General features: G+C 40.7%; 2 protein-coding genes across 2 annotated transcripts; both read right to left on the reverse strand.

Annotated features, from left to right (window-relative positions):
- Positions 1–20628: 20628 nt before the first annotated feature.
- On the reverse strand, positions 20629–22566 carry Adra2a (adrenoceptor alpha 2A). The gene has a single exon (XM_051199824.1). It carries the CDS (start codon positions 22068–22070, stop codon positions 20673–20675), a length of 1398 nt encoding a protein of 465 aa, XP_051055781.1. The 5' UTR covers positions 22071–22566; the 3' UTR covers positions 20629–20672.
- A 12949-nt stretch (positions 22567–35515) lies between these two features.
- On the reverse strand, positions 35516–103863 carry Shoc2 (SHOC2 leucine rich repeat scaffold protein). Its single transcript, XM_051199626.1, has 9 exons — positions 103845–103863; positions 77759–78700; positions 61638–61775; positions 49029–49159; positions 42287–42475; positions 40943–41065; positions 39187–39324; positions 38771–38888; positions 35516–37761 (listed from the first exon to the last, which is right to left on the reverse strand). Exons 2-9 carry the CDS (start codon positions 78459–78461, stop codon positions 37553–37555), a joined length of 1749 nt encoding a protein of 582 aa, XP_051055583.1. The 5' UTR covers positions 78462–78700; positions 103845–103863; the 3' UTR covers positions 35516–37552.
- Positions 103864–119665: the final 15802 nt, after the last annotated feature.

Below are 119665 nucleotides of genomic sequence, written 5' to 3' on the forward strand. Positions count from 1 at the left end.
TGGGAACAAACCAGGGTTCTCCTGGGTGAACACTGGCACAAACTACGTAAATAGAGACGGACATGGGGACCCCGCCCTGTCTGTGGCTGACCCCACTGAAATAAAGGGAGCTCGGGAGTTTTCAGAGCAGGTGCAATGGACAGTGAACCGGCTGGTGGGGAGGAAAGCTGGCTTTTCCTTTATTTTTCTTTCTTTTTTTGCTAATGGAACTAAAAATGGTGTGAGACATTTTCACAACAGTTATGGGCCACTCAGAAGCCTTCACAGTGACCGACTGCTGTTCCAGAGCAGGCAGCCAGGGGAAGGCGAAGGCGTGTGTGCCTGCCCAGGCCTCTGCTCTTGTGGCCCCTTTGTGGTGCCTTCCCTTCCCCCACAGGCTGAGCTCCAGTCACTTTGCAGGCACCCTTTCCCAAACTTTCCCCCCAAAGCACCTCACCACCCAACAGGAGTTTGCAATGGCAGAGGGCTGTCTGAGGTAGACACCTATGGGTGCCTCTGCAAGCATGCAATTCCCTCTAACCCTGCCTCAGCCAAGAACTCGTGGAAATGTCATGTTCCCCTTCCCTCCCCCTAAGCTCAGGTTTGCTTTTATGCTCAAAAATCAATTTCTCATAGATATTTTGTTACTCAAAAAGAAAGATGGTCCTGGGCTGTCAAGAATCCCTGCAACCATGAGGTAAGACTGCTCCACGTACTTCAGTCTCAGAAGTCCTCTGGTCCTTGAGGCTCATTGCTGACTCATCCATAGATTTATTCACTTATTCACTAAGCAAGGGCTCCAGGATATGCCATGGAGAAGCCCAGCCCTCCCTGGGACTCGGTTTATAGAAGAAACACACAAGGAAGCTGGGTGTCATCCATATCCTTGGCAAGTGCTCCAACATAGTGGGCTCTGGGAGCTGAATGAATGGGAAGGTTGGCAAGCCCTGGCAACCACTCGGTCCCTTATCTGTAAAATGGGCATAGTAGTCACGTAGACTGAATGAGTCCCCATTAGAGCAATGGAAGTGCCTTACCTCATTGCCTTCCTGGTCCTAAGTGTTCACTAGCTGAGTAAGTGTTGCATATTCACTTGAGACCCGCGGAATGGCTGGCATAGGTGTGCAGGGTTAAAGGAGATAAATGACAGGAGAGTGTGCTCCAAGCAAGGAAGTGTCACGCTGAAGAACAAGCAGGGCTTCTCACACGGGTATATTCATTCAGGGAAGGGAGAGTCACGTGATCCTCACAAGCCTCACCCCTTGCTCCTGTTCCCTGGCATGTTCCCGCAGGAGGTGCCCCGTGGTCACTAAGCCTCTGTGTTTTCCCAGGAAGAATGGCAAGGTTGCTGAAGGGCAGTGGTCTTTGCCATGGTGGGATCCCACAGACCCCAGACAGACTGAAGAGTCTTATTCCTTAGTTCGCCCAAGAATGACCAGGTCTCCCCTTCTCCGCCCACCCTTTCTGCTGTTTGACTGTCACTGGGGGGGGGGGACGGGGGATGGGGATGGGGGATGGGGCAGGAGACCATTGGACAGACCAGCATGGAGCAAGCAGAGAAATGCAGGCCAAGGGACATGGTAGAAGCTCCAGCACTGCCCCAGGGCAACTACAGCTTTAGCCTGTCACCCAGTACAGTCCAGTCAGCTGGCTGTGCTCCTGGCAGGAGCAGATGTGGGGGACAGGCGTTAGTGGGGTACTGTGGGGGTAGGGAGCACAATGGAATGGCGGGTGATGAGGAATAATGGGCAGGGGTTTTGGTTTTGAGCTTAAATGGCTACCCATACTGGTTCTCACTACAATGAAACAATTCCCAGGATTCCAGACATTTAGTGCCCAAACCAGGACAGTCTGAGGCAAACAGACATGAGTTGGTCACCCTGTAAATCCCATACGGTGGCCCTGGAAATCTATCCTAAGTGACTGCCATCTTCTCCTTTCCCACCTTCCACCCCCTGCCCCTTCAGCTCCCAGGGTTTCCATGTGGGGCAAAACTCAGGTAGTCCAGGCATGTGTGGGATCTGGGCAGAAACCGGAACACTCTGTTCTCCACGAAGCCAGAGTGGTGACACTTCACTGAAGCCACCACTGTCCTGCAAGAGCTTGGAGGGCCCGTCAACCCAGTGTTGACCTGCCTGGACAAGTGGACCAGGGTCTGCTGAGGGTGCACGTGACAGGGACCCAAGCAATCTGAGGGAGTCCCTAGGGACCTGACCAGCGCTCTGGGGTGCACCCTGACTTCAAGATTGCAGCAGGCTCTCTGCCATCCCATCAGAGAGACAGTCTTTGGTTTCAGTTACCAGTCTCCACTTGTATCCCGGTCTGAGCATGAATGCCAGGCTATATTAGGTCATGCGAGCCAAGCCTGCTGTTCTTTCTCATTAGCTGCACCGGTATTTTAAGGGGTGGTAGAAACAGAGATGGTGTCAGGGCAAGTCTCTCTCCTGAGTGCCCATGTGCCACCTTCATAAATATGTCACATGTGTGGAGGCTCAAGAACCTATCACTTCCGCCAAAATCTGGGACCAGGTCTGAGACCGGGGATCAGTCACTGAATGAGCCCGCCCAAGGCCTGTGAGACTTGAGCTCTCAGGTGGGTTTCCATCCACTCCAGCTACTCCGGCACCCACGCGCTGAACATCTGGTGGAAGGACAAAGGTCCCACACTGTTGAGAGGATCAAATCCGCCAGCTTGGAGCAGCCCTTCCTGTCTGTCCTGTACCTACACAGACCCACCAGCAGTACTTCAGTAGCATGTCCTGTGTTCTGTCATTGCTATGACAAGACACGGGCTGTTCACATGGTGTAGCTTCCTCGCTAGATTTAATCAAAGAAAGGGATGTAAGGAGTATGGTTTTCCGCCTGCCTCCCTGTCTTGTCCCGCCGCCCGCCAGCCCCAATTAACGCACAGAGACTCTGTATTTGATAAAATTCTGTTGGCCAGGTACTTGTTTCTTATCAGCTAGCTCTGTCTTAATTATTAACCCATTTCTATGTATTTCCACGTGGTCTTACCAGCGAGAGGCAGCTGGCGGTTCTGCTTTCTCCAGATTCTCCATCTTGACTCTCCTTCCTACTTCCTCCTTGTCTCCTAGTCCCGCCTATCTTGCTTTCCTATTGGCCAACAGTGCTTTAATCATTAACTAGTATGAGAAACATATACAGAATGACATCTCCCATCAAAGGGAGGCAGGATACCTATTTCCCAGATGAGTAAAGCAAGACTGTGAATAGGAAGGTGATGTCATCACAGCGATAATGTCTGAGAGGAGGGTCGGTGCCTATTCCATGGACACTGAAACTTGGCTTAGGGTCCAGGCTCTCCTTTCTGAATGGTCTTCAGCGATGCCCATCGGCATTGGCTTCCTTTCCTCAATGTATGCCCCCTAGAGGGGAGGAGTCCTGGAAGTTTCTCTGTGTTTAACTCCTGCTCTTAAGCGTACAGGGTTTAGGGCAGGGGCAGGGGAGAAACAGGAAATGGATTCAGTGACTGTCCACTTGTAATCAGTGCTCTCTTCCTGCATATGCTTAACAATCTCTCCTCTCTCCCTCCCTCCCTCCCTCCTTCCCTCTCTCTCTCTCTCTCTCTCTCTCTCTCTCTCTCTCTCACACACACACACACACACACACACACACAGGAAGGAGAGGCACATCTGGGATACAGCATACAAGAGGCCCCAGTACCCCAAGGCCATCTCTGGAACGGGCCAGGGAACAGAAATGCTCATCTGATGAGCCATGGGCTTCCGTCTTAATCAATAACAGAGCATGATGACAATGTACCCAGGACTATGGCTGTGGAATGGCTCCCAAGAGCGGGTAGCAGTTAGACTAAGGTGAAAATAGTGGGGATGGAGACCCAAGTCAATGTAGCTATTTGAGAAATGGGCTGGATTGCAACATTATTGCATCCAAAGACCCAGCCTGGGTGTCCTTGATCTCCATTCCTTCATCTCCACTAAGGAAGGGCAATGACAAGTCCTTTGAACCATAACTCCAAGTCCTCCACTCTCTGTGGGTCAGAACACACACCACCTACCAGGGATGGTAGGTGTATGGGATGTCACCAGCTTGTACAACGTGACCATGTTAATTTTCCACTCACAACCTCTCTGGGCTGCTTAAATACAAAACATTAGAGGATGAATTCAGGGTCCTCTTTTCACCCTATTATTTGATTTTTTTTCTTTATCTCCATCTTCCCTTTCCTTTTTTTCTATAACCCTTCTCACTCTACAACTGAAATCTAGCATGGTACCCTGGAGAGATGTTTGGTATGGACTTATTGAGCACAGGGCCTTTATTGACAGGTGGACTAGGTCAGCCAGCGGGTTTGAAAGAAGGAAGAGTTTGACGTCAGAACGCGGTTCAGAGAAACAGAGAAGCCAAAAAGGGTCTGGAAGCTCACTCCAATTTTTTGATGAGTGCTTATGGCTCCACTGAGCCTCAAGTAGAATGATCTTGGCTTCATAGCTTGAGTTGGAAACAGAAGTGAGCGCAATGACCTAAGCATGGAGAATTGCCTGCTACCGTATGGTCTGTCCCCTGGGCCAGCTCTGCCTCTGTGACATCACGACCAGACTGAGGCTCCACCGGTTTCAGTATGTCAGTTTATTTCCTCTGTTAGAGTTCTATCATCTTCCACAATGGCTTCAGGAGATGGGTAGGCACAGCATAGACCATGGAAAGGGTATCTACTCCCATCTAAGCACCCCAGCCAGCCTTTGCCATTTCACCAGCCCAGTCAGGGCTGGGAATACACTGGCTACAGTCTAGAACTAACTTATAAGACTACCTTGAAGCCCGTCCCAAATTCACAGGCTGAGTGACAATTCCTCAGCATCCGTTTGTCAGACCACTCATCTTTTACCAGTTTGTAAAACATCTGAAAGAACCTAAAAGAAGAAAGAGTTGTTTTAGACGATGACTTCAGAGTCTGTAGTGCATGTCTGGCTGACTCCTCTACTTTCAGACTTGTGGCAGGGCAAAAGCATCCCGACAGAGAGGGCATCGCGGACAAGTGTTGCTCGAATCATGGCATCTAGGAAGCAAAGAGGGGTAGCAGGAAGGGGCCAGGTCAAGATTTATCCTTCAAGGGCATTCCCTCAGCAACCCACTTTCTCACACAAGACCCACGATTCTACCTACCAATGATGTGCTTAGAGTTTGAATCTACCAATGGCTATTGAGACAGAATCCTCATGATTTAGTCATCTCTGGAAATGCTCTTGCAGCACACCAGAGATGTATTTTTACTAATTTCCTAGCTGTCTCTAAATCCAATTAAGTCAACAATTAAGATGTGTCATGGCATTGTCCAAACATACGTAAGAAGTGGTATTGTTGTAGAAGAATGAATATACTTGGTAGGCAAACCATAGCTGTTTGTTTACCATGGAGCATATAACAATGGATCAATTTGTACATAGTCCCCAACATACACTGATGAAATACAGACAGAAGCCAGCCATCTTTCTATTTTTACCTCTGTTTCATCTACCCCAGTGTAGGACAGTTTCTAGAAGTGCTGCAGAAAAGCTGTGGACATGAAGAAAGTAGAACTAAGTGTCCTACCAGTGAAGAGCTTAGGATCTGCAGCCCACTGCAGAGGGTCGCATGACTTCTGCCTTCCTCCATTTGGTTCCCACAGTCTTTCCCCAGCCAGAACCTGCTCAGACCTCATCTACAAAACTGGGACCGGCCATCTTGCCTTCTTACAGTAAGGCTCAGAAACTGGGTCAATGGAGAAATTACTAAGATCTTCACCACTGTTGCTGGAACAGAAATCAGGGCACCAGTGTCACTAAGTGAGTATCACCATCAAGAGGAACCAACAGCAAATGCCAAACCCAAAGCCTAGACAACAAAAAACACAAAAATGAAAGCAACCACAGACATTCAGAGATCACATGACAGCCAAGAATGCGCTCTTACAGTGTCAAGCAATGGAGTCGTGAGAGGGTCAAGATGAACACAAGGACATGGAGCACAGGCCATAACTGTCCCAGATGAGCAAGAGCAGTGGTGAGGAGGTCCAGGCCTTGCCAGACCCAGGACACAGGACAGGTGGCCATTCTCATGTGCCCAGAACAACATCTGACCTTGATGCTGTCCTTGAGCAGGCTCCAGGGTGTTGATAGCTACACACCAGGAGACTGACAGGAAGGAGTAAGAAGCACTGAGCCACGTGAAACGGTCCATGCTGACCCCTGAGAGAACGGAAGCCAGGTTTAACTACGTCATAATAGTACTACACTGACACACACACACACACACACACACACACACACTCACATACACACACTCACATACACACACTCATGTACATACACAAAAATATACACATACATACACACAGTCACATATACACATACTCACACACTCACACATTCACACACACACTCTCATACACACACATACACGTACTCACACACTCACATACACACATATATACACATACACACATATATACACACACACATATACATATATACAATACTCACACACACACTCACATATATTCACACTCACATACACACACACTCATACACACACACTCACACACACAGATGCACACCCATATACATATACATACTCAATCACACACACACAGACTCACACATGCTATGCATAGGCTCTATACACATAAATTCAACAACTATGGTTCTAAAAGTGAAAAATGTTCAGATAATAAACTGTATCTGTACTAAACTTACATGTGTTGCTATTATTCCTCATACAAAAAATACAATATAATAATTGTTTATATATCATTGAGTGTTAAAGGTAATGCAGACAAAAATTAAAGTCCATGGAAGAATTATACATATTATATACCTTTTTATATGAGGGAATTGAACAACCTCAGAATTTGGCACCCTTGCAGGCTCTGGTATCACTTGCAGACATTAAGTGATGGTTTTATACACAGACATACACACAAATACGTTTACATACATGTATCCGCTGCTACGTTCTCTTGACACGCTGCCCTCACACATGTGCCCTACACCAGAGCCTGAGGGAGATGATTTGAACGCTGTCATTGTTTTGCTAATACAGGCGGCATCATGGGAACTGAAAAGGTGTCTTAGTGCATGAGGTGCTAGTGCAAGCATGAAGACCTGAGTGTGTGTCCTTGCACAGCCCCCGCGTGGAAGCCACACTAAGCAGGTGCACCTGTCGCGCCAGCCCTGGGAGACGGGAGGAGAATCCCTAGGCTTTCTGGCCACCAGCCCAGCCAAACTGATGAGCTCTGGGTTCAAAAGCTAGAGTGGAGGGCAAGACGTGCATCCAACCTCGGCTCCTGGCCTCCAAGTGCATGCTGACACACGTATGCATGCACCTGTACACATATGTGCACACACATGCACATGAACACTCTTACCCCGAAAAAGAGTATCAAAGACACCTTTGAGCAAACACCCCAATTTCTTTCACATCTTGGCTTTGGTTTTTGTTTGTTTGTTTGTGGGTTTTGTTTGTTTTTTAGCATGGCCATGAAAATAAATGATATAGGCAACATAACTGTTTTTCTTCATTACCACATTTTTTTTCTGACCCATTGTATGTACCCTGCCAGCTGTGTCTGAACACACATTCTCGGCACTGGAATGCAGACAGACGCCAGCAGTGGCCATCCTGTCCTGCCACAACCTTCCAAGCACCGGGTTTTAGGGTCCCTCTTTTGCACCTTGACTTTATTGATCCCCCACCTTTTTTTAAGTTACTGCTCTAGCAAACCTCCCAATTGTTCTCTGCCTTCTTTCTTACATTGCTAGAACACTGTTGTGCTGGCCAGATGGAAATGTACTCATTTCCTCATGTGTCAGCCCCCAGCAAAGATATCTAATTCCCCTCATTATAATTAGCCCATCACAAATGTGCAGGATATAAAATTTTTCTCGATTGTGCTTTTTACCTCTTGTCATTTCCCATTGTATTTACTTCCCCTTGGTGGCTTCATTCTCGTTTGTGAATTTCTTTAACTTTTCATGTTCATCTTCCCTCCTCACAGCAGCACTCAGCTCTTTAACACACCAAAGCTTGTCCTCTCTTCACAGTAGACTTAAGGAAAGTTTCACGTTTGTCACAGAGGTGATGCACAGTCATTATAGGAAAATATGTAGTGTATGCAAGAAAAAAAATTACCCCAAAGTTATAAGGCAGAGGAGATACACACACACACACACACACACACACATATATATATATATATATATAGAGAGAGAGAGAAGGCTTCTCTATGCTTCGTAATTAGTTAATGAGTTATTTTTTAATGGTCTGGGTAACTTTATGATGGCTGGAAAGGTTAAAGCAGTCCAGCTTGCCTGGTGTACTCAGGATTAACAGTTGCTGCCTTCTTTCCTTTTTCTTTTTCTCCCAGAGTAACGAATCGGGGACCTGGGGTGCCACGCACGCACGCAAGCAAGCAGACACTCTGCCATTGTACTAGACTGTGCCCTCATTTGCTAGTGCAGACCCACGAGCATTGCTAATTTCTATGTAAGATCAAATTTTTGTTACACAGGTGAATTTTTATCTTATTTATTTTTTATTAGAAATGGCTATAGCATCCACAAACATATAAAGTCATGTATTGAAAACTCTGCCTTTTTTTCTTTTATTTATTTATTTACATCCCAACTGCGGTTTCCTTCCTCCTCTCCTCCTTATCCCTCCCCCACCTCCTCTTTCCCGCCCTCTCCTCTTCTCCTCTTCTGTTTCTCTTCAGAAAAGGGCAGGCCACCCATGGATATCAACCAGCCATGGTACATCAAGTTGCGGTGAGTGAGACTAGGCACCTCCTCTGCTATCAAGGCTGGATAAGGCAACCTGCTAGGAAGAAAGGGCCCTGAAGCAGGCAAAGGAGTCTGAGACAGCCCTCCTCCCACTGTTAGCATCCCACAAGAAAAACAATCTACACAACGGCAAACACGTGCAGAGGGCCCAGGTCAGTCCCATGCTGGCTCTCTGGCTATTGGTTCAGTCTCTGTGGGTCCTTGCAAGCCCGGGTTAGTTGATTCTGCGGGTTTTCTTGACCTCTCTGGCTCCTGCAATCCACCTGCCCACCCTTCCAAAGGATTCCCCAAGCTCCACCTAATGTTTGGCTGTTGGTCTCTGCATCTGTTTCCATCAGTTAGTTGTTGGTTGAAGCCTCTGACGACAATTGGGCTGGGCACCAATCTATGAGTACAACAGAGTATCATCATTAAGAACACTTGCTCAACTATGCTTATACAAGTTTTATTTGTAATGGCCAGAAACTGGAAACAACCTAGATGTCTCTCAATCAAAGAAACGATAAAGAAAAGGTGGTACATTTATACAATGGAGTATTACTTGGCTGTAAAAAATAATGACATCAGGAAATTTGCTGCTAAATGGATAGAGTAAAAAATGATCATCCTCAGTGAGGCAACTCAGACCCAGAAAGGCAAACATGCTATGCACTCCTGTATAAGTGGACATTACCTATAAAGTAAAGGATAACCAGAGAAGCTAAGGAAAAAGGAGGGCTTGGGAGAGGGGATGAATGCATGAATCTCCTGTGAAGGGGAAATGGAATAGACATTGTGGGTAGGGGACTTGGAGAGGGTGTAGCGATGGGAACAGGAGGGATCCGGGGAGGGGGGGGGTGAAGAGAGAGAGTGTTTTGAGCAGGTTTTCCCTACAGCCTGGTCCCACAGCTGCGCCAGCCCCAAATAACAAACAGAGACACTGTATTAAATATAAAGCTGTTGGCCTAGTGTTTCTTTTGGCTAGCTCTGTCTTAAATATTAACCCATTTCCATTAATCTAAGTGTTTCCACATGGTCCTATCTTACCAGAGTTCTGCTCTCTCAAGTCCCTACATCTTGATTCCCCTCTACTACATCTCCCAGAATCCTCCTTGTCTCCTAGTCCCACCTAACTTGCTCTCCTATTGGCCAACAGGGCTTTATTCATTAACTAATAAGAGAAACATATTTACAGAATGACATCTCCCATCAAAAGAGTACTGTAGGAGACAACTGGAATCAGGGGCATCTCTGGGATGAGCTAGAAACCTAGAGTAATGGAAACTCCCAGGAATCTATGAGAGTGACCCTAGCTAAGACTCCTAGCAATGGGGGATACAGAGCCTGAACAGACCATCTCCTGGTAACCAGACTTCCAGTGGAGGAATTGGGACACAACCCTTTGATATATAATTTGTCCTGCCCGCAAGATGTGCTGAGCTACAGATGGTGCAGAAATTGTATGAGTGACCAACCAATGACTGGTCCAGCCTGAGACCCATACCATAAGAGTAAGCCCACCTCTGACACTTCCTGGAAGGCCACGACCCAGAGACTGGATAGATCAGAGTCCTAGGATAGAACCAAACATGAATGGCAAATAAATAAAATAATTAAAAAGTCAATGAACATATTTCTAATGATATTCTGCGGCATTCACGTGTTTTAACATGTTTATTTATCCAGTGTTTGGAAACCCATGTTTGGTCCTAGCTCTTGCACTCATATGCCATTGTCTTTTAAATAAATTTGCTAATTAAATGCAGAAAACATGACTATGAGCCAGCTAAAAGAATCAACATCGTTCAACAACAGCAAAAAGGCATTACCCAAAAGCTCTCAGTCTGAAGGTAATCATCACCAGCTTTTGTTGTTATTGTTATGTAGTCGATTTTGCCTCTGTGTTATCACATTCAACTAGTATAAACCAAGAGTTTTCTCTTGGGAAAAATAAGGGACTGGAGAGGTAGCTCAGGGAATAAAACACTTGCCACACAAGTGTGAGGAGCAAGGTTCCCATAGCCAGTTCCTGTAGTGAGGTAGTCCTTCTGTAGCACTGACCACGCCCATTGGGGGGTGGAGCCATGGGCGGAAGTGACCTGTGGAAGGAGGTCGGAGGGGGCCAGGAAAGCGCTCTCTTTCTGGCGTGACTCGGACAGGAGAGGATCGGGTTGAATTTCCTGGTGTTCATCTGTCTAGGTTGTAAGTTATTTCTCCCTGAATAAACATCTATTCGGCCTATTTGTTTATCCTGATCCTTATTTACCGCAATAAGTTCCCACATAAATGCTAGGTAGAAACGGGGCCACCGTAATCCCAGCACGGAAAGGCATTGATGAGGAATCAGTGAGTCAATCTGGCTGGCAGTCTAGTGGAACTCAGTGAGTTCTGAGCTCAGGGAGAGAGACCGATTCAGTAAAGAAAGCAAAGAGCGTTTGCGGAGGGCAGTGGACGTTGGCCTATGGCCTCCCCATGCACATGAACACACACGGAACCACAAACATGCAAACACACACATTCACATGCAGGGAAAAGAGACAAATGTTCTATAAACATCACATAATCTGTCGTTTTCCCAAGTGGATTTGTTTTCTCTTTGGATCTGTAAAATGGTCCACTGTACACGTGCCACAGCATCAATGTTCTGCTTTGGCAAGACTTGACTGTCCCTACCTCTTCTCCATGTACTCTAACACACACTCACAACGTGTTACCACAGCAGCCTGTGTACCTGCTCCGGCCGGTACTGACAGGGCAGGGACTAGGCCTTTTCACCCTGGGTGGTTAGAACGGAAGCAAATGCACACCTAGAGCCAACAGATGTCACTGATGCCACCGGGAAGCTCCTTAGGCAGACACAGCGTGAATTCTCTCTCCACGATGCATTCTTATGCACAAGCACACAGGCCATTCTACAGATGAGTAATTAAGGCACGGAGCGGTCAAGAAACTCATTACAGTTCCCTTTGCTTCCCTTTATTTTACGTTTCTTCTCAGAACATACACCTGGACAGGCTTGGCTGGGAGCCTGGGACAGACACTAAGTAGAGCATGGCTCTGGAGATTCTCCCTCACAAATCCTGGGAACCGTGGAGCCTGAATGCTGGAGGATGGGTTGGGAGTGAGGTAGACAGCTCCACAGATCCCCTCTCCAGGCAGAGCAACAGGAGCCTTATGGAGGCAGGAGTAAGTGCCATATCCAGGAAACTATAAAACGAGCCTAGGGCCACAGAGCGATGAAAATTCTGACCTATTCCAGGAGCCCAGTGTTCAGGGTCATTCCACTAGAAACCCACTAGTCAGCACGGGTCTTGTGCAGGTCTTGAAGTTCGAGTCTACCCTCTCACTCTGTTGGGTCATACGGGGTCTCTCAGCAGGCTGTGAGAGGGAAAGTCCAAGAGCTCAAATCCCCGCTGTTAATTCCCCTGAAACACTGCTCTAAGGGCTAATGAGGGTCCCACTCAAACCTGCCAGGCTAGACCCCCATGCCCACAATAACTTCCTAGGAAAAGGTCTCCCAGCTCCCACGCTGGAGAGGAAAAGGCCAGCAACACAAAGCACTGGATGCACCCAGTGCGGCGCCCAGCATAACCGTCAAACACCAGCAGCTGCCTATTCAACTTACACCTCAGGAGACGGGGGCCACCGGCTCACAGCCAAAACACCACAGGACCTAGATTTCAATGCCGGTCTTTCTGATCCTAAGCCTCCACTTAAAATGGTGACCCCAGAAACGCAGGTTGTGCCGTTTAGGTCTTATTGTTAATCTAACACAGGCTAGAGTCACCTGTGAGACTCTCCATGAGGCTTTGTCGGGATCTGATTGGCCTGTGAGCATATCTGTGAGGAGTTACCTCGATGGTTGCTTGGCCTAGCCCATTGCCGACATCGCCATTCCCTAGGCAGGGGATGCTAAACTGTTTCAGAATGAAAAAAAGCTAGCTGAGTAAGCAAGCAGCCAGGCTATGTGTGTTTTCCCTACTCTTGACTGTGAGTGTTACCTGCCTGGAGTCCCTCAATGACGAACCAGAACCTGGGATCCTAATGCAAATAAAGTCTTCCCTCCCCCAGGTTGATTTTTGTCCGGATTTGTGTCACAGCAACAGAAATGGAGCTAGAACAGCACTGGCCCTCAAGCCTGCGCACCTCTCCGCAGACTCCTGGGAAAGACATCCCATTCGATCCAGAAGAGAAAGAATTAGGTGCAGGCCCAGGAGCAAGTACAGAAAGCTGCAGGAAAGGTTTGCCCCAGAGCAGTGAGTTGCCTGGTTGTGGGCAAAGGAGATAGAATGTGCCACAGAGTCCCTCAAGTCCTTAAAAACAAATGACTGTTCTCGAGGAGTCTAGACAAGGATGGCACCCACGGGTGTGACTTATCAGATCCCAAGAGGAAGCCTGGGCAGTGACACGCTGCAAATACCTTTGCCCTTTCCGGTCAAGCATGACCGTGACGTGTGTGCTCCGTGGCTGTCCTGTGAATCCCCGTGCGTACGCCGCCGCCGCTCCACCTTACCCACCCCTACCACCACCTGACAGGAGGTGAGGCCGCAGAGGCTGCACACTGACAGGAGGTGAGGCCGCAGAGGCTGGACACTGAAAGGACGGAGAAAAGACCAACGCTGGTTCTCACATCGCCAGGGCCGACCGGTAATTCTCCAAGGGGACTTTGGCTTTCAGTCACAAACTGGGGTCTCTGAGACCAGGAACTGCCCTGAAAGGTGACTGCTCACAGAAGTGGGGACCGTGGTGCTAGCAGGGACAGCTCTGGGAGGCACAGGGACTGGTCGGGTGACCTCTGCAGGAAGAGGGGCCCAGGCTTCCCTGGGTGCCATCACATGAGCCCCCTGACGCCTCTAGCATCTGTAGCTAGGATGGCCGACACACCCTCCTCATCAGTTTCCACCCAGTAGCCACAATGATTGTTCCAAAAATGTCCAATCATTTCCCTCTGTCATCTCCAAAGATCCCCATAGCACGCACTGCCTCCAGGATAAAATCTTTCACTAGCAGCTGCCTGGTCTGGCCTGGCCCTGTCTGTTCACTATCATCACAGCACCATCCTCCAAAACGTCATTTTGTTGCTCAAACGTGAGACTCCCTGTCCCATGCAGCTCCTCCCCATCTCCTTATGTGACTCCTCCCATTCTGCCCCTTGGTTCTCAGACTGCTCCAGGGTCCTTCTTCTCCGTGCCGGGAGCCTGTGTCTCTCATCTGCCACTGTCCTGGTGGCATCTGACTCAGTCTCCCTCACAAAAATAGCAGCTCTGAACCCCTTGTCTCCTGCTCTGTCCCCGACCGCACCAGTTTAATCACAGCCTTAAATGTTCCCAACGTGTGTGAAGAGGGCCCAGAGATGACACATGAGCAACAGAATCCCCTAAGGACCCAGGGATACACGATGACGACATTGGCCTGGCCTAGTCCCTACTTCTCTGCACCCAGCACTCAGCCTTAATGGCATCTTTTCTAAGCAACTTAATGACTGCTTTTTTGGCCCCTGAAGCCCAGGCTGAGACGCAGGCAAAATGGTCAAAGCCCAGAGAACTATGACTATGATTTCCTGGAGCGCCCCAAATAGAAGAGTAAGAGGATGATGTGTGGGTACAGGTGTGTGCACACCCATCTCTGTGTGTGTGTGTGGGTGTGTGTGCACACACACATATGCACACACAGTGAGCCACGCTCATGACAATATGGAGAAGGAGCGATCTGTCTTATTTTCTCTACTGCTAGCTGCCCAGTGACACCAGCAACTGGTCAGTGAACAAAGCGCGGGAGTTAGGCAGATGGCTCAACGATAACTCATCTCCCAAAGAGCACAGCCTTGTCCTGGCTGTGGGTCTGATATTAATCGCTCTGCCCCTGCCTCTGCTGTGGACCATCTGAGCTGGGCCCTGGAAGGCTAACCTAACCCCGGGAGCTTTTTTATACTTTCCGAGTCTGAGTGAGGGCTGCCACCAACAGATCCAGGCGCATTGGTAGTAGAGGCAAGGGTCAGGAGTCTAGGCTTCTCTTCCTGCCCAAAGGCAGCCTGGCTAAGGCCTCCCATGAGTGGCGTCTGCCAGCACCTTCCTTGCAGCCTCAGCTGCAGCAGTTTGATGAGCAGCTCTCTTGTTCATGGGGCTAACACTACTGAAAGCTCCCCACCCCCGCTGTCCCTTAGAGGCCTCTCTCAGCCCTGCCTGGGCCTTGTGAACCATACTGCAGTCCCCTTCCTTTACCCCTTCCCAGTGTGCCTTCTTTCCTGCTCAGATCTGAACTGCCAAGGGGCCCTCCCTTTCTAGCTTTGACAGTGCTGTAAAGAACACTAGCAGCTCCCCAGCCTGGCCTCCCTCTGTCCCTGAAATTCCCTGATAATTCTCCACTCCTGTAGAAAGCAAGCAAGTGTGGATGCTGACCCAAGATGCTCATATCCATCATTGCTAATCTAGCTCTGCACTGCTACCCTGACCAAGGGAGCTCTCTAAGCCTGGGGAGGGAGGAGCTCCTTAGGGTAGAAGCTGTGAGCCAGTTTCACACACACACACACACACACACATACCAGATCTCCCTTTGCAACTTCCTCCTCTGGCACGCCCATGGCCATCCTCAATATTCCAGATCTTCCAATCCAAATAAGCCAGGTGGCCCTGTGTATCCACACACAGAAAGCACATGTACACAGATGCATTCTTACAAGTGTACTTGAGTGTACATACGCCCATGTATTCCCATGTCTGATGGGAGATGTCACTCTGTAAATATGTTTCTCTTATTGGTTAATGAATAGAGCCCTGTTGGCCAATAGGAAAACAAGATAGGTGAGACTAGGAGACGAGGAGGATTCGGGAAGAGGTAGGAGGAGGTTAAACATGTAACAGGCCAACAGCTTTATTCATTAACCAATAAGAGAAACATATTACAGAATGACATCTCCCATTACATGTCATCACACACATGTACTCGTCATACTCACATGTACAGGCAAGCAGAGCCCATATCTGCAACCACAGTACAACTCCAACCCTTATGAAGTACGGTGCTCCAGGAAATACCTCAAGAAGAACAGATCTGTCCCCCCAATGGGGACAGGAGAGAATAGATTTAGTATTTTATATCATCTTAAAATGGATCGGCAGAAAAGCCCCAGAGATCCGTGAGCCAAGTGTCCCTGCAAACTCCAGTCACTACAGTTTGTGGAACACAGCACACTATGTCACCATAGGGACCTGTCAAAATTACATTATACGGACTGAACACATATTCTATTTGTGTATTTAGGAACACACACACACACCACCACCACCACCACCACCACCATAACAACGACAATGACAGAAAAGAGGCCATGAGTCTGAAAGAAACAAGAAACAACATAAAAAAGAAGCGTGGTACATGGGAGGGTTTGGAGTGAGAAAAAGGGAAGAGGTGAACAATTACGTTATAATCCAAGACACTTCTGAAAGGCAGTATATAAATGATGAGTAGATTAATAGGTAACAGGTGACAGCGACAGGTAGAAGAGAGACCTGAAGTTAATGGCTTTTTGATGGATGTCTGATAGATAACTTATGGATTCTTACATACATGGAGAGACCAGAAATAAATTTAATTAGTTCCATAGAACACATGTCGAAATAGCACTAGACCAATCAATGAGTTTCCTTTTGCCAGTCCCTCAAAGAGATGGGCTCAAGGTCACATAGCCAGTCAGCAGCAAAATTAGGACTAGAAAGCCAGCTTCCTGGCAGCCTGACAGCGTATGTACTTTCTTTCCAATAGACCCTGCTCCTTTTTCTGTATTGAACTCCAGACCCCAGGAGTCCTGTCAATTGAAGGGATTGATGTTATTTCTAAACTAAACTGTGGTGTTTGTGACTCTGCAGTGACATGGCCTGGCTGCCATTACAGGCACACCCTGCCCAGAGGATGGTGTTTCTTTGCAAGACAGACTCTTGGGCCCACTTGGAGATTGTCAGAGCCCAAGGTAGGGTACTTTGGGCAAGCTGGTCTCCTGGTTCTGGAGAGATCATGATTCTGGGATCCTGGATAAGGAATACAACCCTTGAGTAGGGACAGGTATTGCAATCAAAGCCAAAGTCTTGGCTGGGCCTGGGGGGTCCACAACCTGCAGCTCATCTGCTAGAGCTATTGCCAATCACTCTCTCCTGACCTCAGCCAAGACTCAGAGCCCAACCCTCACCTCCTCTCCAAATTTCTCCTTCTTATGTGCCTATTACTCCCCCAGCCACGCCACCCTGTTCTATGGCCTTCTAACATGCCGCATGGCATGGGCACATCTTGCCCTGTGGAACTCTAAAGCTGGCGGAGGGTGGTGAAGACTCTACAAGCTCCCTCAGGAACAAAAGGTGACTGCAGAGTGCGTTCAGCAAAGGAAAGCTGTCATGTAGTGCCCAGGGTGGCTCAAGATGCAGGGTAGGCACAGAGCAGGTGTTTGGGAATTCTCAGCAGCTTTCTACACCCTACAACCAAACAGAATCTGTGCTAGAGATAGGTCATAACCGACAGAGAGGCCAGGGGGAAATGGGTGGAGTAAGCCTGGGATAGTGCATAAGTAGCCAGCTCTCAGGATCTCTGGTTAGGAGGTATGGCAGCTGAAGGGACACAGGCCACATCTGGGCTCTTAAACTTGAGTCGTGGAGAAGGGAAAGCCTGAGCCACGTTATCACAGTCTCACCTGAGCCCTGAGTCCTTGAAGAAAGCCTGTGGGAGGCGGTGTGCAATTGCCTAAACTAAAGTAAGGGTCCTACCCTCCCCAAACCCATTGCCCTCACAGCAAGGAATCCTGCCAGGCCCCTCAGTTGTAAAAACCACATGAAGTAGTGTCAACTCTCTTGGCCCAGAAAAGAACCAGGGACTACGGAAAGGCGATGTGGGGCCATCTCCAGTCTTTTGTTCCTTCTGGAAAGATCCATTCTTCACCCCTCCACTCTCAGTCCCCCACATACACCTTCACAGGCTGCTACTTGAGCCCTTTGAAATGAACAGTAAGTTCTACTGTGGATTCAGAAGCCCAGTAGTCCAGCGTGGGCTCCAACCCTCTTGGGCTCATTTTCTGGGCTGCACCCATTTCTGAGGCTTCTCTGCTAACGCATTAGATGGGAGATGCCACAGTCCTGAACCCTCCATTCACAACACTACCTTCACTTTTCCCTCTAGGCAGCAACCGGCCTGTGGGGTTATAGGCAAGGCAAACACCTGCTCAGCAAGCAGGTCAGAACACAGCCAATGGTGAGCTGTGTGTCTGTCTGCCTGGATGCCTGGGTCACACAGCTCTGGTCCTGGAGGCCTGCCAAGCTGGCCTATTGTCTAGCACTGTTTGCCTTTAGGACAGTGGGAGCCATAGAATAGAGAGATAGGAGTCTGGGAGAGGTAGCCTGGAAGCAGACTTCAGTATCTGACCTCCTCTGCAATCCCTCTGCCTTCCTCTCCCAGGCTCCCCAGTCCTGGTCTCCTCCCAGGGCCACCCCTGTGATGCTGCAAGTGTATCCAGAGGGCAGTTAGCACCCACTTTCTGGAGCATGCAGAGCTGGTCTGCTCACGAGCTACAGGTGCCTGCACTTAACAAAAATTTTCCTCCCATCAAAACCACATCCTATCATTTGTATCAGTCCCTCAAAATCCCCTCCTCCCTGAGGCCTCTCCACCCAGCAGCAGCAGGAGACCTTCTTCACAGCCATGCATAGGGCTCACTGGCTCCCTAACTCAGGGCAGCCTGAGGCCAGGGCTCCATCACCTGTGGGACCTGTGGAATCCTAAGCAAGCTACTTCCTCTGGCCGGCCCCCCTCAGCTGCGGTATAAGGTGGACTCGCCAGATCTCTAAGGCCCTTTGAGCACTAAACCTATAACCTATAACCATCTTTGTGAGGGTCTTGAACCCTCGGAAGCAAAGGGGCAGATGTTGACATGAGAGGCATACATCAAGGACGCATGCTTCTGGCTAGAGAATTGAAGCCACCAACTACTATATTACGTGCTTGTACCCAGCTATGGAGTAGTTACCACATTGTCCGTTAGTGCATTGTACTAATGGCGCCCATTCCCAAGTGTATGTACACGTCACACTTTGTATGTACACGTCACCTTTTGTATGTACACGTCACACTTTGGGATAGATACATGCTTTGAGGAGTACACACCTTTAGGCCATGAACACACCACACACTTGGGATACCTGCACTGTGTGTGCAATGTACCTTCAGAGGAGTGTCAACGCCACAACTCTGGCAACTCTGGGGCTAGGAGCACACACTTTTCAACCAGGTGAAATGGAATATAATGAACTTACACACCTATTAACCCCAAGTAAGCCAGTTGCCCTCTGCACTCAGTTTCTTTACCTGTAAAATGGGAATAACAATAGGACTTACCTCATAGCATTCTTGAAAAGATTAAAGAAGGCAGTGCCTAAAACAGGCACACAATGGCCGGCATGGAAGGAACACATGAATGGCAATTTGTTCCTGTGTAGGGGCTTAAAGATAATTTTCAATGTGTGTGTTATGGGTAACACCAGAGTTCAAATATCTGAAAATTCAATCACCAGACAGGAGGACCATTCAATCCATGTTTATTTCACATTTGATCTGTAAACGTTATTTTTTTTAAAAAAAAATCCACCGTCATAAGCAACAAACTTAGTTTTCCTTTCGTGAAATCAGAGCACAGGCCTTCCACTGCCCACCTAAAATAAGTAGAAACCCGGCTGTAAACACAAAGTCTCCGCCGTCCTCCCTCACTCTGGCAATTCATCCCTGCCATGGTCTCAGCCAGAAGAGTGAGGGCAAGGGAACCCTTTCAGACCCAAGAGCTCTTGGGGCTGGCGCTGCACCCTGCGGCAGGCCGATTTGTCTTCTTGCTGTTTACCTTGTGCAAATTGTATCAGGGTTATTTCTTCCACACAATTTCCACTCCTGCATGGCTAAAACCAGCGGCTAAAAGATTCCCCTCTTAGTCAGCATTTTCTGGGGGAGGGCGGCGCACATACAGGATAGAAACATACATGTTCTTCTTCAAGCCTTGGCCCCAGAGGAGTGGGGAACCACAGAGTCAGTTTTAAGGTGGTGGCTCGGATGATAATGGCTTTATACACAGGGCTGATGCAAGGCAGAGGCTCACTTCCTTCTGTCTTGGTCCATCGCTGTAATATTTACATAGGAAAAGGCAATTATGCTGTTAGGCACGGGGGGAGGGGGGGAAAGAATGAACAGAAACCCTTTCCCTGTCAGGAAATCTCAAAGCAGACCCATGTCCAAGGGGCAGTCACCAGTTACTGGTGAAAAGCACTGAGAACCACATAGACATAACACTAGAAAAGGCTTGCATTGCAAAGGAGCTTGGTCTGGGCCTGGTGAACCACTGTCTGAATTGACTGGAGAGCATCTCCACCGCCATGATTCTAACACCACACCAAGGCCAACATTGAGGACGTCAAAGTATGCTATCAAAAATAATGTATATTTACAGTGGGGGTTGGGGGGCAGGCAGGGCTGCCCTGAATGGGTTTTTAAGGAAGGAGAGTGCTAATTAGCCAGGACTGGAAAATCTTGGTTCGTTGACCCTTTGGCAGCCATGCCCTCTCTAGCACTGCGCTTGCTCTGAAGAGCTTGGGAGAGTCAGACCAGGGGAAGAGGGTGACAATATCATTAGGAAACAATACTGATCAGGGGTAGCCCACCAGGAAAGTGGCTGTGGGCGGGGAGCAGCCATAACAACCATGGTAAGGCGCGTGTGTCCCTCACAGCCGGAACTTTACACTTGTAACAAAAGGTGTCCTCCAGACCACCAACCTGGCTCGCTGCAAGTTAGGTACCGCCCAGAGCAGGTAGGTAGGTCCTGGGTTTCAGAACACTGGGGCGGCTTCGGGGGCCTGCATCGGACAAGCGCCTGTAAGCAGGGCACGTCCCACTGGCTCACACGATGCGCTTTCTGTCCCCACGGCAGAGGATCTTCTTGAAGGCGCGGCGGAAGTCGTGGTTGAAGATGGTGTAGATGACCGGGTTCAGCGAGCTATTGCAGTAGCCGAACCAAAAGAAGAAGTTGAAGAGCTGGTAGGGCACAGGGCAGCCGACCGCTATGAGCGTGTAGGTGAAAAAGAACGGGAACCAACACACCACGAACACGCCGATGACCACAGCCAGCACGAACGTGAAGCGCTTCTCGCGGTTCTGCCGCCCGCGCCAGCGCGACGCTTTGGCGCCTCCGCCGCGCTCCTCTCCCGGCCCCGACCCTGCAGCCCCGGGCCCCGCAGGTCCCGGCCCACGCCGCGGCAGACTGTCCCCCGGCTTCACCTGGCTCGCCCGGGTCTTGCCCTTGGCCCGGGAACCGCGCTCGGGTCTACGGGGCCCCGGGGGCCGCTCAGCGTGCTCGGACGACGAACTCTCCTCTAGGTCCAGCGCATCCCCGTCGCGCGGCCCGGCGGGCGCGGGTTCCCCCGGGGCGCCGTTAAGCTGGGTGGGGAGAGGCTCGGCCTCGGCGCCCGCGGGGCCCGCGCCCCGTTCCGGGCCCAGGCCGTTGGGCCTGCGATCGGTGTCCCCAGGCGGCGCGGAGCAGGCGTCTGGGCCCCGGCGGCTGGGCGGCACTCGGGTGCGACGCTTGGCGATCTGGTAGATGCGCACATAGACCAGGATCATGATGAGACAAGGCGCGAAGAAGGACCCGATGGACGACGAGATGACATACCACTTCTGGTCATTGATCTTGCAGCTGGGCTCCGCCGGCTGCTGCCCGCCGCCAGCGCCCTTCTTCTCTATGGAGATGAGTGGCGGGAAAGAGATGACGGCCGAGATGACCCACACGGTGACGATGATGGCCTTGATGCGGCGCGGCGTGCGCTTCAGGTTGTACTCGATGGCCTGCGTGATGGACCAGTAGCGGTCCAGGCTGATGGCGCACAGGTGCACTATGGACGACGTACAGAAGAGCACATCCAGCGCCAAGTAGATCTCGCACCACACCTTACCAAAGTACCAGTAGCCCATTACCTCGTTGGCCAGAGAAAAGGGAATGACCAGCGTGGCCACCAGGATGTCAGCTGAGGCCAGAGACACCAGGAAGAGGTTTTGGGGCGCTTTGAGCGCACGACTGGTGAACACTGCAATAATAACCAGCACGTTGCCAAACACTGTGAACAGCATGAGCAGGCCAGCCAGGCACACCAGCGTCAGTGTCACCTGCAGGGAGTAGGGGGTGGCCCGGGTGCTGCCCCCGGGTGCCTCGGTCCCGTTCCAACTGATGTTGCCGGCATCCGGCTGCAGGGAGCCCATGGGCGCAAAGCTGCCCTCGGCCAGCGGCTGCTCCTGGCGGAACATGAACGCGGGCGCCGGTTCTCCTGGGCCTGCTGCCAGCTGCCTTCCGGCCCCGCGTTAGTGGGTCCTCCTCTTCCTCCGGAGTGGATCGTCCCGCCGCGCCTCACATAGGGAGAGGGCCGCAGGGAGCCCGGGCCCAAGCTGGGGGGCCGCTAGTGGTCCATGTACTGACAAGCACAGTCCTTCTGACGCTCCGGGTGGGCGCCTTCTCTCTTCCAGCTCCCCAAAAACACAGCCAAGTTTTATTTCTACGCGGCAGGATAGAGTAGGGCCAGCTGGTGGTTAGAGATTTATTATTCAAGAGAAAAGAGAAAAGAAATCATCGGTGGCCTGATGACTTGGAAAGATGTCAGAAAATTAAACAAACGTATTTAAATAGACATCTATACCTTGACTCTTGAGCTGAGCGAAAGCAGGAAGTCTTACCCCAAGAGGCAGCCGAGGGGTGTTGGTGCGGGCTCAGGGTCCTAGGCCTGTCTTCTTATACCCTGGAAGCGATTTCCGACTCTGTCACTGCCCCCCGGGCGCGGTGGCGCGGGCTGGGCCAGACCTCGGGCTAGGGCGCGGACTCTGCCTCCTCTTCGAGAGCCACGGGACTCCCAAAGTTGTGCGCCCTGCTGGGGCTGGGACGCAGCGCACAGAACTCGGGGGCGGCGGCAGCGGGGGGGTGAAGGGTGTGGGGGCCGCATGAAGGCACCCCCCGGGTCCTCAAGGCCAAGCTAGGTGAGCGATCGGCTCTCCGGGAGCCACGGCCGAGGCAAGGTGGCTGCTAACCGCGAGCTGGGTGGGCGCTGAGCGCACCAGCCCCGGTGGGGGTCCGCAGACCTTCGGAGTCTTAGCAGGACTTGGGGCTGAAGGCGCTGGGGTGGTTGGGCGGCGTGCACCGGCTGCTGGGCGTCTGCACAGAAGCGGCAGCCGCTGCTGCTCCGCGGAGCTACGGTGGACTGGTTTTATAGCCCCAGGATGAAGCCGGCGTTGCCGAGCAGCCAGCGTCAGCCCCCACGTGGGAAGCCGACCCTCCTCCTCCCCTCGCGCCTCCAGTTCTTAGGGCTAGAGCCCGCACCCGCGTCGGACCCCAGAGAGCGCTGCCTCGCGGGCTGGACCGGCCTTCTGGAAAGGCGGGTACAGTGGACGAGGGGCTTTAAGAGAGCGCCTGCGGAGTGGGGAGCGGCCCCTGCTGGGAGTTGGCCGTGCTGCTCCGGGCCGGCCCGCAGACAGTAGCAGACAGACACCCGACACCCGGGAGTGCACCCATCTGGTAGGGTTCTACCAGGAAAGGGTGCCAGGATGCTGGGACCCGAATTAGGAGCCGCAGCGTTGTGTAGGGGTCTCTGGCGAAGCAGCCCCGCCCCAGCCCTGGCGCAGGTGCTTTTGGTGGCCGGGATGAAGAGATCCTGGAGAGATAAGCATGTGCAGTTCCTATGGAACCGCTGGAGCGGAATGGACAGCACCCACGCGTAAGCAGACCAGGTCCGAGTTGTTCATACTTAGGAAAGAGAAGGCCACGTGTCCTTGCAGCCACAGAGCTATGGGGGGGGGGGGGGAACGCTCGTGGCCTGGAGTCTGCACCGCGCCCCACTTGAACGGAGGTGGGGAAGGGTCCAGGAGCATAGGCCCTGAGCCGTGACAGGACGAGGGCGCACTGACACCTGCTGGCCACTGAACGTCACGGCTGGGAAGCGACTTGAGGCTCCATGCTCCAGTCTCTAGTCAATTCCTACATCTTCTCCTGTCTTGGGACAAGTCTGGATCTAAGCTCAGGAGGGCGGTGGGGGGGTGGTTCAGATTTTACTGCACTGTGTCATGTTTCAGAAATCTTCGAGTTGTGTGTGTGTGTGTGTGTGTTGTGTGTCTACCTCGACCAGAGTGAGACTCGAACCTTCTACAGATGTGAGGGAGTCCTGAGCCCTCCTCTCTGCTTGCTTTAAACTGCTGGGAACCCCTTAAGCATTTGTTGAAGCACAGCTGTGTTCTGAAGAGCTAGAAAAAAAGGAGCGCCACGACATAAGTAGATGTAAGCCTTAATCATGCTATTTTAATCAGTACATTGTGTATGTGCGTGTTAAAGAGCCACACTGTTGTCCACAAAAGTACACAATTACTGTGTGTTAATCAAAAAAAGTTTTTTACGTTTACAGAAATAGAAATTTTAACTTCCCTGCTTTGGTCATTACATGCTGTGCATAATACTGAATTAACATACAGCATCTTACACATTTGTGAAATTAAAATTAAAAGAAAAAAATCTAAAGTTAAACTCTACACCACTTGCATGTACCTTTCTTTCCCTTACAACCCCAACACACACATCTTACAACCCCTGCACAACATCCTTCAGTGGGGGATGGGGCAGGGTGCTAGCCAAGGAAGAGAGGCTGTTCCCATGCTCTCTCTGCTGAGAATGGTAGGAACATGGGAGTTGGCTACGGGCATGCTGGGTGTTAGTGGCACCAGCTTCACTATGCCATCTGCACTCTAGAGGAGCAGTAGGCAGATCATGAAGTCCAGCAGAGCAGGAAACGTCAACAGGGTGGACAGAGACCTAAAGAAAGGTATGTCATATTTCAGAGGCCTCTAAAACAAACGTCATATGCTGTCATCCAAGCCCAGATCCCAAGCTCTGAGCAGATCCCCCCCCCCCAGAACATCAAGATGCAGGCTCAGGATTGCGGGCTAAATGCCTGACCTTGACCATCAGTTCCAACTCCAGGTGATAGTTTCATCCCTGTCTAGATGCTAAGTACTTCTCAGATGTCTGCCTTGAATGGGCACCATTACTCCCCAGCACTTCCCCCAGTCGAGAGCTCCTGTCTTCATACTGAGAGGACTTTCTCAGACTCTCAAGAAAACCCACAAGGCCGACTGTCCCCTCTGCTGAGACTCTTGTTCCCTGTCTTCTCCCAAGTCTCTGCTGTGAGCCTCTTGAGTGGGACATTGCCAGGTGACTGAAAGCAGGCAGCAGGAAGTGTCCAATTTATGGGAAGATTTTTGTAAAGCCTACAAAGAAGAATGAGCTCAGGTTGAGAATCGCAGCCCAGATCTCAGATATGCAAACTTCTAAAGTGGTATCACAGACCCCAAAGGAGCTGAGGCAGATCTCATAGTGGAAGTTGGCATTGGTGGCCTGAGGGAGCTCCATCCCCTGGGCATACCCATGAAGGTCTAGAACTATTAGGGGAAAAAACATCCCACTTCTTAGCACTGGCCACAGGTCAGGCACAATGCTAAGCAGTTTATAAACTATATGTTATTTTGTCTGATCGATTGCTTGTATAAATGGGGAAAGCAACTGTCAGAAAGCCTAAGTATATTGCCAGCCATTTATTGGACTGTTTCCTGAATGTAAACAGGATGTAAACTGAATGTAAAATTTTCCACCACCACTCCACCAACCAAGGCTCTGCCCTCTGAACACTGGCAAAGGCTCATCCAGAGAGTGCTGAGCTGTGGATGCTGCTCAGGGTGGAACCCTTAACTAGCATGTGCAAATCTGTGTTCAGTATTCAAAACTACTGCAGGAACTGAGTGCGGGGGTGCATTCCTGTATCCCAGCACATGAGGGCCACAAGCCCAAGGTCACCCTGCCACTAAGGAGTTTGATCCTGTCGGAAGGGAGGGAGGTGCTCCTCCATCCTGGGAGGTCCCCTTTAGTTGTGGCTGCTACAGTAGGGACCATGTGGGTCACAGTGTGTCTCACTGGGAATCTTATGCTCACTGCCCTGGCTTAGCATCAGGCTCACTCTATGGGAGACTGAACATTTCTCATCATCTCTGAAACAGAGTATGGAGAGACGAGAACCTTCCCTCTCCTGGGTATCAGTATTAACTTGAATAAACTTAGACACACACACACACACACAAATGCAGTGGGCTCATGCTCAGGCCACGCACTCACTCACACTGTGGGCTCATCTTTTATTCCTGGAGCATCCTGGAAGAGATGTCTTCTTTTCATGAGACCCTGGGTACGATGCCAGGACCGCTAAAATATTTTGGAACAGAGCCCTTGGAAATGCCAATTCACTAGGATTAAGATGGGATCCTAGTACTTGCATTTTTAACATAAGTAATTCAATAAATACTACAGATCTAAGTGCTCATGAGTTGAAAGATTGAATTCCACATCTGAGCTGCCAAAAAAGACAACAGGACAACAGGTCACGAGTAGACAACCAGGATGGCTAGTATTTCAGTAGCAAATCGGGATCGAGCTACACTGTGTACTAGTTCATGGATATAGATATAAGACCCTCTCATCCTTTACTTTTCCCCCAAGAACATTCAAGTCAGCAGATGACCTAATTGTATCAATTTGACAAAAAAAAAAAAAAAAAAAAAAAAAAAATGCTGCTTAAGCTGAACAATGTTTGTCCTCAAATTACATCTGGTTCCAATGTCAAAAGAGACCCAAACCCCAAACTTGCCTTGGCATCAGCCCTACTGTTATAGTTTGAATACAAAATGGCCCTCGTGTGTCAGAAGTGTTATCCCACGCTGCTAGAATTACTCTGTGGCGTTGTGGCGACATAAAGTAGTGAGGCTTTGCCTTTTGCTGTGGTTAGAATGCAGCTTGTCTCCCACAGGTCCATCCATGTGTTTGAACACCTGGCTCCAGCTGACAGCACTGTTTAGAAAGTTGTGGATTCTTTAGGAGGTGTAACTCCACTGGAGGAAGTGAGTCACTGGGGGTGGGCCTTAGGCTTTTATAGCTGGGCCTGACTTCCTGTCCCTTCTGTGATGGCAAGCACATTCCTGCTACCACCACGTTCTTTCCTTTGAGGACATGGGACTAAGTAACCATGGTCCAAACCCTTGACTTGTGAGCTTAATAAGTGGTTTCTGTTGGGTATTTGGTTACATCAGTGAAAAGTAATTAATCTGCTTACCTTGATGGGGACTTCAGTTTAACGTAAATGGAGAGCTGAGTCAGGGAGAACATTATTATTACTGTTATTATTTTGGTTTGGAGTTTTTGTTTGTTTTGGAAGATCTGATTGTCTAAGGGGGAAAAAAACCCAGCATACTTATCAGCACATACTCCTAGGCAATGTCAAAATCTCTCAACTAGAAATCTGCCACACATTCAGACAGACGCAAGCCATCTCCCACCCCGCCTCCCAGAGAGATGGTGTTTAAACACAACTGTCATCCATGTGAACATGAGCAGGTGTGGGACACAGTGTCCTCAGCTACTGCTCATGCCGTGCACATCTGTCAATTCTGTCTGCTGATGAGAAGGGACAGAGGACTCAACAGGAAAATACATTGCTTCTCTGAGCTTTTACCTAGCTTCTCCGCTTTCCTCCACTTTACTTTTCCTGTGCTGAAGCTTGTGGGCATCCTTGGCTTACTGCAAGTTGATAGGAGCCACCCACCCACCCCTCATGTCTCACGCTGATGCCGTTCTCTGTGGCTGTTCTCAAACTCAACAAGCCCTGTCACTGACTTTGTCACTTTCTAAAGCACTAGCCCAGAGACTGAGGCCAGGTGTTCCTTTCTGTGAAAGCCTCCAGCCAGGACCAAAAGGATAGGAGTGAACACCGGCTCAGCCCCACCCTGAGGAGGCCAAGGGAAGTGGGCTCCTGCACACTCTACCGCAACCTTACTTTACATGCGTTTGTGTCTTAAGTGCGACTCTCAGAAGTTTGTGTGCACACAAAGCATATCGCCTCAGGGTTCTGGGACCTCCTCTCAGATTAGTGCCTGCCCGGCCCCAAGGCCGAGGAATGATGACCCTGCTTCGTCCAGACACATGAGGAAAAGCAACCCTGGAATTGGCTATTTGTTCTTACACTTGACCGGTGAGATGGGGGCGCCAGCCCATGGGTACAAAGTAGACATTTGTCACCCACAGTAATAATTCTTAAGCTAACATTCCATTAATCTAATTAGGTAAAGTGAGTCACCTCTCATGTTTGCTTGAAGAAACCACAGAGACAATGTGCCTGAAACATGGGAAGGGGAGAATAGGAATCTAGCTATGACTATTACTTAGAGTCATCTTTTCTCCGTTCCCCTCAGCCACCACCACCAGGCACAAACTCTTCCTTGCTGAAGAAACTGCCCAAAAGGTCCTGAGACACAATTCAAGTGAGACATTCATATTTCCAACTTGGAGTAAGGTTAAAAATAAGTTCTTGTCCTGTTTCTGCCACTTAGTAACTATTTACTTGACTTTTCTGGGCCCTCCCCTCCTCGTGTGGAAAACAGGAAATAGTTTTATGCAACAAATGAAGATTAAAAATGTGTGAATGCATAGAAAATACTCAGCTCAGATTTTGGTTAAATAGCTACAGAATATACATTAGGCATTTTTTTGTTTGTTTGTTTAGCTAACAACACTGCTTCCTTTATTGATCTAAATATTCATGGAACCAATGGAAAGAGTCTATGATCTGGAAGTCAGCGATGGGTTATTAATAAACCAGCACTAGAAATGTGAAGAAGAAAAAAAACACCATCAAAGTGAGAAACAGCTTAAACAGGCTTAACACACCTTTGTTAAAGATTTGTGTGTGGAAGGTAAAGGTGTATGAGAATAACAGCTGACATTCTGGCCTGCTCATCTTAGAGGAGGAAAGGCATGGGGCTCTCTACACTAGAGAAGGGGGACAAACAATGTTAAATTCATAGAACCAATAAAGTTGGGCTTAAAAGACCTCTCAGCAGGATCATCCATACTAAAACTTGTGACATGAAAATTAGGAATCACCTCTTTTGGGGGCAACTCAGAAGTAGGATTCACAACTGTGATGGACCTAGAATGGGGTATAGACTAGACTGCAGGAGAAGGAGGCTAGGAGGAGGGGGAAATCCAGCTGTTAAAGTGGAAGGAACTTAATTAAGCTGGACAAATAGACCGATGCTTCCAAGGAGTCTTCTTCCACAAGCTGACTCACCAGAGCCAACTCTACTGAAAACGCAATAGAGAATGGACTGATTCAGGTAAGTGGCATCTGGTTCAGTTGAGGGGATGGAGGTACCAAGGTGCAAGTCCATCCTCTCTGCTCTAGTGTTCCCTCCCTCCCTCCCTTGACAAAGAGGATCACTGATTAATAGGTGTACGAAGCCTCCATATGGTTCTCAGCACGCCTGGAAAGAAGCCCCCACTACCTGTCCCAGCTCCACGACTAGTTTCACAGTGAACAGTGGTGGACTCCTTCCCCTTCCTTTGAGTCTAAGTGACTCCATAACCCACACAACTACTCCCCAATTTACCCTTCCAGTTGGCTTCTACTCTGCAATCACCACACTTGACTAGAAGAAACAGATACAAGACCATTAATCAACAATAAAACGATTTATTGAACATCTCCATGAATCGGGTCCATTCATGGAAATCACGAACATTTAATTCAGTCTGTCCTGAGGACTCTGAAAGGAAATTTTATGTTGGGATTGAAGATACTAAAAATACAACTAAGCTTTTCTGAAAAAACAAAAAGTAGTAGTACACAAACTTTTGGTCCCAGCACTCAAAATGTAGAGGCAGGCAAATCTGAGTTAAAGGCCAGCCTTGTCTAAATAGCAAGACCTGGTCTTTAAAAAAACAAACAACAAAAAAACCCAAAAGAATATTTACAGAAACAATAGCACTCTTATGGTCAGATTTCAAGGCTTTTGTCCAATCAAATGGAAATAAGAGACAAAGATTTCAAAAGATGCACCACCCTGCAACAGAGACATCGGGAAGCCAGTCTACCCACCACCAAACGCTCCAGTGACATACACTAAGTATTACAACGGAAACACCTGGAAAAACACAAAAGCAAACACGGGGTGGGGGTTGGGGTGGACCACAACCAGACAGTAAGTAGATTAAGAAAAACAAAAATTGAAGAAACACTCATGAGGTGTCCTCAAGTTAAGCTGGAACTCAAGTGTGAGGTGAGCAACTGACACCTCAGAGGCATCTAGCAAAGGGAACACTGTGGCCAAACAGTGTGGGAAGACTCAAGGCTCATCACTGCCTGATTTTCCTTCACCCGGTTGGCTCAGCCTTGCCAGCTGGGGAAGTCGGCAGCAGGGTAAGGGGAAGCAGGGTGCTGTCGGGGGTCAGGCTGGAGGCCACTTGCAGACATTTTTACCATCTTCCTAACTGCACACTTGCAGACGCTTTACCATCTTCCTAACTGCACACTTGCAGACGCTTTACCAATTTCCTAACTGCACACTTGCAGACACTTTACCATCTTCCTAACTGCACACTTGCAGACGCTTTACCATCTTCCTAACTGCACACTTGCAGACGCTTTACCATCTTCCTAACTGCACACTTGCAGACGCTTTACCATCTTCCTAACTGCACACTGGCTATTTCACCAGGGGCTTGTCAGCATCAGTAGTTTCCACTTTGACACTTTGGTAAGTACTAGCGGCTTCTTAGTCATTCAAAACTCCCGAGTGACTGATGCCCATAGCTCCTTTCAGCTTCCTTGACATCTGCATATCTCACGAACTTCCCGTTTTACATTGTCCATTATAAAATCTCTCATTCATTCCCTTATGCTGAATTTTAAGAGTTCCTTATGTATTTCAAATTAGTCTTTATCAGATATATCCCTTGCCAGTATTTCCTCTCAGTGCAGTGTTTTTGTTTTTGTTTTGTTTCCTTTTGTTTTCTCATTTTCTTGGTAGTGCCTTTTGCAGAGAAAAAAAAAAGTCTAATGACACTCAAATTAAAAATGCTTTCAATAAATGTTCCTTTGGTGTTACACCTAAAACTCAGTAGTCACACCCAAAGGCCCCCAAGGCCCAAATACAGTGAGTCTCCTGCCTGGCAGGATTCCAGCTTCAGTGTTGTGCTGAATATTCTGTCTTCTGCTCTCCACAGAGCTAGCTTGGAGTTTTATATTTTATGTGTATGTGGCTCATTTTAGGTTTCAGGACATGGATCTGGTAGATACACAGACTTATCATTGAAAAGGTCATCACCACCACACTGACTGTTTCTGCTCTTTTGGAAAATCAGCTGTTGAAGCCATCACAAAGAGGTGCTGGATTTTATCAAGTGGTTTTTTGCATGCATTGATACGATCATGTGATATGTTCCTTCTTAACCTGATGGTGTAATACATTACAATGTGATTTCCTAATGTTGAAACAACCTTGTGTCTTCGGCACAAACAATGCTTTGTCATATTCTATAATTCTTTTTGTACATTATTTTATCAGATAAAATTTGCCATTATTTTGTTGAGGATTTTTGTATCCAAGTTGATATGTGTGACATTTTCCACTGTAAGGATTTTGGGCTTAGTACTGGAGTAATAGTGATCCCAAAGAATGAAAAGATGGCCCCCTCACCCATCTTCTGGAAGGAACTATGGAGAAAAGGCTGTAGAAACGGCTGTAGAAACCATTTAAAGATTGTTTTCTTTATATGTTTGATGAATTTTACTAAATATAAGTACAGACTCAGTTTCTTCAATGGGCATCAATATACATTTTTTTTTCTTCTATAAATTTTGGCACACTATCTCTTAAAGAATTGGCCCATTTTGCTCTACCTATCAAATTTAGGGCCATAGAAGCTTTTATAATATCTATTACCTTTTCCCTCATGGGGGCTGTAGTGACATCCTTCCTTTCACTTATAAGAATTAGGGTAGCAGGTCATAGTCTGACTAGAAGGCTCTGAGTTTACTAATATTTTCAAATAACTCATTTTCTGTTTCATTGATTCTATTAAATTCCTGTTTTACATTTTTTGAACTATTTTAGAGGAAATGTGCTCCTTTTTTAAAGTTAAAAACTTCATTTTCTACTAGAACTTACTTTTTAAAAAATATAACGCAGGATGCTCTAACGGCTCCTCTAGGCTCTGCCCTCACCATTCCTAATAGTAAGTCTGTATTTTTCATTTCATTCAGCGCAAAAAAAAATCATTTCTAATATATGGGTGACACCTCCAACATACAATGGTCGACTGGCCTTGACCTGACCGACTTTGTGCAGCTGTGTGTGCCTGGCATCTTTTCATAGCCTGCTCTGTCACTACACGGGAGGGCGTATGTTTGAGACAGAACTTTGACCAGATCTTGTCCCTTTACCTCCCATACTCATCCTTTTTCTGAAGTCTACCATCAACATAGCACAGTACATGTAGTGTCTACTTTCTGGTGCTGTAAATACAGCACTGTGGCCAGAAGCAGTTTGAAGATTGTATTTTGGCTCGGAGCTTCAGCAGCACAGTCCACAATGGTAGAAAGAGGCTTGGCAGCAGGAAGCTGGGTCAGGAAGCTGACATCACATCCTCAACCAGAAAGCAGAGAGAAAAAGAGGAAGTGGGTTGTTCACTATTTCCTCCCAAGACACACAACATAGAAAATACCTATAGCCTAGATTTCCCAAGGATGATGGCGGGCCAGTAGCGCAATAGATAACGCATCTGACTACGGATTTGCCAAGAATGTAGATGTACTTTCCAAAGTTAGGATACAGGAGAACAAAGGAACACAGAACTAAGTCAACCATCCTACAAAAAACAACTGTTAAACTTATGGTTAGACATGTTGTGGGTTCTGGGGAGGAAAAAGATAACCTGTCTACAACTCCTTTATGCTGTAGGCTCCCTGAAGTCAACCAGGACTGCTGCCAGGGAGCCCCTCCCTTTCTTTAAGGTTGCACTCCCAGCTCTACACACCCTCTTCCACAGATGGAACCCTAGTAAGGGTTCCTCCGCGATCAAGTAGACGCGCTGCCCCCACACTGCATGTGACAGACACAGACACTGTCTGGGAGCGTTTCACTCCAATGTGTACTCCTGAACAAGCAGATTTAGCTGAGATAGGAGGTAATCTCAAATCCCTAAAGTCATCACCCACGTTAAAGTTTTTTTAGTAAAGAAAAAGCTATGCAAACAGAAATAGCTGCAGATAGATAATGTATACATTACATATATCGACTTGAGTCTTGCACTTGAGGTGTTTTGGCTCAGAAGGAAGACAAGTGCTAAACTTCAAGTGTAGCACATACACTTCCAGGCTGGAGGGTCTGACCAGGCCCTCACTGGCTAGTTGGTCAGGCACTGCAGTTTAAAGGGGCGTTCTTTAACCCATCGCAGTGTTGCTTTACAGAGGGAAGAAACACAGTGACGATACTGCTTAAGGGGTCAGAGTCTAGTTTCAATAATGACATGATACTGAGTATGTAACCAACCCCTTCCCTAGAAACCCCATATTGAAAGTAACATAGTCCAATTTACTTAAAAACAAGGGGAAATTAATTTTATGACTCAATACACAACTGACTCCTTAAAAACAAACATTTAAAAACCCTACACAAGGTAAGTTTTTAAAAGGTTTTTTGGAAAACAACTTGGATCATATTTTAAAAAAAAATTTATGACCAAACTGGAACTCTAATAATTCAAATTATAAAAAAACTGATGACCAACTGACAATGAAAGACAGAGCTATTAAATTCCTTTTTGGACAATTAGGTACAAAGAAACTCATTGCATTCAGCATGAAGGCAGCCTATGAAGAGCACTTTGCAGCGCTTGCTTTGAAGGCTACCAGTCAGTACATGACATTCAAGGGTCCTCCACAGGCGTGTTTGGAGCTGCATCCCCACACGGGAGACACTACACCCTTTCTCTGCTTCCCAGTCCATGAAGACCACACACACTGCTACCCAGCAGAGCAAACCAGCCCGGCCTTCCACACCACACCAGACTTAAATCTTTCTGAAACTGGGCCAAAATAAACTTACCTCTCTTGGTTGCATCAAACAATCTGCTTTAATAAAAAGAAAATACACAAAACTGGTAACAGCTAGGATGTAAGTTTACTTCCTGAGTGGCAAGAATGTTGTTTGTGAGGATTTTAGGGGGAAAGGTCTCAATCCATCACCCAGACTTCTCCTGAACTTGGATCATCCTGCATCAGCCTTGACTTAACCATCATGCCTGGGTAAACACCCATTTCTTTCTGTGTGAGGCACTGTTTGTTTGTATTACTGGGGATGGGAAACTAGGGGTGAACCAGGACCTTGTGAATGCTAGGCTAATCTTACACTTAGCTACATCCCAGACTATACTTACTCACTTTAAATAGCTCAGACAACACAAATTTAATTAGCCTTCAGAACTCACCCCAACTGCATCCCACACCTTTTAAGTCAGTATGAGTCAACACTTATGTTTTCTTGTCTCTCCAAGAGTTTCTACCTTGACTGTTTTCATTAAAATTCATCTATAAATGACTATCTCTCCTTTCTGTGTAAAGTTCTAAATAAACACCTACAGAAGAGAGGCTCTAATGTATCCATTTCACTTCTATATAATATACTAACAAACCAAAATATACATGTTTCAGACAACAGTCTATGATCCTTATTTTATTAACCAAAGAGTCAAAACAATACACATAGAGACAGCTTACCTGAACAAGGAGGAGCTAACGGGCCACCAGACTGGTAGCTGGGTAGCCAGCATGGGACTGACTCAGGCCCCCCTGAATATGGGTCTCAGCCAGAAGGACTAAGCAGTCTAAGGGACCTCAGACAGTGGAGTCAGGATGTATCCCTGGTGCATAAAAGGACCTTGCTAACACATCCCCCATGGAGGGATACTGGCTTAACCTAGAGACAGGAGAGAAGCCCTAGTCCCTACTTCACATGACCTGTCAGATCTACATGACCCCAACTGGATGGCATTCCCCTACATATGGAATTGGGGTGGGGGGTGGGGGGGAGGGTGGTTAGGGTGCATGTGAGAGGGCAGAGAGGGTAAAAGGGAGGGAGGGATGGAGGGAGAGGAAACTGGGATCGACATGTAAAATAATAAATTAAAAAAAAAAAAATGCTTTGACTCCAAAATTTAAGTTGAAGGACAAGTTACTGGGGAAAAGGATTTCTATTTTTGTTTCCAGAGAAAATGAAAAGCTGTGGATTCCTTCCAGACTAATGTGGTTTGATCAAGCCAGACCGCCTGAAACAGAGTACTAGGTGATCCTACATTTAAAACAGCTGGATAAAGCAGCCCTACAGACTACAGCCAGGATTTCTGCATCTTCTTAGGATCCCCATGACAGCGCCCCTTACCAGCAGGAAGTAGTTTGGAAAGAACAACGTCCAAATTCCCAAATATGTCTATAAATGTTTGTTTTAAATGGACTTGAGTGTATAAAATAAATAAATAAAAATTAAAAAGGCAACTTTTTAAATATGGCAATTCCGGCCCATTAACGTTTCATGAGAGCAATTAAGTCCTGTAGTTAGTTATTCAGCTCCCTCACTGGTGTCTATCCCCGAGGTCAGGGTTCTTGGTAGAAACAGTCGTGAAATAAAAGTGATCTTCTGAGACAGCATTCTGAAGATCTATTGTTTACATCTAGAAAGGTTAATAATATCCTATCTCTATGTAGTATTAGTTCTACATGAAAGCCTGTGATCATTTCCCCCTCTATTGTAGAATAACTTAAATGAATGTAGGGAAACCAAAATGTTTAACATTTTTCATGTATTTTCATTTTGAAAAACCATGTTTTACAAAGAAAGACACTAGACTACTACCTCTCAAGTTAAAGTTCCATGACCTTAATATCAATACATATGGATATGAGCTTTAAAACACACACACACAGAAACACACACACACACACACACACACACACACACACACACACACACACAAAGCTCTAGGTAGAACTGTAATAAATTCCTTTTATAAACAAAATCTTAACAGAAAAGCCACAGTAGATGGAAAAGGAGAAGGACATTACTTCGTAAAATCCAGTGAACATCTACAATAGTTTTACAGCACATTTATGCATTCTAGGGTTTTATATCTTTACCTGCCTCCATTTCTTACTTGCTCCTTACAAATTTGTCAATTATGAACCCAGATTTGTTCCTCAAACCCAGTCTTGAGTTTGAGTGCCAGGAAAAGCAAAAGTCCAAATTTTTATCTCGATATTACACTTTTAATTGTAAAAAATAGTTGTTTAGAACAAAATGCCCAAAAACTGGGGGAGGCCAACAGAAAAATAAGCAGCAATATTTAATTATATATAATAGTTGTTCATTATGTGGAAGGTATGTTTTAGGATGATATTTAGGATGCACTTGCTCTGTGGGGTCTCCTCAATAATTAAGCTGACCTAGACCAACACTACCAAAAATAAGAGTACTATGAAATGGGCACAAATTTACAATTTTGCTATTTGTAAAGGCAGTAAAGCAAAAGAAAATTTTATCAAATAGTACATGCACATCCTACATAACTTCCATGGAACTACCAATGTGTCAATGCAATGAGCCATTTTTCCATAACTGTACTATACCACCTACTAACAAACGAAACATGAGATTGAAATAATAGTACTGAACTGAGTTGTTTGAAGCCAGTGCCCCAATTATGGGAAAGTGCATTAAGTTCAGCAGCAATACAGCACAGTGTGAAGATATTGTGCTTAGACACAGACACTCCAGAACAGAAAGATGTGCAAGGCGAGTCAAGATACAAAACCACAGTACACTGTTAAATAACCTTGAAACACACGTAACTGCAGTCTTTAGAGAGACATTCATCTCATTGTACAACGAAAGGGTAAAGTCTTTAAAGTCACCTATTGTAGTTTATGATATAATAAATACATGTCTATATAGCATTGTATATACATATATAGAATGTGTGTTTATGTGTAATTTATTTGCCAGATTTCTGATAAATTTTTGTGGATCTGCAACCTTCAGGAATGGAAAAGAAAAGGAAAAAGAAAAAAAGAAAAGCTTTCACCACAGATTTCTGCTCCCCAAAGTAAAAGTACTTATTCTAGGAAAAGTCTCAATCCCCAACCCCAAAGACTCACTTCAGGCATTTATATTTCATCAGAGAAACAAAAGTAGTGGAAATGATGATTTCTATGTATATTTTCTGTTTGCCAGCTGTTTCAAAATAGTTTTTCATCTTTAAACTAACTGATGTAAATTCTTGAACAGAGAATACAAACTCTATATCTAACTGATCAAAACAGAGCAAATCGAAATAATCCAGTGATTCACTCCAACTGTAAACAATATACAAAATTTAAATTTCAAATTTCAAAATAAGTTAAAGGAAAATTCTACCTTCGGGACTTACACTATTATAAAGATTTGACAATTGTAAGGGGAAATGCATATGAAAAGTTCCAACAAAACTTTTGGCCCACATTTTTTTCTAAGAGAAACACATATCTAACCATATTACTTTGTCCCTTAAATTTAATGACTTCATAATTGTTGGAAGATTTTAAACAAACTGGCATATCAGATTACACAACATAAAACAATCCATCAAATTTAGCAAAGAAAACTTATATAAGCATTTTTTCTTTACAGAATTAAAAAATCTAAATGGCTATGATTCCTCTATTAGCAGAAACACATAATGCAGTCTTTATAAATCTGCCATAGATCAATATCCACAGATACAGATATAGATATGAAACATTAATGGCAGTCTATTTCTGAACAGTGCGTGGGACCAGCAGTTTGTATCAGACCATGGCGCGGTATGGACCCTGCATCTTTAAAAACTGGATGATGAACGAAGGCCCTCCAGCAACAATCTGAGGAGGGAGGTGACTGAGTGGACAGTTCTCAATACTCATGATTGACAGCTTGCTGCAGAGAGCTAGCTCAAAGGGGAGGCTGTGGAGGTTGGGGTTGTCATTCAAATACAGTTCTTCTAGGTTTTCCAGTGTACCTGTTTAGGGAGGGAAAAAACTTAATTACTACTTTTAAAACTCTCACCACTGTGGATTTCAATCCCCAATGTATAGGTCACTCTCTATAGCCATGAAGTCACAATGGGTTTGAAACTGAAGAGGTTTATGGAGACACTCCATTTTCAGACACTCTGTTGGGACAGTTGAGAATTCACATATGGATTTTTAAACCTCTATTTTAAAAGTCAAAACATGGATTACTTGTAAGTAAACCAAGAGCCAGCAGGACAGACTTGTCTACATGTAGGAAATCTCAGAACAGTCTACATGAAGTAAGTTATTGTCCTGATTGACAGGTGAGACATTAGGGGTGGACAGTCTCTATTCAAAACTACAAAGGTAGAGAAGGGGCAAAACTGAATTTTAAAATGTCTACCATTTCCAAAATTATTGTTTACTACTTTATCTTGCTCCCAGAACAGGGCACTATAGAGAACAGATCATAATCCATAGAGTTACTAACCTAAGGAACCACTCAGCTGACTCGACTACAGAACAGGGTTACAACTTACAATGCCTAAATTCAAAGGGGTCGTATTAATTACATAAGTAATAGCTATGAATACTTGGAATAAATTCTAAAGGAAAACCCAGGTATGATCAATTACTATTATGCCTATAATTCCAGTACTGGTTATTATAAACAAAAATCTAAATAAAGACAACAAAAACAGAAATGTTCTTACAGCACAGACACTGCTAATTTAATTCAAGCCCAATTAACTCTTAAGTTTGGAGGAAAATAATTCTTCTACATTGAAATTTATAAATAAGATCTACTGACAACATAAGCAGTCTAACCATTCTCAAATACAGTATAAATTCTAAGAACTTACAAAAAAAAAAAAAAAAAACCTTTAGCACTCCATTAAGTCTTGAGCTTCATGCACATGAATTTATTAAAAAAAAAAAAAAAAGTGATATATTAAACCTATCTGAAAGCACAAACTCAATCAGCAGTGTCAGGGTCCACACATAGGTTCATACCAATTTCCTCGGGAAGGTGAGTAAGCAGGTTCTCTCCAAGGCCAAGGTGTGTGAGGTTGGTGAGGTGACCTATGCCTCTGGGAAGAGTGGTCAACTGGTTGTTTGTCAAGACTAATTTCTACAAGATCAACAAAATAAGAAAGTTACATATACGTCAGTTCCTATAACCGATGTAAACTTAAAATGATGTAGCCAATGAATAAAATAAATTACAGAGAAATTAAGTTGGGTAAAACTTGCATAGTAAATCACAAGACTTTCTTTCAAAACATTTCGTCTGTTAGGAAAACAAAGGCAGACAGTATTTTATGTCCATACAAGGACAGTGAAACATAAGTCATTAATAAGAGATTTATATCTAAACCTAAAGCAAGAATTTTAGTCATACAATTCTACTGCTACTAGGAGAGTTTTACCTGTAAATCCTTAAGATAAGCAATTTCATTGGGCAAGGATTCCAGTTTGTTCTCCTCTAGATCTAATTCTCGTAACTTTCTAAGGTTTCCAAGACCATGGGGAAGCTTCTTTAGAAGGTTGTTCGATAATATTAGAACCTAAACAAGTTAGTGAGAACATTTCGTGACTCAGGAGAGAAGATCATATATGACTGCTATGCAGATTAAAACTTATTAAACAAAACTAATTCTCAAGAATGACTCTTAACCAATTATAAAAGTATTAAATATTTAATGGACTAACAACATTTTAAAACTAATACAGTTACTACAAAGAGATTTTAATTCAATTACTTAAAAGAAGGAAACAATTTATTAGCTAAATTTTAAAAGGAAAAACAAAATTAACTCTTTGTCTTAAGATTACAGTATTTTGGCAGTCAACAATTGTAAGTACTAATAACTTGATTATTTATTAAACATTCTCTAAAATATTCACTTAACAGAAGTAAGCAATTGACTGATAACTGTTGACAACAATAAATAGTGACTGAAGTTACAATTTGAGACGATTTTCACTGCACTTCAGTACACCCTAAAAATACGAAAGGGGTAAAAAAGGGCTGTGGAAGCTATAGTCCCTTTTCTCAAAGAACGTATAGCTCAGCATGGAACTGGGGAGACAGTGATAGAAGAGGGATTGCAAAAAGATCAGTAAGTTGAAAGGACCACAAAAAGTTGTAGCTACCTTTAAGTCTAGTTATTTGCCCCAACTTCATAAAATCCATAAAAAGCATATACAGGAAAACCAGTGCAACAACAGTAGTCACCACTGGACATTACTGGAACCTTATACTCATGTGTCTGAAGTGACTCATTTAATCTGAATTAAAACTGTGGAGTACCATTACCTCATCTTACTCTTCAGGAAACTAAAACTTTGGTAGACAGAATCCACAAATAAGGAATTACCAAAGTGTAACTCCATTTCAATCTGTTTTACATAAAAGTCAATGCTTTTAACCATTACACCATACTATTTATGACAGTGTTTCTCAACCTGTGAACTGCAACCCCTCTTGGGATCACATACCAGATATTTACATTATGATTTACTTTATGATTCATAACTAGCAAAACTACAGTTATGAATTAGCAACAAAAATAATTTTATGGTTTGGGGTCACCACAACATGACCCTGTGTTAAAGGGTCAGAGCATTAGGGATGTTGAGAACTGCTACTTTATAATACAACTTTTAAAAGTTTATAAAAATCTTAACAGTTTATTATCTTACTAAGCTGTGGATTAAAGATGAAAACTTCACTAATCAAAGAGAGCAACAGTCATTCTTGATGAAAATGGATTTTTAATTATGGAAAAAAGGCTTTTTAAAAGAAGAAAATAAAATCAAGAGGGTGAAGAGCAATATTCCAGATACTAGGACTGTATACAGACTTAAAATGTGGACAACACATTCCCCTCACAGAGTGTGGGGGATAAAATTAGAACAAAGCCATACAATAAAATGCTCTGAGTATGAATCTGAAGAATCCATATTTATTTTGGCAAGCAAGAGCTTTTTCCTAAAAGGAATTAAGGAAAAATGTTTTAAAGGTGCTAAGTTTTAGATATCTTTCTCTTCAAAACTTCCACATTTAAGTCAGCTTCTGTTAGGCTCAAGTGGTTCAGGCATGAACACCTTCTTCCCCTCATAGGGTTGTGCATCTACTGGAGTCCAGTTCCAACTGCCTCTAATTACATTATACTTACTTACCTCAAGGGAAACAAGACCAGATACATCTTCTGGGATCTTTGTGAGCTGATTTGTGGCTAAATTCAATTCTACCATACTGGTCCAAGTTCCAAAATCCAAGGGAAGTGATGTCAACTGATTGTCCTGGCAGAGACAAGAAGCACCCAGGTAGAACCACAGAAACAACAGCACAATTTATAATTTCCTCTGCAAGCAAAACTTCATTCTCATATTTATCACCCAAACTGAGAAAGAAGACAAGAGCCAAAACCTCTGAACTCCCAATGTTCGATTAATTAGGCTCTTATTTTTAGGTTAAACTACATTTTCTTTGTATCTGGGTGTTTGCAGTGAACATAGATAGATAGATAGATAGATAGATAGATAGATAGATAGATAGATAGATAGATATAGACAGACAGACAGACAGACAGACAGACAGACAGACAGACCACGTAAGATATGGATAGGAAGCTGGCAAGACAGCTCAGTGGGTAAAGCACTTGCCACCAGCCTGACAAGAAGGACACACATGGCCTCCTCCACACCAGCCATGTTCTCAAGCATACAAACAAACAAAAACAAACAAAACAACAAAAAAAATTGTAGTTTTAAAAATTACAAAAAATGGCTAGTGCATACATAAGGAGAAAAATGTCAAGTCTCACTTTTTTTGGCCAAGAAAAGTTTTGCTAATCTTTTATCACATTTGAAGAAATGTTAAGACAAAGTTCTACAGTTTCACATTTATTTTACTGAATGAAACCTCAGGCAAACCTGACTAAGCAAATACTCTAACATCAGAGCCATAGAAACGTATGTCCAAATGCAAAAACTAGCAAACACCTGCTTCATCATAGTATAAACCTATTAAAAACTGAGACATTTTTTATTACTTAAGCTGGGGACTGAACCCAGGGCCTTGTACAAGCTACGCCAAAAGTCTGGCATTTCTACATAATTAGCCCTCAGCAAAAAGGCCATTATCACTTTATCTGTTAACACATGAAAAGACTAAGAACTTTTATGCAGATTTTAATTTTACCTTGAATTAAATTTTTTTTTTTTTTACTTATACACCTCCAAAGAGTTATCATGACAAAGTATAGGAACAAAGTTACAAATTTAGATTTCTAAAAGACACAATTATGGTGCACAGTTTAAAGACAAGACTATGTAGTGTGCTAAGACAGAACATTCTATCTGGAATCAAAGAAACCCAGGTTTCTTGAATTTCTACTTAGCTACAGTCAAGATAAGATCTGTGACCATGCCTAATATCTTCTCTTGACCTAAAATCTGCCCATTACAAATGAAAACACAGCACACACACACACACACACACACACACACCCCGGGGCTTACCTTCATATTGAGCTTACTTAACACTTTAGCTCTGGAGAAAATTCCAAATGGAATTTTGTTGATTCGATTGTGTTCCATGTTGAGGGAATAGATGGTGGAAAACTGAGATGGGCCTCCCACTGGATATAACTGGAAGCAATTTCTAGCTAAGGTCAAGCTATTCAATTTTACAAGACTGGATAAAAGACTCTGTAAAAACAAAATAAGTTAAGATTCAGAACTGAAGTAATATTCACTTTAAACAAAACTTTAGCCTTGTATGGGATAAAAGTAGTCTGGTCAGGCTGGTTCTGTGACCATCTTCAGGGACAATCACTACAGAGACCTAGGGTTTACAGAAAGCCCATCGTCAACATAAAATTAAATGGAGAGAAACTCAGAGTAATTCCACTAGAATAGGAAACAAGACAAGGTTGTCTGCTCTCCCCAGACTTATTTAATACAGTTTTTAAGTCTTAGCTGGAGCACTAAGACAACTGAAGTAGATTAATGGTATACAAATAGAAAAGGAAGAAATCAAGTTATCTGTATTTGCGTATGATACAATACTATACTTCCTAGATAAGTGACCCTAAAAATTCCACTAGGCAGTTCCTACAGCTGATAAACATTTCCAGCAGAGTAGCTAGATACAAGATTCAACTTCGAAAAAAAAAAAAAAATCAGTATATGGCCCTCCTATATACAAATAGCAAACAACTGAGAAAATAACAGGGCACACTCCCCTTTAGAATGACCACAGGTAATATAAAGCATCTTGGGGCAACTCTAACCAAGCAAAAGAAAGACTTGTATGATGGGAGATGTCATTCTGTAAATATGTTTCTCTTATTGGCTAATGAATAAAGTCCTGCTGACCAATAGGAAAGCAAGATAGGTGGGACAAGGAGGATTCTGGGAAATGTAGTAGAGAGGAGTCAAGACGTAGGACATGAAAGAAGAGGTTCAGACCTTCTCTCTGGTAAGATAAGACCATGTGGAAACACTTAGATTGATAGAAATGGGTTAATACTTAAGACAGAGAGCCAATAAGAAGCTCTAGCCATTAGCCAACAGCGGTATAACTAATAGAGTCTCTGTATTCTGGGGCTGACATGGCTGTGGGAACAGGCTGGCAGAAAAGTGCTCGTAAAATACCAGATGATAGAAAATTCCCATGCTCATGGATCAGCAGAATCAAAAAATGGCCATCCTACCAAAAGCAATCTACAGATTCAATGTAATCCTCATCAAAATTCCACAACACAATTCTTCTCAGACCTTGAAAGGCCAATTATCAACTTCATAAGGAAAAACAAAAACCTAAAATTACTGAAATGATACTGAACAGAGCTACAGAAAACAAAAACAAGAATGAACAAACAAAAAACACATGGTATTAGCATAAAAACTGGTATGTTGATTGAGAAAATAGAACTGAAGACCCAGACATAAATACACACACCTATATGCAACTGAATATATATATATATATATATATATATATATCCAGAAATACACACTGAAAAAAAAGAAAGAAAGCATCTTAAACAAATTGTGCTGATCAAATTGGTTGTCTGTTATGTATCAGAATGCAAACAGATCCTTATTTATCACCCTGTACAAAACTCAAGTCCAAGTGGATCAAAGACCTCAACATAAAACCAGATTCACTGAATCTGATAGAAGAGGAAATAGAGCATAACCCTGAACAGAACACCAATAGCACAGGCATTAAGATGAAAAATTAATGAATGGGACCTCTTAAACTGAAAAGCTTCTATAAGGCAAAAGGCACCATCAATTGGATGAAGCAACAGCTTAAAGAATGGGAAAAGATTTTTATCAACTCCACATCTGACAGAAGCCTAATATCCAAAATATATAAAGAAATCAAGAAAAAAAAAATAAATCCAGTTTTAAAATGGTACAGATCTAAACAGAGAATTCTCCATAGAGGAAATTCAAATAAATGGCTGAGCATAATGTTCAACATCCTTAGTCATCAGGGAAATGAAAATCAAGACTACTTTGGGAGTCTATCTTACACCTGTCAGAATGGCTAAATCAATAACACAAGTGGCAGCTCCTACCAGCGACAGCGACAGTGAGAATAAGCGGAGCACTCACCCGCTGCTAGTGAGAGTGCAAACTTGTAGCGCCACTATGGAAATCAGTACGGTGGTTCCTCCGAAAACAAGCAACCGATCTGCCTCAAGATCCAGCTATACTATTCTTGAGCAAAAACCAAAGGATGCTCCATCCCACTACAAGGACACCTGCTCAACTATGTTCACAGCAGCTTTATTCATAAAAGCCAGAAAGCAGAAACAAACTAGATATCCCTCAACCAAAGAATGGATAAAGAAAATGTGGGACATTTATACAATTTACTGAGTGACTTAAAAAAAAAAAAAAAAGATGACATAAAATTTGCAGGTAAAGGATGGAACTAGAAAAAATAAAAATCATCCTGAGTGCGGTAACCCAGGCCCAGAAAGATAAATGTGGTATGTATTCACTTATATATGGATTTTAGCCATTAAATTAATAGTAACTAACCTACAATCTATAGACCCAGAGAGGTTAGGTAAGAGGAAGGGGCTAGGGGAGACACATGGATCTCCCTGGGAGGGAGAAATAAGTGACTTTATGGGTGGATTGGGAGTGTGGGTGGGGACAAGAATGAGAGGATGGGGGGGGGAGAGGGTAAGAGGAAGAGAATGTGGGGAGAGACAGTTAAAATTGGGGGGCATTTGAGGGATGGTATGGAAACCTAGTACAGCGGAAATTCCTTGAGCTGTATGACGGGAACCCTAACGAGGTCCCCTAGTAACAGGGATATGGAGTACCAACTGGCCATCCAGACACCAGGTGAGTATTTCAGTACCGAGACTGGGCTATAGTCACTTGAGCTGTTGGCCAAGGGGATCCCAAGGAAACCCCAATCACCCCAGGCTGGTGCTGTGACGACGGTGGGCTGCTCTCTGCAAACGGGCTGTGGGGCAGCATTGCTGAAGACAACTCCCACACAACTCACTGAACATAGAGAAGCCAAGACGGTGCCTACATGGGGTCTTCACTCCTACATTCTAGTTAGTGTCTTTGGTGCAGGTAGGCACCCTGGAGGCTGTCAAGAGAAACACAAAAGCAAGCCCAGCCACAAAACTTTTCACCTACAATCTGTCCTGCCTACAACATATGCTGGGGAGACGGTGGCTCAGAACTTGAGGGCGCAGCCAACACAATAGTCTCTGGAGATAATACTAAACTCTATTCTTTTAAAAAGCACACTGACTAAGGAAAGCAGCTAGAAATAATATTTAATTGTGTTATCATTAGTAATGAATTATATGGAGGATGCTCTTTCTATTCAAAATTTGGGATATCAAATCAGCATTAATATTCAGACCTACAATATTCATTATGAGACTCACTAGAGATTGATAAACTCACTAACATGTGAGAAACTCTGATGCAAGCTAAGATAATTTTGACTCCTAGCTTTATCTTTCATTACCTTGTGATTTTAACCACTTACTTTTCTGAACCATAGCTTGTTTGTTCACTGTGTAAAATGATGATGCCATATAATCTCAAGACTAAACGAGATAAAATACACAGTTTTGCATGTAATAAATGCTTAACCCTCTGTATTCAAAGGAAAGAACACTGGGATGACTGAAAACAGAGAGAGGGTTGAGATACGACACTCAAAGACACAACCATTAGACTACAGTTTAGAAAAAGTTCTGGATGAAATAGTGTCAGCTCAAACTTGGAGCAGGTGATCATCAGCTAGTTGGAGATGGAATCTGAGGTATCAGTATAAATAGCAAGGCCAGCAGAAGGCATGAAATAACTGTGTAATGAAGGAACAGAGCAGAAACGGAAACTCGTTCTTTATATAGAACACTACGAAGGTACTCATAACAATATTTGTTGTAGATGAACCGGAAAGCATGGTGATTAAGAAAACTTTGTATGACAGTCAACTCAAGAAATACATTTTATATCTACCTTATTAAAATTTTCCTGGGTTTCTTGCCACAAATGTTATTGTAACAACTGACTTTTGTTTACTGAACTGTAAAAATGTTAAGTGTCTGACGTCCTGAGAAGGTACAAGAAGGGAGCTTAGTCAGGCCTCTATTTCTTATGTGAACTGTAAAATGCTGCAATCTGTGGATTCATCTCTTTTAACAGTTTTTGTCAAGTCCAGTAAATTATTTAAATAATCCATCTTCTTCACATTTTCAGGTAAGTATTTAATCACAAATGTGGTCCCAAACATCCCTTAATTTGTATTCCCTATCTATACAATGCCTGTTCCCACACAGAAAGATTACACTGAAGAATAAATGAAACCATAAATGTACAGCCATTAGCTTCGAACCTTGGGCACATGTGCCTAGTGTTGTTAAATTTTTTCTGTATGTGCATATATGTACATTAATACTAATCCAGTCTCTCAGATGTCTTCAAATAGAAAAATGCACCCATTTTTACGAGCTCTGATTTCAGGAATAAGTCTCTCATGCAAACTGCTATCATCTCTAACTCAAGTTGAAAGTCTTTATCAGTGGCATCGAATGGATCCTACTGTTTTACTCACTTAGTCTATATTACAAACAGAATCATACATTTGCAGTGAAAATATGCTACTTCCAAAGCACACAGATGATTACCCATATTTGGAGAAAGCCAATCAAAGGCTGAAAACAGGCATATGTATACATATCCACACAGCCTTTCATATTCAGACCAGAAAGAACTAACATTTTTATAATGCTCTTACCACAAGTAAAAACAGGGTTTAACACTCCCATGCCCAAGGCATGGGAAAAACTTTGTGGGGTCTCTTGTCCCTGTTTAAAAAATGAAAGACAAAAGGTCAGGTCTGATCAGAGATTGGAAAAAAAAAGATAAATTGATGGAGCAAAAAGGCTTTTATAGTAGTATTGTTTTTGTTTTTATAGTATCATAATATAGATGCCAGTAAATTGACTTGTTTCAGTTATATAATATTAAACATAAAAATAAACACATATGACAATGTCTGAATCTATACAGCCCAATAATGTTTATCTTCCATCATTGATAATAAATCTGTATATAAAATTACATTATTTTTCAAATGTTTAAACTTTATAGGATCTAGTCTTTAAGAATTCAGACACAAACCACACCCAAAAAGAATCTCCTCAAGAATTAAGCTGGGCACAGTGGCACACATGTAATCTCAGCACTCAGGAATCCTGCTGAGGCATGGGGACAGCTACACGTGTGGGACCAGCTTGAGCTCCATAGCAAATACGAGGTCAAAAAGCGACTCTACAAGATCTGGTCTCCAAAAGAAAACAAGTGACCACCACAATCAAGAAAAGCAAAAAAAGAAAGAAACCTAATTCATGTGCTAAGTGATCTATTGTGGGTGAGACATTAGAGAAGTGGATAACATTAAACAGTATAATCTCACCCATCTTGATTAATCTGAATTATTACTATCACAGGACAAAAACCCAGACAATCTGGTTCTTGGAGCTGGATCTCATATCTTAGACGTCACTCTTCACCTCGGTTAAGTGCTACATTTCTGCTAAGGAAAGGCACTGTCATAGTAATCTTAGTGGCCTAGCCTAGCAACTGCAACCATGGGAAACATTTTTATACCACAAGCTGTTTCCTTAAAACACAGACAACCAAATTAAAACAAGCCAAATTAATAAATGTGACTTTATGTTTTGTTCCCCTAGCAAACAAATCAAATAGTTAAGTCTTTTCGTGAATACATATATAGTTGCATTTACCCAAATGGTTCTTCATAGATAAAGCTTGAACTTGAAACACAGGAATAGACACACACACACACACACACACACACACACACACACACACACACACACACACACACACACTCAACTCCTCTCCCATGCACACTCAGATACCCCTTAGAAAGGACTTTGTAAAGGTCAATGGGTACACATGCAGTTCCTTCATTTAATTTGTTACAGTACTGTATTATGTTTGAATAAAATAAATAAACACATGCCAAGGATGTAAAACTAATAACATACTGTTTCAACACAGGAAAGGCATAAACCACACACTACACTGAAACCCGTTACTCTACAAACTCATTTTTACTAAAGAGAGGTGGTTCCAGAGTTCAATAATCAGTAAGAGCTGTCTCTTCTATTGAGACCAGAAGGAAGCAAGAGACTGGGGTGGTTTGAGGGGATAGGGGCTGGCTTCTTACTAGACCAATTCTTTTTCTAACAGGGTCAACGTAATTCAAGTTAAAAATACAGTGTTAAAATATCCAATTTGTTGGCTATTATACACTAAATAGGCTTTGACATTACTGCATCAATAGGGTAATAATTTGGGTCACAAGAGAGTTCTAACCAGTACTAATAATACTATACAGATGATTCCTTCCAATTAGCAGCATGTCCTATTCTGGTTGAACACAGCTTTTCCTTAGAAGTATTACTATTGCTTCTCAGTAGTGGAGAACTACAGCTAGACTTTCACTCTGGTTTTCCCTTCTTCTCCACATTAAAACAACAGTACACTTTTATACACACCATTTCTTTGTTGGAATTTACCTTAGTGATGGCATGTGACAGCATATTCGTTGTTTAAACAGTCCCAATCACCAAATCATGGATCCAGCTGTAAAACTGACTAACTAGATTTCCCTCTGTTTTTTTGCAGACCAGTTTCAATTACATTTTGTTTCTTCTAGTCTACTTCTTACCTCTGGTAGAGTAGAAATGTTATTGTTCTCTAAATTTAACTCCTCAAGTGCACTGCATTTTGCTAATGATCTGGGTATTGCTGACAATCTATTGTATCTCAGGCCAAGACGGTTTAAACTGGACAGGTTTCCTGTAAATACAAGAAAAAGGAATTTGTCATTCAGAAATCTGATGGGCCAGCTGCCCCCTGGGTCATCATTAGTTTCTCTGAAGAACTGTTTCAGCGGACCTTTAAACCAAGGGGTTCATATTAGAGAATAACAAAATAAACAACTGCAAGTGAATTTCTAAACGAACCATCTTATGAAGGAAGTATTGGTATCATTTAACAAGTTCAACTTTAGATTTAACTTATAACACATGGTTCTAAGCATCTCACACAAATGTTATAACATCAATGATACTGAAGCATATCCAACCTGTTCAACACAGGCTAGCCACTGCTGAGCAAATAAAAAGCAAAAACATCTCATCCCCAGGTATTTCCTAGTTTTATTGTCAAGACAACATGGGATGCTACATATCAGCTCCCTGGATGAATACGGTATGTACTATCATAAAAGGTTCAAGTAAAACTTCCTAAACAATACATACAAATTTGTTTTGATACTTATAAAGGGCAACAGTAACAATAATTATGTTAGGTTTATTCCTTTGCCATGACTGATTCATTTTTAACTGCTGCTCTGAAATTTCTGGATGGGTCAGGTTAAAATGCCAAATGTTGCCTTTATTTCTACATGAAGCCGTTTCCCCCACATTAGAACTACAGAAATCGATGGCTGTGTCATGTGGATACATATTTGAAGATACATATTGCTTTTACCAATCTACTGTTATTTACTTCTTTTTATTCTGATCATCATTTGACCCAACTTTCTAAAACCAACATTGCTATGATAACTAACACAGCTAACATAGCATCAATCAAGCTTTGACAGTGTTGGAGAGCAGTTGCTATGCCCTCAACCCTTTCCCAGTCACTCCTCGCCTGCTGTCTCCCTTCTCAGTAGGGAGACCAGCAACAGAGGTTATCTCAGTTACTACTTGGAACTAGTTTTTATCCTTTACAGTGTCGTGGTTAACAGTCATATTTTAACATTATAAAGTATTCCCAGGAGTCTATCCTTAAATCTATCAACTATGACACAGAAACCTAGCCACTACGCTACTGCTGCTCTACATTTCTTATACCACATTTCATCACTTACATTTCTTTTCTACAATCCTGTGAGGATGTTGGGTCACCAAGAATTTATACCTCTGGTTACGTAAGATTCCAAAAGGTATAAAACAGAATGTAAAAGCTACAATAAAAACTATCACTTAGCAAAAATAAGCTGGGCCTGCCTTAAAGTGATTTCTAAATCAACTCAAGATTCTTCACTGGTTTCTTTCTGACGGCATCCAGGTAAGATATAGTCACTTTAAAAAGGAATGGAGGGACAAAACAAAACAACCGAACAGGAGTGACGGCTTTCCAGAGCACTAGGGAGTCTAGAGATCAGAGACAGGGTAAGGACCACTCTTTACTGTTGCTACTACTGCACTGTAAAGATGAAAGTTGTATATATACTGGCAAATACAGGACATATAAATGTACAATGGGAAAACTGGAGATAGCAGAATACAATAGGAAAACCAAAGTATTTTATATTTACAACCCATGTGCAGGGTACACACATACCATTTAGAAATGTGGAAATGTACCTTCAGGCTCAGAAATGGTGCTGTGATTTTTTTTTTTTTTTAGCATGTCATATAACCAGATAATTAGATGGCAATATTTATAAACTAAACCTGAAGATTAGTAAGTATTGGAGAATTATGCTTCCAAGGCAGGTTTTGAATGTGGTATTATTAATTAAAATAGTCAAAGGATACTTTGTGAAGTTTTATGTTTCATGTGTACAGGGGTTTGTGTGAGCCAAACTTGAGTGTGATCACAGGCATGCCTGTGCCTGTTAGAGCAGTGTGATCACAGGCATGCCTGTGCTTGTCTGAGTGGTGTGATCACAAGCATGCCTGTGCTTGTTAGAGCAGTGTGTTCACAGGCATGCCTGTGCTTGTCTGAGAGGTGTGTTCACAGGCATGCCTGTGCTTGTTAGAGCAGTGTGTTCACAGGCATGCCTGTGCTTGTCTGAGAGGTGTGTTCACAAGCATGCCTGTGCTTGTCTGAGTGGTGTGTTCACAGGCATGCCTGTGCCTGTCTGAGTGGTGTGATCACAGGCATGCCTGTGCTTGTCTGAGAGGTGTGATCACAAGCATGCCTGTGCTTGTTAGAGCAGTGTGTTCACAAGCATGCCTGTGCTTGTTAGAGCGGTGTGTTCACAGGCATGCCTGTGCCTGTCTGAGTGGTGTGTTCACAGGCATGCCTGTGCCTGCTGGAGCAGGCCAGAAGTGATGTTCCCATGTCTTCCTCAATCACTTCCGACCTTGCGATGTTTGTTTATTTATTTACTTACTTATTCGTTCATTTGTTTAGATCGTTTCTTACTGGCTTGGATTTGGCTGACCTGACTGTGTGGCTGGAATCCCCCATCGCCACCTGCCTAGATTACAAGCATGCACTGAGGCTTGTATGTGTGTGTGTGTGTTAAGACGGTACCCAATCCTCATGTTTTCACAGCCAGCACTGTACCAGCTGAGCCGGATCCTGGGCCCTCCTTGTGACCTCTATGTGAGCAAGGCTATGACCACAGATGTAATTTTTATGCTCACGGACAAAAATGTTCTCTTCTCACATAAAGACTATCTGATTACAACCTTTGACCCTAGAACAGACCAACTTTAAGACATTTGCTATGCAGTTTACCAAAACTGCTTCTTTGCAGTGACCCCAGAGGACTATTAGACTCAGGGTTGAGGTGAAATTTGTGCACATAATTTGTAAATTTACCTAAGTTATTATAACCTGTTTTTCAAACTGTTTTCAAGCATGTAATATTCATAATAGAACATGTCAGATTAAACTGCCACAGCTACCACAGCTATTTTACTTACTTGAGTCTTGTATTTCCACCTAAATGTAAGGTACCCTAAAGGTGAGAACAAGGGTGGGTGAAACCCTATAGACAGTACACATTTGAATCTTTAAAACAGCAAATTTTTATTATTAAAGGTACTTTCTTCATACCTAAACCTCAACCCTGAATCAACACAGCTCTGACAGGCTCCATGATGTATCTATTACACTCAACTAATACTATGCCAATGCTTCTGGAATCAGTGTGTGTGTGTGGGGGGGGGGGGAATGTCACACCAATTAAAAAATGCTTATTCCTATTTCTGTATCTGTTTCCAGATCCTCATAAATTCTATTGTCAAAACACTAAAGTTAGAACCAGGCAAAGAATATCCACAGCTGGGTATTGTTGTAAGTTTGTTACAACATAGGAAATACTGAGAAGCATTAAGGTGACAGACTGAACTCTGAAAACTGTTATAGAAGAAAACACAGACTTCACTGATTGAAAATATTTCCTAATAGGAGTTTTATCCTGTCCAAGTCACTCAGACTCTACATCCTTAAAATCTCCTCTCCTATCTCTCTGCTAGTTTATCCCTCATCATCTCAAAACTATGTAACTATCTTTGAAGATTAACCTTTACTACTTATCCTACACCATAATAGTTGAAATAAATCTACTTTTCTTTTTATGTAACTGAGAAAACTAAACAACCACTTCTTTTCCTATCAAATGCATTTATATTACTCTACTAGTTTATAAGGCTCTGGTCTCTCATCTTCTGAACAAGATGCTGCTATATAAAATGTCAAATATCAGACCGTCTACTCTCTCTCAACACACTAACTTCCACAAATGACTATTATGCTCAGAGTAAGACAGTCACTAAGAGGTCTGAACAAAATGCTTTGAGTATTTATAAAGAGGAGGACAAGTCCTAGCAGAAAAGATAAAAACTGACCTTATGAACCAGGTGGGAGAGTTACTATTACAAAGGAAAACCTCTGCCTGGTACAACAGAAGGGAATGAACAGAGAAGATGAGAAGGGTACTGTGAAAATGGAGGGTAGGGCCAGTGAGCCAGCTCAGCAAGTAGAAGTTTGGCACCAGGCCCAAGGGCCTGACCTTAACCCCTTGGATGCCACAACGATAGAAGGTTCCTCCAAGTTGTCCTCTGATCTCTCTTCTGCACGCACCCAACATGAGCGTACATGCGAGCACATGTGCGCACGCGCAAACACACACACACACACACACAAATGAACGAATGAATGAATGAATGAAAAATTATGAAGAGCTAAAAATGAAATGTACAGGTAAGATGTTTGAATATTATACAGTATGATATTTATTTTCATTGTCAACTAAAGATATACACTTGAAGGTTAAGAAATAGATCATGGCTTGAAGCTTTAGACAGTTATTCTGTGACATTCGATAAAAATGGCTAGGAACACCTAGGCAACACAGCAGAGCTGGCCCAGATGGGGTGGGTACAGGTGAGCTGGCCCCTGAGGGCTCTGAGAGTCAAACTGGCCCCACACCTTGCTGCAGGCTGCCCTGGGTGAGCTAGTCAGTGTAGTGCTGGACAGCTCGCCATGGTGGTGAGGATGAGGGAGAGCTGGAGGGCTGAACAACCCTGCAACCACCCAGGCCCAGAACCAGAGCAATGAGTTGGCCCACTCCAACACCCCCCATCTATGAAGTGCTGGGGCTTGTGAAGGGGCTGTCCTGCAGATCCAAAGGCAGCAACAGGACATCCGAGAGGATCCCCGTGAGGGCCAGTATCAATAGTGTAGCAGAAGCCAGAGGCTGGAGCCAGACCAACAACTCACGGCAACGGACACTTGCAATAAAGATGAACAGCACTACAGCTTCCATGACAAGATGTTTTTAAGTTTTCTTTTTTGTGGGGGAGGGGGAGGTTGCACGGGCAGACAGGAAGAAACACAGAGGAGTGGGGTCAGGATGCATGAACTGAAATCCACAAAGAATCAATACAAACTTTTGTTTAGAAACAAGCGAGTAAGGCATTTTGTAAAACTTGTGTGTGTGTGTGTGTGTGTGTCTTTAATGTAGTATAATATAAAAATTACTCAATAAATTCTACAAATATTTACTTAATTTGTGGGAGAATCACTATAGCAAAAGGAGCCACATAAATTTTTTTTTTTAAAACTAAAGATCTCAACAATGAAAAGCAATAGCTAAGCAGCAACTAGCAGTTATTTTTCATGGCTGAGAAATGCCTGGCATGAAGCAACTTAGGGGAAGAAGAAGCTACATAGCTCACAGTTTAAAGACACCATGGCAGAGAAGATATGCAAAGGAGTGATACACTCCATTTAACAACTATAAAGTAGTTTGTATATGTGAGTACAAGTATCAATCTAATCACGACTCAAATACTGCCATGTTTCTAATGTTTAGAAGAATTCAGTAATAAAAACCTCCATACATATATTTGTACATACATCAGAATATTTCATGACGTGTCAGAGGATGAGTTATTGTAAATTGTTATGTGATGACCACACAGCTAAATTAATTTCATTTCCACAAAGATCATGTTCACTTACTCGCTCTTTGAAGGACAAAAAGTAAGTTTATACTTTATTCCTTGCCTACGGCCCCTGCTACAATAAAGCCAGCGATGGTGGGAGGGTCCCCTCAAGTAGTGGTTGTGACTGTAAAAGTTCTTTAAAAAGAACTAGAAGTAGATGAGGCATCTCTCTCTCCTCCTTACTATGCCTTTCCTATTACAGAAACATCTGCCAGGGAGTCTTTGAAGTCTACCAGAAGAGAAAAGGATTAGTAATGGCAAGACCCCATAAGTCTGTTCCACCAACTGACACGCCTCATTTAATCACTCTCTACAGTAGAACAAGAGACCAACAAAATGCTTTAAATGTCTCTTAATCTCATTCTGTAGCAACAAACATTACTGAAGTGATAGATTTCTAAATGATTTGCACCTCAAAAACCAGCAAACAGAACCAAACCAACCTCAGTCTTAGAATAGAGTTCCAAAAGTAAAACACTTCAAACTAAAACTGTTGCTGTGAAATTAATGCACAATATTAACTACGACCAAAGCAGTGCCTCTAGAAGTTGAACTTTTAAAAATAAGACCCATGAGAAATCCATGTTTGCATATGCCTTATCACTTATTTAAAAGAATGTCAAAGAATCATCTGAATTTAGCCAAGATCCTATTACTCTCAAAACAGTAAGTAAAGGAGACTGTAAAAAGTAATTAGGAAATACCAAACCTCATTTATATGGGGGGGGGGGTGGTAAGGGGATGACAAGTGGCACCAAAAGGTTTACTGTGATTCCTCAGCAGGGTTCTAACTACAAGTTAAACTGCAACAGTGAAACCAAGAAATGGCCTCTTAAAGCTGAGAGACTGCCACTAAGAAAACCACAACAGGACACAGATCACTGCCAATCACTGACAGCTTTTAAGTGCTTGACTTTGACTATAAATTGCTCCACTTTACCAGCTTGTTTTCTTATGGTGTCAAATGTTTAAAACATGATGACACTGCATGGCTATGAATTAAAATTAGATACTTTCAATTTTGGCAAATATAAAGCATATTTAGGTTAACTCAGTGCATTAGTTTAGTAAGACTATTTCAGTCTTAATCTTTTTACTAAGAAGAAAGAAAGTCAGTGGGAAGAATACCCATTCTAAAGATGAAATAATGTCAAAGGTGAACTTTTTAACCAAATCGAAAGAAAAAAAAGCTAAAAAGGGACTGTAAAAATCCTAAATGTCAAAAACAATAGGAATACAACTACTTCAAAAACACTAACATATCTGTTATAGACAATGCTGTGCTGAATGTTCACTTACAGCCTGGGGGGTTGTTTGTTTACCTGGTTGGTTGTTTTTGTTTTTTTCCAGACAGGGTTTCTTCATGTAAATAGCCTTGGCTATCCTGGAACTAGCTCTGTAAACCAGTCTGGCCTCAAACTCACAGATTCCCCCTGCCTCTTGCCTCCCCAGGTGCTGGGATTAAAAGCGTGCACCACCACACCCAGCATAACTTTTGTTTCTACAACCATAATCTCTCTGATATGTCTACTGAGCCTGGTGCAACAAAAAGACATCTGTAAACTGGCCTGTGCTTCAACCTTGAATGCAAGGTTTTGTTGCATCCTTCTCTCTTTTTCTAGTTTCAAGAAGAAATAAAAACTTAGATGATTATCCTACATTAGACCCTTTCCCCTTGGTTTTATAATGGCTGTCAGAAATCCCATAATGTCTTATGGAAAAGCACGTTCATCTTATGAACAAAATTACACTGTTGTAAGACTTAAGGTTTTCCTTTTGTTCACAGAGAACCCTTGAAGGAAAGGCGGTTGTATGCAGTCAAGTGTAGTTTGAATCATTCAGCAAGACTAGCTGAAGACTGACTTAGTGCCATCAATGCCGGCCATTCCCTGTGCCTGTGAGACTAAATGGTAGCAATTACTGACAGGAAGGAATGGCTTCACAACAGGGTGGAAACAACTTGGCTACTTAAGGTGGGCGTGGCTTTTGGAAATGTCAGGAGATACATGATTTCAGAGGTATTGCTCCAGGGCAGAACAGTGGCTCGTTTACTTATTGTAGTCACACTTTCAAAAATGGGCAACGATAAAAAAATAACAGATATATACATATATCTAAAAAGTATCAAGGGAACCACAGTTCAATTAGATCAAGCTGGACACTAACTGTTCCTCATGAGTTGCTCTTCTCCAATAAAAATGAAAAAGAATCTCAAATGTCAGTTGAGAGCTAATAACGATAGGGTGCCTGCCTAGCATATGTGGAGCCCTGGTTTCAATTCTCAGCATTCCTAAATATGTAAAAGAAAAAAAAAATACATAAAATTTACCAATGTAACAGATCACAATCCAAATGGTCAAGCTTCTCATCAAATTTTAACCTTCAGCTACACAACCAAAACATCAACATACTGGGATAGAAAGACAAAAATGTATTATTTAATAACTAACACATGAGAAATGACTATAATGTAAAAATCCCAGTAAATACTACTTGTTAACTTTGCCTTCACCCAAAATAAGAACTATTTTATCTCCTGGCAACTAATACATTTATTCTATAAATGAAACTAATTTTTAAATTGTTACTATGAATGTTTTCATTCTCATTGCTTTCTAATACATAGTCATGATCTGATCACGTAGAACATGTGAGACATGAAGTCTGCAATATCATCTTAATTATAAGGGATTAATAATGAAGTCACGGGCTAGACAGACAGCTCAGGGGTTAAGAGCATTGACTGTCTTGTATTGACTGTCTTCAGAGGACCCAGGTTCGATTCCCAGCTCCCATATAGCATCTCACAACCTTTTCTAACTCCAGTCCCAGGGGACCTGATCCTCTCTTCTGACCTCTGTTGTTATCAGGAAAAACACATACACATAATATATATAAAAAAAAAAAAATGAATGTCATCATATCTATAAAAATATCCATGGGACTTAGCTTGATTACCATGTACAGGGCCCAGGGGTTCAAATCCCCAGCACCATATAACAAACAAACTAATTAAAACACAGAATTACCTTTATAAAAAAAAAGAGAGAGACATGTAAAATTAAGAAAACTAGGAGAAAGAAGGTTCTATGAGGCAGTGACCTTTCTCAGAGGAAGTGAGTGCAAAGAAAGGACCCTAGTCCTACTCCACAGAAGATTCCTATGTTCCACAGTCTGTGCTCTCTGTGTGTAGTACACTGCAATGCGCTGGCTGTAACATTTGCTTATTATGCCTCAACAAAACAAGGACACAGACAAATGCACAAAACACTAAACAACACTAAGACTCCATAAGAGAAAAAAAAAACTGTGGACCAATGACCATGCCCTATATCTATTTCATCACTGGAGTGAGTAAGAAGAGATCCCTCAGCAGAGGCCCTTAGGCTAGAACTTGCTCAAGAAATAATCTAGCAGCCTAAGAAACCCAATGACTCAGCAGCATGAGATGATCTGCACACAACTTTACAACCTAGAGTAAGCTACATTTGGTCTTCTTGTCTTATTTGCAGTAAAGCTGCATTTTTTTTTCTTTCTAAGACTAAGCAAAATTCTGGATTTCATGGAAGATTTTTTTTTTGTTTTGTTTTGTTTTGTTTTTTTTTAGTAAGGTTATTTTTAACATAACAACCCCACAGGAGAAAAAAGTTAACACATTGAAAGGAAGCAGTTACTCCCCCTTTACTATTCAATCAATCATTCAAAATGAAGCAAACTGAAGACATTTATTTCAATGTAGGAACATCCAATAATAGAAACTAAACATGTCACTACGTAATTTTAAAAATCAGATACTAAGGTAAAAAATTAACCCTTCTGTTGGGCTGGCCCAGTAGTATACTACAGAAATGTCACTGTAAAACATCACCACTAATAAAACTTAGTTTCTACACTTCAGAAATAAAGACATCATCCTTTGTATGGTTGAGCTTTAAAAAAAAAAAAAAGGCTGTCATTTATAAAGCACAAAAACATATGTAAAACCCAGAAGGGCTGAACCAAGGGCAGCAATGCATCCTGATTCCTTAGGTCCTCAAGGGAGTGAGCGGAGTCTACTGCCCACACGTGTGCCTGGCCAAACTGTTAAGCATGGAACAGCAATGGAGGACATACAGGCTTTAGCTAATCAAAAATTGACTAAGGCAACTACATCAACTTAGACAGCTGATGAACGGAAAATTCAAACAATGAGAATTAGATAACAGCTAATCCTCAACTGTTCTGACCCTGTTTAACAGACAAGAGATTTGAAGGGGACAAGATCCCCCAAAAGTGCAGGCTTCGGGTAAGAACAAACCCACTGCTTCAACTGCGCTGATAGCCGAATGAAAGTTCTATAAAGAAACTAAACCTGTTTTTAAAACATTTGTTAATACGGGATTGCTAATAAGGAAAATGAACTGATGAATTTACTAAATATTAATGCCACTTTTTTCTTATAGTTTAGTATGTTTATGTGTTTTGTCTACATGCATATCTATGCACCACTTAAATTCCAGGAGCCAGAAAAAGGCACTGGATCACCTGGAGTTACAGATGGTCATGAGCTGCCATGTGGATGTTGAGAATCAAACTGGGGTCTTCTAGAAGAACAACCAATTCTCTTTTCCGCTGAGCCATCGTTCCAGTCCCTAACTATGCAACTTTCATATAAACTTCCAAATAATGAAGAGGAGCATTCCCAACTTACTATATGTGACCAATATTACTAGACCCCCCCAAAAAAAGTATGAAAATATTTGTTACAAATAAGTGAATCTAATTTTTACCATTCTACCAGAATATGCCTTTTTCATTATCTCACTTTGGCAAACAATTCCAGTCTTATTGTCCTTATTATCTTCTCTTTATGTTTTCTTAATATTTCACTCATGAAATAACCAATCTCTTTTTAGATCTGTCAACAGGTCTCACTAATTCCCAAGAAAAAACCCTCTGGGACGTGAGGAGACAGGGATGAAGACCCACGTTCAGAACCCTATGCTGGGGGGCAGAGGCTTATCTGAGTTTTAATCAAGCTCATGAAAATATGAAACTGTGTTTTATTAGTTTCTTCTGCAGTACTAACTCTTGCCAGAACTTCTCTCTTTCGTTGCTTCAAACTTCACTTATTGTATATTACACCTTTCTGGTTTTGGTTCCAGGGTATTTCTTTGACTTTAGCTTATAGTCATTATATTTTGGTCTATATGTTTATTATACAGCATTTTCCAACTAATTTAATTTGGTAAATACATCTTTTCATTTGTATACATGTGTGTGTTAGGAGAATATACCAGTGCTTGGGTCTTTGGAGGCCAGCGTGCAATGTCCGATGTCTTTGTTAGTCTCCGTGTCATTTCTGGAAGTCTCTCAATGAACCTGAAGCTCATTAGTTGGCTAGACTGGCTGCCTGTGAGGTCCTGGGATCCCCATTATTCCATTTCCCCAGCACTGGGACTGCAGGGGTTCACCACTGTGTCCAGCTTATTATGCGGGTTCTCAGAATCTGAACACAGATCATGACTGAAGAGCACCTTCGCCACCAGGTCATCTCCCCAGGTCCTTAGAGACATTTCTAAGAATTGTGTTTTTGCTTCTTTTTAGTTCAGTCTGAACATAATCATCTGAAATCACTTCTTGTCCATCCCAGCCATTTCAATTACTTAAAAAAAAAAAAAAAAAAAAAAAAAAGGTAGAAAGTAATTCCCATGGTTTTTAAATCCTGAATTATCCATCTGTTCTTTTTATATTTTAACTTTAACAGGACACTCCTTTAACTTGTTATATGATGCAGACAAGTTTGCCTTTCCAGTTTAAAATTAAACTACTTAATTTGTTGCCAGCATAAGATCCATGGGCCAAGAACTATAAGTTGAATGGCAACTATGATATCTAAGTCTCAGCTTGTTTTTCTATAAATTGTTGTCTTATATTACTTAAGATACCCCCACTGGCAGAAAACCATGGTCAAGGTGCAAAATAAAAAACAAACGAATGGATAAATATCATTACATAAAAAGATACTTCTCCACCTAAAGTTTGGTAACAACCGCCTCTATTTATTAAAAAAAAAAAAAAAAAAAAAAAAAAAAAAAAAACAAAAAACCCAAATTGAAAACATCTTCCACAATCAAAGACTTAACAAAACAGAGGTTAATATTAGCAGTCTGGAAACAAACTCAGAACCCAGACATAACCAGATACTGGGAAGGATTTTGCCCCAAGAGCTTTTTGAAACAGAAGATGCACCAGAAGGTCTAAGTTATATTTCTGGCAAGAGCCCTGCAGAGGTAGAACCCTTCAGGCATGTTCCTTGAACAAAGTAAGCCAGTTATGAGCTCATCCTCTAATAAGAGGCCAAAAAAAAAAAAAAAAACAACAACAACAAAAAAAAAAACTAAAAAACCCTCATGCACTGAACATACTATTAAAATGGCTCTTGTAGGTAGCTGACAAAAGCAAACAAAATTACTGAAAATCATCATAAATCTAAACTGTTTTATTAACATCACCTCTGAAATAATTATTCAAATTATATAAATCAAATACAGATGAAATTTACAAAAAATAATCTTTTGGCTTGTATATATTTCTAGGCAATTGAAAAAAGACTACACAAGTATAGAATATTATCATAGTTTGTACTTTGATAAAATCCTCAAATATATTTTAACTATCTTCAAAACATCTCTTACCAATTCAGGATTACAAATGAACAACTGTTAAGTTATATTATTATGTTTTAAAAACTATGCAACAATGACTTTATTTCACAATGTGGTACTTTAACTAAGAAGAGATTACACTGATATAACAGCATATGACACTCTCAAATAAATGGAGCAGAAATCCCTCCACTCTGCAGGAAGTATACACTAACTCAATGTTTTATTTTCTTTACAATCCCAAATGGATTCATTTCCTAAGAGCTAATTATCTCTTTATCAAGAAATGGAGAAATGATTTAAAATACTATTCTAAAAGTTTTACTACTACTTTGATAATTTTGAATTTGTATTAGGAAAATAGATTAAAATAGTCCTTCCCATAGTCATGTAGCTACAGACATCGGAATCTTGCTTCTCCCCTCATACCTATTGTATCTGGGAGGTCTAGGAGTTCATTGTGCTGCAAGTCAAGGTTGGTTATCTGTGTGCAGTTTCCAATCTCCTTTGGAAGGTGTTCAAGTTGATTGTGAGCTACATCCAGGGTAATGAGGTTACATAATTCACCTGTAAATTGATCAACATAATAATAAGCATTAAAGAATGTATCAAGTTATACTTTTAAGCATAGGAGTTCACTTAACAATTCCTAAGTCCACTTCTACTTCAAAATGGTAAATTATCTACTGAAGACTTTCATTTTGTGGAAAGAAATTTCAGCTCAAGCACAGAATCTCAAACTGTTACTTCAAAAGCTGGCAGACAATGAAATTAAATGGTGCTTATAAACTAATGCTGTCATTCTATGCTTGTATTCTTGATACTGTCTTTTGGTCCTGGGGGCTGAACACAAGGCCTTACTCATACTAAGCATGCACTACGTCATTGAGCTACATTCAAACCACTCTCCCTTCTAATCATGTGTTGTATATTCCCTCTGAACAGGCATTTTGACCACAAATGCGAATATATTCTAAGACTTTTAAAAATTGACTAGTTTTATTAACCAAATTCAGTACATGATATTAGAGACATTTTCTACCTCAATATATGTATGTTTTCAAAATGTAAGTTCCAGTGCTATGTAAATGTCTAAATTAATATTTTAAATGAAAATCCTTATCAATTTAATAGAAAATGAGGTATATTTCCTCTAACCAATCTGGGTTAGAAGGAGGTACACGGACAATTCAGATTTCTCTTAGTCTAAACATTAAGATATTTGTCATAGATCTGCTGGCCTGAACATGGTGTGTCTGTGTGTGTGCATGCTTTCGTGCATGCCTTTGAGACAGGGTTTCTCTGAGTAGCCCTGGCTTTCCTGGAACTCTCTGCAGAACAGGCAGGCCCAAACTCACAGATCCACCTGCCTCTATTTCCTGAGTACTGGGATTAAAGGCATGAGGTTTGGAGATACTGAAAAAGGTAAAACAAACTATAAAACTGAAAAAAAAAAAAAGTATGGAACAGACTGCTAATTTATATGTTTACAGACAAAGGCAACAAAACATAAAAGTTTTATTTTATCAAAAGATGCTATTAAGAGAGTGAAAAGAAACCAAGTGATAGAAAACAAGGATTTGATAAGGAATACAGAAATATTTAGACTAAAGACCCACTATAAAGCACACCCTCCTCAGTCCCCAAGAAAGCCCATTTTAAAATTTGCTCAGGCTGAGCAGTGTCACAACCTATAATCGCGAATGCAGGAGACTAAGACAGAAAGATTCCAAGTTAAAAGATAGCAACCCATCTGTACTATACAGAAATGGGATTCAAAAATAAAGATGCAAGGGAGTTGTTCGGGTTTTTAAGTGACAAACATACAAATAAGCACTGGCAAAAGTAGTTGACATGTCTAAATCTCACATGAGTAAAAACAATACAAGTATCACTTTATCCATTAGGATAGTTATTATTGGAAAATAGAAAGTGCTAGTGAACATATACAAAAATTAGAGCTTTGGATTCATCTGATTAGAATAGAAATTGATAAAATTTCTGTGGCAATCAGGAAAGTAGCTCCTTAAAAAAAACAAAAACAAAAAAACTATGAATATATATAATGTGTGTGTGTGTGTGTGTGTGTGTGTAAATACAGTTACCAATGGGCAATGGTGGCACACATGCCTTTAATCCCAGCATTTGGGAGGCAGAGGCAGTTGAATCTCTGTGAGCTTGACGCCAGCTTATTCTACAGAGCCAGGACAGGCCCCAAAGCTACACAGAGAAACCTTGTCTCGAAAAAAAATTACAGTTACTACATAATTTTATCTCTGTGAATTCTGGAATTATCTTTAAAAACCCAGAAAACTGAAAGCAGGGACTAACTCAATAGTATACAGTTACCTGTAGAACAGTATTCATGGAAGCATTATTCATCATAGCCAAAAAGTAAGTGCTCAAATGTCCAGAAGTCAGTGAAGAAACAAAATATTGTATGTATTAACAATAAATATTTCATAGCTTTATAAAGAAACAAAATTCTGATACATGCTAAAACTGGATAACATTGAAAAATATGCTAAGTGAAATAAGCCAGGCACAAAAGGGTAATAAATTATATGATCCTATTTATATTTTTGGTTGTGAGCCTAGCCTTTAACGGCTAAGCTATCCCTCCAGCCCTATGATCCTATTTATATAAGGTACTTAGAACAGTATTTATAGACAGAAAGTACAGTGGTTATTGGGTTCTGAAGAGGATGGGGAGTAGCAGTTTAATTGGCATACAATGTTGTTTTCAGATTATGAAAAAGTTCTATAGTTGGATAATGATAGCTGGACAATATGAACACATTTGATACCAAAATCCTTAAAATAAATTCGATGTTATATCTACATTGTGACAAAACAAACAAACAAACAAACAAACATGGTCAACCTAAAAAGCCAATGCTGAGATTTATTTTTACATTGGCTGAGAGGAAGAGTCTCAAGGCAGTCTTCATCTTCGGGTTAGAGGGTACCTAGTCAAGTATAATAAAAATGTGTATACATCAATCAATAAAATATATACATAATAATATTAAAAACAGAATAAAGACAAGTCAGCGTATGTAAATGCTGGTTGTTCAGGAAAAAAAACAATATTTGATAATACTTGCAAAGCTTGAAGATAAAAAAGAGCAAGAGAAGACACACATTACAAATATCAGCAATGAAATAAGTGAGTACATTTTACAATCTTCTTTTTCATTTTTGGTTTTGAGACAAGACTTTCCCTGTAGCCCATCCAAGCTGGCCTTATACTTATGATTCTAGGATTTCAGCCTCCAAAGTGGTGGGATTATTAGAATGTACCTCCATACTCAACCCAGTTCTTACGGTTTTTTTGTGTGGTGGTTGTCTTCGATGGAGGGACAAGTTCTTACCGTGTACATCCAGCTAGTCCAGAGTTCACTATGTACATCAGGCTAGTAAACTTGTGGCAATCCTCCTGCCCTTGCCTCCCAACTGCTGGGATTAAGCCTGACTTACTGTCTTTAAAATAAATACTATTAGCAACTTTATAATCATGAATCATAAATTCAAAAACTTAGGCTATGTTAAACAATTCCTTTAAAAAAAAATACACACACAACCACCAAAACAAATAGGAATCTTCAATGATACTCCTCTAAACCATTAGATAAATGAAAACCTTTCTCTTCAAAAATTACAGGCACCAGTGGTTTCTCTGGAGTCTAATATCAAATGCTTAGACAAGAATTAACTAACACTCATGTAGTCTGTCACAAAAGGGAAATATTTCCAAATTCATTTTATTAGGTTAGCATTACCTTGATATCAAAAAGTCAAAGACAGTACAAAAAGAATAACCCATAGACCAATCCCTTTTTATATAACAATATATATGAGAGATGTAGGCACTAAAGGTAAGAATTCATCAATTCCAGATACACAATGCTGGTTCTGTGCTTGAAAAATTAACCAACTGTAATTCACTGCATCAACCGTTCTAAGAAAGAAAAATAATCTGCTGACTGATGTTAACTATTTGAAACAAATTAAAAATACTTTTAATGCTAAAAATCCTAATAAGGGGGACAAAAAAATTTACATATGAATTTAGCTCTGGCCTCCTGTCCTCACAATACTAATGAAAAGGCAGTGGACTGACAACTCCTGTCACATTCTTCAGAAACTTAAGGACAAAGGGCAAACTCATGATCTAAAAACCACAGAGAAATGTGAACTCAGAGATTTAGTTTACCAGAAGTAACAGCTGGAGTTTAGAAGTAACAGTTCAAAGGTAACTGCTGCTAAAACTGCTGCGGATGCAGGAGAGGTAACTGAAGAGACTTGCAAGAATGGAATCTCCCCTGAAGGGGCCCCCCTGCCCCCTCCCCCTCCCTCCCTCCCTTCCTCCCTCCCTTCCTCTCTCTATGAAGTCCTAAGAGAAAAGACAGCAGAAAAAATATTTATTTCACCTGAGCATTAAAGCAACAGAAAATATAAGCCAAATCGCTAAGTCTGCACTCGAAAATGTTCTGTGTGTTTGGTGCACTGGGCAGACTGCAGATGAGTCTTTATTTAAAGACCATTGAGTGTTCCCTTTACACACCTGTATTAACACACAAAATTGTGAAGGCTACATTATAGGATGTCAAAGGTTATGTGACATTAGGAACTCTCTCGCCCTCCCTCTCTCAACATGGTCTGTCATTTGCTGCAGTAATGAAATTCTCATTCTGTCAACACACACTAGTTCTAATACATAAAAGAAATAGATTGAGTAGTAGCTGTACTAAAGGTAGAAGTACAACTTAGCTATGTGATTTCTATACCTTTCTAGTTATTAACAGCTTGGTAAAATAAATAGTCAATTTTAGTTCATTTGACTTAAACAGGTATAAGAAAACTGAGGTTTCTTTGCATGAGAAATGTACATAACCAGAATATGATTGTTTCCGAATGTACAGAATTATGCATGAACCTTTCTTGTAATAACTCAGATTCTGAGCAGCCCCTGCTTTAAGGAAATATGATAATGCAACTATAGCAAATGAACTTTATTGTTCTAACATGGTGGGAATTATTTGGATCCCAACACCCCAAAAAGTAGTTCCTATGTATCCTAGTTTGCTTGTTTCCTTTGCAGCCATGTATTTGCATCTTAATGTTTTTGCAGCACCAAATGAATCTGTTATATAGCAAACTTTAAAAACAAGAAATATGTCAGTGTTTTAAAGTATTACAAAAAAATGTCTTGAAAGAAAAGGAAAAAACAATCTACACAAAGGAGAACAAAAGTAAGATATACATTAGATTTTTCTTCAGAAACCATTCAAAGACAACAGTGGAGTGAAACATAGTAAACACAGGCAAGGCAGGGAATCATCAACATAGTCTTGCTCATAATAGATTTAATAAGTAACTGTTTAGTCAAAGCATTAATAGCTGGAAGATTATGAGAAATGGAAAAGTTTTTAAAGCAAAACACAGAAGAAATGGGAAGCATTTATCATAAGGCATCCAGAGTGTACTCACTGGAAATACACTAGTATTAATCTAAATGTACTAAAACTCTACAGCAAGCAATAATAGCTCCTCAATCCCAGCATTAAAAAAAAAAAAAGGCTAACATTAATCCACAGAAAAATGGAATTACCTAGAGTAACTTCAGACAAAGCATACTCAGAACAAAGAAAATTATCAGAGCTTTAGGAAAATATTACACAATAGTAAATGAATTGGTCTATTTTTAATATTTTAAGAGCTTTTCTGTACCTTCATTCAGCAATAATCACAATATCATTCATTCTGACATGTGGTGAGTGGTTCTCGACCTGAACATCATTCTGTCCCTTCTCAACTACTATGCCTCTTCCCTGATCCCCTCCACACAGCAGATGCCAGCAGCTGGAAACCCTGTTCTCCCTGCTCCTTCCCTTCCAATCCTCATGCTCCTCCCTGAGGACAACAGCAACACACACCTGCGTTCTTTCCCACACCTTTACAATCCTCACTGCGAAGCGTCACCTGAACTGAAAGAAAAATTAATTTTGGCACCTAACTCTTCACATCAGAACAAAACTTCTGTCATTTCATCCTCCGGCCCCGGCCCCTTGGACACAAGGTCTCTTTATGTAGTCCACACAAGCCTCAAACCCTCCATGCCCTGCCTCGGTCTCCCAAGCACTGGGATTATAGGCATAAACCACCACTCTTGGCTTGTCATCCCTTGTTTAATAGTAAATGCCTAAAATTGTTTCAGCACTAATTAAAATAAACTTCCACTGACATAAAGGAAGGTACACAACAAACTAAAAGGGATCAGGAAACTAAATGCAGCAAGTCAGAATCAAGGAATATGGCTAACTTTGGAGCAGCTGTGATTCAATATAGGCTAGTTATAACTCGGCAATCTTTCTCAAATTCAGCACTATGACTTTTAGACTAGATTATTCTTTGTTGTAGAAGGCACTCTGTAAATAAAACAGCAACCCTGTCCTTTTCCAACAGCCATTTCCCCCATGAGTCCCAACAATGGGGATGACAGACAGGATGAGCAGACTGGCTTTCACTTACATCAAAGCTCCCTCATGTTTCTGTACCTTAATAGTCCATCCTGTCACTGGACAGTACCCCACTATGAATGAATGGTCACTCTACTCATTCCCCTAGCAAAGGGCATTTCAGCTGCTTCCTATTTTTAGCAATACCAAAGGTGCTATTAAAACCTTTAAGTTGTTATATAAGCATAAATTTTAAGCCATTTTGGTATATACGTAGAAGCAGGCATGGCTAAATACACTATTGTGATATCATTTAACTTTGTAAGACAGGGACAACTGTCATCTAAAATGGTTGAACCATTTTGCATTCCTATTAGTAATGGGTAAAAATCCTCACCTGAATTAGAGATTATCAGCGGTTTTGATTTTAGACATTCTGATGTGTATAGAAGTTACATTTTGAAAAAAGGATCTCACAGGCTAATAAAGCAGTTTTATTGGGGGGAGGTAAGTGGCAAATTATGATCTACACACACAAAAAAAAAACTATAAAAAGTACAACATTGTGATCAAATCAAAAGTGCACAGTAGGACACACATGTAACGTACACACCATTATGGGTAAAGAGAAAAGCAAGTCTAGCTGAGTGCAATGTAAAAGGCTCAAATATACATAATGAGCAAAAACTACCTAGATATCACAAGAAGAAATAACATGAACTGGTACAAATAAAAGAACTGGGGGGAAAAAAAATCACAAGCTCAGCACTCCACTGTGAATTGCTAAGTTTAACAGAAGCAAGTACATAAGTCTACCAAAATCAGTATTAACATACAACAGTATTACTTGTATTAACTGCTATTTAAAAAACACTGAAAACAAAAGAATTAAATGCTGGTATTTTCATACTATCAGTCAAGTAGGAATGCAAATATGCATGTTCTAACTTTATACAACATAGGAAAATAATGCCACAGAGAAGAGGTCAAACACACAAAAAACATATATACGGTATGACTTCATTAGTATACAACCAAGTAAAATTAATGTATTTTTTGTACAAGTCCAAATGCTGTTACTTTAATGGGCACAGCGGCTAGAAGTAATGATAGTGGCAGGCGTCAATGGTCAGCCCTGGTGTTCTGTTTAACTAAAATGCTGATTACAAACAAGGTTTGCAAACATTCACTCCACTGTATGCTAATGGCAGGTGCAATCTTCTGTAAATATTATTCAATAGAAAGATAAATAAAAGCATGACCTCTAGTCTTTGCTTTGAACATGCAATCTAAACCATGACAGAAAAACAACTAGGAGGTTTGGTTTGTAAAGGCTGCATAAATGTATATAACCTTCAACATACTTAGTGGAAAAGTATTTTATTTTACTTAAGTTCTCTATAGTATAAAATAATTGATTCAACTTTTTAAAAATATTTTTGCCTTGTCACTAGAGAAAAATTACAAAATGTCATGTATACTCTCTGAGCATGACACTATTCTATAATCAGACAATAAAATATGCTAGACGTATCTCTTCCTAAAGGTGATAACCAGCGAACTGGGATGTAAACTCATCTTCATCAAGCAGAAAAGCAGAACGAGGGGAGAGAAATCCTACTCCTCCCTGTGGGAGCTTCAGTGATTGAAGGGTTTAATAATGAATTACTGAAAATTGTCTGGTACATACCTGGGCTTCCCATTTTTATGAATACTCTCTGATTAAATATCACACACACACACACACACACACACACACACACACACACACACACACACACACACACACACAACATATGACCATGACCATTCAGGTGACAAGCTCAGTGACTATTGTACAATCGCACCAACTTCTAAACTCTAACTGAGATAGGTTATCACTACCTGGCGTTAATCCAGACAAAAGACGACGTATTCTCTCTCTGAGCAGCATACTTGACAGTGAGCAGCCTGAAATACCAATGGGTGTTTTCATGAAACTGGAAGTTAGTTAAGGCTATATATAAGTGACTGAGGTGAGCTAAAGAGGATCTGTGCTCCAAATCAGCCCTTTATTGCCTACCTAAAGTTACAGCATTAAGAGTCATTCTTCTGGGTCTTCAAGGTCATTCATGGTAAAAATTCCTTCAGGTTTGTTTATTTTTGAGATAGGAATTTTCTGTGCAGCCCAGGTGGGCCTCAAACCCTTAAGCCCAGGATCTCCTCCTAAGTGCTGGGATTGCATGCATGTGCCACACACGCAGCTGGTTAGTGATCTTTAATGTTATGACTTCACTAACTTGATTTTTTAAATGTATGCACTTAACTGAAAAGTCATCAGAAAAGAAAACAAATCTCCATAGTCTGAACTTACACTACAGAAAGCATGGAACCAGGAATCAAAAGAATAGGATATAATTGCTGTAAGCAAAAAATAAAACAAGGCTAAACAAAATAGGAAATATAAGTGATGAGGGCACAAAGATGAAAAATAAAAGAATCACATACATGTTAGAATTTAAGGCATGGGAGTGTAAAAAAACAAAAACAAAAACAAATAAAAACTGGCACCTATTAAATATCCAACTAAGGAATATGAACTATTCTGACCAGATAATGAAGTACAAATTAAGGATTTTAATTACAGTTAATCAGAAAATTGTTCTAGAAGTGTTCCTTCTCATTCAGGAAAACTAAGAGCCTAGGGTAAGTCACTCAAACTAGACAGTAGCAGCACAGTACTATAAGCACTGCTGGGAGGAGAGAGAGAACACCAGAAAGAACAGAGAGAACCCAACCCTAAAAGCAGAGAACACTAAGACGAAGCCTTCCTATAGTATAGCCAGTACGGTAACTGTTATAATATTTAATTTACTTAATATTTAATTAATTTATAAACTACTTTTGAGTGGACTGAACCAAGCAACTTGCAAAGTATGTTAAAAATGAGGACATGTGACATCTGTGACTACATTTCAAAAGACTGTGACTTCCACCCTGCTGTCCTCTATTGATTTCTCAAAGCTTGAGTCCCTTGATGAAGCAAGGTCCCCTTGTCAGCTGACCCTGACAATGACATCTTGAACCTAAGTGTGGAGCCTTTCCCAGGTGAGCCTTCAGATGCCACCTAATGCCTTGGCTAACCTGACTGAGAAACAGTCTGGAGTTAGAAGTCCAGCTAAGATAGTTCTGACCAATGAACCAAAAAAACCTGAAATAACAAATGACTGCTGTTTTAAGAGCTATGCTTTGATACCCAATAGGTAACTAATATAGGAATTACATGAGATCCACATATTTTATTATGACATTAGTCATAAATCTGCCTGTGGAAAATAAATCTCATCAAAAGCAAGAGTTCTATTAGTCTGAGAAGCCAGAGGATGAGGTTCAGAATAGAAGAGAAAAACCACAAAGAATGGGAGTCCCAAAATTTGCTGTATATAAACTCCTCAGACTTCTGTCCAATTCAAAAATTGTGTGAGAGGAGATTTTCGAGGAGCCTGAAAAGGAAACAACAGTTTGAAAGCAAAATGGGCAGATCAGACTTTTTACACGACCAACTACAGCACCATTTTAGAACATCGGCCCTGCCGAGCCAGAGAACCAGAAAACAGTACCAAAAGACTGTACAGCAGAGGAGGGAAACATAACGGCACAAGACTAAGGATGCCTAATAGGCTTTTAAGGATGTAACCAAGCAAAACTCCTAAGAGCTAAATCCAAGTCTCTGCAAGGTTAAATGACTCCAAGAAAGGTTAACTGTGGAGCAAAACAAACTTGTAACACTCATGAGATGATAAGAGAATTCATCTAAACCATCATACATAATCCATTCAAACCATCTAAACAATTATTAGAAGTATGACCACAATTGCTATAATGAACTAGAAAATGAACCCAGTATATAGGACAATGGATCCTAGGCAGTAGACAAGAGCAAACACGACCATGTTCTCCAAGACCAAGGAAAAGTGTATTGAGTCTTCTGGTTGCCAAGTTATTGCCCAGGAGTAGGTTACAAGTTACAAAACAAGCAGGAAAGGGATAGAGTCAAGACAACAGAAGTTCCCACAAATTGTTTTAAGGCACAATGTGAGAGACAACAGCGCAGCCTTAACATTCATACAACCTGAAAGGAAACCCCACCTAGAATTTGCCTAATCACCATATAGAAAGCAACTGAAGAATGGTCTGGCAAAGAACCAATAAAAAGCAACCCAACAATCCCCAATCCTGGTTGCACAAGGCTGGGAATAGTCTGAATTCCTGACATTTAGAAACGCCTCATACAACAGGAAGAGTCCTGAGTAAAGTATATTGGGGATAACTTAGATATAAACAAGAGGCAGTTAGCACCACTATAAACAAAGCTTAAAAGGAAAACACAAAAGAATCAAACTGAACTCTATGTCAAATACATCCAGTATTAGTTAAAATACTACAACAGAATCTAGACCCAACAATGTTGTAACAAAGCTCCAACACCCAAATAAAATGTAACCAAGCGTCCAGATATAGAAAGCATGACCTCTGACAAAAAAGAAACAAAAGCAAGAGATAACACAACTGTAAAACAACAATACTGCAAAGACTACTAAAAAAAATGAGTCTCACAAGACAAAAAGAAGATATGGAACAAAAGAAACACCCACATGTAATGCACAGAATAAAAGGGGGGTTAAATATTAAATCAATTAAATGTACCAGTAGACTTAGAGAGACACAGCTATCTGACACTCATGCAGACCCTCACTCCCCACCAGTTCAGACTTAGCGCATGGGTTCCTCTATGCGCCCCTTTGACCAGGTAACATACTCTACCTGTATAATGATTGCTGTCTCTCCCACACTTCAGGCAACAAAGATATTGACACTCAGTACTTCCTGGCTTAAATACTGTTTCTCTTTTAATGAGAGCTTCTATCCTTCAGGTGTTTTATTGTTTTAGTAAAAGACCTAACAATCTGGGAACAGATCACTTCCTAGTCTCTAAGATTTCTTACTGATCTCTAATTAACAGGAGTTCCTTGGTAGCACCAATGTGGTGCTATTCTGTTTGTGCTTTAACAAACAAAGCTTGCCTGAAGACCAGAATGCGGAACTAGCCACTAGTTAGCCATAGAGGCCAGGCAGTAGTGGCTCACCCCTTTAATCCCAGTAATTGGGAGTCACACATGCCTTTAATCCCAGCACTAGGGAGACAGGAAGGGGATATATATGGCTAGGCAGAGAGGAATGTAAGACAGGAAGAGACAGGAGTTCATTGCATTCAGTCTGAGGATTCCTAGAGATAGGATGGCATTCAGTCTAAGGATTCATAGAAACAGGATCGCACTTCTGGTCTGAGGATTCAGTAGAGGTGAGAACTAGTGGCTGGCTTCTCTGCTTTCTCTGATCTCTCAGCATTTACCCCTATATCTGACTCCGTGTTTTTATTATTAAGACCAATTAGAATTCGAGCTACACACCTATGGCCTCTTTATTTTCAAAGGAGCTACTTAGTAATACCTATGGCCTTTCTTTATTGATTTCCTTTTTCCTGTAAAATTATTTACTGGCATTGGTTTAAAAAAAAAAAAACTCAAATAAGATTTTTAATAAAGAATGGCTGGAACTATTCCTCCTGGCAAAACTAAAAGAATTTTAAAATTTTGGGGGATTAAGGCTTACTATTTAAGGTAATACTAAAAGTAACACTGAAATATTAACACCAGAATGTGAAAATATGATACTAAGATACTAAAAATGCAATGTCTAATAAATGTATTAGAATACTAAACTGAAATATAAAATACCAAATAGTTTCTTAAAAAGTGAATACTTGAGAGTAAATTCAACTTAAACTATATATAAAAAGCCTAAGACTTAGCATCTAAAAAATTCAAAGAAAAATTTACACATCAGAAAATGTTGAAGTATACTAAGTTCATTCAGTTTTTTAAAGGCCACTGATTCTGTTTATTTTATATTATACATGAACAAGTGATTATACATTTGTTACAATTGGTTACACACCACATGACTTGGATAAACTGTAACACCATCAAGTGCTATGAATTGACTTTTGTTTTCAATAAATGTATGTCAAACAGGTAAAATAACATCACTGACTTCATTTTCTTCTCACATACCCTTGTGAAAGCTGTTGTTTTGTTTTGTTTCAGGGGAATGGAGGCCAGAAGAAAACTGTGGGTGTCCTTTCTCCTCAGGTGCCACCCACCTTGCCTGTCAGACAGGGTTTCTCCCTGGGACCAAAGGCTCACTTGTGAGGATAGGCTGCTTGTCACTGGGCCGAGGCATCTCTGCACATCCTTGCCTCCCCAGTGCCACCATGCTTTTTATGTGAGTACTCACCGATGAACATCCCCCCCCTGCCCTGTGGGAGCTGTCTTAGATGGGAAGAAATGATCATGGTCTTCAAAAGGCATACTCTTTTTAACAATTAGATCATTCCACTAGCAAAAAAAAAAAAAAAAAAAAAAAGTTCTTTAGACAATCGATATACGAAATTGTATACTATATATATGTAGTATTTTACTGGCTATAATACAGAAAAATACTTTTATAAATATTCTAACTCAGCTGTTTTTATAGAGAACAAATACTTCTGAAAACTGTAATTTAATAAATTTCTTTAAAAAATTCTAAACCAGACATATTCAATGAGAGAATAGAATTCATAAGAGAAAAATGGGGTTTATCTCTGTTTCAAAGCATAATAATCTCGGCCTTCCTAAAAAAAGTAAAATTCTGTAACCCTTCATTGTCCAGAGCATCCTGAACTAACCCTAACCATGACTTCCCTTTAATATAGCTCCAGTAAGACACTGTTCAAAACCATGTCTTTAACTGGGAACTTAGAGGAACTAACGAGAAAACCTAAGGGAATAATCATTTCCTATTTCCTGTTTCTCCCTGGAAACAGTTCTTCTTGACTGCTTTTTGTACAATAAAGAGCCCATTTCAAGAGTAAAAATGAGAAATGTGTCCAATCCAAGAGTCGCTCAGGACAATGGCTGGCTGGTGCCTATAAGCACACCAGCGAATGCTGACCTTCAGCTGCAGGGGTGGCTCCTCCCACATCTTCTCTCCTCAACCATCATGTGCTGTCCCCCTCCCCCCAGCTTTTCATTCCTATATAACATCCTCCTTCTGCTTGGTTTTGAGACTATGTGGCCCCGGCTGGCCTCAGCCTCCAATGGGCAATGCCTCCTAACTGCTGAGCGTACAGATGTACAGTGCCATGACCAGAAAAAAACGTATTTCTTCAGTCCCAGGTATTTCACAGCAATGCTATGGAAGCAAGTCCTAAGGAAGAAAACCTGTGAATTAATTACACTTTGGGACCGTGTATAACGCAAACACCAAACAATGAGGCTACATATAAAGAATGCTTTGTACTTCTACAGAAAAAAAAAAAAAATCAGCATTTCTTTTTCCAACAGCCTAAACTTCTGTTGACAAGCAACTATATGCACAAATTAAATTTTGACTGAAGCTTGTACTAAATCAAGTCACTCAACAGCTACTTCCCTATAGGAGGCATGGAATGAAGCATTTCCACCCAGTTATTTTTTTGAGACTATTTTAATAACTCAGGAATGAGTCATATCATGTATGCACATTACTTCTTAAAACATAAATATTGGATTTTCTAAATGTAACTTTTTTTATTTATTTTCTTCTTTATTATGGTATTTTAGTTTCATACATGTACCCTTTGGATACTGACTGCTCTTATCCTCATGTCCTTACCAACCTGTCCATCCTCTCCTTTCCCACAAGTCTCTCTCATGCAACTTTGCCCATTCACTCTGTGACCCACAAAGACTAACCAGGGTCATCGGTGTGACCATGAGTTTGAAGCTGTAATGTGGGATGTCCTTCTGATTGCTGAGAATACATGTTACTTTCATTGGTTATGAATAAAGATGCTTTGGCCTATGGCAGGACAGAATATACCTAGGCAGGAAATCCAAGCAGAGATACAAGGAGAAAGAAGGCACTGTTGGGAGATGGCTGTAGCTGCCAGAGAAAGATGTCCAAGCATCACCAGTAAGCCATGGGCCAAATGGCGATACACAGATTAATAGAAATGGGTTCATTTATAAGTAAGAGCTAGCCAGTAATAAGCCTGAGCCATCAGCCAAACATTTATAATTAATATTAAGTCTCTGGGTGGTTATTCAGGAATTGCCGAGTGGAAGAGAAGCCTCCAGTTACAGAGCTGTCCACTGGAGCCTGGTGGATGCAGCGGAGAGTACACAACTAAAGACAGTGGTTCCTCCTTTCCCAGAATCTATTTCAGCCAAGTGAACCCTAGCTGCTTCTTTGACTAACTGTTGACAGTACTGGCCTTGTGTGGCCCAGTGTAGGAAACTGCAGTTGACGTGAGTTACAACAGCTGTATCCAATGTAGGGAATGGCTTTTTGTAGCCTTCACCCTATCTTCTGGTTCTTACAGACTTTCTGCCCCCACTTTTGCTGAGCCTGAGAAGAGCAAGAGCGGTTTGTTTACAGCTGGGTCCATGGAAGTGGCTGATTTTCTACACCCTGGGCAATCATGGTTCTCTGTAGGCTCCAGTGGTAGTTTCAGGAAGAGTGGCTCCCAGAGGCCCACAAGACTTTAATGCTCGCTCGCCAGGGAGCGGCACTATTTGAACGGATTAGGGGGTGTGGCTTTGCTGGGAAAATGTGTCACTGGAGGTGGGCTTAGGGTGCAGAAGTAGAACTCTGCGAGCGAGCAAGCACATGTGCCTGACGCTGCCATGCCCCCAGCCATGAGGGTGATGAACTAATGCTGACACTGTAAGCCAGCCCCAGGGAACGCTTGTCAGATGCTATGGTCTCAGTCCCTGCACAGCAACAGAACCCTGACAAGAAGCATCAATGCTCTCACTGTACAAAGACACTTCTCTCATTAGGACGGGAACTCACTTAAGACAAAGTTAATTTTTAAGTGTGTAGAGCAAATATAATAGAACATGCCTGAATTTTAACTAATATTTTTAAAGTTAAATACAAAACACTGTATCCCTGAGAGGTGCAGAACCTAAAAGTCAGAAAGTTCCCTTATCATCTACTATAAGCCAATTCTTCAGTCAACAAAACATTGAACTCATCTTTGGTTATTCAGGCTGCCTATAACAAAATTAAAAACTTCTCTGAAGTTCCCAAATCCATTATTTTATTTTGATTCTAAAACTCTTATCAAACATGCTCAAAGAATTTATCTTTATAAATTTCTCAAAAGCTGCTAATGAATCTAAAATTTATTTCAAAAGGATCAAGTTGATTTCATCTTACAAATCTATGTTCCTTTATCCTATCCTTCTATATCATTCTTTCAAAGTTTTTCCTTTGTTTGAGTATTAACTTAGTTTACTAAGACTGGAACACATCTATCAAACTGGTAGCAGCATTGCATGAATCGACATTGCAGGTCTCTCTCCTGCCTTTCTGTACTGTCCTGGGTGGTGGTATTGTTGTTGTTGTTGTTGTAGTTGACGCACAGGACCCAGACCTTGGGCTCCGGTAATCCTCCTGGAACTGGCTTCCTGCTGCCGCACACCGCTGTGCCCAGCTGCCACTCTTTATGTTTAATGAACATGGAAGTACTTTCAAAAATAGAGGAATAACCTAAATTCCTATGCCAGTGTTCTTTCACAAGACCATAATGAGACAACTGTCTGTGGTAATCAGGTGGAAAGCAGTATGAATCTGAATGAATCTTTTTCAGACAAAGAGAAAGTAAGATTAGGAAAGTTGAGACAATATAATCAATATAAAATATAACTATAAAGATACTTTAAAAACAGGTATTAAGGTAACAACTTAAAAATTAGGCAAACCTCTTTTAAATTCATTTTTCTGCAATGAAAAAGCAGATTCAGTTATCTAAGGAAGGTCTAATCATATTTGTTTTGTAACTCACTTATGTCAATAAAATAATCTCAAGTTATATTACTAATACATAATATATATCTACTAACACTGTAAATAATATAGAAATAAGATGTTTTCAGACTGTTGAGAAATTTCTAATACGGAAATCACTAACACAATGACTTAGCTAACAAACATTACAGATAACACGGGCGCTCTCACCGATTTCCGCAGGAAGCTGTTTGATTTTGTTCTCGCGGATGCTGAGCATGCTGAGCTTCGGCAGGTTTTTGATGTCCTTCTCCACAGTAGTTATACGATTAAAGCGAAGGTACAGAGTGGTGAGAGAGTCTAGCCTATACACCACTGGAGGGATTTCTCTCAGTTTATTATGCCGTAAATCAAGCATCCGCAGCTTCTTCAAGTTATCAAGAGAGTCAGGCAAACTAGTGAGTGAATTCTCACTGAGAGCCAGTGTCATGAGATTTACTAGACAGCCCACCTCTGCTGGCAGGGACTGCAATTTGTTACTGTATAAATAAAGTTCTGTTAGTTGAGTCAACTCTTTAATTGATGGTGGCAGTATATGTATAGACCTCTTGGATAAGTCCAAGCGCATTGAGTTCTCCTCCCGGCATTTGTTAAGCTCCTTGATCACCTCTGCATTGCTGGACTTTTTTCTAGTCCCAGGTGCTGGATTTGGCCGTTTGATCGTATTGTCGACTGAAAAAGCCACCCCTGGTTGGGCAGCACTGGAATCCTTCTTTCCATCTTTGGCATCTTTCCCTTTGGTTTTAGGTTCTTTGTCTTTGCTTTCTTTCCCAAAGCCTCCAGAGGCTTTTGCCTCTTTTTCTCTTTCCTTGGCAGATGGCACTTTGGGATCTTTCTCTTTAGAGTCTTTTTCTTTGCCTAAACTACTGCTCATGGTGACTCAAGCTTGAACAAAACACTACATGAACTCCTTTTATTTGCCAGCAATCCAGATCAAAGATGAAGAGACAAAGATCCTATACAGTCAAAAGAGTGTTGGCATGAAGAAGCAATCAGCTTGGAGTTGCATCCATCTGTTAGTTACATGTTGGCTCTAAAAGCACTATGCCCATTTCTGATAACTCGTTCCAACTGGTAAAATGGTGTTGATCAGTCAGTGATTCATTAAAATTTCTGAAATACAATACAGACAGCAGTACATTACCTTAGGTTATAATTTACAATACGCAAAGTCTCTCCAAGCAACACTGGGGAATTTGTCAGTTTCCTTATGGATTATACATTATTCAAGTCCCCTCTATCAGGAAACATCCCACTGCAAACCTCAAAGGCAAGTAGAATACACAAGACTTCCATCCACAGAACTTACATATATTAGTTGAACAAGTATTTTAAAGTCCTTGGAACAGTGCTTGTATGTAGAAGCACTTAATTATTAGCTATTGTTATTTGGCATAATTCAGAGGTCTCAAAAATTTGTATCATAGTTAAATTGGATTCACTTTTTTTTTTTTTTTTAACCTTTTCCTATGAGATTGTAACAGTCATTAGGAATAAATGGTTTTCCCCAAGTAAACAGTCATAGAAGCACAGAAATACCTTTTATTTTTAGAATTTTAACTAACTGGCTCTTTAATCTTTGGAGTAGTGATAGAATCAAGAATTCAAATTAGGTAGTGTGTATCCACAGTTCGCATTTAACAAATACACTGACTCTGCTTTACCTACACAGGGAACACATCAAAGCTGCCACAGACAAAGGAGCAGCAAAGAACAAGCACAGAACAAAGTGAGATTTGTAAAGGAAAGGGGCACATAGTTCAGGAGAAAGAGTTAAAATAAGCATGTCAGTTGATTCTGATGTATGGAGACAAAAGGGCTACCTTTGGAAAACAGTGACGAACAGTAATCTCCATTGAAATCTGTATTTTAGAAACTGAAAATGTAAGATTGATGGCACAATAGTCATTTAGGTATAAAGGGGCTGGAGAGATAGCTTAGCATCCATGTGCATAGACACTCTGGAACATATGACATCAACTTGAAATTGCAGAATATAAGAATACACTGGTAAATTTGGTGCTGCAATTAAATAAATATATCATCATTTGCTAGCAAATGAGAAAAAAACCTAAATCCCATTAGTTCATACTACTTTAAAACATGAAGAACACCTACTTAAATTCATGTAACAGTAAATAATTGGAGATAAAAATAGCCAGGGGATATAGATATTATTTATCTGTTTGCGCTTAATAAATGTCATTATACCCATTTTCTGGAAAAACAATGTTTTTCTGATGTACAGAACAGAACAGGGCTGTTCAGATCATGGTGTTTGGGAAGTAAAGGGAACAAAACCCCTTCAAGGACATACCGTCACTGACCTAAATTTCTTCCACTAGTCCCTCGCACTCAGTTCCATCAGCCCAATCATCTGAGGACCAGGTGTTCACTGGGGAAGCATCTGTGGACCATTTAAGATCCAAACTGTACAGGGTGTCAACACATTTGCCCTGTAAAAGGCTAGAAATGAAATAATTTAGGCTTATGAGACTTTCTTGTCTGTTAGAGGTATCCAAGCCTGTTACAGTAGTGTAAAAAGCAGCAATGGAAGTTGTACTTCAATAAATTTTTAATTTAATTTTTAAAACATACTAAGATTAGATACAACCACTGGTCCACAGCTTGCCAACTTCAGTCCAAATCAGTTTAAGACTTTAAATCATTTCTTTCAATAACTACCTTTTTATACAAAATGGATTAAAGTAAATGTGCTTTTTTGTTCTTACACTCTAGTCACATTATATTACAAAGTAAAATGCTTCTAATCTGTAACAGAGAGAAAGGCTACAAGGACAGGAAAAAGGAAGCATTCCCAATACTAAAATGCATTCTTAGGACTCCTGAGGGTGTGAACCAATGGACCTTCTCTTGGAGTTTTTTCCTTCTGTGTGTTTGTTTTGTCCAATTTCAATGTTAGTTTTTGTTTTATCTTGTATTTTATTGTTATCCTTTAGAAACATGTTTGTTTTCTAATGAGAGGCAGAAAGGGAATGGATCCAAACAGAAAGGGGAGGTGAGGGGAAAATGGGAGGAATAGAGGGAGGGAAAACTATTACCAGGACATATTATGTGTGAAAAAAATAATCTATCTCCAAGAACAGAAAAATATCCCAGGTAGCCAAAAACAAACAAACAACAACCACTAAAGGCAGTTGGCTTAGATATTATAGCACTGAGATGAACTATTTACAGGATATTGACACTTGTTCCTGGGTGTTATTAAAAATGATTTTTTTAAAAACTGCACCTTAAGAAGAGGGCCAGCAGGAATAGATGGGGGTAAAGAGGGCAAATAGGATTGAAGAACATTACTTATCTATATGAGAATCTCATAATAAAATCCCTTCTTTTCTACAATAAATAAAAGTTAATAAAAAGGGGGAATCTATCATTGCACCCAATGTGGTGACATATACCTGTTATGCCAGCACTAGAGAGGCCAAGGCAAGAGGACATAAGTTCAAAGTCAGCCTGAACTACATATAGGGAAATGTTGTTTAAAGACAACAATAAAAAATTAGTCAGTATGAAAACTATAAAGATCACAATATATTTTAAAAGCCAGTAGGCCATATGCACTCCTACAACACACAACACATACACACACACACACACACACACACACACACCCCTACCTACATATCTACCTCAACCACAGAATAACTAAAATAAATCTAACAGAAACTAAGTGAATACAAAATAAAAGTAAAATGCACATGTATTTCAAGGGTCCATGCAATATATACCGAAACAGACTATATCTTAAAACATAAAGAAATTTTAAATTCTAAAGAATTGAAATCATACAATGCATGTTCTCTGACCATGAAAAATAAGACTAAAAAGAAGTAGAGAAAGATAATAAAATTCTTCAAACATATGAAAATGAACATACTGCTAAATAATCCATGGGTCAAAAAGGAAGCTAATAAGGAAAACTATTCATTGAGCAGAGTAAAAATGAAAATATTTCAAAATCTATAGGATGTAAGCAGCAGCTTAGTGGGATATACACATCCTTGAATGATGATATTAGACTATATAATCCCAGTAATTTAAATTCCCACATCCAGATCCCTGGGAAAAGAAAAAGAAATCCAAAGAAAGTAAAAAGAAACAGACAAGAAGAAACCCATAAAAATCAAAACTAAATGAAGCAGAAATTAATTTTTTTAAAATTCACAAAACTGATAAACACCCATCAACTCTGACAAAGATTAAAACCAGACAAATGAGGGATTTCACTTAGGACCCACAGTACAGAGACAACAGAGCCCTGAAGACAACTCTGTGATGATGCTCAACAACAAATAAAAATGTGCTAAACCCTTGGAAATCACATATATCAAAACTCAAGAGAAATTACATCTGAATAATTCTAAATTTAAAAGAAATTGAAAGCACAGTTTTAAACTTTCCAAAAGAGGAAACTGTCAACCATAGATGTGCCGATGAATTACGAGAAGCATCCAAATGAGAATATATGGCTCCCACTCATAATATCTCAAAGTTCAAAACATTAACTACAAAATCTCCTCCAAGAAATAATCATCTGCCCCCCTGAATATGGGTCTCAGCCAGAAGGACTGAGCAGTCTAAGGGACCTCAGACAGTGGAGCCAGGATGTATCCCTGGTGCACAAAAGGACCTTGCTAACACATCCCCCATGGAGGGATACTGCCTTAACCTAGAGACAGGAGAGAAGCCCTAGTCCCTACTTCACATGACCTGTCACATCTACATGACCCCAACTGGATGGCATTGTGCTACATATGGAATTGGGATGGGGAGATGGGAGGGGAGGGTGGTTAGAGTGCATGTGAGAGGGCAGAGAGGGTAAAAGGGAGGGAAGGAGGGAGGGAGGAACGGAGAGGGAACTGGGATCAACATGTAAAATAATAAATTAAAAATAAATAAATAAATAAATAAATGTAAAAGAAAATGACTGACGTAAATACAGACACTGAATGTGAATTATCAGACTCACTTTGGGAAGTGCCTTTTCTTTAAGAGAAACTTTTAAGTGAAACTCGTGTTACATTACTCTGATATGCCTACCTCTAGTTCTCACTGCAACCTGTTCTTATCCCACACGGTATTTCTAAGCCACTATTGCAGCATTCTATTTAAAAAACACTGGTACCTTTTGGTTTATCTTTGTGTGGCAGCAGGGACCAAACCTAGAAGGTTTCATACGTGCTAGAAACTCCACCATTGAACTACTACATTCCCAGCCCCCAAAGTTGTTACAAACTTCTATTAAAGTAAACATCAAATATGAAATTATAATGTTTTATACCAAGGCATCCCTCCTCTCCTTTACCTCAAAGCACTTCTCTCCAAATAGTGTAATGACATACATATTAAACTTGAATTTTACTCATTTCACTCCTGGTTCATTCCCACTTGCTTAAAGTGGATCCATGCCTCAATTTTCAATTTTTATTCAAAATCATTTTTCTCTTTGTTGCTTCTACCAACATTAAACTTTATTTTCTAACAGGGTAACCATGAGTATATTGTACAGGGTTAGCACAGCAGACCTTACTGAAAATGATTGGAACCAGCAATGGTTTAAACTTTCGGATTTTCTGAATTTTGGAAAATTTGCATGAACTTTCACATTTGAGCATCCCTAGTCAAAACCTCTAAAACCTTCCTGGCAGATCTTTATAAAGATCTGTTCTGCACAGCAAGTGATAGACAAACAAAGCCGAAAAATGCAGTTTGCAGCATTAGGGAAGTGAAAGTTAGGGATCCTCAAATTCTGTAACAGCTGATTGCTAAGTTAAAAAATGAAAATAAATATTAGAAAGTCACTAGCAACACAAGAAAATCAATAAAGAAAATTTTCCTTGCTATGACTAAAGTAAGCTTAAGAAACGCCTGGCTTCACCTTTTGCTCACAAACAGGAAAGATTAGTGAGAGGAAAAGGTAAGAAAGTCGAAAGCGGAAACACACTCCCTTCCCGCAGGTCAAAACCAGAAACACACGAGGATCAAAGCAGTAGGTGAGACAAACTCCTTCCAATTTCTAATAGCAAGACCCCCAAGCAATAAGATATTTAAAGAAACCTCTATTACTCTAAGCTCTCACCAAGTCACGCAGAGCTGAATTCATTCTTCCAGACTGCCTCATGCATACTTTATTAACTAACCTTCAATGAGATGACTGATTATATCTAGCATTATTTATAACCAGCATTATTTACAATTAAGTTCATATATATACATATATAAATATAAAATGTGTTGGTCTATTAAAATGTAAATCATTTTGTTTTATATTAAAAGCTGTCAAAATCCTAAGCCAGGCTTAGTGGCACAGGACTTTAATCCCAGCATGCCTGTGGGAGGCAGAAGCAGGCAGATCTCAGTGAGTATGAATACAAGGTCAACCTGATATACACAGTGAGTCCTAGGACAGCCAGAAGTACCTAGTCACACCTTATCTAGACACTGCCCACCCCCATAGTAATTGATCAAGAAAAGAAGGAAGGGTAGCAGAAAGGAAAATATGAACAAAGTGCGATGATATTTTTGTATGAAAATATCAGTGAAATCCATTTTTGTACACTAAAAAATTTTAAAAAGCAAGAATAATCAGTCCATATACTTTCTCTTGTTAAAAAAAAAAAAAAATGATCAATCATATATCAACCTAATGCCAGGGAAAAAACGTAAAACTATAGTACAAACCTATCACTCTTCCACCATCTACTCACTCATGAGCTGTTTAGGACATACCTATGAGTATTTGGGGCTTACTAGAAATGATAAAACCCTTACTTTCAGTGATTTTGAGTAAGGATGGAAGAAGACAAGCTACAAAACTGTAACAACAGAGGAACTGGAAGTGTGATGAGCAAGGTGAGGTTCCAAGTTCAATAGGACCCTGCTGTTGGCATCAGCTTGCTGAGCACAAGAGAAACCACGAAAGAGCTACACAATCTAAGTAGGTTTCCCATGACTGCAGTGGGGCCATGCGCGATGTGACTGCAAGTAGAGGTTGTCAAATCTTGAAAAACTTGTTATACAAGTTTCATAATTTGGACTTTATCTTGCAGACACTATGATCTAAGAATATTCTAGGAGAATAACATGGGTAAATATGAAGAAAATATATATTTCTAAAGGGAAGACGGTATAATCACAGGCAGATCTTTAGATTTATATCTGATACAGTTTTATAAATCAGATATTTTCCATGCAGCAAAACAGTCAAAGAGAAAACAAAAATCCAATAATAAATTCTCAAATAAAATGTCCCATCACCATTTGGAGGTCTTAGCAATCCTAGGACTTAACATAAGAATGCTAACCAAATGAGTTCTCCAGATAATTCTAGTGCAGGTCCGCATTTCAAAAACACTTCAATAGCCCATGCCAAACATAGTAAGGGAACAATCAATTTCATTAATTCACTTAGGGTTGTACCAATGTTTAGGAATTTAGTGGACAGAATATGCACACAAGAACTCTTCTGCATGTAATATAAACTTCAAATGCCACCTAGATTTAAAAAAAAAAACTCTATAATAATCACCTATAACCCAATTCCATTTTACCTGTGAGCCTCAACTGCTTTTGAACTTCTTGAATTATATATATTATATATTCTAGAGAGAAACAACTATGTAGAGACCCTATCACAGAACAAACAAAGGAGACTAACACTTTTCAAGTCACAGAACAGGATACAATAGCGTCCTAGACAGAGTTAGTATTGCTGTGATCAAACACCACAACCAAAAGCAACTTGGGGAGAAAACGCTCCCATTTAACAATACTGTGAGTACACCTAACTAGGAAGGTGAAAGACTTCTTCAGTGTCTTGAAGAAAGAAACAGGAAGACACCAGAAGATGGAAAGACCTCATATGCTCATACATCCATAGAAACTGTAGAAATAAAAATCCAACAAAAAATATGAATGACACTCTTCACAAAATAGAAAAAGAGAAACCCTAAAATTTACAGTCACAAAGACCTTAAATAGCCAAAGCACAGAGGACAAGGAATGCTAGAGGGATTCCTACACCAGACTCCAAACTATAATAATAAAAACAGCATGGTACTGGCTCAAATACAGACATGTGGGTCAATGGAATAAAATAGAAAACCCAAAAGTGACTACATATCTCATAATTGGAAAAGATGCCAAAAATATACACCGAAGACAGCATCTTCAACAAACAGTGAAGGAATGGTGATGAGATTCTATGCTCACATGTAGAAGACTAAACTGAGAACCTTATCTAGCATCCTGCACAATAATCGATTCCAAGTGGGTCAAAGACCTCACTGTGAAACCTGAAACTCTGAAACTACTGAAGAGAAAAGCTGAAAACAGATCTACCATATGACCCAGATGTACCAGTCTTTAGTACATAGGAAGAACTGGAATGGGGGGAGAGTGGGGTGGACATTACATAAACAGAGCAGTCATGCATGAACTTCTCAAAACCAATTTAAGCATTGAAGTATGATGGGGTCTTGGTGCTGGGAAGAGAAGGGCTAGTGTGCCTGGAAAAGGGGTGAGAGCAGGGATGTATGTGCACAGTGTGTTAATAAAGTAAGAAAAGTATATACATACATAGAGTATGTATAAAGGTACTTGTTGGGAAGGTAAACATTCTGGGATGGATAAATGAAGAAGGGCTCATAAAGAAACAGTAATACACACGGACCAAGTAAAAATATTGTCAAAGAAGTAGTATAGGAGAAAGCGAGCTGAGAAGGGTATCGGTGAGTAAAGGCAGTTACCATGGCAACACACGTAGACAGACGTGTAAGGAAAGAACCCACCAACGGGGTTTTCTGGTCTCTATACATGCACTATGCTGCAGAGTGTCTGTCCCCTCCCCTACACAATGTACACTCACTAGGAACCCTTAAAGCTGTCAGTTCAGCTGCGTGTACTGGGAAGGAATCGTGAAAAGAGCACACAAACAGTTCTAACCTGAGCCTTAGAGAAAAGGGTCAGCTGTTTTTCTTTTCAAGCAGATTAGAATGGACTCAAAGAAAGCTTATTTATTTGAAGATAAGAAAAGCAGCTGAAGTATCGTTATCTCCAGTTATGCATAGTTTGGAAGGGCAGAATCAAATTTATTTGTTGACAAGAGCTTTTGAAGGAAAAAAAATAAAATAAAAATAAAAAGGAACAGATAAAGGCATGGACCAAAAGCAAATAATTTAGACTCTAAGAAGTTAAGCTATCAACTTAGAATAACAACAACAACCTCAAAAAAAAAAAAAAAAAAAAAAAAAGATTCTTCTCCAATCATATTTGGTAATCTATATTTTATTCCTAAATTAACTAAGAGAATTAAGAAGGCCAAGTATAAAGGGAAAAGAAACGATAAAGGACTACACGGAGCAGGCTAGGCTGAAGGACAGAACAATTGAAAGGACAATAGGAAAGTGGGAACAAGGGATTAGAGTACCAATTGGAAATCGGGTGTACACTTTAGTAAAGTCTGATGTATTTCTGAAGAAAGAGTAACTCATTTACCCATAATCATATACAAAATAACAACACAGAACAGTTTATAAAAATGATAATTATAATGACACACATTACATATCCAGCAGAAACCTAACAAACAAGATCACAGAAAAATACTAATGAGTTTATGGAGAGAACATCTATTTCTCATGCTATAGTGCGAAGGCAAAATAGTGTGGTACTGTACTATACATACCATCTATCTTACAACTGCAGTTCTTGCCATTCAGTTCTATAAAATTAAAACATATGTTGACACAAAATTGTCTACCACTGTTGATAGGAACATTAGTTATGATTGCAAAAACTGGAAATAATCCAAGTGTCTTTTAGTGACTAGTTAAAACAAACCCTGATACATCTACACAAGGGAATCCTACAGAGAAATTAAAAAAAAAAAAAAAAAAAAAAAAAAAACTACTGATGTTTGTAACAACCTGGATCTCAAGAGCATCATGCCTAGTAAAAAATATCAAGTTCAAAAAAGGGTGGCTACTCTCTAATTCCATTTATCACACATCCTTGGCATGATAAAACTATAGAAACGGAGCACAAAGCAGTGGCTCCTCAGGGATGGGACAAGGGAGGGGAGAATGGCTTCCTTCTGATCAAAACATAGTCTTGTGTCGTGACCGTGACGATAGTTAATCGAATCTGTTTATGAGGTAAAAATACGTAGAACCAATGAATATATGAAAGAATGCATGCTGTTTTATAACTTAATTTAATAGTGTTATGCCAATGTCAATTCCAGGGTTGATACTGACATTGTACTATAATTATGTAGGATGCCAACACTGTGAGAAGCCAGGTGATATATTGTAATGCCCCATGAGTATGTTATTATTTCTAAATAAAAAGCTGGTAGTTCACTGACACAGTCTTACAAGCACTACATTTAACTTCAAAAAATTACTTCTGTTAAGTTTTGATGAAGTATCATAGAACACCTTCAATTACCTGATAAGGCTACTGAAATAGTTCTATCCCTTTCCTCTTACATACAAGAGGGGTTGAATACTGGCTTAATTAATAACCAGTGGCCAACAGCTCATTCAATCGTATCTATGTAATGAAACCTCTGTAAAAATCTCTAAACTACAGGGCTTACATAATTTCTGGTTTGGTGCTGGAAATCAAATATCCACATTGTTTTCCCCATAATGCCTAATATACCTCTTCAATTTGACTCTCTCTGTGCTATATCCTTTACACTAAACCAATAATCAAAAACAGATCTTCCCAAGTTCTATGAACCTTTTTGGCAAGTCATTTATCTAAAAATTAAATACAGCTAGTTGGCTAGAAGTCTGTGTAACCAGACTACTGCTTACAGTGGGGGCAGTCTTTTAGCAAGGAGCCCTTTTAATCTACAGGATCCAACACTAACTTCAGATAGTGTTCAAAACTGAATGGTAAGATTCCTACTTGGTGTTCAGGGGGGGGAAAAAAACTGGAGAAAATCCCTACTACATTGTCAAGACCATAGTAAGGACAATTCACACATTTAAAGTTTATAAGCAGAAAAAAGAAAGAGTAATTAGTGATAGAAATCAATAGACAGCTACAAACTCTTTAAGGAAGAAAGTGTACCCCAAGAATTTATATCCAGACTAACTATAATTCAGGATTAAGACTAACTATAATTCAGGATTAAAACAACAGTTAAAAACTAGCAAATATGTAAAACTCAAATACTGTTCTTATGAACTGACCTTGAAAAAAATTTCAGACAAGCAACAGCTCAGGCAAAAAGACAAGCTGAAAGCACTGGACTCAAGACTATTAAAAAGTTGTGACTGCCAAATACAATGTAAATGTTACAATCCCTGGCAAAAGAAAGATAAAGGGATTGATTATGCTTACATCTTTATGCTTAACTACTTTATACGTGTTACAATTCATCTCAATCAGTTTTAAAGGAGGATATAGGTAAGTTTAATATGTTCATTTTAAAAATCTCAGACTAGATCACATGTGAGAGAGAGAGAGAAAGAGAGAGAGAGGGATATGCAATGGGGAAAGGGTCAAGAAGGGAGAGACAACAATAAGGATGTTCAAAAAAATGTAAGGAAACCATATGTATGTATGTATATGTGTATGTATATACATATAAATACACATAAATATATATGTAAATATGGCTTATAAATATATATTTATATGGTTAATTGGAGCTGCACAGGGAAAGTGCCCTTCCCAGAAGCTACAGGTTAGTAAACAAAAAGTCTAAAGCCAGGTGTGGGGTTATTAAACAAGGGGAAGGTCCTAGAGACTCCCCAAATAATACAGGCTTTTCCACTGCTCTTGGTTACTCACTAAATCTTGATGGTAAGACACCATTTGTTTTGATCACAACAAATGGAGAAATCAAACTGATCTGAAAGATTCTTCCCTGCATCCTCAGTGCTGGGATGTGTTTTGCAGGCTACTGAGAGAGAAAGCCACCAAGTCATAACCTGCTGTGAATTCTGTGAGCTACAATAATGACTAGCCCGCAAGATTTGCCCATGGGTGCAATAGTAGCATGAATGCTACAGGGGTAACCAACAGGGGTTTGCTATTGTTGTTGTTGGTTGTTTTAAATTAGGCTTAAATTCCACTGAACAAAAGGGAACTCTTATCTGGTACTATAAACCTGATCAAGAACCATGGTTTGAAGAACCATGGGCCCTATTACTATTATTTTACTCAGGGTAATAGTATTAAACTGCCATCTAAATAGTTGTCCTTAGACACAAACCAGTACAATTCTCACCCTCGTCTAAGAAGCTTTTTATGCAGCAGACAGCAGTGAATATATAGAGACTCACAACTGGCCAACAGCACAAATCAGTGACTGTGGAGTACTCAAGCCTAAATCACTCCTCCTCCTCCACAAGGTTCAGAACCCCACAGAAGAAGGGGTGAAAGGTTTTAAAAACCAGAGTACTCAGCCCTAAATCACTCCTCCTCCTTCTCCTCCTCCTCTTCCTTCACAAGGCTCGGGAACACCACAGAAGGGGTGAGAGGTTTTAAAAACCAGAAGTTGGAGAGAACTGCTACAAAGCTGTTATCTGGACCTCACAGGATGTTATACTCATCAGGTTACAGCAGCTATGAAAAGCTCTGCACAAGACCTAACCAGTCAACTGTCCAGCATCAGGAAAATGTCCAGAAAGCCCTACCCCTACCGGAGGTACTATTGGCAGCTAATGGCTGCTGTGGTAGTCAATTTTCTTCAGCAGTATAGCCCATGGCGATTACCCATCTCCAGTAGATGCTGCCCTACACCCATGCACATTTGGGCATCACTAATTGCATTCAGTAAGTTGAAAAATAAAAACAGGAAGTTAGGAAGGGTTATCAGGGGAGTCCAGGAAGATTTGGAGAAGGGGCGGGGGTCTAAATACTTAGTAGTCATGTATGAAATTCTCAAAGAATAAACAAAATGGGCACTAAAAAGACAGCCCAGTGGTTAAGAGTACCTATTGCTCTCCCAAAAGACATGATTCAATTCCCAGCATCCACATCTGTCTGTAACTTCAGTTCCAAGGGATCCAATACCCTCATCAGGCCTCCATGGGCATCCAGTGTACACATAGTGAATGCACATAAAGTATTTTTTATTCAGATTTAAACTCAAAACTAAGCAGAAGTTTCAGTGTAGGAGATTTTATATTTCTTCTTTTGAATATTTTACATTAACCATGTGTTGACTTAACAAAAACTACTAAGCTGCTTAGAACCCTTAAGGAATTCCCTACTGAAAACAATGTTGTTGGGTTTTCTTTTCTGACCAGCATGCAGAAAAGTGTATCTCCACATTTCACAGGCCATATAAAGGCCGATTCTCAGACACAAATATATTCTTCCAAATTATAAAAGTTCAGCATTTAATGTCACTGTATTAAAAAGGAACTTTTAACTGTTATGTGCATAAAAATAGCAAAACATTGGAAACAAGACAATAAGACATAGTATAATGCACTGGAATATTTATAGACATTAGTTATCATACACATTATATATGTATGATACATTAGAATTTCACAGTTATGCTTTACCCTTTCTTACTGCTGACTTGTGGGATGACTACATCAATTTATTCCTGTATCAACCCACATATAGGCTGTTTCTAATTACTTTCTTCATTTATATCAGCTACATTGTGTTTAACACAGAACACAGTTTTAATTTTCCTGAAATCACTACAGCTTAATTTCTGGGAGCTTTATATTAAAAAGCTAGATCCCTACTCCTCATTAAAAACACCAGAATACCTGGGGTTTGCTGGGTCCCCAATTTTCTCAGTGACAATTGACACTGCAAAGAAGCTCCCCTCTGAGAAGCCTTGGACCCACCCACATCACACATTGCTGTGCTATGTCCATGCATTATTTGATGTGCCTGGTCTCCTCTCAGAACTGAAGGTTGGGGCCACTTTACTTCTCTTTAGATTGTTTAAATTTTATTTCTGCATGAGTGTATGTCATGAGTGTGTGGGAGCCTGCAGAGCCAGATGACATCAGATCCTCTGGAACTGGACTATAGTGGTTGGGAGCTGCCGAACATGTGTGCTCAAAACTGAGGTAGGTCCTCTGGGAAAGCAACAAGTACTCTCAACTACTGAGCCTTCTCTACAAACCATGAGAGCTCCATTCACATTGGGTTACTTGGTTACAGGATTCTTTGTGTGAAAAGTGTATCAATAACTTGTTTTATATGCACATTGTAAGCCTTCCCATCTGGGATGTTAATTCTTTTAATCTTTAAGTCTAAGAAAACACTCAACCAATGTTAGTGATGTCATCCTTCAATTAATTAAGGGTGATTTTACTTTTATCTTTCTACTGAACATCTGTTAAATATATTTTAATGGTTGACACTTCTTTTACAATTTATAGACAACAACAAAAATAATTCAATAGTGGCTGGGTATGTTGGTTTTTAAAACTGACAAAAAAGAAAACCAAATAAAATTTAGGAAGAAAGCCTGACTGTATATTATAGGAGAGCAAAAAAAAAAAAAAAAAAAAAAAGCCTATAAGAACTTTAATAAATTAAAGAACTTAGTTTATATGATACTTCAAGTCAAAGTTATATACTTTATTCAAAGGTCATAAAATGATCTAATTTGTAAGCGGACAAACATGTTTTGGGACATTAGCAGTTTAAAAGACAATTTTATCCAAATATGAACATTAACATTTGAATTAACAAGTATATCTTCAAACAATTAATATTTATTACATTATTCTTCACACACTGTGTTTGTGTTCAGTACACAGTACTTGCTATACACTTACAGACAAGCAGGTAAAGCAACACACACACAATGTGTTGATAAGCATAAAGAGGAGAAAATTAAAGCATGCCTCGAAAAAGGGGGATCAGGAAGATCTTCCTGAGAGAATATTTAAGCAAAAATCAACCCCAACCTCCTACATCACAATGATTACAAAATCCTATTTCTTCTCCCAAACCTTCTGACTTCAACCTCTCTGTATTCCCAATGCCACATCCACAAGGTGGACTCTGATCTGACTCACAGTCAGATAGAGGCAATTTTCCCTATGGCCTTCTTACCTGCCTTACCATATCCATCCGATTCTGTTCTTAACATAATCACCGTCCAAACTAAAACACTTAGAGGCAACCCTCAGGATAAACCCTAAAACTTCACAGTAACTTGCAATCTCTTTGAGATCTGGCCCTGCTTGCTTCTGTCACAACCCTACACTCTGGTCACATTAACTTCTTTCACAGTCACATCAGCGCCTTCCATTCCTTGTAACTAATGCTTTGCACAAGCTATTTCTTCTGTTATAAATACAGACATACAGTTCTTCACCAAGCACACTCTCAGGAATCACTTATTATTGAAAACCCTTTCTACATATCATCTCGCCCCCCACCACACACACACACACACACACACACACACACACACAGTCAGACAGGATTAGTGGCCTATGCTTTTAACCCCAGAACTTGGGGGGTAGACATATTTCTTTGACTGACATTTGTTCAATACAGTGAGTTTTAGGACATCAAAGACTACACAGTGTTTCAAAAACTAATAATAATTTAAAAGAAGTTCGCTGTCAGAGCACTTAACAACCTGTAGTATATTCTCAGGTAAGATTCTTCTGGTTAAAGATAATAAGTAAATAGGAACCAACCTATCTTTTTTAAGTTATATGTTAGTAGTTAGAACAATATTTCAGTAGTTGCATTTATATAATAATAAATATTCAACTTATGCTTGGGGATTTTTTGTTGTTTTGTCTTGGTCTTTCAGGACAGGGCCTTCTACATATTCCAGGATGACTTGTAAGTTGCTATGCAACATAGACAGGCATGTAACTCCTGATCCTGCTGCCTCCGTCACTATATTGTTAGGGTTACAGATGTGTACCACAGGTGTGTATTGCCACACCTGGCTCTGCTAAGTTTTATACACCATGCTGGAACTCTCACTCATTACATCAAGAAGCAACCTTTCTACAAAGTGCTTCACTGCCCAAGATATTAGACATTTATTTAGCATAAATAAGCACAAATCAATAAACATTTGTTAGATATGGTTAAAAAATACAGCAAACCTTTATCTCATATGTTTATAGGCTACTTAAAACAATCAACTCTCCTTCGCTCAGATTTTTATATCAATATCCAAAAGATGGCAAGACTACAAGTGTAATTTTTCTGTCTCTGTTTATAAAGATCTGAAGAGTTCTTTATTCTTTTAAGTTAAGGATAAAAATAAACAACTCGTGATTCCAGATAGCATAACTGTTTTCCAAGTCAAAGTAAAGACTTTAAGAGAAACTTCCAACTCAGAAGGCCAAAGCAGTCATCCAAAGAACAAGAGATTATGTGATAATATTAATAGGCTTAAATAAGCACTGCTGTTTTCAAGAGAACTAAAGGAATGCAACCTAACACAGCAAAGTGAGTCTGAGATAGGCTTAGTTTCCACATGAGCCTAAAGGAATTCCTGCCCATAAAAGTTTTCTCTATATGTCCATATTAACTAGAATGACAACAATTCCTATGTACAGCACCTTCAAAATTACTCAACACCCGCCCCCGCCATTCCTGTAAGAAAGCGAGATAAAATAATAGTTTGGCAGATGTGGAGACAGGATTGATTTATTTTATAGTTATAAATTTCACCACTTCATATGTAACTTAGATTCCAGACACACAAATTTAAAACAAAAAGCCAAAAATTCCTATTTAGCAACCTACAACATATCCTTACCTGGGACCAAAACTCTTGTACAATTCTAATTTACCATGTATATAAACTGTAAAATGCCCCAGTAGAATCTCAACCTCATGTACTGTAATCAAACATTATCTGAAAAGTTTTTATACCACAGGAATATGTAGCAAAAATATTTACTTATAAATACTGCTTAAACTGTCTTTCTTCCCAAAATCTCCAAACTGGTCCTATACAACCTAAGTATTCCCAAAATTTCCCTGTGTGAACTGGTAGCAAGTTTAAAGTGTTGGATATCATTGGGGCTCAGAACATATCACCCAAACATGACCCTTTGGAGACCAAATTTATTTACACTGGCATATTTTCATCAGATTATTCTATGACTGACATGTCATCAGAATCAGAAAGAGATGCTCATCTTTTGATTGCTGGGAACTGAACCAACAGCCTTGTGCATGCTAGGCAAGTTTTCTAATCTGGCTTTACTTACATAATAAGGCTGTCTTTATTGCTATACAATCCCTCCAGTCACATACCTATAACATAAATCCCTACCATCCCCAGAGTCCACAATCTCTATTCCTTTCTATAATATATAATATAATATATATATATTCCATCTATAAAAAATGCTATTTTGTCTTTAATCATCTGATTTGTCTTTGTCTCTTATTTTGTAAGATCCCTGTTTTAACACATAATTAAATTCAGGATTTTCTTATTAATCTGACTATGTCAATTATTTCATAGTCTGGACAAAAACAAGAGAATAGATGAACATAAAACAAAAAACAAAAAAAATAAAATAAAATGTAATTACTATTTTCTTACACATGCTAAGGTCACTATAATACCCAATAATTTTCAGTACTTTTAAGCTATTAAATTGCATTTAATCTTCATTTTTTGTATGCATAAACCCACAGTTACTTCAACTTCCTATTATTCTATAAAGTCAGAAAAAAATTTAAGTGCCACAAACAGCAAGTTGAGAGTATATGGTCTTCAAAGTATAAAGCTTATTAGTAATGTGCCATGATTATAAAACAAACGGCCTTTCCATCATTTATGTAGTCTATTTTTGAGACTTTAAAAGATCTATATGTTCAACTATATTATTTGCCTACTATCTTAACAGTATGGATTTAATATAACTTTTAAAATTCATGTATTTGGGTGCTTTCTCATATGTATATGTACCACGTATGTGTATGCCTGGTGCCCACAGAGGTCAGAAGTAGATGTAGGATCCCTTGGGATTGGAGTTAAAGATGGCTGTGAGTTATCTCAGGGGAACTGGGAACCAAACTCCAGTCCTCTACAAGAGCAGTCAGTGCTCATAACTGCTAAGCTAACTATCCAGCCCAATGGTTAATATAATATACATGACATCTTTTGGATTTTAAAAATATCTGTGCATTTCCAAATATTTCAAAGCAAAACCACTCATATTAGATCAAAAGAAACATCAAACAGCCATGACTAATTTAACTTAAGGGTAAAAAGAATTTCTCTCATCAAATGATATACAAAATACTGAAAGGCAGCAGACATTAAACTATCTTCATAATTTAACACACTAAACTGAACCATACGATTTACAATTGGATATGCTACCTTCTAAATGTAACCCTTCCTAGTATGGGTTGAACTCCCCTGCTGCTATGGCTTATGTTTAATCCATTGTGATCACCGTTAGAGATGGAGCCTTTGGGAATCCATGGGCTTTGGTTAGATCATAGGGGAGGAGAGAGCTCAGTGGATTAAATGCTTGTTTGCATGCATGAGGATCTCAGTTGAAATCTGCCACACTCAAGTAAAAAGTCAGCATGGAGAGGTATGTCTGTTATCCAGCACTGGGGAGGCACACATCGACAAGGCATGGCGCTCACCGGGCAGCCAGAATAGTGGAACTGCTTAACTAGAGTAACAGGGAAAACACCTGACTGCAACCTCAGGTCTCTACACAGGTACACACACTCACGTCAATATTTTTAATAAAGGCAAAATAAAAATTATTCACTAAACTTTTTAAAACTACATGTAGCACTGTAGAAATACATGCATTGTTGTTACCGAACTTACCCTAGTTTAAAAAAGAAAAGAAAAACTTTTGGGGACAGCCCCATACAGCCCAGCAGGCCTTGAATTGTCTGTGACTATGACGCCAAAGGTGACAGGAGCTTCCAGTCTTTCTGCTTTCACCTTCCAAGGGCTGGGAACTGTAGGCACAGCCTGCTGCACCTGGCTTACAAAGGATGTCAAAGCTGTTCTGAAAACAGTAGCTCTTTTTAAAAAGTAATTTTACTTCTCAAGCTCCAAAGTAACTTTTATATTCCATGCATAAAACATCTACCATTCAATTTATGGCAAATTTCATAGATCATCCTATCTGGTTATAGTTAGTTAGGTCTTTAGGACTCAAAACAAAACCTGCTAGTCTTATATAGTCTTTGCACTATGATATTTTTGTTCTTAACCCGTGTTCTACATGTACTACAATAAGCTATTATATAACAAGATGATGAAAACTTTAAAATACTGCAGCTCTACAAGCCATTTAGCATGCCAACTTCCCACCGCTGCTTGGTGGGTGTTCTGAATCGAGGCCATATTTCTAGTATTAAAAATTCCAGAACACTACTTCCAAAGCACAGAAATAAACGTCTTCAAGATTAAATCATAAAATTTACTATTTTAAGTGTCCTAGTATATAAAGATTTCACTTCTATGAATTCAGAACTATGGTTAACACACGGAGATAAGCCAGGATTTGTTTTAACATTAAAAAGTAACTTTTCTTCTATATACCCATATATAGTCACAGAATTCAAGATACTTTAATATTAAGATATAAATGCAAATATTTGAACGAGAAATAAAGGCTCTAAGCAAAATGTCCAACCCTCTGCTCCAAATATATAGAAACTAAAGCTTCTCTCTTCCAGATCATCTAATCTCTTCTACAACACTAAATTCTAGTAAAGAAACTGTAATCTTGAATCTAAATTTCCCAATCCAGATGATTGAAAGATGACAAGAGAAATAAAGCTTACTTCCAGTAAGCAATAAAAGCCATAGCAACACTTTGGCCACTTTGTCATGTCACGATAACAGGTTACATTTTCAAACAGCACTGATCATGAAGAACATATTACAAAATTTCACACATTGCATAGCTAACCCAAAACACTAGAGGTTAAACATAAAGTTCCAACTTGGAAAAAATTTAAGGTAGTAGTAAATAGGTTACTGTACTATTCCAATACCTTCACAGAAAATTATTTGTTTCTATTTACTTTGTCCACTTTGTTGATAACTGTTATGTTTCACTTCATTAGGCAAAATTTTCCAGTAACAAAAGCTTAACACTAAAAGCTCTAAACATTTCAAATTGGAGTTCTTTCTGAAATATACACTTTTAAATCTTTAACAAATTATAACAATTGACTTTTTATGATACAATATTATTCACAGACTATTCTATTTATATATAAGACAAATGACATATTCAAAGATTCCACACGCTTACAAATTAAGGTGCTATAAAATGCTATCTTTTGAAAAATGTCTGCCAATTGCCCATTCTGTTTTTTTTAAGAGACATGGTCTCTGCAGCATGTCCTGGCCTGGAACTCAGGACAATAACTGTTGGGAGTACAGTCACCACACCCAGCTCTCAACTCTTTTCAAATAGTGTCCCAGGCTCTTACTGTCAACTCTCTTACCACCTATAGGAGTAATTTCGGCCTTTTTACCATTTTGTAATTATTTTAATTGCATATTACAAGGGTTAAAAAAAAAAGGACAAAGGGGTTCTAAGGATTTAAAAAAAAATGTGTATTTGAGAACAAGGATGTTCACATATCTTCGTCCTTTTTAATAGCTTTTTCAGTTTGCTTTGATCCTACATTATTAATGACTTTAAAAGTAATTTTCTACTACGAATCTACAAGGTCGAAACACTGTTAAAATACATTAAAGAAACAATAAAGACAAGCAGCTAATGCTCTCCATGAATTTTATATTTTGGCAAAAAGACATTAAGCAAATCATTACAAAATGCTGAATGTTACAAAAGAGGAAATCTAGATTACTTAAATCTAGAGATCAAAAGTCTCCCAAATAACATACTATCAAAATGAGGCCTGACGATCAGCCCGGAAAGAAACACAGGTAGTAGCAAAGCAAAACACAGGTAGTAGGAATTCTTAAGTTTCCTAGGAACTTTGAGATACATGGGATACTATACATAACATTTTAAGGTAACTGCTGAAATGTGGGGGGAAAAATGCCACAAATTTCTGTACGTCTCACTATATTCTTCAAGAATATGAAATAATAATCTATAAAATGACCTAACTTGTAGATGTGGTAGTACAGGAGAGGAGAAAATGGTTGGCCCAGAACAGTGTGTATTACCTAAGGAGCTCCTTTCTCAACCACAAATGACTAGGTCCTCAAGCACAAGAATGCAAACTACAAAGTGTTCCATCAGGGTCTGAGTGCTGGACACAGAGTTCGAATCACATAAAGAGTGAGCATTGCCAAATAAGTGTAAAAATAAGTTTCTATTAGACTCAGAAGGAATGTGTCTACATAATTATGTATTGCCTAAAAACATTTAAACATAAATTTGAAATCATCAATAACCCTCACAACTATCACAAACTAGGTTCTTTGTATTTCATTAGAACAAAAATTCACTTAGGTAACAGTTTTAAGCAATAATTTAAATACCCCTTAACATTAATACAGGTCTATAGTTCAGGGCCCAAAATGTATCAGGTACACAAGAAATAACCACTAAAAACATAAATCATAATGGAAATCTACAGTAGGGCTTAAAATACTGGATGGCATAGCAGGTACAGTGGGTTATGGCAGGTGGCCACAGTGTCTGAGTTACACCCAGGAACCCACATGGTGAAAGGGAGAATCTACTCTGACCTTCACACACACTGTGACATTCATTTGTATGGACACATATACGCCTCGAATAAATTTATAAGGACTTTTAGAAAACATTACTGGAATCCAAATAGCTAGTCCTCATAATTTTCAAAATGGAACTAATCTAAGCCTTGTTCTTTTTCTACCCTTCAACTCCCACACACAGGGCATACCCTCCAGTAAGCACTCCCAGTTACACAGGCAGTCAGGACAAACTCAGATGAGTTAAGACAGACTGCCCGAGTTTGTCCGTAATACAGCTGTTACAGCCCTTATCACATTGTGTAAGTGTGACCTGTCCAATTTACTAAATAAACACTTATTTAATGGAAGTGGGAAGCAAGCAGTATTTGCCTCTGCATTCTCAGCACCTAAGACAAGAATGACATACAAACTGTAATCATCAAGAACTGCCAAGCATAACAGAGAAGTTAAAGACTACACTAAGAAAAGCTTAAAAACTAGGAAACCTGAAATGTTAATGGATAAAATTAATTTCAAATTCTAAAACTTATATCAGAACAAGCCATTTACTCATTACCTCTAGGGCATTAGAAAAAGAAAAAAAAAAAAAAATCCAAACAACAAAGCATACTGGCGCCCTCCACATGGGGTTGAGATGCAAAACCAGACTGGTGCTTCAGAGCTGGAGGCTGGCTTGGGCTGTGTAAGACAGATTGAGTCACAAGAAGATGGGAGTGGGGAGGGGGCTCTTTTCAGCATGTGTCTGTGCTGGTGTGTTTGTGTGTGCCGGCATGAGGTGCCTTCCTCCTCTTTCATTCTGGGCTTCCCCTCCTGCTGGGGAGACACAGGTCAATGCTGAGGACCCAAGAACTTTACCTACTGAGCCAGCCATCTCTCCAGCCCCAAATAAAAGGTTTATCAGCTATAAAGTCATATAATTAAACTGGTAGCACTTGTAAATAGCAATGGAGAATAAATAACACAGTGAGGCAGTTGAAATTCATAGTGCTATAAAGATATCACAAAAAACAGCCGTAAAAATTTCTCAGGTATGTTTAATGAGCTGATTTCAGGTTTTAAAAAAATCTCCCTTAATGGTTTAGATACAAGCATATATTCATTCTTCCCTATAAAAGAATCCCTTCTTGTACAGAATGTGCTACCTTTTGTTAACATTCCTGATCTTCCTAAGGTGTAATGAGGTAGCATGAAATCTAATTGGTTTTCTTTCAATCCTGACAATGAGAACTACGTATTTACTCAAGAAACAAATATAACTATCTCAGAAGCTTAAGAATGCTTTATGATATTCTTTTTATGTGTTCCAACTTAGTTTCACTGAACTAATGATGTTTTGCTAAAATATTGAGGACAAGGACAATATATCAAATAAAAACTATTTTACCTTAAAATAGGTACCTATTTTAAAATACAATTTTTTTCAGATTTAACAAATATTTTCTCCATTCTGCACTGATTAACAAGCACATTTCAGATACTTTGAAACATGTCAAGTTCAAGCACACTGCAAGTACCTTGAAACTTACGAAACTTCACATTTAAAAGGCAAGTTAGACAAATAGAAAGGAATACTGGAAAGAGAAAATACTTCCAAAAAAGATCTATAGGGCACAGATTTGATTTGGTGTAACATGCCATTTGAAGACTAAGCAGTTAAAAACGTAAAATTAGCAGATAGTTATGGCCATGCTTTAGTCCATTAGCCATAAATTACAAAATGTATAATACAAAATATATAATGCATGAAATATTTAAGTCTAACAAGAAATCAATTATCAATCTAATTATTTACATGACTCATTTCAAGTATCACCTTATATACTATTCTACAGCTAAATTACAAAGCCAATGTCAATTCATTTACAACAAAACATTTACCCATTCACTAATTGTCTAATACTAGTATCTAAACCTCCTCTCTTTCGTAAACAAGAAGTCTTACACCAAGTCTAAGCTACAAATCTTAGAACTCACTGAGATAACTTATTTGTTTGGTTGCTTTTTTAGTTTGAATTATGTCTTGGTTAAACTAAAGATTTCTGTGCCCCTTCATACATGAAGAGCAGAGCAACTGAGCCTCAGAGACACACTCATTCAATCTTCACCCTCCAAATATTAATGCCCTTCCATCTATACATGCAAGGCCTAGCTTTTGCTTTGTTCTAAGATGCTGACTTTTTGTATGTGAATTACCATTTTAAAAACACTAGTCTTTCTGAAATATTATAATATACAAGAAATATTGATAATTCAGCATATTTTAAAAACAAGTATGACTGAAATTTGGCTACTTGCACAAAACATCTCAATTGTATTCACAATTGCTATGGGTATTAAACAAAAATAAATAAATAAAACCATGCACTTGGGGCTAGATTTATTTAGGCACTAAGAAAACCAAACACAAGGCAAACACTCTACCAATGTGGTAATATTTTAAAAGAATTGCTGCAAGCATATCAAAAATATAATTTTGTGTTCCTATTCAAACATAAAATGCTTCAATTGTATGACTGGTTTGTTCTTTACATGGTAATTTAGCATTGGTACTTGCTACAATTTCCAAAAACAGCTCTGATCTTCTTTCTGATTATGACATCTTAAAAAAAAAAAAAAGTTCAAACTATTAATATATCACTTTATGGCACTTTTCAATCCATACTGACTGAAGTTTCTGAATAATGAGAGAAAAACATCATAAAACAAATGCCAACTGAGACAAATATAGTTTCTTCAGAACCTGAACAAGCATCTTGGGAAAGTATACTCTTAAAGTGAGGCCAAGACCATAACTCCAAACTGAGATATCAAGAGTGTGATTTCATGTTAGCTTTATGTTACATTTAATCCTTTGAAAGGTACAAACCTTGGGGGGGGACCCTTATTTTTGTCTATTTTACTTTACAAATGCATACTCAAACTAACATTAAAAATACTTTGTCTTACTAAGTTTAAAAGGCTTTGTACTTAAATACTTTTTAAGCACTCAGCCAAAGCTCCACGCAAAAAATGATTAAATATTTAGGTATTTATCTAAAATCTTTAACTGTCATATGAAAAAAAACTTTTTGATAAATTAAAATCTATTTGTAATTGATTTTGTAGACTTACTAAACGTCACAAATTGTGAATAGCTAAACCTCAAAATTTCTTGAAATACACAGCAAGGAACACTCACAGAGGCCATGCCACGGAGGGTGACAGTGAAGACTACGAGTGCACTAACAAAGCTGGGTCCCGTCTTTAAAATTAAACGTCTCTGTCAGTGCTGATGACTAAAACACTTGGCTGCACAAGTATACCCTAGGATTCTGAAACTCAGCAACCCAAAGTTTTCGATTAGGCGATCCCTCTGAGAAGATGCTGGCACTGCCGACACCTATGGAGAGCGTACAAGATTACACAGGTGTGAGCACAGAGACTAATCATAATGCTGGACACCACTCTACCCCACAATCCAATTTGCAACCTAATTTTCACTTTAGCATCCCTAGAGTACTCAAAAAAGTATTATGGTGTAGGTCACAAAACCAGGGTTTCCTCTTTTACACAAACCAACACACACAAATTCAAATGTTCAAGTGTAAAGGTGAGATGAGATGGAAAACAGCCCCAAAGCATGTCCTTTGCAATTCCCCAGCAGACGTGCATTCCACCTGTTTGTAAACCTCTGCTTGCACAGCTAACTCAAATCCTCTAAACGGGAATGGGGGAAAGAGACAGAGAAGGGGGAGAGAGAAGGGGGAGAGGCGGGCAAATTACTGCTTTGGAGTCCTTATTCTTCTACCTAGGCATGGGGGAGGGGATGGTGCAAAACAATGGATACCGAGGGGCTGGGGGAAAATCGTTTTGCCCTGGAGCCTCGGGCGTTCCGAGCTGGGGGCGGGGAGTTACACTACTTTTGCTCCAGCCCTCGCAGCCTGCACGGAGACTGCCACCGGGCACGTTAACAGGGCGGTCCGGGCGGCCACGGCTCCTTTCACCCGGCAGCTCAGCCAGAGCCAAGCCACCGCTCCCCACGCAGGGTCTGTGGGAAGCAGAGCGCCCAGCGCCGAGGGCCGTGGGTGGAGGCGCAGGGACCCCGCCCCGCCCCACGGCCCCCCGGGCCCCCGGGCCCCCCGGCCGCGGCCGCCGGCGCCAACCGTGCCCACGACCCCGCCAGCCCGCACCCCGGCCGGAGCCGAGCAGCCCGAGCGCCACTGACCGTCCGCCCCGGGCCCGCGCCCGCGCCCGCCGCCGTCCCGGCCGCCCTCTCTCTCCGCAGTAGGCCCGGCCCGGCGCTGTCACGGGCGGGCGGCTTGCTCTCGGCGCCCCGGCCGCTGGCCCCGCGCGCGCGGGCAGCGGCTCCGAGGACCCGGGGCCCCGGGCCGTGGCGCCCCGGAAAGCGGCCGCGGCGCCTCGCAGGGCCCGGCCCCGTCAGGCCTCGCCCGGCCCCGGAGGCTCGCGCCGGTCAGGACGCGCGGGGCCTGGCCCTGCCGACAGCCGCCCGGGCCGCCCGGCGGGAAGGCGGCCGCCCTGACCCCGAGGCGCCCTCCGCCTCTCCCGCCCCGGCTTGCCGTCTGGAGCCCGGACCCCGCCGTCCCCGCTCACCTCCTTCCTCCTCCTCCTCCTCGTCCTCCGCTCCCAGAGCGACGCTGCCCTGCCGCCGCCCCCCGCCCCGCCCCGCCCCGCCCCTCCCCCACTCGCCCCGCCCCTCCACACACTCCGGCTCCCTTCGCCCCGCCCCGGCCCTCCCGAGCACGCCTGCCATTTGCTGGGCAGAGCGGATGGGCGGAGCCAGGGCAAACGCAGCCGCCCAATCAGAGCGGCACGTTGGTGCCAGCTTCCCTGTCCCCGCCCTTTTCCTTTACCTCCGCGGCTGTGCGCGGTCTCCCGCCCACTGGGCGCCGCTGGCTAGCTCGGCCACAGAGAAAGCCTCCAGCCGGGTAGAGAAGCAACTCCCAGTCGGAAGTTACGCTCGAAGCCCGGGCAGCCATAATTGATAAGGGCAGGAGGCGCTTCCTGCCTCCCGCCTGACGTACGCACGTTTCCCTCGTTAGGTCGCCGTTACCCCGGGCAACAGCGGAGCCGTCTGGGAAGGAGGGACCCGTAAGTACACCTGCCGGAGAGGCGCGCACGCCGCCGGAGCCGCAGGGTTTGCCCTCGGGCCGTGCACCGAGACGCCTGGCCACTTACCTACAAGAAACTTAGGGCTTCGAAACTCGCTCGCGCCGGAAGTTGCGCCTGGCACTTCCTAGTTGGGTCATAGCCCGGAGGGGCAGTAGTCGCCCCGGCCTGCGCCCCAGGGGCTGCCCCGTCTCCCAGGGCTCGGCGGCGAGGTGAGTGCCCGCGGCGCCCAGCGGCGGCCGGCCAGGCCGCAGGAGCCGCCTAGAGAGCGCTCGGTGGAGACTTGCGCGGCCCGGGGCCGCTTCCGCTGGCGGAGGGTTTCCTTTCCGGCTGCCGGGGCGGCGGCCAGCCTTCCCTCCGCCCCTCTGAGCTTCCCCGGAGGGCGAGGCTGCCCGAAGGCCGACCCAGGAGCCCGGGCCCCAGCTTCTGCTCAGCTGGGCTCCTGGCCACGCCTCCACGAGTTCCCATCAAGTACAGTAGATTCCGGGAACAAAAGGGGATCGATTTCCACCCCAACTGTCAGAGAATCCCCAGCCAGCCAGCAAAGCAAGGTCTGCCACCTCCAAAGTCCCCACCTTCTGGGCTCTTTTACTGTAGTAGTCGTGGGTGTCTACGATTTATCAAACAACTTAATGCTGTTGAATGTCCTTTTAAAAAAGAACACTTAAAATGCTTTACGTGTGTCCTGCAAGACATGATCTCATGCAGTCCCTTCTGTAGGCCTTTTGACTCAGGAAGTCAGTCGTTCTAGTATTTACACATTGAATGCCTAAAACTAAAAATAAATAAATAATAATTTTCAGGCAAATTAACAATTGCTTATACCTAACCTTTTCTACCTATGTTCCAGGCAAAATTGAAGTACTCTTGCCCCTTCTGAGGTTATTTAGTCTGATGTCACTCACCTTTGGTGATTTCGTTCATGATTCTGTAATATTGGCGATGTGTTTCCAAATTCTCTCTAACAGGAAGAGGTTTTCCCCAAACCTATATAGCATTTCTAGCATATCTTATAATAGTCACTACTGTATCAGTTGTCACATATTTTTAACTTCGTGACTATGCTTATGCCTGAATATAATGGACTGTGTGGAATTCACCTGCTCTGTACATAACAGTGCCCTGACAAAATGTTGCATCATTAGCTGTGTCCTGGACGTAAGACACTCCGAGCAGTTTTATTGTTCTTCACTGTACCAGAAACGGAGCAAAGTCCTTGGTATTCAGTGTTTTCTAAGGTCTACCCTCTGAAATCTTTGTGTGATTGTGAAATGTGCAGACATTACAAAGCTAAAAGAACTAGGTGTAATGTATTCAGGGGACTGAAGCAAGAGAATCTCAAATTCAAAGCCACTAAGATACATAGTGAAATCCTATTTCAAGAAAGGAGGGAGGAGAAGGGAGGAGAAAAGCTCAGAAACGACCATACACCTGTGTAGAGACGTGCTAACATTTTACTAGATCCTCATGTCTTTCTCCTCACATCCCTACCTCATTACCATTTGAAACGGGTTATAGGTCTGCTGTTAGGCAGACACCCCTAAGATTTCCTACATGAATATCCTAAGAATTTTGAAATAGAGAAACTGGAAAATACAGTATCATTACAACCAAGAAAATTAGCAATGTTGAACATGAAATAGAGACTATACAACTCAAAATCCTGTCAAAAGTGTTGAACTGTACATGGACATTACCACTCCTTAACTTTAGAACTGTCCCCATCATCTTCCCCTCTGTGACACTGACATTTTGAAGAGGTCATCCCAGAGGTGTTACTGAAAAAGGATCCCTTTCCTTAATTAATTAACTAATTAATTAAAAGTCAGACCAGAGGCTTGATTAAGATTCTTTCTTGAGGCTGGAGAGATGGCTCACCTGCGTTCAATTCCCAGCACCCATATGGCAGCTCACAACTGTAATTCCAGTTCTGGGACGCAACACCAATACACATAAAATAAAAAATAAATAAAAATGAGAGATGCTTAAAAATATATATGAAGAAAATAGATTAAAAAAAGATTCTTGTACATGATAACAGTATTCATTTTTCCATTTGTGTTCTCAAATGCAGCTACATGTACACTTGCCATGTTTACTAGTTCATCCCATTTAGCACACTGAGGTTTGTCATTTAATTTCCCTCTCTATACAGTATTTACTGGTACCCTGAGCTGGCAATATAAACTGTCTCCCTTTAATAAACAACATCTACAATGAAGTATACTGATGTCAGCATAGTTTCTTGAGTTTCAAGTCCTGGCACCCTTCAGACTGCTGTTGAAAGAAGTGTAGCTCTGTAATTCAAATACATGAATCTTGATGTTATCACAGCAGATACCACAGCAACTGTTGTCCATCTGGCCATAATCCAGTTTAGATGATGTTATTTTCTCCCTGAAATTCTTCTACAGGATCTAATTGGCCCTGTTGTTTCTATGATAGCTTTCTAGTAGTAAGCATTGCTTATTAAAAATTGCAAAATCAAGATTATAGTTAACACTTGGTTCATTAAGAACATTCTCTGCCTGGTGAATAGAGAACTGTGGAATTTAGTTTATAATCACAAGAGGAAAACTCTCAAGAATGCAAAGCTCATGTATTCCTCCTACCCTACACTGATTTTTCACCTTGAAAGTGGAAAGAAATCTCTTAGATTCGTGTAAAATGTTTTTAACTATCATACTAACGGTTAAAATAACATGTTTCAGTAGTTGCTTTCTTTGTATAGGAGGAAGTGCATGCATATATGATTGTGAAACAAGTTTAACTTAGTACTAGACTCAAGAGAGCTAAATAATAATAGGAGTTAAGGATAGGTTTTACAATCAGACCTGGGTTTGCTGAGTGTCTATGGGCCATTTAAAACTAAATTTGATTCAAATATTAAGTGAAGCTAAATATTACTTTAGCTTGCCTCAATAGCACACAGGATGTGGTCAGAGTATGGTTGTCATTATTATTAATTTCTAAAGCAATATAATTTAGTTACATATTGGGCATCAAATATTTAAAGGTCAATGAGAGAGACAGTTCTCCAAGTTTAATGTCAAAAACATAAAAGATTCTAATTCATTGAGTCTGGAGGGCTTTAGAAAAAAAGTGTGCAGTTTTAATAATAAAAGATTTTTATGCAAAAAATCTGAGATTTCAGGAAAGAGCTTTAGAAAACAATGTAAATTAGCAAATATTGATCTTACTATGGAAATAGCTAAGCAACTATCTCAGATATTAACTTTTTCACAAAGCTAATAATTAATATTTTTAAGACTGTCACCTAGAACTGAATTTTAAAACAGGTTATTAGAGAACAGTGTTTTACATTAGATGAATATGAACTTAATAGTGGTATATGCTATTGGAGTCTCCCAGCCCCTATGACATCATCCATATCCCCATGCAGCCCCATGACATCATCCATACCCCCATGCAGCCCCTTGACATCATCCATATCCCCATGAACAGTTTCTGTTCTGAGGCTTAGGTACATTTCAGAAACTAAACATCACACATTTTATTAACATGAGTCTGAGTTAATTAGCCAAATTGAGCATGTTGCAACACATTTATATAGCAGATGCCAGCTAGCAAAGCAGACTAGAATCTACCGTCTCCAACTGTCTGATATCTGCTGTCAGTTGGCTTCTCCACATGAATGTTATCAGTCCATATCCCACTGGCATATGGGCAATGCAATGCTTGAATAAAACTAGGTGTTACTACTGTATATCAACTGGGAAACAGTCTTCCGGGGCTCGCTCTCCTTTTCCTTATTGTTTACATTGGACAATCTATATGGGACTGGATGTGTAGCTGAGTAGGGACTTGGCTATTTATTATACAAAAGGCCTTAAATTTAATCCCCTGAACTGCCCCACCCCCTATTCTTCCAAAATCTATGTTTTTGAAATTTCATCCATCATTCAACTTCAACTTTTGAATGAAAGATAATTTTTGTTATTGTTCCTACAATTCTATGCCATGCCCACTTAAACCTGTGCCAACCAAATTGAATTTAAAAGAACTTAATGAATATTTACAAAAGAATGTACTTTAAAAGCTTTAACAATGAATATCCCTTATATTGTAGGGTTGCTTCTGGTGCTTCAGTCTCTAGGATTTGAATCTTCCTGACTAGTAAGCCAGGCCCAGAGGTTTTTCACTAATAGTACCACCTACACTGGAGGATGAAGCAGGGGGATTACTTGAGCCCAGGAGTCCCGAAGCATCCTAGGCAGCTGTGTCCAGATTCTGTCTCAAGAGGGAGAGGAAGTTGGAGAGATGGAACAGACAGTAAAAACGGGTTTTACAACTGAAAAAGCCAACCAAGCAAGCATCAACCACTGCACGAGCTGGCATATAGTACGGTGTAGTGGCCCTGCGTTTTACAGCAGGCCACTGTGGGGAATGTCAGGTGTGCTTAGCAGCCGCGCTGACAAGGGGAAGGAAGCAGTGTGGATAGGGAGCACTAAAGGGTCTAGGAGCACATGTTTAGCAGATACTGCAAATACAGCTAGAATTTGGATTTATGTCAAATCTGCAGGGTTTTAAAATTGGTTCAAATACTTCTTAAATATTGAGCAGACCACATAACAAATTAGTTAGGGACTGTAAGGCTGCATTTTTATGATGTCTATATTTCTTACATAAAAACATTTGGACTTTGTTTAAAGAGTCTCAAAATGCTTTAAAAAGCACTATTCTCTTGGTAAGAATAAAAGTCACTTGTCATCTCTGTCAAAACTTCAAGATAGATTTTTAGCATACAACAGATTTCTGTCCCCTTGGTTACAGTCTGTATAGGTTTCTACTCTTCACTGCACACTTAAAACCTGCAACATGATTTCAGCCTTGAGTTACATATATTATGAAGTGTATTTGCTTAATCATACATTCAAAAACAGTTAAGGATACAGCTTGGCAATGCAAGCTGCTTTAAATTTAAATAAGTAAAAAAAGTGTTTAAATAAAAACACTTTTAAATAGATCTTGCCATCTTATTAATAGGCAATACATGTTTAGAAAGATTCAAAGGTCTTTGAACTTAGAAGATCCCTTAATGGCATTGTAGAGCAAGTCCATCATAACATAAAAACTTGACCTAGGATACTAAACCATACTGAATTTCTAGGCAGTTTTATATCTTCTCTTTACTTGGAGCTTTCCATTTTGGATAGATATTGAAATAAGTTTTGTATGAGGAAACCAAGCTAAGAAATGTATTCAGGGTCAGCCAGCTAAATTATTTATCAGTATAACTTTGGTATCTCTTTTAAAGTGTACGCCTGAAACAGGGCAAAACCAGCTAGCTAATTATCACAGAGCACAACTCTGTGCCCCAATTAAAAAGTATAAATGTAAATAGATTACTAGTAGAAAAAAATGTCAGCTCAAGCTTGTTTTTATGCAAGCTTTAGTTCTCATCACCAGTTTAAAACACATGGATTTCCTAAATTACTCTGAAGCCCTTCACTTCAGACTTTAGAGATGGGTTTTATATAATTAGGATGCGCTGATGGGTTCATTTAATATGGGGAAAGAGCGATAGTGAAGACCAATAGCAGGTTAGGAGTGGTGGGCACATATTAAGGAAAAGACATTTATCTGTGGGAATGACTTCTGGCACAAAACCAAGTATTCCTGTGAGCTACAGCAATTTTAAAGATGGATCCATGTCCTGCCCTGAGTCTTGATTTTGATGTTTCTAATTCATATTCATAGAACTGGAGTTAGATTTTAGTAATCTGTTCCCCTTTTTATCTGCCACTTTTGCCGACCACAACTTGCATTTTCCAGATAGCTAGACAAAGATTTGACCTAAAGCTTACAGCCTTGTCTAGCTATTTAACATACTGTATATTTGCTCAAAATGTGATGGCTCTGGTGGCACATTCTTTTAAAACAATGCTTAGGGCTGAGGCTCCATGGTAGAGCACTTGCTTATCATATGCAAGACCCTGAGTTGATTACCACCACTGGAAAAAATTCTGTAAATAAAACCCATGGTCAAAAAGTTTGCCTTCCTAATGCTGTTTTCAGGGTGGTATCAAACATGATAACTAAAATACTAGATCTACAAATTAAGAAAGATCACTCACGTACCACATGTATTGCCTGTGACCATTGCTAAAGAGAGAAAAAAGTATACTACTTGACTTTGTATATGCCATTTGTAAACATGTACACATTCCTGATACTTTGACTCATTTTTACCTGACTTTGTAATTGTGATTAATGGCTTCAAAGCTGCCCATTCCAAAAATTGATTGTAAAGAGTATATTACTTCAGCCTTCAGTGGTTTCCACTCTGTCTCATATCTTAAATGTTTGTGTTCTTTTGATGGGTGTAATGTAGAGAAAACTGGAAAGAGGACCAGGAAAGAGTCCAAGTCCTTTATCTTCCCCTAACAACTACATAATCTTAGACATGATTACTTTCCCCTAGTCTTCACAGTTTGCCCTTACATATTATGGGATGAATGGGAGGTGGGTAACTCAAGTTTCCCTATTTTTGGCTGCACCCAATTCAATTCTAAAATTGCCTTTTGAGGTAAAAGTATTTATACACACATTCTGTTCAAATGTCTTAGTTAATACATATGACTTTCCATTAAATACTGATATTATGAAGCTAAGTATGTACATTCATACGTACATACATACATACATACATACATACATACATACATACATTTCTACACAGGGTTTTTCGGTGTACTCCTGGCTGTCCTGGAACTCACTCTTTAGATCAGGCTGGCCTTGAAGTCAAAGATCCACCTGCCTCTGCCTCCTAAGTGCTGGCGTTAAAGCCATGTGCCAGCACCACCCAGCTAGATACCTTTAAGCCATCTTGTGTTTAAGATCATTACTGAGAGTGTGGCTGTACAGAAGATAAGTCTGTAGCCATACTGCTATGAACAGGACTGACCTCAGAAGCTAAGCACATAGATCCGCCGTCTCTGCCTCCCAAGTGCTGGAATTAAAGGTGCATGCCACCACTGTGTCTAACAAGATGCTTGCTTCCCGTGACAGCTGATTTTACTTGTCTTTTTACTGCTAATCCCACCACCCACCATTTCCACATCCTTGAGTGACTGAATGTACCTCTGTCGTCATTACTGATATGCAGCTGGCTCTGTACCTCAATCATTTTTATCTCCCAACTGAACTTCCACAACTACTCTATCTAAAGCTGAATTGTGGTGTCTTAAGTCAGGGTTACACTGCTGTGAACAAACATCATGACCAAAGTAACTGGTAGAAAAGAAAGCACTGAATTGAGGACTCGGTTACAGTTTCAGAGGTTTTGTCCATTACCGTCTGGCAGAAGGTATGACAGCATGCAGGCAGGAAAGGTAGCAGAGAGTGACATCTTTATCCACTGGCCATGAGACTTAGGGCTTGGCATGGGCTTTTGAAACCTCAGAGCACACCCTCAGTGCACATTTCCTCCAACAAAGCCACACCTACACCTTTCAAACAGTGCAGGTCCCTGGTGAGCAAGCATTCAAATTCTCACTCAGACCACCACACATGATCTTTATTCTTCCTTTCAATTTGAATACTACCTGTACAATCCAACCATTTTAGCTTTTCTCAGTCACCTTTGATCATTTTATCACCCAAAGGGAGTGGTGAGTAGAATGGTGGAAGAGATTTGCTGTCATTGAAAATCCCTTACATCCTAACAGCTGTTCTCATTGCTTTATTTTGTAGACTCATTGTCGTAAAACAATTGTGCTCCCATTACTGATCCCAATGCCTCTGCTGCCGCTTCATAGCTTGCCTGTCTAGAATGTTTTTAAAAAGGAATCATTTTAATTACATACCTTAAAGTCATCCAGTTCCCTGATATGTATATATTTTCAATATGTTAGAAGTAACGGTTTTAGAGTATAAGCTTTTAATTTGTGGCTAATCTATATATGTCTACAACATTAAAGTCTAACAGATGTCTTAAGAGCACATTCTTGAGGGGGTCAGTAGGAGGATGGGAAGGAGAGGGAATTGGGATTGATAATGTAAAATAAGATTGTTTCCAATTTAAATAAAAATTATAAAATAAAGGCACACTCTTAACAAGATCATATAAACCTGTCTTTGGCTTCCAAAGTCTTGTTGATATTATTGTGAAATTGTTGCTTAATTGAAAATAGGTATACCATTGTTTTTGCTGGCTTGAGCTACCACCGTCCTCTTGGCTTCTCCTTCAATATTCCATTGCATACGCATACATACATTCCCTTGCCTATTGAGCATATGGTGTGTTTGTGTGTATACATGTCCCTTTGCCTATTGGGCATATGGGGTATGGGTATGTGTGTACACATACATGGGACATCATATGTACAGTCAAAAGAAAACATTGAGGAGTCAGTTCTTCCCTACTGTTATGGGTTCCAAGGGTCAGCCTCAAGTGGTCAGGCTTGCACAGCAAGTCTTTTACTGTCTAGGTCATTACGCAGCACAGATTTCTTCCTGAGTCTCACAAGCATTCTTCATCCATATAGCCAAAGCTAGGCATGGCCTTGTCATCCATTCTTCCTTTTTTTTTTTTTTTTTTTTTTTTTTTTTTTTTTTTTTCCCCTTCCCTCTCCGATTCCATGACCCAGCAGGTTACCAAGACTGTATTAGACTGAAGAGCCTTTCAGTTCTCCTCCAATAGCTTTACATCTGTTCGGGCTCTTTTGTCCTTAACATGTTTCAGTGATTGCAATTACCAGTGTTAAGACCCTGTCTTAAGGATACAGAAAGCAACAGCGGACACACCTGACATCCACCTGAGCCGCAATACAACCACGTGTGCACACACATAAACAGTTGTCAAGATGCTGTACTTGAGTCACAGTGTTCTTCTGGCATGCACCAGCAAATAGCTGTTACTGTTGCCAATTCCTCAATACTCTACAAGGAATTTCTCTTCTTATTTAAGTAGTTCCTTTAAAAGACAGTTTTTTCCAACAGTGTCTAAACTTTCCATTTATTAGAAAAGAAGATACACCATCTTGGATTGATCTTTATAAACTATTGAGAAGAAAGGTGACTTCTTTAGCTTTATTGTAAAGAATGCTGTTTTCCTTAGAGTGCTGCTACCTCTGTGTCTCTTCACGCACCTCGTGTGCGCAGTACGTGTTCACCATGTAAACGTTTTAAAGGAGTCTAGGATCAGTCACGTTTGGCAGGAAATACATTTTCAATTCTCCTGCTGTAGATTCATGACAAAGTATAAGTCTTGATGTTTAATAAAAGAAATTTTTCTCTTCATAGAGCATCTCAAATTTTAGTTAACTATAAAATCTCTCAGAAAATGTATTAGTATCCCTAAGTACAATATAATTTACTTTACAATATGATTTACTTTACAGATCAGTAGTATTTATGCCAGGCTACACATATGCTTCAAGACACGTAAATATAATCAGGGCAGATGAAGGCAAATAAGGCTAAGAATCATGAACCTGTAGACCATTAGCTTGCATGTGATACTGAAGCCTGAGAAAATAGCCCTGTAGATAATCATGCTTAGTGTCATTCCCTGTACCTCTCCTGTCACGGTCTCCTAACGGGGGTGCTGGGGAGAAAGGCATTATTCTAGTCTGTGCCAAATTTTATTAAGATGAAACGCTTCAAGGAATGAAGTCTCTTGGCTGCCAGAGACAGTAAGTAAACAAAACTCCATTTAACACTGAGGAATTGAGATTACTGGATAGGATTGAGCTTTCACAAGAGGGACTGCTCAGTGCTCAGCTTCCAAAACTACTCAAGAAAATTTAGGCACTAAAGATCCAGCTCATCAATAAAATGCACTAAAACTAATTATTAGTGATAGATCACTATGACTTTTAAATATATAACAAGTTCAAAACTTGAACAAATTTTTCCCATCTCAGTACTTATACCTGTATAAATGAAAAGTCCGACTGTAACAATCCAAATAGTCTCTGCCAAGCATATATGAGCTTACTGAGAAAACAAAAGTCTCCTTAATAAACAGATGTGTAGACAATAACTATATTGATGTATTTTAAAGTTATAATTTATATTAACATTTTTGTAACCAGCTAATATGCTAGTATGATCAGTAACATACCAAGTGTGAGACTGTTACACTAAAATTGTAATGGAAATAAAGAAATCTAGGGATAAAATGAATAATATAATTTTTATTAAAAAATGTTAGCTACCAAATTGCTGTTTTTACATTGAATGTTTTAAAAATTGCTGTTAAGTATGTAGGAAACATGTCCTTTATAACTATTACAAATTAAAAACATGTCAATTTAGAAACATGTAGTGATAAATCTAGTTTCTCCAAGATGTCTCTAAGACTCTGCAGGGAAGAATTTGAAGACAACTTGCATTCTAAAGTTTAAAAGGATCTTTTCTTCCAACTTGTCCAGTACATGATTGATTTTAAAAGCCATCTTTCTTAGACAAGTCTTTCTTGCTCCAAAAACAGCAAGATATGACAAAGGTTTTGAGTTCTTTTGAATTCATTGTAGGCGTCCAGTACTGTGGAGGGTTTGTATACCTTCTTGGGATTTTAAAGTACACTGCCCATCAGAAATATTCTCTAAGAAAGATTACAAACTTTAAAAAGGAAAGAAAGCAGCAGACTATTCCAGTTACCCTGACCAAGGACTTCTAACAGTGGTATTATGACACTGTATTTAGCAGTGTTAAAATCTGGGTCCCAATATGGTAAGATTATGTTTAGTTATTTTTAATGTTTGTCTTAATATGCCATCACAATCTAGATCATCTTTTAGTCAGAGGTAGTATCCCAGTCTGTGCATAATCCATAATTTAACTCTTAACCAATTTGCTGAACATTTTTGATGCAATGTTGAGTGGGCACCCTGACGGTCTGCTGTAGTTTTATTAGGGATGACAGCTCTCAAGTAGAATGCATGGTTTCAGCAGATACGGCAAAGTAGCTAGGTTGAAAGGAGTTGCCCATAAGCCGCCTTTCACTATCGAAGTTAACAGACTTTTGACTTGCCCACAATTTCAAGGCATAGCACATAAACTTACACACATATGAATAGTCTGTTTAAACATCATCCTGATGGGAAATCATGATTTTCCTAATACAACTGGGTTACCCTATTTCAGCATTCAATTTAAACTTTTATCTGCACTTAGCTACCTTCTGTCTTCCCTTATCCCCAGGCTCCAAAAGGCAAAAGATTTTTGTTCACTTATAACATTATCTGGCACATTTACTGAATGGTCATGACAGGTTTTCAATGTGTATTTCAGTAATAGATGTTTGTTTTATTTCTCTTTTGATTCATCTGTGTCTGGTTTTGTATACATCCCATCTGCATTGATAATGTGCTCAGAAGTAGCCACATTCCTTAGGAAACACTATACCTTACAAAATACTCGTATTTGACTAATAGCAGACTGCTATGAGGGAAAAAAAAAAAGTTCCTTCCTATTGTAGACTCCCAGCGCAGTTAATTATCAAAACTGCACATCCTGACCAGTGCTAGCCATCAGATCTCCACCTTGCTTATTTTAGCCCTTCCCTTCCTGTTTCTCTCTTGCCAAGGCCTAAGGGGCCTAGAACAAGAATCAGTCCTACTAAAGCAGAAACCACCTAAGCAGTTGAGAGCACAGATCCCTTCCAAGTGTCAGACCACTCTTTGCTAGTCTTTTAGCCCCACACCCTTTCCACTAATAATGGCTCAGTCAAACAGAAATGAACACCAAGTGTCATCATTTCCTCAGGCTGTATTGTGGATATGTAAGGGGTACAAACCAAAGGAAAACAAAGGGTAGTGATTTAATTATATAAAGCTAGAGTTGCTTTCTATAAACAGCTAAAACTTAACCATGGTAGCATTTTGGTAGCATAGTTACTATGCTTTTCTTTTCTCACAGTCAGTAATGCCCATCCTTTTCAGTGGCATGTCAGATCTGTACCTGAGGATTCACAGTATTTTCATTGGGATGTTTTTAATGGACAGGTTGGGGGTTCGGCAGATATAGCCAGTTTAATCAGGGATATTCACTGCTATCAGCCTTCAACCAACCTGGAAGAAAAAGGCTGTGATTATTAGGTTTCAGGCCTAAATAGCAATGAATAATGTATTAGGAGCTATGCATTCTAAGGAAATTGCATAGTACACTTACCTCACACTCCCATTTAGTGATGAGTTGCTTTCCTGGCCTATTCCTTACATCATCTACTCTGATAGAGCAGAGAAGGAACAGGAATAAAAGTTGAAGACAGGAGCTCTGTAGAGCAGATAGAGGTTCTCAGGAACCTAGACATTCCAGAGTAATTTAAATAAGATGATGATCACTTGAAGGATACAGAGTAAAAAGCTTTTATTAGGAATATCTAAGTAGTGGAACAAGATGACAAAGAACAAAAGCAGCTTCACTTGGTTATAATTAATTTGCAGTGGGTGGAAAAGCAGGCACCAAGCCAGCATCACCACTTTATAAATAATAAATCCTGGTAGTAACATTGTGAAAGACACAGTAAGGTTGCATCAGTGTAGAGAAGCGTCACTAAATGGGTGGCACTGCCTGCAAAGGCGTCTTTCTACAACTTGATCCCGACACTTAGAGCAGGGGGTATAGCTGTAACCTAGGATGTTTCTGGCTGCAGGCAGCATGTGCTTAGACAGCTGTAACAGTATTAACAGGAAGGCATATCCTGGTCCTTTTGCATGTAGTATCTCAATAGGACTATTAAAACACATTTCATATCTAAATCATAGCTTGTTTACCCACTGTGTTGCTTTCTTACAGATTACAGCTGACAAGTAGAAATTGGCTATTAGCAACAAAGAGAAAGAAATATCAGGAAACGTTGCCTGTTACCACCTCTGTCCATCTCTGCCTCGCCCCTTTTTATTTGGTAGTTATACTGCTGTCAGTATCTCCTCAGGAAAAGCTGTCTATGTACCAAGATGGCTTACTATATGCCTTTTCTCACCTGAGTGAGTTCCTCTTAAAGAAGTAAAACATGCCAGGCAGTGATGGCACACACCATTAATCCCAGCACTTGAGAGGCAGAGGCAGAGGCAGAGGCTGCCAGATCTCTTGTGAGTTGGAGGCAAGCCTGGTCTACAGAGAGAGTTCCTAAACTGCCTGGGCTACACAGAGAAACCCTGTCTCAAAAAAAACAGAACAGAAACAAACAAAAAATGGAAAAGCAAAAAGAAAACTGAAGTTTTACCAATTTTTTCCCTGAATGGGAGAATAAATTAGAATGTTTAACATTCCAGTTACTTACTATTGAATGAATATTGAGAAGACCTAGATACATATAAAATGTCTTACCCTTATTTCAGAAGAGAACCACAGAAAACTGGTGAGATAGAATAGTTTACTTTCTGTAGTGTTTGTGCTTTTAGCTATCGTCTCCAGTAGTATTCTTTGGGAATTCTAATCTTGGTAATTGATTTCTCATTGAAGGAGCAAAAGCACTGTACCCAGCAGTTACAGATGGCGGAGGTGAAGCCGATGTTCCGGGAAGTCCTTCCAAAACAAGGTATATTTACAAGTGTTTGCTTGTAGGCTACTTGACACTTAGCAGGTGATGGGCCGAACAGCTAAGTGTCAGCAACTCCTTAGTTGCATGGCTCACTTAACGCCCACTCTCACTCACACTGTGTTCTCATGGGTTGGTTGTAAAGACATTCTCACTTTTTTCAAAAACAAAGGATACCAAATTAAGTATTGTTTTTTATAACTATAAATCCTTTTGTACCTCAATGCAAAATACAATGTGAAATTCTCAGTGAAATGCAATTCAAAGGAAGATTGAAAATATGGGGAGAGTAACCTAAAATCAAACTCTAGTAATAAAAGTTAAACCATTCATAATTTGAGCATTCGTGTTAAATATTAAACCTTGCTGTATTTTTTGTGTTGTACATACATTCTTCCAATTGAACATTTGGCCCAAACAGCTACACTGTATGTCAAAGTCCAGCTTTTGTTTCCTGACCTTCCAGGGTTGAGTTATGTTGCTGATGGGATTACTGCTTTGTCAGTCTCGGGGCAGAGACTTACATTCCAGCTGCAAATCAAAACCACCAGGTCTCTTCCTCAAATTAATTAATTTCTTATTTCTTATTAATAGGACAGTTGTCTGTGGAAGATATAACCACAATGGTGCTGTGTAAACCCAAGCTTCTACCGTTAAAATCTTTGACTTTGGAAAAACTTGAGAAAATGCAGCAAGCAGCACAGGATACAATCCGCCAACAAGAAATGGCAGAAAAAGAAGAACGGCAAATAGCCCACTGACAAATACCACTTTAAGGGGACACCCCATCTTACCTGTTCAAGAGCTAGAAACTATTCTACATCTCTAGGCTCAAAATACATAATCAAACTAGACATTCATAATTCTAAAATACAAAGTTTGAGAACTCATAACATTGGTTTGGGTTAAAAAGAAAATGTTGAACCAAATTTTACTGCATTTTGAAAAAGTTTATAAAATTATAAATTACCTTATTCACCATGCCTATTGTTAAGAATGTAAGAAATTAAGTGTATCTTTTATGGATGCAGGATTTCTTCATGTTTATTGGACACCTAAACTTGAAAATAAACTCTATTCTCGAATATATTGTTGGACTTGTACATAGTACCCCAAAACAATCTTAACCAGTTATGTACCATATCATGTTTAATGGTGTGTACCCTGACCATAATGACAGCAGTAGTAAATAAAACTGGTTTCTTAAACAAATTTCATTTTTTTTTTTCTTTTTTGTTTTGCAAGACAGGGTTTCTCCATGTAACCACTGTGGCTGTCCTGGAACTCACTCAGTAGACCAGGCTGGCCTAGAACTCATAGAGATCCACCTACCTCTGACTCCCGAGTGCTAGGGATAAAGATGTGCCCCACCAACAACCAGTATTTGATTTTTAAGAAATCTTCAGCTATTCTGCAGTCAACTAAGCTTTTAATTACACAAATTTTAATATACAAAGAATAACCTGTTACCTGAGTACCAAATACAAAAACTATAAATGTTTATTATAGCCATCACAGGAATAAATAAACCTAAGCAGTATCAGCTTAAAAGAGCCTGTGAAGTATGAACACTAGAGGATTTTCTGTCTAAAAGTCTATTCCTAGCCCTGTAACCAAGAATCTATTTTGAAAATTGTAAAGTACTACAGTCACTGGACACCTTCAATCATCACAGACCTTGAAACCTTGCTAAGTAATTAGCCATTATAAAAGAGGCTAGAAATATGACTGCTCTTTAAAGTAATTTATTGGTAATTACATATTGGTATGTGGATAAATGTAAAGTACTTGG

The sequence above is a fragment of the Phodopus roborovskii genome, unplaced genomic scaffold, assembly GCF_943737965.1.
Source record: "Phodopus roborovskii unplaced genomic scaffold, PHOROB, whole genome shotgun sequence".
In the NCBI taxonomy this organism is placed as follows: Eukaryota; Metazoa; Chordata; class Mammalia; order Rodentia; family Cricetidae; genus Phodopus; species Phodopus roborovskii.

Bases quoted from the DNA above. Each gene is read 5' to 3' on its own strand.
- Adra2a (XM_051199824.1), bottom strand. From the start codon at position 22,070: ATGTTCCGCCAGGAGCAGCCGCTGGCCGAGGGCAGCTTTGCGCCCATG.
- Shoc2 (XM_051199626.1), bottom strand. From the start codon at position 78,461: ATGAGCAGTAGTTTAGGCAAAGAAAAAGACTCTAAAGAGAAAGATCCC. The intron at 49,160-61,637 runs GTATGAGGGGAG...TTGTATTTACAG, and splicing joins AGACCTCCCAGATACAATAG to GAAACCTGTCCAGTTTAAAC. The intron at 38,889-39,186 runs GTAAAACTCTCC...TTGATCTTGTAG, and splicing joins CTTATCTTAAGGATTTACAG to AAATTAGTCTTGACAAACAA.